This window comes from Acomys minous (genome assembly GCF_964271855.1).
Source record: "Acomys minous genome assembly, chromosome: 7".
Lineage (NCBI taxonomy): Eukaryota > Metazoa > Chordata > Mammalia > Rodentia > Muridae > Acomys > Acomys minous.
This window is the reverse complement of record NC_140488.1, coordinates 25,641,664-25,785,114: the sequence shown is the minus strand read 5'-3', so window position 1 is coordinate 25,785,114 and position 143,451 is coordinate 25,641,664. Positions and strand designations below refer to the sequence as shown.

At 44.8% G+C, this 143,451-nt stretch overlaps 3 protein-coding genes and 1 pseudogene across 10 annotated transcripts in view; 2 read left to right on the top strand and 2 right to left on the bottom strand.

Annotated features, from left to right (window-relative positions):
• LOC311601964 (high mobility group protein B1-like) overlaps positions 1–25,551 on the bottom strand; it is a 125,066-nt pseudogene extending 99,515 nt beyond the window's left edge. The window contains exons 1-2 of the transcript in view: positions 25,499–25,551; positions 16,244–16,826 (exon numbers count right to left, since the gene is read on the bottom strand). The product of the transcript in view is annotated as a high mobility group protein B1-like (transcript). The remainder of the gene's footprint in view (positions 1–16,243; positions 16,827–25,498) is intronic.
• Positions 25,552–38,661: 13,110 nt separating this feature from the next.
• Positions 38,662–67,025, top strand: XPNPEP2 (X-prolyl aminopeptidase 2). 2 transcript variants are annotated; one of them, XM_084790728.1, is made up of 22 exons: positions 38,663–39,081; positions 41,920–41,993; positions 43,619–43,729; positions 45,372–45,435; positions 46,564–46,668; positions 46,915–47,001; positions 47,997–48,143; positions 51,492–51,593; positions 52,221–52,302; positions 52,617–52,812; positions 53,570–53,659; positions 54,387–54,496; positions 55,187–55,264; positions 56,110–56,181; positions 57,729–57,789; positions 59,028–59,097; positions 59,644–59,748; positions 60,122–60,181; positions 60,858–60,934; positions 64,134–64,223; positions 64,746–64,897; positions 65,327–67,025. In XM_084790728.1, exons 1-22 carry the CDS (start codon positions 39,033–39,035, stop codon positions 65,349–65,351), a joined length of 2,007 nt encoding a protein of 668 aa, XP_084646854.1. In that variant the 5' UTR covers positions 38,663–39,032; the 3' UTR covers positions 65,352–67,025. The 2 variants fall into 2 exon arrangements, with proteins under 2 accessions (XP_084646853.1, XP_084646854.1); XM_084790727.1 differs by having other exon boundaries at positions 38,662–39,081; positions 64,746–67,025.
• An 11,170-nt stretch (positions 67,026–78,195) lies between these two features.
• Positions 78,196–93,181, top strand: SASH3 (SAM and SH3 domain containing 3). Of its 2 annotated transcripts, none has more exons than XM_084789574.1 (8): positions 78,196–78,431; positions 85,686–85,781; positions 86,150–86,296; positions 89,089–89,230; positions 90,382–90,530; positions 90,885–91,094; positions 91,251–91,401; positions 91,893–93,181. In XM_084789574.1, exons 1-8 carry the CDS (start codon positions 78,375–78,377, stop codon positions 92,084–92,086), a joined length of 1,146 nt encoding a protein of 381 aa, XP_084645700.1. In that variant the 5' UTR covers positions 78,196–78,374; the 3' UTR covers positions 92,087–93,181. The 2 variants fall into 2 exon arrangements, with proteins under 2 accessions (XP_084645700.1, XP_084645701.1); XM_084789575.1 differs by having other exon boundaries at positions 78,197–78,431; positions 91,896–93,181.
• Positions 93,182–103,611: 10,430 nt separating this feature from the next.
• ZDHHC9 (zDHHC palmitoyltransferase 9) lies at positions 103,612–141,289 on the bottom strand. 5 transcript variants are annotated; one of them, XM_084789936.1, is made up of 10 exons: positions 140,963–141,289; positions 139,018–139,218; positions 126,365–126,525; positions 122,020–122,178; positions 113,285–113,422; positions 112,407–112,453; positions 111,531–111,635; positions 109,762–109,865; positions 109,312–109,408; positions 103,612–105,256 (listed from the first exon to the last, which is right to left on the bottom strand). In XM_084789936.1, exons 2-10 carry the CDS (start codon positions 139,182–139,184, stop codon positions 105,140–105,142), a joined length of 1,095 nt encoding a protein of 364 aa, XP_084646062.1. In that variant the 5' UTR covers positions 139,185–139,218; positions 140,963–141,289; the 3' UTR covers positions 103,612–105,139. The 5 variants fall into 5 exon arrangements, with proteins under 5 accessions (XP_084646062.1, XP_084646063.1, XP_084646059.1 ...); XM_084789937.1 differs by having other exon boundaries at positions 140,982–141,289; XM_084789933.1 differs by having other exon boundaries at positions 139,018–139,311; positions 140,963–141,287.
• Positions 141,290–143,451: the final 2,162 nt, after the last annotated feature.

Sequence of the window (143,451 nt, the reverse complement as noted above, 5' to 3'; positions counted from 1 at the left end):
CTATCCTTATTCAACCGGATGGCTCATGGGTACACCAAATGTTACATGTCCACGAGGGATGCCCATCGGCTTCAGTCTACCTCTGAACCAAATAACATACTCCTCCAAGAAAAGGCAGCATCCCCTACTCCACTCTTCTATATCTTAGTGAATGGCACCACACTCTCTTAGTTGTTTATGATAGAAAAATGAGGGCCAATGTGAGCAGCGCCCTTTATTTCCCACACCACACACATCCAATGTGTCAACAACTCTTGCCACTACCACCTCCCAGAGAGACCTCTTTCCATATCTCTCCAGTCCCACACTTCCACTTTAATTAAAGCTTCACACCAGCTCATTCAAAGATATTTAAATAATCCCCTAATTTATCTTTCTACCTCTTTTACTCCCACTCGTCCTTCTAGGAAGCTACCAGTTTCCCCTTAAAAGAAAATGTGACTGTATCGCTCCCCTCAGCTATGACTTTGTGCAACCATGCTGGAGTGAATTATGTTAGAATTTCCTCCTGTCATTAAAAAAATCCTAGAAACATACACATACACACACACACAAACACACATGTGCGAGCCAACAACTACTTTCAGATATACAACAGATAGAAGAAGACTGTGATCCAGATGAGGGAGGGGGGAATAAACAAGGTACAGCCTATTGTAGTCTTTTGTTGTTGTTGTTGTTCTTTGGATTTTTGTTTTGGTTTTGTTTGTTTGTTTGTTTTTGTTTTTTGTTTTTTAAGACAGGGTTTCTCTGTGGAACATTCCTGGCTGTCCTGGACTCACTTTGTAGACCAGGCTGACCTTGAACTCATAGAGATTTGCCTGCTTCTGCCTCCCGAGTGCTGGGATTAAAGGCATGCACCTCCACCACCCGGCTTTTATTGTAGCCTTTTGTTTCTGCCTGAGGAAGGGTCACTCTAGAACAGGATACTATCTCCCAGAGTTAATGAGAAAGATGACAGACTGAAGTGGCTCAAATTTGTAAGGTAGCACTCTGGAGAGAGCAATACAGAAAAGGAGTTCTAGGTATCTGTATAGGGTTCCTTTTGATTAGTAGCTAAATACCAAGCTACACATGGAACCCCACAAGACTAGGAGAAGTCCTACCAAGAAGATACAAGCCCAAATTCCATGAACATTCCCAGCCATCAAAACATGCACTTCAGGGGCTGGAGAGATGACTCAGTGGTTAAGACCACTGGCAGCTCTTCCAGAGGTTCCTGTTTCAATTCCCAGCACCCAGATGGCAGTTCACAATTGTCTGTAACTCCTGCTCCAGGAGATTAAATATCTAGTATCCAACAATTACTAAGCACAGCCAGGTAAAGATATCAGTCAAAGCCAGGCATAGTGGCCCATGCCTGTAGTCCCAGCACTTGGGAGGCAGAGGCAGGCGGATCGCTGTGAGTTTGAGGCCAGCCTGGTCTACAAAGTGAGTCCAGGACAGCCAAGGCTACACAGAGGAACCCTGTCTCAAAAAAAAAATCAGTCAATAGAGACACAACCAGAATGGCCAAGACTAGATGAAAGAATGCACAAATAAGGGTTTCTAAAACAAATATTATAAGTATGTATAAGGATTTAAAAGAAAACATACTACAGTGAGGAAAGTCTTTTGAAATATAAAAATAACCAAATAATTTTTTCATGTGAAGGTCTTACTATGTAGTCCAGCCAAGCCTCAAATTCATATTTTTTTTCTACCTGATCTTCCTGAATGCTGGGATTATAGGTATGTGCCACCAATTCCTGCTCCAAATGGAATTTTGTTTTTGTTTTTCGAGACAAGGTTTCACTGTGTAGCCTTGGCTGTCCCAGACTCACTTTGTAGACCAGGCTGTCCGCGAACTCTCAGCAATCCACCTGCCTCTGCCTCCCAAGTGCTGGGACTACAGGCACTATGCCAGGCTTCCAAATGGAATTTTTAAAGATAAAATATATGGTTGAGCATGGTGGCGCACACCTGTAATCCCAGCACTCTGGAGGCAGAGGCAGATGGATCTCTGTGAGCTCTGTGAGGCCAGCCTGGTCTACAGAGCGAGTCCAGAGTCCAGGACAGCCAAGGCTATTACACAAAGAAATCTTGTCTTGGAAAAAAAAGAAAGATGAAATATAAATTGAAATAAAACTCCATTAGAAAGGCACAACAAGCCGGGCGTGGTGGAGCATGCCTTTAATCCCAGCACTCGGGAGGCAGAGGCAGGCTGATCGCTGTGAGTTTGAGGCCAGCCTGGTCTACAAAGTGAGTCCAGGATGGCCAAGGCTACACAGAGAAACCCTGTCTCGAAAAACCGGAAAAAAAAAAAAAAAGAAAGGCACAACAATGGATTAGATAGCATAGAAGAAGGAAAAAAATCAGTTACTGGAGGAAATAATAGAAATTGAAATACAGAGACTACAGAGATGAATCAGCAATTAAAAGCACATACTCCTCTTCCAGAAGCACCCAGCTCTGTTCCTAGCACTCAGTTCAGGTGGCTCATAACTGCCTTTAACTCCAGATCCAGAGGATGTCATGACCTTTTCTGGGCCTTTGTAGGCACGCCTCCCCCACCATAGTACACACAGAAAGATGTGTGCATATACAGAGAACAAGGGATTTGGGGCTTCTTAGAGGCTGGTGAAAGTGCCCTAAAATTGACTGTAGTCAGGTTTTCACATAACTGTGAAGATGCTAAAAGCATGTTGAACCAAAATGGCCCAGGGTTACGGAGAAAAGGTTGAGGAAACTTCAACCTTGGATACCTCAAAACATAAGGACAACAGGAGTTGGCTATCCCCCCTTCCAACCTGGCGCCACAAAGCCTGCTCCCCATCATCAGCTCTAATAAGAATTTATTACCCTGACAGTTATCAGGCGTCACTCCTTGTTTGACTTTATAAGGTTTTTTCCCCTCCCACCCCTACAGCCCCTGAGTGTGCAGATGATGCATCTTCCAACACCCCTGTCCTGGCCAATGGTACACAGATACACAGACCTTGCCCTAGAGACCCTGACCAGCTGCTCAGGGGTATAAATAAACCAAGCCAGCTCTCCAAAGCTGCTCCAGAGTGTGTTCTTTACCTGCACATCACTAGCAACAGAGACCCTGCACTGCACTCACAGGCACTCAGCTAAGCCTCACTCTTTCCAGCCCAGCCCAGGCGTCTCGACCAGCAAAAGCCATTAAATTATACACTTTCAACGGGTGAGCTTGTAGTGTGTGAATTATATCTCAATAAATTATATTGTTTTGAAAATGTTAGCAGGAAAGCAATGGCCTGCGCATCCCTGTTATAGTCTAACATTTGTGTAATTAGAATTGTAGGAGTCATAGGCAAAATAATAATAATTCCAGTAAACAGTCATTGAAAATTTGGCAAACTTGATGCAAACTATAAACTACAGATCTAAGAGGTTCAGCAAACCTCAAGAAAGATTAAAAAAAAAAAAGGATACAAATAAAGAAACTACAACGAAGGCATCACAGGCATCACATAGGCAATGCCTGAAGATCACAGATAGAGAAAAGATGAATGGCCAAGCATGGTGGTGCATGCCTGTAATCCCAGCACTCAGGAAGCAGAGGCAGGCAGATCTCTGAGTTCGAGGCCAGCCTGGTCCACAGAGTGAGTCCAGGACAGCCAGAATTGCTACACAAAGAAACCCTGTCTCAAAAAACAAACAAAATAACAACAACAAAGACTGAAATGGCCCTAGAAAAGAAATTATATACAGGACAGCTAAGCTCCAGATCACCAAAGATGTCTCAAGCAATAAATTGTAAGCCAGAAGGCAATGGAGCAACATTTTTAAAATGCTCAAATATCTAGACTACTGGAGATATTAAATGGAAATTCTTCAGGCTAAAGGAAAATTATTTCAGAGAGAAATACAGTAAGTGGTAGAATTGGTAAATAAATGGGTAAATTTATTTTCTAAAAAATATTTTTGATTTACTGAAATTTCACACTGGTTTGTTTGTTTTGGTTTTTCGAGACAGGGTTTCTCTGTGTTGCCCTGGCTGTCCTGGACTCCCTTTGTAGACCAGGCTGGCCTCGAACTCACAGAGATCCACCTGCCTCTGCCTCCCAAGTGCTAAGATTAAAGGTGTGTGCTACTAAGCCCAGTGAACTTTCACACTTTATTCCATAAACATGCATAATTACAATGTGTCAGGTGAAAATTAATTTTTTTAGCCAGACACGGTAGTACATACCTGCAGTCATGCAGTCATAGCACTTGAAAGGCAGGGAAGAGCAGGGCAGTGGTGGCGCACACTTTTAATCCCAGCTCTCAGGAGGCAGAGGCAGGTGGATCTTTGTGAGTTCTAGGACAGTCAGGGCTACACAGAGAAACCCTGTCTCAAAAAACCAAAGAAAGAAAGAAAGAAAGAAAAAGTAAAAAGAAAGACAAGGAGAAGAGATCAGGAGTTCAGTGCCATTCTTGGTTACACTGAGAGTTCAAGGCTAGCCTGGGTTACATGGGACCCTGTCTTTAAAAAATATATGTCAAGCCAGGTGGTGGTGGCACACACCTTTAATCCCAGCACTCAGGAGGCAGAGGCAGGCATATTGCTGTGAGTTTGAGGCCAGCCTGGTCTACAAAGTGAGTCCAGGACAGCCAAGGCTACACAGAGACACCCTGTCTTGAAACACAAAAATAAAACAAAACAGAAAAAGAAAGAAAGAAAATGTCCTACAGCTGGACACATTTTTTGTTGTTTGGTTTTGGTTTTGGTTTTGGTTTTTTCTCAATTGAGGTTCCTTCTTTTCAGATGACTGCAGCCTGTGTATGGATTTCTCCCTCTCCCTCTTTGTGGTTCTAGATCCTCTTCCACCACGTGCTTGTGTCCAGTCAATAGCCCAAGGAAGCTAAGGATTCTTACCCATGAGATCATTTATGGAACCTTTGGTTGGATAGTTGATTCCAGTATGTCAATGTAGCAAAGGTTTGCCTCACCAGCTAAAACAATATTTCTGGGCTGGAGAGATGGCTCAACAGTTAAGAGCATTGTCTGCTCCTCCAGAGGTCCTGAGTTCAATTCCCAGCAACCACATGGTGGTTCACAACCATCTATAAAGTGTTCTGATGCCCCCTTCTGGTGTGCAGGTGTACATGCAGGCAGAATGCTATATATGTAATAAATAAATAAATCTTTAAAAAAAAAACAATATTTCTTTGACAGAAGTACACAAAATTAAGTGGCCAGAATGGTATTGCCATACTGACTGTGAGTGGTATAAACTGTATCTAGACAAGAAGCTACACGAAATATTTTTGCTATGGCTCTCAGTGTCATAAAACTGCCCTAGTGTGGAATACCATAACATTTACACTACTATCATCATAGCAACATTTTGTTTGGAGAGCTTTGCAGTCAGTCTTATCCCAGTTTCCCACTCCGGGCTACCATCATTCTGCTTTCTTTTGCTATAGGTTAGTGCTTCCTATTCTAGAATATTGAATAAGTGTGACCAATGCCATCGATAAATTTTGTGTCTGGTTTGTTTCAGTTAGTGTAATGTTTTTTGAGATTCTCCATGTAGTTTGTTGCTTGTTAATGCTGAATATGTTTTATATGCATACACCATAGTATGATTCTGCATCTTGATATAAATCATAATGCATACTGATATAACATTGTATGCCTATCACTGATCCACTTGTAGCTACACCACACTTTGTTTATATACTCATATAGACATTTAGACACTTGCTGAACACCTAGATTGTTTCCAGAATGGGGCCTTCATAAAGTCGCTATGAGTTGGGCGGTGGTGGCACACGCCTTTAATCCCAGCACTCAGGAGGCAGAGACAGGTGGATTGCTGTGAGTTCCAGGACAGCCTGGTCTACAAAGCAAGTCCAGGACAGCGAAGGCTACACAGAGAAACTCTGTCTCGAAAAACCAAAACAACAACAACAACAACAACAACAATAATAATAATGATAATAATAATAAATTGCTATGGATATTTTTGTAGAAGTTTGTTTGTGGACATTTGTTTTCATTTTTCTTGGATAATTAATTCTGTTAAAGTCAGAGAGCATACCATGCATGGTTTTGGTCCTTTTAGATTTACTAAGATTTGTTTCATGACCTCGCATATGGTCTGTTTTAGAGAAAGTTCCATGTGCACTTGGGGGAAGTATGTGTATTTTGCAGATGTGGGCTGTAGTGTTCTATTCCTGTCAGTTAGGTCAAGTTGATTGATGATGTTGTTCATCTAGTCTACATTCTTATCAATTGTCTGTTTGCTTGTTAGTTCAGTTATTGAGAGAGAAATGTCAGACTTTGCAACGCTAATTGCAAGTTTGTTATTGCTTGTTTCCGCTCTGTCAGAGTTGGCTTCATGTATTCTGAGGCTTGGTATGAGGTACATATACATCAAAGTCACCAGGCTTATGTAGCAAGTACCTTTACCTGCTGAGCCATCTATCTTACCAGCCTTATACATTGATATTGGGGGGGGGTCTTTTTTAATCCTTTATTTTTATTTTGTGTTCATTAATGGTTTGCCAGCATGCATGTCTTTGTGAATCACTAGGACTAGACAGTTGTGAGCTGCCATGTGGGTGGTGGGACTTGAACATGGGTCCTCTCAAAGAACAGCCAGTACTCTTAACCACTGAATCATCGGTCCAGCCCCCTCCCCCTGGTTTTTTTGAGACAGAGTTTCTCTTTGAAGCACTGGATGTCCTGGAACTAGCTTTGTCGACCAGGCACACCTCAAATTCAGACACCTGCCACCCTTCCTTTGCCTTCTGAGTGCTGAAAATAAAGGTTTGTGCCACCACACCTGGCTTATACATACATACATACATACATACATACATACATACATACATGTGTGTGTGTGTTGGTTTTTTTGAGACAGCACGGAGAACTCACGGAGATCCCCCGCCTCTGCTTCCCGAGTGCTGGGATTAAAGGCATGCACCACCACACCCGGCTTTAGGACATTTTCTTAATTAGTGGTTGATGGGCAAGACATCAACTGCGGATGGTGATGGTGCTACACCTGGGCTGGTGGTCCTGGGTTCTATATGAAAGCAGGCAGAGCAAACCATGAAGAGCAAGCCAGTAAGCAGCATCCCTCCATGGCCTCTGCATCAGCTTCTTCCTCCAGACTCCAGCCCGGTTTGAGTTCCTGTCCTGATTCCTTCAATGATAGACTATAATAATGTGGAAGTGTAAGAGAATTAAACCCTTATCTCCCCAACTTGCTTTTGGCCATGGTGTTTCATGACAGTAATAAAAATGCTAACTAAAATACACATCTCAGTGAATAGAAACGGCACGAACATCAATGGGAGCAAGTGGCTGTCCTGCCAAACAGACTGTGGAGGAGAGCTGGTGTGCAAGGCTGAAGCTTTAATCAAACCTCTCTAGAGAAATGCTGGATGATCATGGCACCCGCCTTTAATTCTAGCTCTTGGGAGGCAGGGGCAGGTGGATCGCTATGAGTTTGAGGCCACCCTGGTCTATAGAGGGAGTTCCAGTACAACCAAGGCTACACAGAGAAACCCTGTCTCGAAAAACCAAACCAAACGAACGAACAAAGAGTTCTAGGAACGTCTACATTAATCCCTTTGGAGGCCATGTTTCCAATCTATACAAGCATCTCCTATTTAGCCCTACCTTCCATGTAGCCACACTGGGTACCAAACTCCCAACTCACAAACATTTAGAGGTACATATTTAAACCATAGCGCACGGATATACATGTTTACCATTTGAGAGTTGAGATAATAACTCAGAGGAGAACATTTGCCTAGTATGTAAGACGCCTCAGAGGCCTTGGGTTTAATACCCAGCATTAAAAAAGAAGGAGAAGGAGGCTGGAGATGGCTCAGAGGTTAAGAGCACTGGCTGTTCTTCCAGAGGTCCTGAGTTCAATTCCCAGCAACCACATGGTGGCTCACAACCATCTGTAATGTGATCTGGTACCCTCCTCTGGCCTGCTGGCTCACATGTAGGCAGAATGCTATATAAATAATAAATAAATAAATCTTTTAAAATGTATAAAAATACAAGAAAAAGAGAAGGATAAAGAGCTCTGCACAAGGAAGCTGGATATGGCAGCTCATGAATGTAATTCTAGCACTCCAGCTGAGGCAGGAGGATTGCTGTGAGTTTGAAGCTAGCCTGAGGTGTATTGTGAGCTCCAACCTGAGTTCTCCTGGGGGAGATCATTTCTAAAAATAAAATTAAATAAATACAAAATTTAAAAATCACTATTGACCTTTACATTTTAAATGGCTATATTTTACTGAATAATTATACCTCAACAAGGCAGCAAATGATTTGCTATCAATAAAAACTCTTATCTCAGAGTCCAAGAACCCACTCCAAACAAAATCATGTTGTCCTTTGTATGACATTTTGAAAAACTTTAATTTTCTGGGGTTTGGTCTGGTTGGTTGGTCAGTTGGGGTTTTTCGAGACAGGGTTTTCTGTGTTCCCCTGGCTTATCCTGGAATTCGCTCTATAGGCTAGGTTGGCCTTGAAGTCACAGAGATCCATCTGCCTCTGCCTCCTTAGTGCTGGGATTAAAGATGTGCACCACTACTGCAAGGCATAATTTGCTGATTTTCAATTGCCTGTACAATCACATCCAGAGGCACCTCTAGCCCAGCCAAGATATCCCACCTCAGCTCAAGCATCCCCTTCTGAACTTAGAAGTGATCTCTAAGGGTGTGCACATCCCTTTATAATACTGGGCCTTTCATGTTAGGTTTCCCCTTCTTGAACCAGCATGGTCTCTGTGTGGGGAATTCTTACCCATTCCTTTAAATTAATCTGAAATACCACTCTTTCTGTGTAGCCTTTTGCAACTACTAAACAGAACTCTCTCTCCCTCTCCCTCTCCCTCTCCCTCTCCCTCTCCCTCTCCCTCTCCCTCTCCCTCTCCCTCTCTCCCTCTCCCTCTCCCTCTCCCTCTCCCTCTCTCCCTCTCCCTCTCCCTCTCTCTCTCTCTCTCTCTCTCTCGACAGAGTTTCTCTGTGTGGCCTTGGTTGTCCTGGACTCCCTTTGTAGACCAGGCTGGCCTCGAACTCACAACAATCCGCCTGTCTCTGCCTCCTGAGTGCTGGGATTAAAGGTGTGTGCCACCACGCCTGGGCTTGAGAGATGCTCTCTCTTAGCAAAACCTACCAATCTGGGGCCGTGCTCTTTATGATTCAGGCCACTTGTCAAAAGTGGAGTGATGTGGAGCTGGGAAGAGGGTCCCATTAGTAAAGGGCTTGCCTCACAAGCATGAGACATGAGTTTGATACTCAGATCCTACATAAAAATGACTGCACAGGCTTATAATCCCAGAGCTGGGGAGTCAGAGGCAGAAGCATGCCACGAGCTGCAGCCAATTTAGCCTAATTGGTGAGCTCCAGACCAATGAGATGCCACATTTAAAAGGAGGAGGCAGGGTTTCTGAGGATGATAATCAAGTCTGTCTTTTGATCTAGACCCATGTGCACAAGTATACACACAAACATGTGTGCCCACATGCACATACACACATTAAATGTGGACTGAGCCCGGCATGGTGGTGCATGCCTTTAATCCCAGGACTCAGAGTCAGGCAAATTTTTGAGTTTGAGACAAGTCTGATCTAGGTATGGAATTCCAGGTTATCCAGGGATACGCGTGAGATCACACACACATACACACACACACACCATGGGCTGGTGTCTGGGGTTTTTCTCACATATTGAATTGTAAACTCCTTGAGGAGATCTTAGGCTCTTAATACAAAGTGTTAAATGATGCATAAATGAAACTATTCTCCCTTTGGGACATCTTAATTGGGAGCCTTTGGTTCGAAATGGTTTTACCACAAATAGTAACCTATAAGCAAAACATCTGCAGGATGAGGATGAGACAGCCACAGAGGAAGTTCTTGGTCCATTTTAGCTCCATAGATTAGGCTGTATTTTACCAGCCTTGGACTTGCCTTTGTGAAATGGCCAGAGTTAGCTCCTTTGTGACTGGCATTCGGTGTCATCCACACTGTCAGCACCATCACCATCACTATTCTTTATGGGACAAGCAGTGGCATCTCATTTACTCTTCACAAAAACCCTCAGAAGAAAGTGCTTTGGGACTGAACCATAGTAAAGTGACAAGATTCAATCTGTTTTGTTTTGGTTTTAGGAGATGGAGTCTCACACTTTGCCTGAGCTGGAATTCATTATGATGCATCCCAGGCTGGCCTTAAGCTTGCAGCAATCTTCCTGCCTCCGCCTCTCAGCTACTGAATTACAGCTATGTGCCACTTGCCTAGACTCAATCTCTTTTGACCTTTAACACATCATTCTCATATGGTTGGATCTAATATTACTTCTGTTTTAGAGCTGGAGAAATTGAAGTTTTAATGAGCCCATTGCCCAATTTTGAACATTCGTTTATCTGACCCTAGAGGTCTTTTGTTACTTCTTCAACATTGATGGCACCCATCAGCTGAAAAATGCCAGCTTAAACACCAGTCCACAGAAGCTAAAGGGTGGGCCAGTTGGACCTCACTAGGGTTTCAAATGCTCTTTTGCTGATGGATCTGGCATGCCCTCCAAGTGTTATTAGTCATTTAGTGGTCATGTTTCTAATTATTTTCAGTCTCTTACTTCTCCAGAATCCTCTTTCCTCAACACACACACACACACACACACACACACACACACACACACACACACATTGTCACCACACCACCATCACCACCACCCTGGAAAACCAGCAGCTATTGGTCAGACCCCATTTCTACAATCTCTAACCTGTTTACTAGGGCCTATGAACTGCCTGCTAGGGCACTAGACCTGCGAGTGTTGGAGGCTTGGAAGAAAGACACAATGCATGGTACAGTGACCCTCAAAAGAGACCCACTGGGACTCCAAATCAGACAATGAAGGCAATGAAAGAATTTCTTAGATGACCAGAGTGTGTGTGTGTGTGCATGGGGTGGGAGGGGCCTTGTTGAGGAATGGAGATACAGGCTGAAAGTTCAGACAGAGGCCCCATGAGGTTCTACCTTGAGATGAGTGCTGGGAGGAAGGGTCAGGACGACTGGGGTGTTGATCTGTGGCAACAAAGCCCTAGGACACTGACGCAAGAGGGGAGAGGAACCGGAAGGGCTTCCTATAAGAACCCAGGAAACCTCTGGTCTTTCCTGGAATAACAAGAAGGAGAAGCTGACAGCCTCAGGATCCTCATAAATGACAGCTCAAAAGGCTTGTCTTCCTGTTTCCACTTGTGGGGGAACAGCTTCATATGTTTTAAGACACTGAGCCAATAGTTAGGAAGTTGGGTACCAATCCCACCCCTGCCTCTTGGAGTCTTAGCCTCTGTGGTCCCAATGCTTCTCATCTGTACAAATAATGAGTTAAGATGGGTAGAGAAGGTGAGCCATTCAACTACCTATGGTTTTCAAACTTTTATATTTGGAAAATGTATTTTGTGGGGGTGGGGGGAACAGGGTCTCATTATATATCCCTGACTGGCCTGGAACTCTCTATATAGACCAAGCTGGGCTTGAACTCACAGAGATTCACTTGCCTTTGCCTCCCGAGTATATAGCTTTCCTTATTTTGTCAATATGTTTTTATTTTTATTTACACATACATATGTATATATGCCAAGTGTGTGTGGGGGCCAGCAGAGGCCAGAATAGGCTGGTGGATCCTCTGGAGCTAGAGTTACAGGTGGTTGTGAGCAACCTAATGTGGGTGTTGGGAGAACTCAGATCTTCAGGGAGACTGGTACTCACTCTTAGCTGCTGCGCCATCTCGTGTGTGGGTGGGGGAGGGAGGACAGCTCAACATATACAGCAAATGAAAATAAAATTTTTATTTTGGATAATAATAAATATTCCCCCTACTCACATGTTGAAGGCTTTGTCCTCAATGCAACTGTGTTTAGAGGTGAGCCTTGAGCAGTGATTGGATGATGTCCACTCTGTCTTCACCAATGGCTTAATGTACTGATGAATTCAAAACTGAATGAAGTATTAGAAGGTAGGGCCGAGGTGACAGAAGTAACTCACTAGAGGTGTGCCCTTCTCAGATTCTCCACCTCCTGGTTGCCATGAAGTGGTTAGCCTCCTTTACCCCATGCTCCTACTGCTACCATATTCCCAGGGCTTCGAGCAATGGAATCAGCCGCCAATGAACTGCAACCTGTGAAACTGTAAGTGAAAGCAAACCTTTTCTCCTTAAGTTGTTTCCTCGGGTATTTTGTCACAGTAATGGAAAGCTATCACAGAACTTCTATCATTACCCCTCCCTTCCCAGAAAGTTCCCAAGCCAGCAAATCAGAGCCTATTTTGTTTTGTTTATTTATTTGTTTGTTTTATATGAGCACTCTATTTGCATGTATGCCTACAAGCCAGAAGAGGGCATGAGATCACATTATAGACGGTTGTGAGCCACCACGTGGTTGCCAGGAATTAAACTCAGGACCTCTGGAAGAGCAGTTAGTGCTCTTAAGCTCTGAACTATCTCTCCAGCCCTGGAGCCTATTTTAAAGATCACTGTGTAACTCATGCATGATTGTGCACACCTATAATCCAAGGCCCAAAAGCACAGGCAGGAGGGTTACTGCAAGTTTGAGGCTGTTTAATCTATATAAGGAGTTACAGACTAGCCCTGGCTAGCTATTACAGTAGTTCTCAAACTCAACCATGCATCAGCATCATCTAGAGGGCTGGGCAGACAGGAGATGGGGCCTATCCTCTGAGTTTCTGACGGTATCCAAAGGATGGGCATGAGACTGTGCCTTGTCTTACAAGTTCTCAGGTGGAGTTGATGTTGCTGATCAAAGGGCAGACTTTGCTAACCACTGGGTTATATTGTAACTGCAGCTCTTTGAATATTCATGCCCAATCATTCTGAAATCCCCCTCATATAGATTTCATATACTGAAAGCATGGAAGAGTCCCTGGCATTCTATACAGTACACAGTAGGCACTCAAAGTTGGGAGGATGTAACTGTAAATGCTCCACATATAAGTCTCTTCTGCTGTGTAAAGCTACTGGTCAAGGGATTAGTGGAGGCAGAATGTTTCCTGTAATGACTTTACAGTCTGTCCTAGCCCCACTACCCCCCAGGAAATACTACCCCCGCTAATTCTACCATTAGAGGTTATTTTCATGTTGAGTGTTATATTTTCCAGACATTCTCTTTTTGCCAGATTACTCCCCCTGAGAAGGGGACAGTTGTTCAGTCTCCGATGCTGTAGAGTTTCTCGGATGTTTCCCCAACTAGTAGGGAACATGGCCTTGATCTCCTGTGAGTTCTTCCAGAGCATCTTACCTGTATCATTTGACCAAGATTTCCCCCATGGTTCCTAGCACAGTGCCCGGCAGAGTAGCCACTGTCTACAAATCTGTAGAATAAAAGAAACACAGGAGCCTGAACTTGACCAAGGCCGCAACCCCCACCACCATGGTTAAGGCTGCATACTTGGGAAGTCTGGAAGGGCTGCAGCCACCTTCACCTGGGACTACTGCCCAGGAGGCCTTGCAAGCTGGCTCCGGGAAAGCTCAGTGCCTCTCTTTCTCCATATCCTCCTTTTCAGCCTCACCGCTTTCTTAAACAAATTGGCAGTGACCCTGGTGACAGACGTGATCATTTCCCTTCGCCTTGCGATTGTGTTAAGTGACTGCCAAAGTCCTGTTCCTGAGTAGTCAGCACATTCCTCAGGACTGCAAGTGGGAGCCCATGCGCTCCCCAAGCACTTCCTTTCCTTTATTGTGCTATTTTGGCTTCCACTTCCCATTTGGACAGGAGCATCTTCCAGCTGGTCAGGCGGGAAAGGGAGAGGGTGGAGAGGATTGCCACAGCCTTCCTTCATTTCTCATTCATCTCCTTGGTTTCCCTGGGAGGGGGGAAATATCAACAAATATGATACTACCTGCCAGGCATGCACAGCTTTTAGCTCCTTATAAGTGTCCATGAAGTTAATTCTTTTTTTTAAATTTTATTGATTTATTCATATTACATCTCAATGGTTATCCCATCCCTTGTATCCTCCCATTTCTCCCTCCCTCCCTCCCATTTTCCCCTTACTCCCCTCCCCTATGAGTGTGACTGAGGGGGACTTCCTCCCCCTGTATATGCTCATAGGGTATCATGTCTCTTCTTGGTAGCCTGCTATTCTTCCTCTGAGTGCCACCAGGTCTCCCCATCCAGGGGACGTGGAATTCTTAAAAGCCCCGTATGAGGAAGGTATAAATGAGATTCCCATTTCCAGTGGGAAAACTGAGGCAGAGAGATGAAAGGATCTCATCCCAGAGTCACACAATGTGACAGAGCTGAGAGTCCCAGACATGTCTGCCTGTTCTTACCCACTGGCTATGCCATCTTAAAGGCCTTGGATTGAAACCCTATAACTGGACCTAGTAGTATCTAGGGCCAAAGCCCTTTCCCTTGTGGCTTTCTGTCTACTGAACCAAAGTTCACTTACACCAAAAGCATCCTTCTTTGCAGGGCAAAAAGTCTCATCCAAGCGCCAGGGATATACCTCAGCTGCTAGGGTTTACTTAGTGTGTACAAAGCCCTGGATTTGATCCTCTGCCCTGCAGAAGCTAAGTGTAGTGGTGCATCTACTAACGCAGGTGGGCGAGGAAAGCAGGCTCAAAGCACCTCAAACCAGCCACAGACCCAGCTGTTGAACTCCGCATTTGATGTCAGACAGTGGGGAACCGCCTTCCCTAGGTGTTAGGGATTGCCTAAATTCTGTGCTGTATTGATTTAATCCCACAATAACCCCTGAAGGAGGTATGATTGTTACTCCTGCATCCCATTTCTCAGATAAAGGAGCTGAGCTGTGATGAGATACATAATTTGCCCAAAACAACACAGCCAGGAAGTAGCAGACCTGGGCTTAAAGATCCAGGTTCCTGGCTTAGACTGTGAGAGTCCCAGGATGTACTCTTAACTATAATACTATACTAACTCTTGGCATGGAGACCACTTCAGGGTGCTTAAGGTGCTGTGCTACCACAACCCTCTCCACCTCTTTTCCTTGACTTTCTACTGCTCAGGACAAACTCGGTCTTCGCAATGACAGTAACTGTTCAAGGCACTGCAATGTAAATCACAGCTCAGCAACCCACCAGCAGGGTGGGCTCTGCATTTCTCTCTGCTCTCGCTTTCCTGCTTTTCAAAGCGAAGATAATAGTATTCAGTTTATAGAGTCCTTGGGAGGATTTAGGTCAAGTAGGGTGGATTTCCCAATCACCGCCACCACCTCCTGCTGCATCTTCTCCAGCCCAGCCCCAGCATCCTGCAGGGGGAAATGGTGCTTCACGCCCTTTCACTTATCAGTCTCACCCTTCGTGGCTGTCTCTTCCTGTCCCAAATGAAAAGCAGCCCTCAGTTACACGTTCCCTGGGCTTTTCAAAAACGTGGTAATTGCAATTCCTCCCAGGAGATCAGAGAAATCCATTTCCCTAGCATTTGAAGGAGGAATTCTATTGTCATTTCATAATTCATGCGTGGCCCAAGGTGGCCCAGCCCATTACCTTTCTTCTCTGCTCTCAGTAGAAGTAGAGAATAGAAGTGGGCAACTTGTCTTAAACAAACCCCAGGAGTACCCTGTGGCTAGAGTCCCTGAGATCAAAGCCCATAGCAAAGAAAAGCTCGTATTTGAAATATTTATTTGGAGTCTGATCATTCTTTGCTTTACCAAGGGCTGCAGAAATGAGTCGTTTCCTCCTCCAGTCTCTCCTAGTTGCTGCAGATATCTTGGGGGTTTTTTGTTTTAATAAAAAAAAATTGTATTTATTTAGAAGCATTTAGAATGTCAACAAAACAGCTGCAAATAGTTTTTCAATTACAGAGTGGTATTCAGTTAATAGAACAACAATCATCTTCATATAAGCTGCATCACAGACGACTGAAGATGGAAAAGAAAAGAAATGAAAAAGAAAAAGAAAAAAAAGAAAAGAAAAAAAAACCATACCATCCTCATATATAACTAATTTGTGCTGTGCACTAACACCTGCTTTAACTTTCCATGCCTAGGTACAACCCCCAGATTGTACCAGGCAAGGTCAGTGGCCATTGAAAATAAATACCACCAGGACAGGACAGGGCAAGCTAAAGACACATTTGGTAGTATGTTAACTATAAAAAAAAAAAAGGACACTGTATAGCTTAAAAGCAAATCTTACACAGCCTTACAGTTCAATGTTTCCTTTAAAATGAGCAAGTTGTGCACAGAGGGGTTAAATGCTTTGTAGATAAGAAGAAAAATGCGCTAGAACCAACTTTTTCATCATCTTCTTCCTCATCTTCCTCTTTCTCCTTTTTCCTGCTCTTTTCAGCTTTGACCACCCCCTTTTTCACTGCATCAGGCTTTCCTTTAGCTCTGAGGGCAGAGGTACCCTTTTCGTACTTCTCCTTCAGCGTGGCGACCTTCTTCTCACAGGGCTGTCTGTCATCCACAGCGGTGTTGTTCCACATCTCTCCTAGTTTCTTTGTAACCTCATCAATGGGTAAGCCGGGGTGTTCTCCCTTGATTTTGAGGCAGTACTCAGAACAGAACAAGAAGGCGGCCGAAGGAGGCCTTTGAGGTGCATTGGGGTCCTTGAACTTCTTTTTGGTCTCCCCTTTTGGGAGGATGTATGTTTTCATTTCTTTTATATAACAAGCCCTGTCAGTCTTTGTCATGTCTTCAAATTTCTCCTTTTCTTTGGCAGACACAGTCTTCCACTTCTCTGAGCACTTCTGGGAGAACTCTGAGGAGTTGATAGATGCACCTAGGTGCTTCTTCTTGTACTCCTCCCAGCGGGTTTGCACAAAGAATGTTTCTTGGGATCTCCTCTTTTGCCCATGTTTAGTTGATTTTCGTCTGTGAGGTTCAGAGTCACTCAGTGCCTATCTGGCTCACGTTTGCCCTGGCACTGACTCTATGGAGCTCAATGGACTGCAATGGCTGTCACTATGTTGGCTTTTAAGCAGGCCGGCAAGATTAGAAAAGGAAGGCTCCTTTGCTTAGTTCTTCACCCACAGGATCTCACGCAAGCTTCTGAGTCTTACTATCAACTCAGCCTTACTATTAACCCAGAATATTTTTGTCTATCGCATCTTCCTCTTTTGTACTGAAAAAGTTTTATTTTTATTACCATATACTCATAGTGCAAAACAATGATTTCTTCATGACATTTTCGTACAGGTATATTCTATATTTTGAGACTATGTACTCCTTTATAACTCTTTCTTTAAAAGCTCTCTTGAAACAGGGTTCCTCTGTGTAGCCCTGGCTGTCCTGTACAAGCTGGCCTTGTACTCATAAAGACCTGCCTGCCTCTATCTCCCAAGTGATGGAATTAAAGGAGTGGATCACCACCACGGCTCTTTAAAAGCAGTGTGTGTGTGTGTGTGTGTGTGTGTGTGTGTGTGTGCGCGCGCGCGCGCGTGCGTGCATTTACAGTGAAGATGATAACAACAGACTCTATTTTTTTCATTTTTAAAAATTAATTTATTCTTGTTACATCTCAATGGTTATCCCATCCCTTGTATCCTCCCATTCTTCCCTCCCTCCCATTTTCCCCTTATTCCCCTCCCCTATGACTGTGACTGAGGGGGATTTCCTCCCCCTGTATATGCTCATAGGGTATCAAGTCTCTTCTCGGTAACCTGCTGTCCTTCCTCTGAGTGCCACCAGGTCTCCCCCTCCAGGGGACATGGTCAAATGTGAGGCACCAGAGTACATGAGAAAGTCATATCCCACTCTCCACTCAATTGTGGAGACTATTTTTTTTTTATTTTAATGTGTGTATTTCACCTGCATGAATGTCTGTGTATGCAGTTCCTCTAAAGGCCAGAAGAGGGCACCAGATCCCCTGAGGACTGGAGTTATTGCCGGGTATAAACCACCATGCCAGTGCTGGGGATTGAGCCTAGGTCCTCTGGAAGAGCAGTCAGTTAAGAGGCTCTTAACCCCTGAGCCATTGCTCTAGCTAGCCCTAGTAGACTCTTTTAATTTTTGTTTTGTTTTTTCAAGACAGGGTTTCTCTGTATCCTTGGCTGTCCTGGACTCACTTTGTAGACCAGGCTAGCCTCAAACTCACAGTGATCCGCCTGCCTGTGCCTCCCGAGTGCTGGGATTTAAGGCGTGTGCCACCACCACCCGGCCTCTTTTAAACTCTTTATTTACTTAATTTTCATATGTGTGTATTTGAATCTATATGTACATGTGAATGCAGGTGCCCTTGGAAGACAAGAAGAGTTAAATTCCCTTGAAGCTAAAGTTATGAGCAATTGTGAGCTGCTTAACATGGGTGCTGAGAACCCTGGTCTGGTTCTCTGCAAAAGCAATATGCACTCTTAACCACTGAGCCATCTTTCCACTCCCCTTAGTAGATTCTTTTAAAAAAAGAATCCTTGAGGTGCCAGAAAGATGGCTCATTAGTTAAGAGGGACTTGCTGCTCTTCCAGAGGACCCAGGTTCAGATAGCAGTACCCATATTGTAAAAGTAACTTGTATTCATCTGATTGTCATCTCCGAGGCTTACTGTCTCCACCTGCTACCCTAGGCCTAATCCTGGAAGCTTCTAGCCTCCATACAATCTAACCTCAGCCTAGAATGTTTTCAGCCTCGGAGACTTACTGCTTAATGAGCTCATCCTTTCTAGCTCTCTCTGAACTGGCTAGCTGGTTCAACTCAGCTGTTCCAGTTTACATGCCTCTCCAGGCTGATGGATTCTATCTGGCTTCTCTAAGCTTCTGACTGAATTGCTCTCCTTACCTCAAACTAGTTCTGGCAATATTTTCTAATCTTCTGGCTTTTTCTTATCCTCTTGCTTATCTATCTTCATTTGTGTCTAGCCTGTTCTCTCTTTAACCTGTCTCTGTATACTGGGATACACGTTCAGGTCCTCAGGATTGTGCAGGAAGTGCTCTTAACTACTGAGTCATCTCTCCATTCTCCCACTTCCCAATGATACTTGCTTATGCCCCTTCTACTAATCCTCTACTTCTTCCCAAATCCCATCTCTCTCTCTCTGTCTCTCTCTCTCTCTCTCTCTCTCTCTCTCTGTCTCTCTCTCTCTCTCTCACACACACACACACACACATATATATATATATATATATATATATATATATATATATATGAAAGTGATCATGTGATATTTGTCTTTTACATTATAGGTTAATTTCATTTAGCCACTTAGCATAATGATCTCTAGTTCCATCCTTTTTCCTAGAAATGACATGATTTATTTGTTCTTTCTGGTTGGATAAAGAAAAATGTTTAGACATCACATTGTCTTTACCCATTCATCTGTTGATAAGGACCTGTGCCGGTCCATATCTTGGCTGCTGTGAATAGTTCAGCAGTAAGTATTATCCCAGAATGTCCCCTAACCTTGTTCACAGAATGGACCCTGGTAACTGGCTGCTCTTTATCTCATTCAAAGGTTCAGCACAGAATCACCAAATAAGGGGGTCCAAACCAAGAGGCAAAGCAATTTTGTCAGCACCACACACACCCAATCCCCAATCCTAGCCATATATTGACTCTGTACTTTAGCTCATAGTTTTAACCACAAAGGGAAAAGCCACAAAAATGTAGCTGTATCAGTGGGAGGGAATGCCTACTGCTAAAGTTCCAATTCAGACAGGATGCACACTGCATCTGTGTTTCTAAGGACAGCCCACCGATCTGTTCTTTCTGGAGTACAGGGGCAATTTGAAAGAAATTTCGCCTACAAGAGTAATATGTCTGAGGAAAGAAATCAGTAAATTGTTATTGAATGCAGTCCAAGATCATTTACTGAAACTAATTGGAGGTAGTCTTTCAAATTAGTGAACCATCTGTATTCTAGGTTATTTTTATAAAGAAATGCAACTAAGCCAGGTGCAGTGGCGCACGCCTTTAATCCCAGCCCTCAGGAGGCAGAGGCAGGTGGATCTCTGTGAGTTCGAGGTCAGCATGGTCTACAGAGTGAGTTCCAGGACAGCCAAGGCTACACAAAGAGAAAGCCTGTCTTGAAAAAACAAAAGAAAGAAAGAGAGACTGCTAGAGGTAGAAGGTAGAAGAAGAGAATTGACTTCTGTAAATTGACCTCTGAGCTCAGTATGAGGGCAGGGGCACATGCATATCATTCCCCATAAATAAATGAGGAAAATAAAAAAGGAAGTGGAGTTTTACTGCTTTGATTAATTCATAGTAACTCTAAGAAGGCTAACAAATTGTATCTATTCAAAGACCTCAGAGATCACTTTAATAAAATGGAAAGACTCTCCAGCGCCAATCACCTGGATGCAAATGGTCATGCCCAAGCAAGGACATTTGTTTCCTAGAAGTTTGGGGGTTTGAGGCTCACAGCTCATTTGTTGAAGCCATTTATTTGCTAATAGTAGATAAAGTGAGGCCTGATAGAGCCCAAGCCATCCCCAGTTGGTACTCATGGAGTTTCTTTTAATGAGGTTTACTGTAAAAGGAAAGGGTGGCCTTAGAAGTAACAGGTGCAATGCAGCCAGTAATGGAATAAAAGATGGTTTGGGAATACTGTCACTTCCTTTTTTTTTTTTTTCCTGAGGAGATATGGGAGGGAAAAAGCTACTAACATAAGTCATGTACCTCAGTGCTTTGTCAAAACCCGGAACAAACATTAAGCAGAAAAAAAACCTGAAGGTCGAGGAAAGGAAATAAACAAGAAACATAAGTAAAGCATGAATCATCCCTTGCCACCTGATGGCTCCCCCAAAATACAAATTAAAGCCATGGAAGGAAATAGAGTCCATGCCACGGTTTGGCATTTTGATAGAGGGCCCGACATAGACTCCATGCCCTTTTCTTTAACAGCAGGAAGTGACCTTTTGCTTCTGATTTGTATTGCCTTTTCTTCAAGGCCGTTTGCAGCATTAGGTTGAGGAGGCTCACCCAGCCTGGGCATCCACCTCCCTGCTGAGCACTGGGAATGGAGACAGGAGAAGCATATTTTAATTGCCTGGGCTTCATATGCCCTTGTCTCCCTAAGATTTTTTGAGGAGGTTTGTAACACCCACAAAGTAAAAACAGAGATTCAGAACCAGAATAAATAGCGATACATTTTAAAAATCAGGTGTTAAAGAGCTTAATGAGCACAGAGAGTTGTACCTTAGGTTGCCAGAAAGAGGTAAAGCTGGTACAATGGTCTACCTCTTGAGAGATCACTACTTTCTGAGGCAGGCCTCTCTGGAAGTGCGACCTCACCCCAAATACCCAACTTTGCCAAACCAGTCTCATTAGAATGGTGTGCATAATACAGATAGATACACTACAGTGAATATTGCGGCAATTTGGTGACGTGATGTCTTGTAATACGCTGAGTCACACTCTCTGGTAGAGAATGCATGCCTCTGAAAATGGTGCCTGTAAAGATCCATGTGCACTGCAAAGCATTTGCCTGGGAAATCATCTCATCTGACCCTCACATCAGCTAGAGCGTGAACCAAAGGTCACAGAGAAGGGAGAGCAAAAGAAAGGACAGTCCTGTAAGAGATAGCACCCAAGCTGGAGCTTCTCCTGGCCAGGGAAAATTTGAGGAGCTGGAACTTAAGTAAAGGTGAGAAGCTGGGCGTAGCAGCATGTGTTGTCATCCCATAGTGCAAGAAGACGGCAAGCTTGAGGCCAGCCCAGGCTATCTAGAAAGACCTTGTCAGATAGACGATAGATAGATAGATAGATAATGGATATATAGATAATATATAGAGATAGACAGACAGACAGATAATAGATGATAGATATATAGATTATATATATGTGTGTGTGTGTATATATATATATATATATATATATATATATATATATATATATATATATATATAGAGAGAGAGAGAGAGAGAGAGAGAGAGAGAGAGAGAGAGAGGAGGGATGCTCTGGCAGCACTTGATGTCAGTCAGTAGCCCTCCTGTGCTGGAGCAGATGGACATGTAGAAACTAGGTGTACAGAAGGGAGGGCAGAATCAGCTCATACAGCTGCTTGAATTTGACCAGGTGGTGAAGGCATGTGGAGCCCATTTGACAGGAAGTGGGGAGTCAATGAAGGATTTTGAACAGGTTGAGCGGGGGAAGGATGTGACATGTTGAAAGGGATGTTTTCAAAGGCAGAGTCTGTCTGCTGCCGTCTAAGTGCAGGCTGGAGTGGGGGTGGGGGTGGGGATGAGGAAACAGGCCGACCGGGTGCAGCTGAGAGCTCCTCAAGCTAAGGCAATGGGGATGGAGAAGATGGGAGATTCCAAGTCCTAACCGAGGAGTAGTAATTTCAGTGGCCAAATTTCCCCAGGGCATAGACAATCCATGCTTGGTTTATTTCTGTATCTCTAGAACCTGGACTCAAGTTTGGCACTCGGTGTTTTATGACTGACTGACTGAATGAGGCATGAATGCCTCCATGAAAACTGATGCTGAGTCAGAACAACTGTTTAATCACCAAAAGCAACAGTATGGTACAAAACAACTGGATAGAGAGTTATTCAGTGGCTGAGATTACATTAACTTTCCTGAGCTGTCCCTGGACCCACCCTGACCATGTGGTATAGGAAGGTGGCCTAGAAGAGGCAGGACTGACTGGGAAAGAAGGGCCTAAAGCAAAACGCACGCCAACAGTAGGAAGCAGACCCGCCGTACATCCACTGGACAGTTTACACATGTAGGAATGCCACACAGCAGGTCAGTCACAGATTGGGGAGAAACATTATGACATTTACCTCACAAAAGGACTACCTGAAAATTAGAGCAAACTGTCTTGTCTTTCTATTTTATCTCCTTAGAGAGCAGGATTTGAGTTCCTAAAATTGAATTCCCATCCAAGACAATGGAGAAAAATAGGGGAAAAAAAATTGAGAGTCTAGAGTCCTAACCCTTGGCTTAAACCTCAGCTTTGTTTTGTTGTTTTCGATTTTTAAACATTTAATTATGGGAGTGAGAGTATGTGCCACGGCATGCATGTGGACACCAGAGACCAACTTGTCCTTTCAGCATCTGGGTTCTGGAGTTCCAGCTCAGGTCATCAGGTTTGTGCAGCAAAAGTATACCAAAGAATTGTTTTAAAATAAATTTAAAAATAAAAAAATAAATAAAAAATAAAAAATAAAAAAATAAATTTATTTATGATTTATTATCAGGAAATATTTGATTTGTAAAAATCATATTTAAGACACAGTCTCACTTTGTTGAACTCTCTATGTAGATCAAGCTGGCCTTGAACTCACACAGGTCTACCTGATTCCGAGGATTAAAGGTATGTGCCACCATGCCCAAGCCTCTTTTTATATACCTATATACTCACCCAGAGTATATTATACAAGCTTCTCAGGTGGAAAAAGCCTATGACTAGAAAACCTGGTATAGACAAGAAACAGAATGGGAGCCCGGCGGTGGTGGCTCACGCCTTTAATCCCAGCACTTGGGAGGCAGAGGCAGGCAGATCGCTGTGAGTTCAAGGCCAGCCTGGTCTACAAAGTGAGTCCTGGACAGCCAAGGCTACACAGAGAAACCCTGTGTTAAAAAGCCAAAAACAAATAAACAAGCAAAAAAACAAAAAGAGATCAGGGCCAGCTGGGCGAGGTGACACAGACGTAGGTAGATCTCTGTGAGTTCAAGGCCAGCCTGGTCTACAAAGAGTCCAGGACAACCAAGGCTACACAGAGAAACACTGTCTCAAAAAACAAACAAACAAACAAACAACAACAAAAAACAGAGGGCAAGGGGTGGGAGAGAGAGGGAAAGAGACAAAGAGACAGAAAGAGAGAGAGACAGAAAGAACAGGGGAGTGAGAGAGGGAGTTCAGGTCCCAGAGTCAGGCTGTTGATATCCTGGGTACAATACCAACTAACTGTGTGGCCTTGGCAAATGGTTTAGCATTGAGGCTTTGATTTCTTCATCTGTAAAATGTGATAGTACAACGTTTGATTGTGCGTCACATGGTTACTCTGAGGGTAGGGACATCTGTTTCTCAGTTTCTAAGTGTTTACACTTAATCCTAAATATATGCTCTTTAGGCGAGCCATTCCCTTGCCTTCAGCTCTGGTTCCCTCCTGAGTTTTCTGTAACCCATCCTTATAAATATAGTTCTCACCTGTACTAGATGGTCATCACCTACCTCACATAAAAATATGTCCACCGTTTGAGCCTCCCCTTTGGTAACTCTACCCTTAGAAGGCCCATTCAGACTTCTAGACATGGCCCAATCAGAACTAGACATGGGAGTAAGAGCCATGCATTTTAATTACTATAGTGTATAAACATCTCAGTTCACTCAGCTTCCACTGTTAAAGTCTAGCCCCTTCCTCTCGTCTTAAGATACCCTGCTTCCTCACTCATCATCACCCCAGACCCTAAAGGAAAGGGAGCCCAAGAGCACTGATATCCCTGGACAGTTCTAGCCGAACTCCAATATGGGATTAAGACTCCCTAAATTCTTCCTGTAGGTCTCTCTCATCCCAACACAACAAACTCTGCTGCCCTCTGCTGTGTGGCTCCAGATGTGCTGGCTCCGGTTGGGCCAGTAGAATCAGCTTCTTCCAGCCCTTGCTGCCGTCAGCTTCTCTCAAACATTTTGCGTGTCTTCTGCAATATACGTGATGGACACACATGCAACCTTTCCTGTTTAGACCTGGAATAGCCCTGCCACAGCTGATGAGGTCCATGAGACAAGAGGTGTCTTCAGCAAAGAAGGTGAATTACTACAGACATCCATATTGTCATCTAAATCCCATTTTCAAACACTTTGCTATCATTTATTGCGCATTTGCTGTGTTCGCAGTGCTGTACAATACACACTCACTCACACCCACACTCACACATGTGAGATATATATTAATGAATTCCAGCATCAACTTTGCAAATAGGTAAGATTGTTGTGCCCGTTTTACAGTTGAAGAAACTAAGACTTGAAAAATTCAATGCCATGCCTAAAGTCACAGTGAAGGGCAGCCATGAGACATAAGTGAACAGCTGTTTATTTCCAAAGCTCTATACTTTTAGCCACTGACCAGGGAATGGAGGGTACTTTGGAGAGGAAGAGAGTAAAAACAGTCATGCCTGTTAGGGTTTGTGGCAACCTTTAATGAAAAGACAGGGAAGGTACTGATGTTTAGATGCACTAAGGAGATGGGCTTGGTAAGACATGGTGTTTGATTGAGGGTGAAGATGAATGAGAAGAAGGGATCTGAAATAGCCCTTGGGATTATGGCTCGAGCATTTGAGTAAACAGGGACACGTTGGTAGTGTGGGGGCAATGAAGAAATGCATTTTGGCTATGCTGACTATGAGATATCTAGGTAATTGTTCCCCCGAGTCCAAAGCTCATAAAAGAGGCCTGAGTTGGTGTTGCCTTATAGATGAGTGAGATTATCTACAAGCAGCATTGAGTCATCAGGAAAGAACACTGAGGCTGGAACACTATCAGAAAAGAAAAGAAAAAAAATATATAGAAAGAGGATGGAGAAGAAGCAACCATGAACAGAGTTCATTGTGTTTTGTTTTGAGACAGGCTATTGCAATCCAGCCCCAGAAGGCCTTGAAGTCACATTCCTCCTACCTCCACCTCCAGAGTGCTGGCAGCGTGGGCTTTTGTCACCATGCTTGGCAAGAATCAGCCATGGATAGAAGGAAAAAACTAGGAATAACTATCAAGGAAGTCAAAGGAAGGGGGTAGGGCGGGGAAGGACTAATTGTACTAGGTCAGCTGGCACTGAGAAATCGCTACTCTAAAAGTGATCCTTTAGCTATTGATTTGTTTGATTTGTTTTGTTTTTTTTTTGTTTTGTTTTTTCGAGACAGGGTTTCTCTGTGTAGCCTTGGCTGTCCTGGACTTGCTCTGTAGACCAGGCTGGCCTCGAACTCACAGTGATCCACCTGCCTCTGCTTCTCAAGTGCTGGGATTAAAGGTGTGCACCACCACCATATGGTGGTCCTTTAGCTACTGTAAGAAGGGCTATTGCTGTGAAAGAAGAGCAGAATGACTTTAAGCAACAGAGACACCATAGCATTACCTGATATCTCTCAGTGTCTGTGGCTTGGGACATCAAACTTGGGGTCTCTAATGTGGTCCAGAAAGTGGCCAGAGTCAGAGCACTCGGGAGTGGAAGATAGCTAAGGAAGCTGGGTGCGGCCTGAGAATCTTGCCTCTCCTCCTGTGGTCTCCTTATCTCTCTGGGCCACCTTTCTCATAGGTTCCTTTGAACTCCCTGACAGACTTAGAAGCCCCAGGGTAGTTGGAGTGCTAGCCTAGCCTCTTGAGGATTCATTCAGTGTGCTAAGTCCCTCAAAATCCACTGGAGATTCTAGTCTCCAGTGGGATGGGATTTAGAGACAGAACCGTTAGGAAGGTAGTAGTTAGATGGCATTATGAAGATACTCTCGTGGGAACCCTACTTGTATTAGTTTCCTCAGTGCTGTGACAAAATTTCTAACAAAAGAAACCTAAGGAAGGAAAAGTTTGTTTTAGCCCTCAGTTTCTTCAAACTGTGCATGATGGCAGGGGAGGCATGATGGCAGGAACGTGAGGCAGCTGGTCACATCGCATCTGTAGCTGGGACACAGAGAGCTGAGTGCTGGGGCTCAGCTTCCTTTCTCCTTTGTATCCAGTCCTGGACAGAACGGAATGGTGCTTTCCCGTGAATGGAGTGTGCTTTCCCACATCAATTGACCCAATCGAAAAGTCCCTTGCCAGCACTGGGGAAATGGAGAATCAGTTCATCATCTGCTCCTTTTCTAAGTAGTCACAAAACCCTGCCTCATTTCAAGCAGGGTCTCATTACCAATTAGAGAGCACCATGAAAGCCGCTGGTACCTCTACAGGAGTACCTTTAGTGGAGTGGCCAGGACTAAACCAAACAACAGAGGGTGAGGAAGGGAAATATCACACAGAAAGTCATAAAACAGAAGGGAAAAAGAAAACCACCTAGAGATGTTCCAAGGTTTTTTTTTTTTAAAAAAAGGCGTATTTATAAACATAGATATTCTTCTGAGATTAATCCAAACATCTAAAGCGGTCTTTTTTCTCTGCCTCTCAAGCGCTTGGATTAAAGGCATGCACCACCAACGGCCCACCTAAAGCCAAGTTTATTTCAGTAATATTGGGTTTTTTTTTATAGGACCTGAGGAGCTGATTGTGTAGAGAATAAAATACGCAACATGACAAAGAAGTATTTGAAAAACAGAGATCAAGGCTTGTATTATCAGCTATCAAAATATAGCACAAACTGCAGTCAACAAACCTCTTGATACTGGCAGAGGACACAGATGAATGGTACAAGCCAGAGTTTAGTGCACTCCCATGGGTATGCTAAGTCATGTTAAGTTATAAAACATGCTGAGCAAGGCATTGGCAAGTCACAGAGCAAAAGACATACTAGCCAATAAATTGTTTGGGAACAATTGTGAAATTTGAGGAAAAGCCCAACATATTGTTAGATCTGTACTTCTTATTAAACCTAAAGATAAAGTCCACTTGGATTAATGATCTAAGCATACATACAACACACAACACATACACAGAGAGGGGGGAGAGAGAGGGAGGGAGAGAGAGAGAGAGAGAGAGAGAGAGAGAGAGAGAGAGAAGAGCTCTAAAACTCTGTAAGAAAATTTAGGATAGCATTTCCCTTTGAGGAAAGTCACAAACCATAAAAATTATAAGTGAATATTTTTAGACATCTATGTGTATACACATGCACACACAAAAAAATTGACAAGAATTTAAAACATTGATGACTTAGTGGAAACAGCTCTTTTCATACTCTGGTGGTCAGATGTGAACTGGCTCAGCTTTACTTAGAGGGCAATGTGGCAGAATCTACTAAAATGAAAATGTACTTTCTCTATTTCTAGATATGGATCCTAGTAAATCCTTCTTTGTGTCCACAGATTTTTTTCACTGTACCTGTTTATAACAGTGCAAAGTCATGAGCAATTCAAATGTCCATTAGTCATGGAATGCAAAAGGACTAGAGCTTGGAGGCTGGGGGTAAGTGTCAGGAATTGCTAATGAAGGCCACAGGAAATGGAGCTGACCCAGGATTAAGTAAAAGGGTTGCCAAGCAGCACCAAGAGGCCCGCCAAGGTTGGGCATGGTGAATCTGAAGTGACCTCAATCACAGAACTAAAATGTATTCTCCCATGGAGAAGACAGGTGGTTCCAATGCCTTGGGAATCATACGCTCATTCAATTAGTATTTATTATTTCACTGCCTATTAAGTGACAGCAGTATTCTAGGCCTTGGGATATAGGAGTGAACAAAACCAAACAAAGGATATAGTATAATGTCAAGGAAATGCTCTGAAGATTAATTAAAACAGAGCCTAGGTGATGACACGACCTGCTGAAGCGTGGAGACCATGGAAGGCCTCTCAGCAGAGGTGACATGTGAGCAGAAGTCCCTATGAAATGAAGGCGGGATTTCTGGAAAAGAGCATTTCTGGAGAAGAGATGGCTCATTTGGTAAAGGGCCTGACATACAAACATGAAGACCCGAGTTCAGATTGCCAGCGCCCATGTAAAAATCAGGCACAGCAACACAGATCTATAACCACAGCACAGAGAGGGAGGTGGAGACAGACAGATCCTTGGAACTCATTGGCCAGCCGGTCTAGCCAAATGGATGAACCTAGGAGTCAGTGAGAGACCCTATGTCAAACATTAAACGAGGGGATTGGCGAGATGGCTCAGAGGGCTAAAGAACTTGGTGTGTAAGCCTGCCAGCCTGAGTTTGAGCCCCAGAACTCACATGGTGGAAGGACAGAACCAGTTCCTGAAAGTTGTCTTCTGACTTCTACATGTGAACCACGGAACACACATGACTATACTCTCATATACATACTATACAATATAATAATAATAATATAATAATAATAATAATAATAATAATAATAATAATAATTAGTAGTAGTAGTAGTAGTAGTAGTAGTAGTAGTAGTAGTAGTAGTAGTAATGAATATTGATCAAAAGGGGCGCCTGATGTCTACCTCTATCCTCCATATATCTATAAACACAGACGTACTTATACCTGCATGCATGTGTGCATATACTCATATAAACACATACACATATACACACAAAAGAGCATCTTATCTGTAGATATATGGCACATGTGAAAGTCTTGGGACAGTAGCATTGTTAGGATGAATGGACAAAGGAGCAGAAGAGTTTATGTGTGGTGGGATCACATGGGTTGGACTGAGGGAAAATGAAGTTTGAATCAAAAAAGAAGGAAATTGAGACCAGGAAACAAGAAGACTTGGCATGGTGGATGGAAAGTCAGGTGTGGGAAGAATAAGGGCTAAAAGTCTATTACCAAGGATGGGAAGACATGCTCAGAGAATAAGAGGCTGGAGTTCAGAAAGTCAGAGGACAAAAATTCTAGGCAATGCCAAGGCCCCAAATGCTGCTGTGAGTTAGGTGCTAAGGATGTGTGGCAAAGAGAAGGCTGAGACCTGGAAGAACTCAAATGGGTTATAGGCAGGAAACTTGGTGTCATCCAGGTGAGCATGTTTTAGTGCTCTGCTCTTTTTGTGTATGTGTGATTTTTCGAGACAAGGTTTCTCTGTGTAGCCTTGGCTGTCCTGGACTCACTTTCTAGACCAGGCTGGCCTCGAACTCACAGAGATCCACTTGCCTCTGCCTCCCCAGTGCTGGGATTAAAGGTGTGCACCACCAGTCCTGGTTTAGTGCTCTGATCTTCCTCATGATGGGGGTGGGGTCGGGGGTGGGGGGATATTGGGAGGGAGATGACAACACTGTGGCAAAGGCAGTTAGACATAACAGGAAAATCTGACTTAATTTCCAGACCAAGCAGCACTTGAAGAAAGACTAAGAGGACTCGACAAGGCCAAGCCAGGAAGAAAGAACCCTGAGAAAAGGACGAAGGTGGGGTATCTGGAGTGGAGATGGTGGAAAGATGGCACAAGATGGCTGGCTGAGAAGTAAAAATGCCTGGCTACGAAAGAGGACAGATGGTGTGGAAAGTTCCCAAAGGCCACCAAATGGAGGTTTGAGGGAAACCAACTAGATCTTGCCAAGTCCCAGTGGAGCAGCCGAGTATCCTTATGCAATGCAAGGTCCTTGAAATGGCAGCACGGGCTTGTGACCTGCCTGGCTAAACACAGAACTCAGCCGGGGCCTCAAGCTCTAACTCTTTCTGGATGTACAGAGTGAAAGCGAACTAACTGGTGGATAGAGAATGCCTTCCTAGCCCATGACCACTAATTTGGTGCAGGAGGAAGAAGAGAAGGAGAGGGGTGGAGAAGGAAGAAAAGAGGAAGAGGAAGGAGAAAGAGCAGGAAAAGGGGGCAGGAAGAGGAAGAAGGGGAGGAAGAGGAAGAGGAGGACAAAGAGACACCAGCTTTGGCAGGCAGCTTGGAAGAACCACGAGCAGGTAGAGAGAACCTGCTCGCCAAATCTACCAGCCACAGCAAAGGGACAGCCGACACGCTCCCTGAAAGGATGAATGGCCATCTCTGCTGCCCTATTATCTGGCTGAGAAGATCCTAAGATCAAATTCCATGAAACGAACCCTGCCCCTCCCCCTTGAACACACCCTACATGTGCTCACCAGCACCAACATTCACCCTTATGCACAAGGAAGCATTTTCTGGGTTTGCTTTTCCCCACACACTAAAGAGGAAGCCGGAGAGTTACACATGCTAGGCAAGTGTCCTACCACTGAGCTGTACTTACACACACACACACACACACACACACACACACACGGTATTCTCTACCAATGAAATGAGCCAAATCAAGCCAAATTAAAGTATAAAGGCAGTTTAGTGAAGTCGCCATGCATAGAGAGACAGAAAAGGGTGGGGGCACTGAGAAAGAAAGGAGAAAGGAAATGGAGATGCGGGGGGAGGGGGGAGGGAGGGAGGGAGGGAGGGAGGGAGGGAGGGAGGGAGAGAGAGAGAACAAAAATGTCTGGATTTTTATAGTGAAGAGCCTCTGGGAAGAGAAAGCCCCGCCCCGGGGCTGGAGAGCTCACTGTAGAGGGCAGAGTATGCCAGCCAAGCTCTGTAATAGGTAGGGAGGATGCTGGAAGAATCTGGAGGTCAGGTCTACTTTGGTTAAATAGGCATCTCAGCTGCTTATCCCCAGTCTGAATCACAACACCTCAGCCTTTTGTTGATAATAAATGAATATGGGACAACATAATTGCAAGGCATGGTGACGCACGCCTTTAATCCCAGCACTCAGGAGGCAGAGGCAGGCAGATCACTGTGAATTTGAGGCCAGCCTGGTCTATAAAGAGAGTCCAGGACAGCCACGGCTACACAGAGAAACCCTGTTTTGAAAACAAAACAAAACAAAAACAAAAACAAAAAAAGGACAAGTAATTGTCCATGACTACTTCCTGCTGACATTTGGGGATCCAAAAGCTGGAATGCCAGTCAATTCTGGGAAGAGCAGGCTGCTAAGATCTACAGCACAATCTGGGACTAGAGACATGCAGGCCCAGTTGAAGCAGTTTGTGAGAGTGGACCAGGGCACCTGTGGGTACCCACTCCGGAGCTGTCCTGGATACAGGTTTTGAGGCAACACCTGGACTTGTAAGGATGCTATAACAGATATATATGTTAGGGCCAAAAGATAAAGTTAAGGAGTTTAGGGAGAAAGCATTTTTTTCTTGGGTATACATTTGAAACTTAGGCCCATGGTCTTGGTAGTTGAAGGAGGGCGAGGAGTCCCAGAACCAGGGAAAGAGGAATAGATTCCACCCTCAGGAATAGACAGGTTGGAAGGGAAACAGACTGTTGATTGACAGTACTTACCTCGGAGTCCTTTTAACCTGTGAGAGGTGGGTTTGAATGGATTCCCTGAATCTTACAAGAATCTTTTTAAGTTTACAAAAAAAGGTAAGTTTTATTTTATTTTATTTATTTATTTATTTTTGGTTTTTCAAGACAGGATTCTCTGTGTAGCCTTGGCTGTCCTGCACTCACTCTATAGATCTACCTGCCTCTGCTTCCAGAGTGCTGGGATTAGAAGTGTGTGCCACCACACCTGGCAAGATAAATTTTAGACATGGTAATATTATCCCTGTTTGTAGTCTGTACTGAAACTCACATCGTAGAGGAGGCAGAGACTCATGCTGCTGTGTCAGAGTAGAAGCTTAGGAAACAACTGAAAATCTTGAATTTGTGGCTATAATAGTGGATCTATAGTGGGATTTTTTGGTTTTTTGAGACAGGGTTTCTCTGGGTAGCCTTGGTTGTCCTGGACTCCCTTTGTAGACCAGGCTGGCCTTGAACTCACAGAGATCCACCTGCCTCTGCCTCCCAAGTGCTGGGAGATTAAAGGTGTGTGCTACCATGCCTGGCCCTTATAGTGGGATATTTTTACCTGAGTTAGACTAATAATTTATCATAACTCTGTTGATTAATATTAAAGCTCTGACTTTTGAAGTCTTAAACTTTACATCCTCCCCCCCACTCCAATTGTTTACCACCGTGATACACAGGTGGTTGGTTACTGGGAGTAATCACTATAAAGTGAATTCTTTGTTTGTTTGTTTGTTTGTTTGTTTGTTTGTTTTTTGAGACAGGGTTTCTCTGTGTAGCCTTGGCTGTCCTGGATTCGCTTTGTAGACCAGGCTGGCCTCGAACTCACAGTGATCCATCTGCCTCTGCCTCCCGAGTGCTGGGATTAAAGGCATGCGCCACCACACCTGGCATAAAGTGAGTTCTTTAAGATAAAGGAATAGTAAAGTTACTTTTTTCATTAGTCTACTTTTCATACCCATCAGAGACCTGAGAATGATAAATTCTAGCAGGAATTAGAATCCAAATGGCCCATGTGTCAGTTAAAACGACAGAGACTTATCCATTACCTAGACAGCCACCCCACCAGGCTCCTGTTGTTTCGATGGTTTCATGGGGGTCAGAGGTCCCAGGACAGCATCAGCTTTGGCTGCCAGGCCTGGAAAATCTGAGAGGCCTTCCTGTGGAGGAGGAGCTTTGTCTAGGCAAAGTGGAGCAGTCAACTTTCCAGTGTCCTGCTTGTCCACAGTTTGGGCAGGGTCCTAGCAGCAGGCAAAGTATTGGGGCAGTCTTGCCCAGTGGTTCGCATTACCACAATACAGGTGGCAGCATCACTGCCCCATCTATCTTCTTTGGACACCTTAGGGTTACCACTAGGAACTGGGGTCTCTGTCATAGTTTTTTTTAAAATTCAATATTTAAATGCCATATTCAGCAGATTTCTAAAGTGCCTGAGGACCAGCTATCTATCTAAGGTATATTTGAATGAATAGACAAATTTTGCTGATCCAACTATATTTCATCATTACAGGCCATTGTAGTTTTCTGTATGGCTTAATTTATCCAATCACCTACAGCTTAAAAGACAAAGAAGTTAGATTAACATTATTTTTAAAAATCTATAGCTTATATAGATTGGCATATTGACAGCTCTTAATTAAGATGGAGGTGAAACTGGATCTCTTTCCTGTAACACAGATGGCTGCCAGCCGTGTGCCTGCCCTTAATCAAGATGGTGGTGAAGCTATGACCTTACCTTCTTTGTTTTTGTTTGTGTTTTTTGAGATAGGGTCTCTGTGTAATAGCCCTAGCTGTCCTGCATTCATTTTGTAGACCAGGCTGGCCTTGAACTCACAGAGATCCACCCTGCCTCTGCCTCCTGAGTAGTGGGATTAAAGGCGTGTGCCACCCACACTCAGCCCATAGTTAAGTTATCCCATAGTTATATCCCAGAACATAATCAAGCCACATGGTTTAATATTATCTAAACACAGACTTTCAATTAGTAACCCCAGGTTATGACTTTTAAGTTAATCTTTTGTCATAAGTTTAATCAGCAGTTTGGTTCCAGCAGCCACTGTGGCAGGAATAGATGCATTGAGGCAAAGGAGGGGGAGAGGTGAAAGCGTGGTTCCCCTAAAACCTGGACTCAGGAAGGAATTTGGACCTAAGTTTTCCATGCAAGGTCTGAGACAAACCCATTTTGGGTTGAATGTCACAGTAGACACCCTGTGGTGGTCTCTGGCAATGGAGGTTTAGACCTGGTGGTGGCCATTTTCCAAAGACTCAGAGGGCAGCATTCTGCCTGTAAGCCTGGGGTTCACACATTTGGGGGGTGTGGGGTATCCACAGGTCAGACATCTCTGAATTGTAAGGCTCACCGGGGACAAAGACCTTCTTTGTTCTGGAACAGATAGGCTTGCCCTGGCCTGCCAGTTTGGCAGGGGATCCCAGGGGGCTTGAGACCTGGAAGAAGCACCCAGTACTCCAAGGCCGCTAGGAGATGGTTACAGAGTCCAAAATCAATCTTGTGAGACAGAAAGATAGAGGGAAAGGAGGGGCCTCACGTGGTGGGGTGGGGGGGGGGGGGCGGGGGGGTCAATGCCTCTGAGTCTGGGCCCCAGGTGATAGGTATTCTCCACCAACAAAATGAGCCAATTCAAGCCAAATTAAAATATAAATGCAGGTTTACTGGGGGCGGCTCTCAGGTGGGTTCACCAACCTCACAAGAAAGGGTCAGTGAAATCGCCATGCAGAGGGAGACAGAAAAGTCAGGGACAGAAAAAAAGCATACATGTAGAGAGAGAGGAGAGGGGAAAGAGAGGAGGAGAAGGAGGGAGGGAAGGAGGGAGGGAGAGACAGACAGACAGACAGACAGACAGACAGACAGACAGAGACAGAGACAGAGACAGAGAGAGACCAAGAGAGACCAAAGACCTCTGGGGAGAGGAAGGCCAGCCCCTGGGCTTGGGAGTTCAGGGTAGAGGGCAGGGTATGGCAGCCATGCTCTGTAACAGGTAGGGACTGAGGGATGCTGGGAGAACCTGGAAGCCAGATCTGCTTTGTTTAAATAGGCACCTCACCTGCTTGTCTAAATCACAACACACACACACACACACACACACACACACACACACACACACACACTCTTCTTCTTCTTCTTCTTCTTCTTCTTCTTCTTCTTCTTCTTCTTCTTCTTCTTCTTCTTCACAATTTTGAGACAGAGTCTCACATATGGTCTGAACCTCACACTTCCTGTGCCTCAGCCTCCTGAGCACCTAATTTTAGCTGCTAAGACCTAAATTTAGGTCTTTAATTTTAAAGACTTGACCCACCAAGTCCAATGCAAGGTGGCTTTTTGCTGATGTGGAGCAGGTATGTGGGGCAGGCACGATGAAAGGAGCGCACAACAGCATCTCAGAAACCTGGGACTAGAAAGTTCTGCCCCATTCAGGACATTCTTTTTGGGAGAGGGGTGGGGAGGCTGGTCTTATGAATTGTTGGGGTGTAGTGTCAACAGACTCATTAATCCTACTCTGCTAGGCTCTGTCCTTAATGCCTTGATGAAGCCAAACTTCTGTAACAGCAAGCTCCTGCCCTCAAGCATAGGTGACGTGGAAAGGAAAAACTAAGAAGGTAAAGGGTTAAAGTAAAGCTGTTTGTTTGTTTGTTTTAATGCCCAAATAAAATGTTTTGTTTGTTTGTTTGTTTGTTTGTTTGAGTTATCTTTTTTAAAAAATCATTTGTTCTGAAACAGAAAGGACAGATCCAGATCAGAAGTTGGGGAGGTAAAGAAGAAAGGGAAGGAGGCCTGGTAAAAAGAGACCCTGAAAAGTAACTTCCCCCAATTTCAGGACTTGGCCTTTAGTGAGGTCTTAGGTCCAAAGACACAACAGCAGAAGTGAACTGTCTGCACAGGTCACAGGGGCACTGTAGAGTGTGATTCATGGGTTTCCAAACAACTGTGATACAAAGGAGCCTTGGCCGTTCACCCTGCCCAACCTGAATCACTGCTTTCCACTTCAAGACTGCTGCCAACATTTGAGGTCAAGTCCCTAAATGATGAGAGCGAAGACAGTAGTTTCATAAGGAGATAAGGAAGGAGCTGACAGTACAGGCAGGTGAGGTCATTGTCACTACCAAGGCCAAGGCAGGGTCCCAGGGGATGGAAGAGTAGGGCTGATTATGAGTGGCGACATCCCAGGACAGAGTGCAGAAGATGAAACACAGATGCCTGGGTTGTTGGATGGGCTTTTGAAACCAAAGTCTCACCGAGTTTCATTGCTGTAACAGTAACTGCCATTTCAGCAATGCGGGTGCCAAGGACAGAAAGGACAAAGTCTAGCTGAGACCCGTTTTGCTGCTCGTCATGCATGTCCATGAACAAGCACAGAGCTGCCCTGATCACATGCTGCATTCCTCAGCACACCAAAGGACTCTCATATTTTGGTAACAGCATGCCACAGGTAAAGAAACTGAGGGCTCGGGGCCTGGAGAGATGGCTAGTGGTTAGAGCACTGTCTGCTCTTCTAGAGGAAGGACCTGAGTTCAATTCCAGCAACCACATGGTGGCTTACAACCATCTATAATGTGATATAATGCTCTCTTCTGGCATATGGGTGTACATGCAAATACTGCACTCATATACAAGAAATAAATAAAATCTTTAAAAAAAAGAAAGAAAGAAAGAAAAGAAAAAAACTGAGGGCTCAGAGAGGCGAAGTCACTACCTGAGACCACAAAACTGACCATTGCCGGTAACTTTCCTTGAAGGCTATCTCTGCATGGGCCATGCTTGCCCTATGAGGTGGCTGCTACAGTACAAACAGGAGGCATGTGCCTTTGAGCAGACAGTTCCTCCATCCTCCGAGTTCTGGGAATTACTTTTTCACCAGTCATGGAAAGGGTGAGAAAGAGGGGACAGGGCAGGGGTGGAGGGAGAAACAAGAGCTTTGGCAGTCATGGAATGACATGGAGTTCTCCCAGTTCCTGGCCTTGAGGGACTTCTGTCCTTTGCTTTTTTATCTCTAAAGATAGAGGTCACAGAGAGTCTTTACTTCTCTTGATTCTGCCTTGTCAGGGAGTCTCAGGAAGACCACCCTTCCTTCAAATTCACTCCCCCATTACCTCCCCTCCAGTTTCTCTACTGTCTTTTCCCCTCCCAACTTACTGCATTTTTTTGTTGTTTTTTTCAAAACAGGGTTTTTCTGTGTAGCCTTGGCTGTACTGGACTCACTTTTGCAGATCAGGCTGGCCTCAAACTCACAGCGATCCACCTGCCTCTGTCTCCCGAGTGCTGGGATTAAAGGTGTGTACCACCGTGCCTGGCCTTTTATTGCACATTTTAAAAATACTCTGAGTCCAGTTAGTGGGTGTGGGACCATTGACTGGAACATGGGTAGCCTTTCAGGGCCAAATGTCTGGATAAAACAGACTCTCCCTCCCTCAACAGCAATCAGTTACCAACTTCTCAGATAAGGGTGGGATTTCATATTCTCCCCCGACATCTGGGCTAGGATCATTTCACTATTATTAAATGGATTGTTGAAAGCCACTTCAAATTTATTGTGCTTACAAAGAAGAAGTAAGGGCCAAGACTAACACAGAGAGACCCTGTCTCAAAAAAGTAAACACATTAAAAGTAAAGTCAAAACTGGACATGATGGTCAATGCCTCTAATCCTAATAGTCAGAAGGCTGAGACAGGATGATTGTAAATTCAAGGTTAGACTGGGCCAACCTTTTCATATAAAACCCCATATCAAATCTAATAATAAATTGTCACTTGGAAGAATTTCTTTCTAGGTTCGCAGGGCCCCCAAAGGGTCTGGAGAGCTTTTCCTTGGAGCTGTCATAGAAATGGTGTGGCATGAAGCTCCTGGATGGAGAGAGTCCAGGGAGTGAGTCAGTGAGAGCCTGCCAGCGCACTTGCACATGATTTCTGCTTTCGGCTTCCCTCCCTCCCAGTGAGTCCTGTTGTTTAGGAATGAACCACACTGCTGGGTGACCACATCTCTTTTCTAGAAGCTGAATCATTAACTATCTTCTCAGAACACCCAGACTCCTTCTTCTCATGTCAGTGCTACCCCTGGTCCCTTCAGATCTTTGGGCCTTCAAAGATATTCCAGAAGTTGGGCATGGTGGCGCACGCCTTTAATCCCAGCACTCGGGAGGCAGAGGCAGGCAGATTGCTATGAGTTTGAGGCCAGCCTGGTCTGCAAAAGTGAGTCCAAGACAGCCAAGGCTACACAGAGAAACCCTGTTTCGAAAAACCAAAAAGGAAAAAAAAAAAAAACAGGATATATTCCAGATACCAAGGTTCCCCTAAGCAGCTTAGACTTTGCAAAGCTCGGCGCATGCAGGTGAATGGGCCTGGGGAATCCCAAGGGGAGGTCTGCTGGTATATTTTAGTGAGGAAACTCATGCCAGTTTTAAGAAAGTAATCCCAAGCCAGAACCAGGCGTAGTGGTGGCTGCAGCGCACACCTGTGAACCCATTGCTCTGGGAGGCAGAGGTGGGTGGATCTCTGTGAGTTCAAAGCCAGCCAAGTCTACAAAGAGAGCTCCAGGCAAACTAGGACTACACATAGAGAAATCCTGTCTGGGGTGGGGAAGAAAAAAAAATCCAAAAAACAAAACAAACAAACAACAACAACAACAACAAACCCACCCAAACCAGAACAAAAAAACCAACAACAAAAAAGAAAGTAATCCTTCCTTCCCACAGATATAATCAACTTCCCTAGGGGGGCAGCAGGGTGACGGGTAGGAGTGGAGAACTCTCATTCATTGGCTTTTTTTTTTTTTTTTTTTTGGACAGGAGAGGGCTTAGAGGAGGAGCAGAAGTAGAGGCAAATATCCATCCCAAAGCAAAAGCTGGGCTGTACCCAGTGCCTGTTGTGCAGGAGCTAATGGAAAACAGCTTGCTGGAGGGTGGGGAACAGAATACAGGAACTGCTGGGGTAGGACGGTTGAAGAGGGGGCCGGGAGAGGCTGGCTGATTGAGACCAGCTGTTGCTCTGCAAGCTCAGAGATCTTTGGACTCTGCCCGAGGGCACAGGCTCACACCCTACTCCAAGCCACAAGAAAGCAGTGCAGGTTGCTTATAGGCAGCCTCAGGCTCCTCTGCCCACCGTGGCTTCCCAGACTCCTCTGAAACAAAAGATTAGAGAAGGATCCTCGTTCTAGGAGCAAGACACAGCCATCAACCTTGTGTGTGCCTGCCCAGGAAAGGCCAGGAGGAAGAGGCCACCAAACAACCTAGTCCTCTCCCCAGTCCCTTGATCTGCTCATCGCCAGCATCTGGAGACGCAATGGCCCAAGCCTGCTGGCACTGCTGCCTCTGGCTTGTTCTCCTCTGTGGTATGTTGCACCCCAGCCTCTCCTGGCAGGCACCTCTGATCTTTCTCTCCAGGCTCAGAAAAGTTTGGAGTAAGGTCTAGGACCTAGGTTATCTCTTTTTGTCTTTGTCACCTTGTTTTGCAGAAAAGCCCCCCCCTCCCACGCGAGACCTTCATGACTGGGATCGAATCTAGTTTGGCCCCTTTCCATCCGTTGACAAAACTATTGCATCACTTGTTAGGTTGCCGGCTTTTTAAAGATGATTCCAGGAAGGGCCTTGCGGGAAGGGAGCCAGGTGGGGCACACACACAACACAGTCACCTAGACTTGTAGAACCAGTGAGGACTGGAGGACCTGCTGCCAAGAAAGTAACTAAGAGGCATCCTTGAGGGTAGAAGGGTGGAGATTCTTGCTAAGCTAACTTAGCAGGACTCTAGCAGAAGGCAGGCCAGGGTGATGAGGTACCACAGGTAGGGGGATAAGGAATCTGACCCACTCTTGAAGGCGATCAGATATTGAAGGGTGGAGGTTTTCTCTAAATGGACTTAGAGGCATTCTTGCTATGACAATAAAAACAGGGCAAGTACAAAAGGTCTATCTTGCTGGGCGTGATGGCGCACGCCTTTAATCTCAGCACTCTCGGGAGGCAGAGGCAGGCAGAGTTCGAGGCTGGTCTGGTCTACAAAGTGAATCCAGGAAAGCTAAGGGTCACAGAGAAACTCTCTCTCCAAAAACAAAACAAAAGGTCAATCTCTTTTCTAAGAGATCAAGGGGAGAGTGTTATGGCACCTCTGTGGTGCCCTGTTTGTTTCCAACTAGGTAGTCAGTTCAGCTTCCCACCCCTATCCCTGGTCCTGGGGAAACCTCTTCGTTCTCTGGCAGCAGGACCTCCTCATTATTAATTCAGCATCCAGTTCTCTTCATGGACCACCCCTGTGCCCAAGAACACACAGAGGGATAGACGCTGGTGTTCAGAGGAATTTGGGTTGGCTAGGTTCCACTTTCTAGGTTGGCATCTCCCTCCCCCCCCCTTCTTTGTTTTTTGAGACAGGGTTTCTCTGTGTAGCCTTGGCTGTCCTGGACTCACTTTGCAGACCAGGCTGGCCTCGAACTCACAGCGATCCGCCTGCTTCTGCCTCCCAAGTGCTGGAATTAAAGGCATGCACCACCACCGCCTGCCTGATTTTTACATTTTTAAGTATGCAAATACTTTACCGCTGAGCCCCACTGACAATGCCACCCTCTGTACTCTCCTTAGATGGTCTGGGTTCAAATCTCCAGCTAACCACTGATTCACTGTGGCAAAATCATGAAACTTACAAGAACCTTGGCTTTTTCCATAATTTCCCTTTCTCACAGGGTTGTCACAAATGTCAGAGGAGATACAGTTGTAGCTAATTGACAGTGGGACTGCATTCTGGGAAATATACCATTAGGCATTTTTTTCCCTACACAACAACATGGAATGTACTGAAAACGCCTCAGGTGGCTATTGTTGTAATATATAAATATAGAGATGCCCCAAAAAGATCTAGTACAAAGAGGTTTATTGTATGAAGGGAAGGGGAGAGAGGGAGAGAAGTTAATAGTCTGAGTGAGCCATGAAGAGAGAGAGAGAGAGAGAGAGAGAGAGAGAGAGAGAGAGAGAGAGAGAGAGAGAGAGAGAGAACAGCTGGGAGAGAGTGAGAGAGAAGGGGGAGGGGGCACCCCAGACACAGAGAAGAGGAGAGAAATTGATGGCATAGAGAAATCTCAGTGATGGGCCAGTCCTTTATGTCTGGTGCACACCTGGCTATGGCAGGTGATGACATCAGAGGTTGCTATGCAACCTAGAAGAGGGCTACTTGGATTGGCTTGTGAACTAACAGCTATATTATTAGACTATATAACAATATGGGGTCATTGTTATATATGCAGCCCTTAGTTGACCTCAATAGTGTCATGTGGCACATGACTATGCAGAAGTTACATTGCTGAACTTTGTTCTGTATTATCTTTTTGCAACAGGCTCCAAACTTGAAAGACAGCCAAAGATAACCTTGCATTCTTGCCTTTTCCTCTCAGCATTGGTAACACAGATATACAGTGCTATGCTCAGCCGTACATTACTGAACTCCAGATCTGGCACACAGTAGGAGCCCTTTAAATGTTAGTCACCTTTTCCCACTAAGTGATGATCTTGGACTAGAATTGCCCATTTTGTATTTAATTGAAGCCTAGAATAGTAAGCAGAGACTTGGACTATAAGAAAGGGTACAAGTAATCTTTAAATTTAAATACATCACACACACACACACACACACACACACACACACACACACACACACACACCCCTAGGCCATTTCAAAGAAAATCTGATTTAAATTTTTATTTAATTAATTAATTAATTTATTTATTTTTACTTTTTGGTTTTTCAAGAAAGGGTCTCTCTGTGTTAGCCTTGGCTATCCTGGACTCACTTTGTAGACCAGGCTGGCCTCAAACTCACAGTGATCTGCCTGCCTCTGCCTCCTGAGTGCTGGGATTAAAGGTGTGTGGCATCACGCTCGGCTTAATCTTAATTTATACCATTTTTCACTTTACGAGGCCCTACAAAGACACAATTAGATTAAAAGTCAGAAAATGTGATGAACACTTAAAACCCATCCAGATGTGGCAATCACTTGTCAATGAGTGGGACCCTGGGTGACACCCAGTTCAGCCATGAAATGTGTTATCTTTAGTCTCAAATAGAGTTGGCCAGCATGGTGTGTTTTAAAGAATACAGGTCCTGCAAGCTAAGGGAAGATGTCCCCTCACTTTGTGAGAGCGCTCTGGTCCCCAAATAACCCTAGGTTTGCCCCCCCCCCCATTTCCTAGCATGTGTCTGGAGTTACCCAAAGCCTGGGTACCTTGGAAGAGAAGATGTGAGAAACTGTTCAACCAATCCACCGGTGAGTGAGGCTTTGGCCCAATCCCCACATGCCCTCCCCCCCCCATCATTTTCTCCCTTCCCTATTATCCCAACTGCTAGCCTTTCTCCTGCAGGTGGTCTGCTTTCTTCACTCTGGGGCCCCTGGTTCTTATTAAAATCCAGCAGCAGCCGCTGGGTATCTGACATACCCACTATGGGTGCTGTACTCCTCAGCTGCACTCATTTCCACAGCTTGTTGGCTTCTGCCCTGGCCTGGGGCCTGGGAACCTTCCAGGGGGAGGGAGAGGGAGAAGGTAGGGAAAGAGATCATTGCTAGCTGGCCTTTGACTGAGGCTAGGCAGAGGAAGGAAGGAAATGGAAGGAATGAAAGGAGAAGTTCTAGAGCAATACTTCTTAACCTGTTGGTTGCAACCGTTGGAAAACACATATTTCTGATGGTCTTAGAACTGAGACACGACTCAGTAGCAAAATTACAGTTACGAAGTAGCAATGAAAATAAAATAGGGGGTCTCTAAGACCACTGGAAACATGAGGGTTTTTTGTTTTTGTTTTTTGGGGGGTTTGTTTGTTTGTTTGTTTGGCTTTTTGCTTTCTTGTGTCAGGGTTAAATTTTTTGTTTTTTTTTTTTTTCGTTTGTTTGTAGGGTTTTTGTTGCTGTTGTTGTTGTTTTTATTTTGTTTTTCAAGACAGGGTTTCTCTGTGTAGCCCTGGTTGTCCTGGACTCACTTTGTAGACCAGGCTGGCCTTGAACTCACATCGATCCACCTGCCTTTGCATCCCAAATGTTGGGATTAAAGGTGTGTGCCACCATGCCTGGCAGAAATATGCTTTGGTTTTCCTTGATAGTCATGACCCACAGGTTGAGAGCCACTATTCTGGAGGGAAACTGAAGAGGAAAACACAAAGGGATGGAGGGAGAAAGCAACTGAGCTAGAAGATCTGGCTGAAAGGCAAAAGGAGGGCTGAGGTTGGCAACTGGGGGCCAAAGGAAAGAAGATGGCTAGCTTCACAGCTGGACTCTATAGGGTGGTTATTCCCACAACTACAGAGGGTCGGTCTCCAAGCAGGGGTGGGCCCCAAAGTGTGAAAAGGTGGACGAACTCCAGTAGTAGTCTGAACCACAGGATAAGCATAGAGCATCTGCATGCCCTGGCAACTTTCTAGGACCACTAGGGCCAGCAAATGGATGAGCAAGCCACAGCGTTTTCATTTTCTTTCTTTCTTTCTTTTTCTTTTTCTTCTTCTTCTTTTTCTCCTTCTCCTTCTCCTTCTCCTTCTCCTTCTCCTTCTCCTTCTTCTTCTTCTTCTTCTTCTTCTTCTTCTTATGGGTTTTTTTTGAGACAGGGTTTCTCTGTGTAGCCTTGGCTGTCCTGGACTCCCTTTGTAGACCAGGCTGGCCTGGAACTCACAGTGATCTGCCTGCCTCTGCCTCCCGAGTGCTGGGATTAAAGGCGTGAGCCACCGCCCCAACAGTTTAGGCTTCTTAATTTAGACTAACAAATGCTACTAACAGCCACCCCATTACTCTTAAATAGCCCTAAACTCACTCTCAGGAAAAGCTGGGGGCTCCCCTAGAGATAAAGTCCCAGGTATCATTTTCTTTAAGCAATGCATATGTTTGGATGTCTTCCTGTTATCTGTCAGTACCTGCCAGTTACTGCGGTCAATACAACAATGCGGCTTGCAGCCCTCCGCCAGCTGATGCAGGCCCGGAATCTCTCTGCCTACATCATCCCAGACACGGACCCACACATGGTAAGGGCCAGCTCTGTTCTTTCTTGCCCTCTCCCTCTCCCTTAGGATTGTTGGCCTCGAAACACAAGCCACAAACAAGAGCCTGGTAAGACTTGGAAACTGAAGACAGAGAAAACATTTCCTAGTAAAAAGGATGAAAATGGAAGGCCCACATACACTAGCTTAAGGTCAACTGAAAGAACATACCCCTTTACATTAGAGGCAAAACATAGCCAAGTTTTCTTGACCTCTAGAAACAACATTATGAAAACAACTTTGGTGCTAGGGAGATGGCTCAGTGGATAATGGTATTTGCTGCTAAGCCCAATTGATAACCTGAGTTTAGTTCTTAGAACTCATGAAGTAGAAGGAGAGAGCCACCTTCCACAAGTTTTTCTCTAACTCCCCCCCCACACACACACACAAAGAGAGAGAGAGAGAGAGAGAGAGAGAGAGACAGACAGACAGACAGACAGACAGACAGACAGACAGACAGAGACACACAATGTAAAAAGATTAAAGCTACTTCAGAAGAGATTTTGACCAAGCTTCCAATGACAACTCTAGAATGTTTAGGCTACCCCTGGAAATGGGCCTGGAAGGATTCTAAGCTCCTTCTTGGTCCAGACCTTCTCAGCCCCTGCTGCTTGGAGCAGTGAGATGATCTAGGGTGCTAGACTGTACAAGCATGGGGAATAGACCGAGGGGAGATGGCAGACAGAAAACAAGGTGGTGATCTGTAGAAGTACTTTCCTCAAAATAGCAGCCCTACTTTTCCCCACCAGTAGCTCTGCCTCTACCTCATCTAGATCCGCACACTAACCCAGCTGGAAGAAAAGGCATTTTCAAAGTCAGCGTACCTGACTCAATTAATTTCTGACCTGAGGATGCTCTCAAAAACTTTGACTAAATGGCAGAGCTTCTTTCAGCAAATATAACAATGATAAGTCTTCAAGAGATATGCAAGCAAACATAAAGTCATTTTGTAGTATCTACAGTCCTAAAGAATGATGTTTCAAGTACCTTATATAAAATGACATAGTGTCTGTATATAATCTATACATACCTTTCTATATGCTTTAAGTCATCTCTAGAAGGCTTATAATGCCTAACAGAATACAAATGCTATGAAATGTTACCATACTGTTCTGCTTAGGGAATAGTGACAATAAAACATCTGTATATACTGAATACAGTGCCATTTTTTCTAATATTTTTTTTTAAATCAAGGCCAAGGTTGATAGAAGCTGCAGGCACAGAATACATAGATATGGATGTCTAACTGACCAATAGTGTATAAAGCCCTGGGTAAAAGTTATTTATGAAGTACTCAATATAGTGTGATTGTCTGGCGAAGAAGACATGATATTTAAAGGGGAATACCAAGAGGCAAGGCCTAAGGCCATACCGAATTTGCATTATGGCCATAGTGGTAAATTTTGCAGAATAATTTGGTGTAACCAAGGCCAGTTCTAGACTGTGGGCTTTATACCCCAAGAGACAAGGTAAAGAAGATAGCATAGTGAAGGAGTTACAGAGGCTTCTTGGAAGTAATGCATGGTATGGCAAGACAGGAAAAAAAAAATCCAAGATGTAGTTGGGGCCTTCCACTTGGCTTCTGAGTCCACGAAGAAGGTTAATGATGGTATTGTTGATTTCCCAGAGTGAGTACATTGGCAAATATGATGAGAGGCGAGCGTGGATTTCAGGCTTCACAGGGACTGCCGGTAAGAGCCATCGCCCACCCTTATTGCTTCTGTTGGTAGACCCGAACTGGTGGTCATAGAGTACCTGGGATGGCCAGTTCCTCAGCATCCAAGACCACAGGCTGATGTTCATTCTTATTCTCCCGACCCCCGTGAACCTAGCATGTTCCCCAGGGTAAATATCTTATGCCCAACTGACCACAAAATAGGCGCTTGCCCTCCTGCCTTCCTTTCCATGCTTTGCTGCCTCTGCCCCAGCCAGGCCCAGCACAGTACTCCTTGGGCCTGGTTTCTGAAGCAATTGCTACTTCTACCAAGACCCCCCCCCCCTGCTCTTTCTTTTACCTAATAGCTCATTTGGGGGATAAAGTTTTACTCTGTAGGATCTTTTTTTACAGATAACAATCACTCTCCGTGGCCAAAGGAGATATAAGTGGGGCTATTCATGATGGTTTGTCTCTGTCTTTGAACAGCTCTCTTACCCTGATCTTGTTCCCTTAAATGAAAGCAGCTTCGTCTGCTGAGCCTCACATATTCCTTCCTGAGCCTCAAGGTACTCGGCTTCCCCCATTGCGCTCTTTACCATGGTGGCTGTGTTTGCCCACCTCATCCGTCCTCAGGTAGGGGCCTAGATTGATGCTCTATCAGCTCTCATCTTTCCTGACAATACCTACATACATCCTTTGGACTGGCAGAAGCCAACTAGACTTGTTTCCTACTAAAAATGCTAAATGGCCTCCCTCTATAGGCACCTACTAACATAAGGCAGAGACAGTTTGCCTGATGAAGCTCTCTTTGTAGTTTCCCTCAAGAATGCCTTTAACATCTCCTACCTCTTTTCCTTCCAATGGAGGAGAGAAGCTCATTCTAGAAACCCTTGTGACAGAGCCAGTACAGCATTGCACATCCAACAAAGTTGTGACCCTCCCTTTCTTTTTCTTTCTTTCTTTCTTTTGGTTTTTCAAGACAGGGTTTCTCTGTGTAGTCCTGGCTGTCCTGGACTGTCTTTCTAGACCAGGCTGTCCTCGAACTCATAGAGATCTGCCTGCCTCTGCCTCCTGAGTGCTGGGATTACAGGTGTGCACCACCACTTCCCAACTCTCACATTCATCTTTCTCCTCACCTCTAGACTTCTCTGCTCTGTTGTAGGTACTGCTGTGGTTACAATGAAGAAAGCAGCTGTCTGGACTGATAGTCGTTACTGGACACAGGCTGAGAGACAGATGGACTGCAACTGGGAACTCCATAAGGAAGGTAGAAGGCCCAGACAGATTTGTCCCCCCCAGTCCTGGACCCTAGACTAGGTTTGGGGAAGTACAGGTGAGTGGGTATCTGTATGTCTGTGCTTGGCCTCTGGGGGAAGTTCAGAAAGTATAAATGCATCTCTGAACTTTGTGACAGATAATAAAGAACGCATGTGGCTGGACTGTCACAGAAGTCTGGGTATGGGTTCTGACACTGGCCTGGGAAGTAACTTCTGCATTTCCTCCCGTCTTTCAGTTACCATTCCTGTAATTGCCAAGTGGATCCTTGCTGAAGTCCCTAGTGGAGGGCATGTGGGCTTCGACCCCTTCCTCTTCTCTGTTGGTATGTTCTTCTCTCAGCCCCATGGATTTGTATCAGCTGCCAAGGAGAGTGGCTCAGCCTCTTGGGAAGTACATAAACACATTTGCTTAGGAAGAGGGGCAATGTGACCACAGGATATCTTGAAGTTGTGGACGTAGAAATCTTTTATAACAAAGATAGTCATGGGTTGTGTAATTAAAATATGTTAAAAGAGCAAATACAAACTTTAAAGAAAGCAATGGATGTAGAAAGTCAACCTAGAAGACTTGGAACAATTAAGACCCAGTGGATAAATAGGTCTGGGATGTCCTTCACCCCAGAACCATCTTCTGGGTCCTGAGACTCTACCAATTATAGTACTTGAGATCTCTTAGAAAAACCTTTTTCTGAAAGGTAGCTTAGAAGGGTCAAAAGTGTAGAGTGGAACTTTGGGTAAAACAAGGTCCCAGGGAAAACAACTCCCCAAGTTCTGAGGCCTCAGACAGCTGGCCAGCCCATACTATCAAAGACAGACTTCATGACTATGCATTGAAAGGTGCCTACTTCTAAACTAACCTCTTTGTTGGCCTGTCCAATGCCCGGAAAGTCACCCTGCCTCTGAATGGTGACATTACATCCTAATAAAATTGATGTGTACCTCAGAGGGACTATCTCCAATTACTGACACTTTAAAAAGACCAGATTAGAATCACGGGAATAATACAATGGTAGAGTACTTGCCTGACACCCACAGGGTCCTGGGTTCAATCTCTAGTACTGAGGCAGTGGGTGGGGCCAAGAAGGGCAAGATTAGCTAGTGGACAGTGGACAGCACAGAGATGGGAGAAAGACATTTAGATTTGGAATCAGAGAAAGATAAAATATGTGCCCTGAAGAAGAGGTTTGTATTGGGCAGGCTTTGGGCAGCTGGAGCCACAGGAGCCAAGCAAAGGCAAGGCTGAAGGACTAATGGCCTAGATCAGCCTTCCCTGAGTTGTAAATGGACAGGGGCAAGTGACTCCTTTCTATCTCTGCAGATTCCTGGGAAAAATATGAGCTGCAATTCCAAAACTCCAACAGACACCTGGACTCCATTACAACCAACCTTGTCGACCAGGCATGGGGGCCAGAGAAGCCCCCGATGCCAAACCAACCCATTTATGCCCTGCCAAAAGAATTTACAGGTGACTCCATGAGCTCTGTTCTCTTTCCTACTTTGTATAAACAAGGGTCCCTACCAGCAAGGAGGCCCAGGGCAGATGCTGGTTTGTTTTTTCCCTGAAAATTATCATTAACCAAGGCCACAAAGTAATCTTTGACAAACCACCTGAGATGCTTGGTTAAAATGTAGACATTTTGGTCTCTGTCTTCTTACAGACTCCAAAGGTGCTCAGACTATATTTAGAAAAATACTGAAATAAGCAGCTTTAGGATTTGAAGAAAGTGACAACAGAAAGGGAGAGAACAAGAGAGTCAAAGAAAGTTAAAACAAAACAAAAAAACCCTTTTTTAGAAAAAAATTTTCATTGTACTTCTTCATGAGTATGGATGTTTGGCCTATATGTTGTCTGTGTATCTGGTGCATGCAGTGCTTGAGGAGTCCAGAAAAGGGTCTCAGATTCCCCCAGGACTGGAGTCATAGATGGTTGTGGGTTGTCATGTTGGTTCTGGGAATCAAACCCACATCCTTTGGAAGTGCAACCAGTGCTCTTAACTATTTAGCAATCTCTTCAGCCATCATCCCACTCTGCCCCCACCCCCACCCCCACCCCCCAAAAAACTTACTTAAGAGAGACGGTCCATGATCGTAGTTGTTTATTCTGGTAGTGGAAACTGAGTCACTTGGCCCTTTCCTTCTGGTTCTACTCTAATGAGGAATTTAGATTTAGGACAGAAGTGCCTAGGACAGAAGAAGTAAATGACTAAGTTGGGTGTCAGTCTGTGGCCCAGAAGAGGGTTTGGGCTAGACCACAAAAGAACGCTAATTGGACCCATACATTTCTAACATCTGCTAACAAGACCTCACTGGCATTTTCTTAATCTGATAAAAGATGAGTTTGCATTATGGTTCTTGTAAGCAATAACTGAATTCTGACCAGGGCTAGGGGACCTACTATGAATCAGGGTTTTGCTTACTAACTACTCTTACCTCTCTGGAATTCTGAATGGGCCAATATATTACTTGTCACATTGAGCAATCTGAGCATCCCCTTTCCACATACATAATCCACATATTATTTCTGATTTAGAAAGGGGTCAAAAAAGCAGGAGGGAAGTTTCAAAATTGTGGCTATGATGAAACAAGTAGAAATAATGTCCAATTTCTTTATCTGTTCCAATGTAACTTGCAGATTCATTCTTTGTGCACTTTGGCTTAGTTTTAAGGAGACACGCTGTCTACAAGGGTTAATACCACTTACCTTACTCAGATATCAAAGGTCACCATTGTGCCAAGGAAAAGTGAGGATAAAATGGGAAGAAAAGGCTACCAAGGACTGGGACAGGATTCACATGGAATTTGTGGCTTGCCATAAGCTAGGAGATGCTGAGGCATCTGTAGTCTTCAAGGAAAAGCCATGTGGAGTTAGAGCTCAGCCCAGAAGCCAAAGAACAGAGATCAGCTTCAAGAGGCCTAGACAAAAAAAAAATAATTTTAAGGCAAAGGGTGGCACATGAAAAGTTAGACACTCACACGTTAGACCATTTATGTGTGGTTTTGTTTTCTCAAAATGGATCATATTCACACATTTTTCTTTTATGACTTAATAAGTCATTGAGGGTTGTTTTTTTTTTTTTTTTTTTTTTTTGGTTTGTTTGCTTGTTTTTTGAGACAAGATCTCACTCTGTAGCCCAAGCTGATGTTAAACTTATTCTATTGCCCAAACTGGCCTCAAACCCACAGTGAACCTCCTGTTTCAGCCTCCCAAGTGCTAGGATTAGAGGCATAATACAAGGTAGTATTCATGAATCTTAATCATGACTTTTAAGTGAAGGGGGCTACAACTTGTATGATTCCATTTATATGAAACACCCAGCATTGGCAAATCCATAAAGAGAAACTAGATTAGTGATTTCCTGGGACTGGAAGGAGGGGAAATGGGGAGTGACTCCTTAATGGATACAAGATTTCCTTTGGGGATGTTGAAAATGTTTTAGAATTAGATACTGGCAATGTTTGCACAACACTCGGAATGCACTGAAAGTTAGCTGAATTGTGTACTTTATGAAGGCTAAAATAATAACTTTTATCTTACGTGTTTCATCAGAATAAAATAAAGTTAAAAAGTATATCCTACCCAAGGATTATGGTTCTAGTTGAATAGTTTTGTCAATTTGCATAAAGCTTTTTAACAGCGTTAGCATTTCTGTATCTGGGCCCAAGTAGGAGTCTTAATGCTTATGACAGTCTGCCAATTTCTTTTCCCTAGTGCTGACTAGAGAAAGATTTGCTATGCCTCAGGAGGTAAAAACTGAACTCTCGGGATCCAGACAAATGCATTCTAGAAAGGAAAGGACTGGACAAAGTTTGAAGACCACTCAGAAGACTGAAAGTGTTAATAAGAAAGCTCAGTCTTAGTACAGATTAGGAGTGTGGGCCAGGTCCATCTCACAGACATGGGTTCAAATCCAGACTCCACCACTTCAGCTATGAAACTCTGGGCAACTCACTTTACCTCTCTGAAGCCTTGTTTTCCTTATCTGTAAAATGGCACATGAAAAAATTGAAACAATGCACAAGGAGTGCTTAGTCCGATATCTACGGCGTACTGAGTACTGAAGTTACTGCAGGGCAAAGTTAAACACAATTCCAGTCCTCTCTCTTGGTGTCTAGAACAGCCCTTCTGTTCTTTCTATATGTTTATTGACAGGTCAAAAAAAAAAAAAACAATGAGACTTAGCAAATGCCTTTCTTTTTTTTAATATTTATTTATTTATTATTATGTATACAGTGCTCTGCCAGAAGAGGGCATCAGATCACATTATGATCTGTGAGCCATGGTTGTGAGCCACCATGTGGTTGCTGGGAATTGAACTCATGACCTCTGGAAGAACAGTCAGTGCTCCTAACCACTGAGCCATCTCTCCAGCCCCAGCAAATGCCTTTCTACAGCTTTACAAATGTCAATCTATTTGATCATTGTAGCAAACCTGTTTAGGTAGTTGCTCCTATTACAACCTACCCTGATCTAAAAGATGTGCAAAATGAGACACAGAGATGTCAAGTAACTTGCCCAAGATCACACTCAGTTACTAATGGCAGGACTATGGTTGGAGCCCCATCTGGGTCCAGGGCCCATGACATTAATAATATAAATTAGATGCTGTTCAAAGATAGAATTCTACTGCTTTTGGAAACAGAGGGCTGCAATCGAGTTTAGTCATAGAGCACTTGCCCAATGCTCAAGGCCATTGGTTCCATCTACTCAACCCAAGATAAAGGAAAACTACTACTACCCTTGTGGTACCCAAGGATCGCTGTGCTAAAGACAAGGTGTGCCCCTCATGCTTCCTTTGCGTTCCTTTGCTTCTAGGGAGCACTTGGCAAGAAAAAGTATCCACCGTCCGAAACTTTATGCAGAAGTACACCGTGGTTCCAACTGGTCTCCTTCTATCAGCACTTGATGAGACAGCCTGTGAGTAGGGATTTGTGAACACAAGTGGGCCCAGTAGTCTCAAGCCTCCCGGGACTTGTAGTGTACAGCTCTTCCTGAAATAACAACATGTTCACCAGCTCCATGACCACAACCTGTGGGAACTCAGAGTGGGGAGAGAGCAGCTGCTCGGGGCTACAGAAGAAGGAAGCCAGGGAGCCCCAAGCAGGTGCACGAGCCCACAGGCCACCTGAGAAATGTACTGGCCAGAGTGACAGAGTGATTATGTCTCCTTAGAGTAAAGAAGGCCAGCAAAGCCACAAGCAGCCCTGGCTGTCATACAGGCCACTCAGAGTCCCAGCTTTGACACCCAGGTCTGTCCCCACATGGCTGAGGGCTTTCTACCCAGTGCTGGTGGCTGGACTTCTCACAGTTGGAGGATGAACCGATACTATGTGCTGAATGTCACCTCTCTACGTTATATGGGGGGAGAAATCCATCTCTCTCTTCAGCATCTCAATGATCTCTATGAAGACTGGGAAGCATTCAGAGGCAGATGCTACAAGCTGCTGTCAGTAGTAATCTTAAACAAATAGTGGAACACAGGTGTCAGAAATGCCTGCCCTCATGCAGAATGGCCTCAAAAAGTCCCATCACTTTTTTTTCCAGGGCTCTTCAACCTTCGTAGCAGCGACATCCCCTATAACCCCTTCTTCTACTCCTATACACTGCTCACGGACTCTTCCATCAGGTACAGCTTCTCCTTGGCTTACTGTTGTGAATTCCGTCCAACTTCTACTGTATCCTGTACCACTGATGTCACAGCCTTCAGGGTGCTCATGAGTTTGGGTGCCTGCCACAGCAGGTGTCTCTAGGAGACCTCCCACTGGCTGGTCCTAATCTCTTGACTTCTGGTCCTAGTGAACCCAAGTGTAATCCCCTGGCTCTCTATGCTGGCATCTTGTGACCTTTTGGAATCAAAAGACTGGTATATGCCTCCGGTTCCATGTGTTGTCCTAAGTAGGCAGGCACTCAGGACCCTCCCGGTCTTCCCTCTCCACCTAGGTTGTTTGTCAACAAGAGTCGCTTTAGCCTTGAGACCCTGCAGTACCTGAATACAAACTGCACACCATTCACGTGTGTGCAACTTGAGGACTACAGTCAAGTTCGTGACAGTGTGGCGGCCTATGCCTCAGGCAATGTGACAATCTTGATTGGGCTCAGCTATACGACCTATGGGATCTATGAAGTGATACCCAAGGTAGGTGTACCAGTTACTGGCCTCCTTCTACTCTAGGCATGACAACTGTCAACTTAAAATGGGGCCCCTCAGCCATTGGGTCAGCTAGTCAATCAGCGAATGGCCACTTGTGTACCCTTGTAAGCCTCATTGATGGACAGGAGGAGGAAGAGGAAGAGGAGGAGGAGATGGTGGTGGCAGTGGCGGCCACAGGGGTGTCTGTCCATAGAGCCCATACAGTTTTTTGAGGAGACTAGACAAAATACAGCCTAGTCTAGAAGAAGCTTTAGAGTCATCTGAATCTGATAGTAACCTGAGCTCTTTTCATAAAGGGCCATGCAGTGGCGTTGACTACGTAGTTCAGTCAGTCTAGATCTCTGTTTCTTTAAAATGGTCACAAAGTTGAGCACTTACAGGAATTGTGTGAGTTCAAGGAGATAGTACTTGAGACGTCCAGCGGCTGACACAGTACACGCTTGGCAGCTGGTAACTGCTCTGATACATACAACAAACGTCCACTGCTAGAACAGCCTGTGGACTCCAGCATTGCCAGGCCTGACTGCTGGTACCAGGACAATGTTCATCCAAGAAACGTCTGTGCACAAGACTAGGGAAGAGCTGCATATCCAGAAAGAGGCCAAAGGAGAGGGTATGGCTGTGAAAGAGATCAGCAAGTCTCACAGTCTCACCCCAGCTGGGATTTCCTCTCTGTCCTTTGTAAACACTGTTTGCCCTGGACAGTGTATCTAGTCCATATTTTGGTCTGTTCTCCCAACAGGAAAAACTCGTGACAGACACCTATTCCCCAGTGATGCTAATCAAGGCTGTAAAGAACAGCAAGGAGCAGACCCTCTTGAAGAACAGCCACGTAAGTCCATATGGCATGGCCTTTTGGGAGGTCTGTCTGATGGGTTAGCCTTCCAGAAAGAAGCCTGAGGAAGACTCTCAATGAAAACAAGGAACAACAAATATTTATATTTATATCTATATGGATATGTAGCTATTACATGTGCCCATGTGCATTCCTTTGAACACTGCCTGTGTTAAATGAGTGTTGGCTGTAATGACTTCCTGCTTGGCAAGAGGATGGCTCACTTTTTAGAATGTTCTTAACATTAGGATAAAAGACTTCATTTTGAAAGAATTTTTCTTAAGAAAAGAAATGTAACATATACACTGCAGTAGAGAAAGTAGCCTAAGATTTCCTATGTCCTCATTACCCAGCTTCACTAATCATCAAGTCATGCCTGACATGGTTACATCTGTAATCATCCCCACCCCACCCCCACCCCCACCCCGCAAGACCCTCCCCTTCCACCCTTTGCTGCTGGATTATTTTAAAGTAAATCCCACCGATCCTATCGTTTGAGCTGCTGTCAACACTTCAGTGAGTAGTTCCAAAGATAAGAAGGCTTTTAAAAACACGAGCACACTCTGATTAGATATAAACATTAACGAGAGAATCCTTTGCTATCCAGTAGCCAGGAAAATTGTCGTGTGTTTAAAGCACTCAACCCCAGGCCAGTTATCTGATCTTCTTCCACGAGAGAGGAGGCTGCCTCTCTGGCCGGCCTCAGTTCCGCTTCCTGCTTTAGGTGCGGGATGCTGTGGCTGTGATCCAGTACTTGGTCTGGTTGGAGAAGAACGTGCCCAAAGGCACGGTGGATGAGTTTTCTGGGGCAGAACACATTGATGAGTTACGACGGTACTGGACTTATTATCTTTTGGTATGGGGGTGGGGAAGTGAGAAGTAATTAGTCCCCTTAGGAGGAAGAAAGATCCTGCTTGTATTTGGAAGTGAGATTGACAGGTTCGTGGGTGGTCTGGGAGCTGTGCAGGGGGTGTTGGTAGACGTTCCCCAGGCCGGCTGAAAGCCGGACAACCCAACAGCACCCCCTAGTGACTGCCTCAGACACAGCTCGCTGCTCTTCCTGGTATAGGCTGGCTGGTGCGGGGTGGGGTGGAGGGGGGGAGGGGGAGGGGGACGATGGGGGGGGGGTTGGGCACTCGCCACACTTTGGAGCTTCCAGTAGGGAGAAGGCTTCCTGAGGCAGCTTGTGGTAGACTTAAGGTGCAAGACATAGCACAAGAGTGGGATGTTTTTCAGATACAAGGAACTACTGTTCTTCTCTCCCATAAGTAAAACGGAGGCAAAAGGTCCAAGATTATGGACACCAAGGATTGGTGTCCGTACTTCATCCTACTCTGTGCTTGAGTGCTCTCTGCATAAGTGACAGAACAAAGCTGGGGGGCGGGGGGGGGGGGCGGCGGCAGGGCGGAAGAGGCAGAAGGAGTCAGGCTGGGATGGAGGCAGCTGCCCCTTCATTTGCTGTGTGACATATTCCAGTCCCTGGGTCATCCTCAGATCTTTTTTTTTTCCCCTTGCCCTGCCTAGAAATGAAAACTTCTCCTCTGGACCCAGTTTTGAAACCATCTCTGCTAGTGGCCTGAATGCTGCCCTGGCCCATTACAGGTACTTGAAAAAAAACAACAACAACTCTTCTGGAGTGAGCTCAGAACATTGCCTCCCACCCCAAACCCTCTGGACTCCCAACCATGACCCCTGCTCACGGAGCACTTGCTCCCTGATGCCTCCCAAGCCTTGCCCATGGGAGCTAGAGAGCAGCAGAGTTGCTCTACCTTAAAGCCCTCTCTCCTCCTGTATCCGCTCCTTGGGGCCTTCTCGGATGCATCAAGAACTTAGAAATAGAGTGGAGGCCTAGCACCTTTCTGCTTTGCTATGAACCTTTTGCAAGCCTCTTGCCTCCTTGGGGTTTGTTCTTACTCGGGTAGAGATGACTGGACCGAGCTAGGAAGTGGTGGCGCTCGCCTTTAGTCCCAGCACTCAGGGAGGCAGAGGCAGGCGGAGCGCTGTGAGTTCGAGGCCAGCCTGGTCTACAGAGCAAGTCCAGGACATCTAAGGTTAAGACAGAGAGAGCCTGTCTTGAAAAACAAAACAAAACACAACAAAGCAAAAAAAAGAGATGGCAGGCTGAACCAAGGAGCCTCTGAAATTCCTAACTCCTCTTCCCCGGGGGACCAAGGTCTTGCTTGGCCATGTGCAGGGTAAACAAAAGTGCACTGAGGATAGCAGCCGTAGTCAGAGCAAGAGTGCTTTCCCAAGGTTTTGTTTTGGGGGATGAGGGTGGGGTGGGGTGGGGTGGGGATAGTTATTTCCCCAGAGCAGAAATCCTGGAAGGCTAGCCCCCTGGTAGGGAGGGAGTTCTTTTCTCTTGAGCCCCTGTCCTCAGGTCCACCTTGTTTGCCCAGGGCAGGGTTCAGAGGATCCCCTCTCAACATTCTTTGTTATTTCCACAGCCCAACCAAAGAGCTGCACCGCAAGCTGTCCACAGATGAGATGTACCTGGTGGATTCCGGGGGACAATACTTGTAGGTACACCCCATCCATCAGGCCTTGGCCTAGCTCTCAGCTCAGACGTCCTGGGCTTCGAGAGGCTGACTGAGAAACTACCTTTCCTGGGTCACTGAATAAGGCCGGAGCAGCCTTCTCATGTTCCCATAGCGGGTGTCTGCGCAGTGGAAAATACACACAGATTAGAGTAATGGGGGCACTCATGCAGCACCCGTGTGAGAATTAGGAAGAAACAACTCTACTCGCTTAAGTCAATTTTTCAAGTCCACAAAGAATTTACACAGCTTTTCCCTGGCTGCACAAGCATGAACACCCATACGCTCACCCACTCATGCGAGCCCTAGACACAGCCCACAGCAGAGTCATCAAAGCCAGCTCATTCCCCGTGGAGAGACGAGTGGCCTTGTGAAGCTGGAGATGGAGGCAGCCAAAAGAAGTAGCCCTTTAGATGCGATTCTCTTTGTACAGCGTCCACCTAAACAGTCCAGTGTGACAGTCACGCCTAATGAGCTAACTGTAGTCTTTTGAAATGTGTGGCCAGCCGTCATTCACAGTTTCATCGGGTTTCCCAACTTCTGTCCTGTGGAAAGGGTGAATGCACTAAGGACAGAGGTTCTTGCTTGGAGCACACCACTTGGGGAGCCAGCTTGCCATGTGCTCAGTTTAGCAGCGTGTACTTATCACTACTTTGATGCCGTGTGAACTTGAGGTGGCTGTAAAGAGGAAGTAAATGCGTGGGGGCGTGTTGGGTTGGGGCATGCGCAGAAGAGGGTGAGGTAGGGAAATTGTCACCTCACTTCCTCTTCTCTCCTGATGAAGAAGTTCCCCATGCCCCATGACCTACCCTCAAGAAACCCCAGAGTCCTGGGACCCTTTCTCCATGCCTCCCCTACTGGGATGGCTATGCTTAATGGCCTGCCTGGAGGAAACCACTACAGCTAGTGATTGTGAGTTGGCCCTGCTGGCTGTGGCTTCGCTTTCACGGAATACCCAGCCATGTTCATAACAAAGACCATTTTATGAGGAGTCAGCATTTTCTCCAGCTTGGCTGTACCAAATCTTGGCGACGGAGATGGCCTCCCAGCTTAAGAGTTTCAGCGGCCTCATCTTTAACAAGGAGGCCTGCTCTGCTGTCCTCCATGGAGAGCTACAAAGGGGGAGGGAGGGAAAGAGGGAGAGAGAGGGAGAATGTGCCCTAACCATACTGACTTTTACTATAAGAACTCTACTAACTCTTTTTGGTGCATGGATGCTGAAGTATGATTCTGACAGTGGTATCTATCATCCGTCCCTCCCCTCCCATCCTCCATCTTTCTTTTATTCTGACATGGTATCACTGTGTAACCCAGGCTGACTTTGCCATCACAATCTTCCTAAGTCCACTTCCTGTGTGCTAGGATTACAGACATGCACCACCATGCCTTGGCCTCTAGCTTCCCCCTCCATGTCCTAGTCCACCCCGGTCACTCCAACCCTAGTAGACAACACACAGGAGGCACACAGCCCTGGACTCTCCTCCTAAGCACCCAACACAGTTGGATGTATTGGTTCCTTTCCTCCACAGGGATGGGACCACAGATATCACCAGAACAGTACATTGGGGTACCCCTACTGCCTTCCAAAAGGTAAGTACCAGACCACAATTTTTCCCTTCAGTTTCCCCCAAGGCATTGACAGCCCTTTCAAATTGAGGGAGTAAAATAGAGGCCCAGAGATGTTTTGTAGTTTGCCCAAGGTCACACAACAAGTGCCAGGAAAGCCGGGGCAAAGTCACACCACTACCAAGACCTCAGACCATGTATATCTCCTTGCCATTTCAGTCTATGAATGTATAGACATTGGTCATCTGTGTGTTCATCCTGTGCTCTGCAAAGGAAGGGAAAGCTATCTCTAGTGAAGGAAAATAACACAGAGCATCTCAGAGACCAGAAGGAGCTAGAGCTGAAAACAGGGAGGGCTGCTCAGCTGGAACGGAACCTGGGGCACTGGCAGGGCTTGGTGGGCCAGAGGGATGCTTGCGTGCAGCCAGCAAGCTGGAATTCGAGATGGGGAATCCCTGTTGTACGGGCCTTTTAGGAGCTCATAGTTTAGCAGGTTGAGGAATCTACTTTCTCAGAGCTCAAGATGGCAAGTCAGTTCAAGAGTGTGGGGAAAGGAAGTGGCCACTAGCAGTAACCAGAACAGGTCGCCGTTGCCCATCTTTCTCCCTCAACAGGAAACCTGCCCTGCCACATGATCAGGCCTAACCCAAACTTCAGGCCTTAAGAAAAACTAGAGGAAGTTGCTAAGGCATGGTAGCACATACTGGGGAGGTAAAGACAGGGAGAGTGACTGTTCAAAGCCAAGCTTGGCTACATAGCAAATTGAAAGCCTGCCTGTGAGGAATACAGGCTAATCTTGCTTGAGCATTTGCTCATTGCCTTATACTCACTGTCACTCTACCTCATGCTAGACCTTTAGGAACCAGGTACCATTAGTATCCTATTAAGTATGAGGAAACCATGGTAGAGAGGTAAGAGAGCCTGTGAGTGGCCAAGCCAGGATTCCAGACTTGAGATGAAAATGGCCCACCTGCCACCCACTCAGTCACTACCCTCTGCAAACATTTCCTCAGCACATGACAATGACCCCTGTACATCAGCCTAAGAGAAGCACATGGAGTTGGCCCCAGATTTGGGAACATCTTTCTCCCCCACCTCTCTTAGGCTTATCTTCCAAGACCTCAGTGACTACACATGAGAATGTGTCTCCTACCGCTGGTTCTGGGCCTCTATTCCCATCTGCTCCAAGACGAAGCAGCTGGAAGTTGCCTGGCTCCTCCTCTTGCCCTCCATATCACCTTTTCCTCCTCTCTCCTTACCAGGAGGCCTATACACGTGTGCTAATGGGAAACATCGATCTGTTCAGACTTGTCTTTCCTGCTGCTACATCAGGTAGATTGCAGAACCCCGACTGGACGCAGGCACCTCAGGCTCTGATTGTATGGTACTCGGATCGCTTTCCTGGGAGGCTACTAGGATATCTCATCACTCTCACGTAAATGAGAAAGTCTAGCCAAGAGAGAGGACTTGCTCAAAGTACTACATAGGGCTAGTGGGAGTACCTTGAACCCAGGTCCCCTGCCTCTTAATCCAGTGCTGTAACTCAGAAGCAGGGAAGGTCAGTATGAGCTTCAGACGTCATACACAATTCTTGGAGGGAGTCATTGTCAAAGTGCTGAGGCCTAAATCATGAGGAAACATTTCAGTAATTGCATCAGTCCAAGTAATGAGTCTAGTGTATAAAGTACTAGAGATAGTGAGGGGTTGAGATGGGCTGCTCAGAGAGATACAAGTTTCATTCATCAGCCCTTCTCCATCTCACCCCAGTGTTCTCTCAAGAGCCCTTTTCCTTGGGGGGGGGGGAAGTTAAGTAGGAAAGGCCAAGATGGGCAGTCTAGGGTCTAGCCAATGGACTAGAAGCAATCTCTTCCCTTTCAGGGAGAGTGGTGGAAGCCTTTGCTCGAAGAGCCCTGTGGGAAGTTGGGCTCAATTATGGCCATGGGACAGGCCATGGCATTGGCAACTTCCTCTGTGTGCATGAGTGTAAGTATCTTCTCAGCTATCCTATTTCCACCCTCCCCTATGAGGCAGAGCATTCCAGAGGCATGGGAATTACCAACCCAGAGAGATGCATGACCCACCCAAGGTCAACCGCTGGGGAATGATGAGGGTGAAAGGAAAAACACTGGCAGTGGGGGTTCTAGCGAGAGAACTAAGGCCTGCTGACTAAATGACATATACCCCAGAGGAACAAAAGGCAAAGTCTATCTGGGCTCTGCCAATCCCAGATATGATAAGTGCTTCTAGAGCTATCTGTGGACTCTCCCTCCAGCTCTTCATTCTCCTGCAGAACCTGCTCTCACTCCCAAGCTGGTGACACAAAGAGTTGAAACCATGTTTATATCTTCCTTCCCAGGGCCAGTGGGATTCCAGTCTAACAACATTGCCATGGCCAAGGGCATGTTCACTTCCATTGGTATGGTTCTTGAGTCCTTCCATCCCACCACCCAATCCCAGGGTGGAGTTATCTGGGGAGTGCAGCCATACACACCCCTCTTTAGGGTGGGAAGTTGGATGAGAAGAGGCTTAGCTCCCCCTACTGATTTCTTTTCCAAATCTAGGCCCAAATGATTATCACAACTTTACTCCAAGATCCCTCTGCCAATACCCTCTTTTTGCTGTTTTGTGTTAGACCATCCTCTGTAGCACAAACTGTCCTTGAACTCATAGAGCTGAAGCTGTCTGTAAGTTCCTGACCTCCTCCTTCGCCTTTTCAGTACTGGGATTACAAGCATGTGACACCACTCCTGGATTTCCATAGCTCTCTTTTTATCTCTGGTAAATGGTTTCCAGCTGTACCCCCCAGACTATCCAATGCTAGGGTAAGAGGACAATGCTACACACAGAGATTGGAGCCCCAAGTGGGCTCCAGTCTTCCTTCCTAGACTACAAGGGAGAGAAAGTGAGGCCAAGGTATACCTGAGAGGTTTTGAGGCCTGGCATTTAACAAGTTGTGAGGCTGACAGAGCCAAAGCCACAGGTAGCCCTGCTGCCAGGCCCTGGGCATGCGCTTGTGATTGGTGTAGGCAACCTGGACATGGGTCCCTCTTATCCATTGTTTAATGTCATTAGCATCTCTGTATGTCTCTCAGAGCCTGGATACTACAAGGATGGGGATTTTGGAATCCGTCTTGAAGATGTGGCCCTTGTGGTAGAAGCAAAGACCAAGGTAATATGCCATAAGCTAGACATATGGAGAGCATAGCTCTGACTTTGGGATGAATGGGAGTAAAGAAGCCCAAAAAAGAAAGGCATTTGATGAAAGGCATAAGGTTATCTGAAGTCTTACTTGGGTTCTCAAGTATGCTATAAATCCCTTTCTCAAGCTGCACACTGGAATCATCTGGGAAGCTGAGGGTTTTTTTTTTTTTCTTTTGAAATATCAGTGCCAGGCCCCACTCCAGACCAAGTGAATCAATGTCCCTGCTCTAAATCACTGGTTCTCAGTGCACATAATAATCCCCAGGGAGCTTGTTAGAAATAAAGATTTGATAGTATAGCAACCAACAAGATGAAATACCTGGATATAAACTTTAACGGACTTACAAAGAGAAACTCTGCTAAAGGGACATAAAAAAGATTTAAGTGAATGGTGCTCTCTGGGAAGAAGCCTTGATATTATGAACATGCCATTCTCCCTAAATTAATCTATAAATTCAAGACAACCTCAATTTCGATGTTAAGTGGATAGTTTTGTGACTTCACCAATGATAGTAAAGCTTGTTTATGAAAATAAACATGCAAAATACCTAGGTAGCTAGGGGAAATAAATGAAAGCTTGAGGAGCAATAAGGAAAACTAGCCGTATCCAATTCTACCATAAACTATCCCAGCAAAAAACAAAGTGGCATTGGAGGTGAAGCAGACAAGGAATAATGAAACAGAACAGCCAGTCCAGAAATAAACCTCGAATTCACATAAACATGGGGAGTTAGCTGGTGTTTCACCACAGGAGGGAAGAGAGAAATCATTCCACAAATAGGCAAGGGAATGAACAGTTTATCATTGTGGAGAGTAAACAAAGTGACATCACTGTTACAGCAAACAAAATCCCACATGGACCGAAGAGAGTTTGTTCTCACATATTCATTTGCATGAAATCATGTACCTTGATCACATCCACATACCCCTTACCCACTCTCAGCTCCGTCCTCCTGCTGCCAAATGAACTGACCTTTTGTGGTGAACAATAGAACCACTAAAGCCTACAAGAAAACTTATATAAACTCATTTATCCCAAGTGGGAAAGCACCTTTCTGTAAAAGACCCAGAAGCGATGAGGAAAAAGGTTCATAACTTTTTTTAAAAATTGGGGTTTTTTTTTTTTTGAGACAGGGTTTCTCTGTGTACCTTTGACTGTCCTGGACTCACTTTGACCAAGCTGGCCTTGAACTCACAGAGATCCACCCACCTCTGCTGCCCATGTCTATCAAAATGCTGGGAATATAGGTGGGCACTACTGTGCCCAGAAGTTCATAACTAAATTATATAGAAAATTATTACATAAAAATCATAGCACTATTTATTAACTTTACATCACTGTCATAGCTCCTTCCCTACTCTCCTTCCAGTCTAATAAATTAATAAAAAAATTAAAAATCCCAGCCTCTTAATAAAGAATTCAATGTTTTTCTACAAGGTTGCCAAAACACTGTGATTGTAACATTAATATAGTTCCTGATTCATGGTTCTCCTTGCTCTATGTTGTTTATTATATATATGTATAATAATATAAATGTATATGTAAAATCAAAAATATTATTTAAAAAAGAAATTAATCTTTAAAGAAAGAAAATCATACCATAACCAAAAGCAAAAACTCTATTTCAAATTAAGTGCAACAAAGAAAGGATAAGTATCTTTAGTTAATTTTACTGTGAACTCCTACAAGGTCAAAATGGGGGAAGTGGACAAAGGACATGAGTAAAAAACAGTTTACTAAAATGAACAATAACTCAATGCATGAAAGATGCTCAACTGCATCCTTAAAAGTGTATAAATCAAACAACAATAGAATACATTTCATTCCCTGGGTTTAGTACTGAGTAAAAGTACTAGAGGAAGGTACAGAAAAGTGTGTATAGTAGGATCCACTTTGTGTGACTTTAAAAAATGTGTATATGGGTAGGTACAGTTAGTTCCCAGGTTAGTAAACATTAGAGCCTTTGATAATGCCCAGTACTTGTGAGAATGTGGTATGATGAGCACCCTCATTCACTGTTAAGAGAAGTACACATTGGTGCAAATTTTGTGGAGGGCAGTTTAACAATGTCTATCAAAATGCTCATTACAGCTACTGTGCTTTTGTCTCAGCCAGATATGTAAGATTGGGATATGGTCCCAAAAGTTTATCAAAATGTTTACATAGTGTCACAACTTGTCGCATTGATAATAATAGTAAAAAATACAAATAGTCCTCAAACCCATGGCTGGTTAAGTACACCTGCAGGCCAGAAAAGGGCATCAGATCACATTATAGATGGTTGTAAGTCGCCATGTGGTTGCTGGGAATTGAACTAAGGACCTTAGGAAGAGCAGACAGTGCTCTTAACCTCTGAGCCATCTCTCCAGCCCCATAGCTGGTTAAGTAAATCAGGATATATCCGCATACTTTAGACCTCTTATAAAATGAGGTAGATTTTGGGGCTGGAGAGATGGCTTAACAGTTAAGAGTATTTGCTGCTACTGTGAGTGCCCACGTTCAGTTCCCAGCATCCATAGGGAAGCTTACAACCATCTGGAACCCTTGCTCCTGGGGATCTGACACCCTCTTCTGGCATCTGTGGGCACTAGGGTGTGACTCGGTTATAGCCCTAGGTTCGCTGGACCTGGTGATACATTCGTGTCATCCTACTACTCAAGAGTAAGAGGCAGGAGAATCAAAAGTTCAAGGTCATGCTCTGAATTTGAAAACAGCCTAGGCAACAGGAGACCTTATTATCTAGAGACAGATAGATGATGATGAAGAAGATAGATAGATAGATAGATAGAAAAGAGAGCAAAATCAAGTAATATTTGTAGATTATTTAAATGTAGGTCCCAAGGCCCTGCCCTAGATATTCTATCTCCAGTGGGTCTTGGAAGTAGTCCTTGCAACCCAAATATTTAATGTGCTCCTTACACACTCTTGATGCTCACACACTGAGAACCAAACATGAGTCTAATCTACATTTCAGAAAGCAGGAAGTCGGGTGTTGAATAGACAAGAGGCCTGGCCAAGAGAAGGGACTCTCTGGAAGGCTCAAGCCTGGCTGCAGTGCTCAGAGCTGGCAAGGACCAGTTCCATGAACTCATGATTCCGTCCCCTTGCAACTTTCAGCCAGTTTCTCAGTCTTGCTCACTTTCTTACCTTCCCTATGGGATTTCAGTACCCAGGGACCTACCTGACTTTTGAAGTGGTGTCCTTTGTGCCCTATGACCGAAACCTCATTGATGTCAGCCTGCTGTCCCCAGAGCAGGTAAGTGTCTTGAGTACTGCCTACTCTACAGCCTATGAAAAGCTGACTTCCAGCCACCCTAGGTCTTTCTTGCCCCTCTTCCCCTACTCCAAGGAAGGTCCACATTGTAGTACCATAGGTACTCATTGGGGGCATATCCTTCCAGCCTGTTGGAGATCCCAAAGCTTCTAGGATTTTCTAGTCAGACCAGCATGCCCCAACTCAGTTAGTAAGCCCTTAGGTAATCTGAAACTGGGCTTCTGAGCTCTAGAATAATGCAGTTCCTTACCCACTCTGGGCCTCAGTCTGCTCCTCTGTAAAATGGACGTACCTACTATGCTTGCTTCTTATTCCTGTGCCAGACAGCAACCTCCTCTCCACGAGCATCACTATGTTATTAAGGCAAACCCCCAGAAAGTAGCAGAAGTCTGGAAGTGGTCAGCTTCCTAGTCCACAGTGAAGCTAGCGTGTCATAGCAGGGGACTAGATAGTACCAAGACCTTATCTTTCGGCATCTTAGCTCACACCTACTTCCCTTTGCAGCTCCAGTACCTGAATCACTACTACCAGACCATTCGTGAGAAGGTTGGCCCAGAGCTGCAGCGTCGTCAGCTGCTGGAGGAGTTTGCATGGCTGGAGCAGCACACAAAGCCCCTGTCAGCCAGGGCTCCTCAGAGCACCTCCTTGACCTCTATGTGGGTAGCCTTCAGTCTTGCCATCCTCAGCTGGAGTAGTTAGAGGCCTCCAGTTCTCCTGCTGGCTGTTCGCTTAGGCTTGGGAATCACTTGCTCCTGCTCAGCTCTCTTCCCTCTGTTATTCCAAGAGCACCTGCTGGCCCTATCACCTTGAAGCCACTGTCCTAAGCTTCCTCCAGAGCCAGATCCCACACAGCCTATTCTACCTTCTCTAAGATATGCATATCTCATCGTAGATTTCCAGCCCTGGGCCCTGGGATGGTGGAGCCCAAAGTAAAGGACCTATAGGGTAATACCTCAATCTATAGGGCTCCATATCCCAGAGGGGTCCATCCTATCCCTACCCACTAGAGAGGCTCAGGGCTTTTCTCACCTACACTGACTCCATACTTTTTAAGGCTGCCTCTGGTCACCCTTACCTACCCACAGGTCTATGGTGGCCTCCAAGCTATAGACTGTAGAGTTGAAGGAATATGGCTCAAGTCTGTCTGCTCTATCTGGAGAAGGAGGCGGCTGGATGTTCTGGTCACAGACTACCACTCTAGTATTGAGGAGCCTGGAACTCAACACTTCAGTCAGAAACGTGCATCAGTCTTCTCCCCACATGTGAACCCACAACTCCTAAACCACCACTGTACTCCTTGACAAGTGAGCACACAAGAAGTTAAGGCATAGGACTTTGTGAAGTAGAAGAGGGAATGGCAAGGTTTTCTGAAATGTGGGGACCAACCTTGGGTAGTCATGTGACCCCAGACTCCTCTGGCACTTGTAGTATTTTTATTTATTTTACATCCCGGTTATAGCCCCATCCCATCTCTCCTCCCACTCCCATCATCCCTCCCTCTCCCCTCCCCCCTCCCCTATTCCTCAGAAAAGGGGATCCCCCCTTCCCATCCACCTCAGCTCATCAAGACACATCAGGACGGAGCATGTTCTCTTTCCCTGTGGCCTGGCAAGGCAGTCCTGCCGGGGGAAGTGATAAAAAAGCTGGCATCAGGGCCATTATCAGACATAGTCCCACTCCTCTTACTAGGGAAGCCTCATGAAGCCTGAGGCACTCATTGACGACATCTGCAGAGGGAGTTTAGGTCCAGTTCATAGTTGGTCCTTGGTTGTGGTTCAGTCTGTGCAGGTCCATCTGGGCCCTGGTTAGTTGGCTTTGTTAGTCTTCTTGTGGAGCTCCTGTCACCTCCAAGTTCCCCACCACACTTTTCCAGAATATTCCTACACATTGCCCAATGTTTGGCTGTGACTCTTAGCATGTGTTTTGAACTGCTGCTGGATAGAGTCTCTCAGAGGACAGCTCTGCTAGGCTCCTTTTTGCAAGCATAGCATAGTATCATTAATAATGTCAGGGGTTGGCTCTCTCCCATGGGGTTGGTCTTGGGTGGGTCAGGCATTGGTTGGACATTCCCTCATTCTCTGCTCTATCTTTATCCCTGCACATCTTATAGGCAGGGTGGGCTTTTTGTGGGTGGGTTGGTGTTCCCCTCCCTATACTAGGAGTCTTGTCTAGTGTATCTGCTTCAGTCACTATAGCCTCTGCTACTAGATGTCTCTTCTAGAGTCCCCCTCATATTTTTCCAGGAGCCTACCCTGACTTAGGTCTCCAGCTTGTCACAGAGATTTCCCTTCCCACAGGCCTTCTGTCCCCCTATAACTGCTTTCCTCAGGTCTGCTCTCCCCCCTCATATCTCTCTGTGTTTCCTCTCCTACCTTGTTCCTTCTCTTCAAGGTACCTTGTACCTCTGTCTTCCTCCCTTGGATTCTCCTTGTTACTTAGCTTCTTTAGGTCTCTGCATTGTAGTATGTTTATCTTGTACTATATGGCTAAAATCCACTTATACATGAGTACATACCATGTGTGTCTTTCTGGATCTGGGTTACCTCCCTCAGGATGATCTTTTCTAGTTCCATTCATTTGCCTGCAAATATCAAGAATTCCTTGTTTTTTTGTTTGTTTTTGTTTTTTAATTTTTCATGGCCCCTCTCTTGGTTTCCTTGTTTTTAATAGCTGAGCACTAGTATCTCACTGTATGAATTACCACAGTTTATCAATTCTTTAGTTAAGGGACATCTAGGTCATTTCCAGATTCTGGCTATTGCAAATAAAGTTGCTGTGAACATAGTTGAGCAAATGTCCTTGTTGTGTGGTAGAGCATCTTTTGGGTATATGCCCAGATGTTGTATGACTGGGTCTTGAGGTAAAACTGTTCCCAATTTTCTGAGAAAGTGCCAGATTGATTTCCAAAGTGGTTGTGCAAGTTTGCATTCCAACCAGCAATGGAGGAGTGTTCCCTTTTCTCCACATCCTCGCCAGCATGTGCTCAGGGAGTATTTTAATGTTCTAAGGTAGAGTCACCATGATAATGCCTCTCATATCTTTGAGAAATTCTTAACCTTGTGTGGGAAGACTCTGTTTTCCCCATTTTATAGATGGGAAAACTGACTTTCAGACATGAGGTGTGGCATGCTTGAGAAAACTCAGCACTTGGCTAGAAGATGGGGTTAGGAGATGGTAAGGGCAGATGGGCTGGCTGGCATTCTGTTTCCTTTGCCCACCAGCACTGTGCCAAGTCTCAGCCTACATCTCAGCCACAGTCTCATTTACTGAACCCACTGTCTTCAGTGTTTTCTCTGTTTGGCCTTGACTAGCCGTTAGCCACCTGGGCTCACATCCTGCTAGATGCTTAAAACAACTTTGCAAAGATGCTTGCCTCTGGTTTTGCATTGTGTCTGCTGTTGCTGTATTGGAGGAGGCTGCAGGTACCTGTGGCTTTTGTGGTGTGGGAGGAAGAGAAGAGGCTGAGGTGGGGGCAGGGATGTGAGGCTCCCAGAATCTCAGTAGGGAAACACGGGGCCTTAAGAGCATGCGGGTTAGTGTGTGTGTGTGCGTGCTTGTGCTCATGTGCATATGTTCCATGCCTTGTCAGCTACCTCCAGCCTGTATGAAGGTTGTTGCAACATTATGAGGGAGACAGAGATGGATTCATCACTCTTAGAAACTTGTTAAGTGTGGGCCATAAAAGTTGAAGCCAACTCTTTTGTCTCAAGGGAGCACATTGAAAGTGAGAACCAAGGTTCTAGGGGTCCAGTGTTGGACAAAAACAAGAGGCTGGGTGTTTGCCTGGACTGGGCCATCAAGGCCTAATTCTCCAAGTGTGAAAATGGTGTATGGAGGCTAGGGAGTTGCCTTGGCGGTTAAAGCACTTGCTACACAAGTGTGAGGACCAGAGTTCCTATCCTCCAGAAATTCATATAAATGTTATGTGGATGTGGAGGCCTGCCTGTAATTTTAGTCTCCCCAAAATGGAGACAGGGCATCTCCATAGCAAGCTGGCTAACAAGACTAGCCATTGACAAGTTTTTGGGTTGACTGAAAAACCCTACCCTGATGAATTAAGATGGAAGAGACATAGAAAATGATTTCCGATATCAATATTCTGCCTCAACACAGGTGTGTATACACACACACACACATACAGTTGGCATATAAGCAGCCTGCCTCTAGGTTGCTTAGCTACCTCTGATGTCATCATCTGCTGCCCACCACCAGGTGTGTGCCAGAGGCACCAGATATAAAGGACCAACTGATCACCTCTCTCCTTTCTCTTCTCTCTCTCTCTCTCTCTCTCTCTCTCTCTCTCTCTCTCTCTCTCTCTCTCTCTCTCTCTCTCTCTCTCTGTCCCCCTGGGGCACCATCCCACTTCCTTCTCTCCCATGCTTCTATAATAAATCCTATACCATACATAATGTGTGGCCCATATTTAGCACACTTCACACACATGAAAAAAAATATATGTATATATATCACCACCAAAATTTGCTTCCAAAGGCCTCACTCAGACTTGTGCTGCCCTCACTGAGAAACCTGTCATGGTTGAACCTGTTTAAAGTGTCACTTGGTCTCTGAGAGCTACTCCTAAAAACTTATGGCGCACACCTTTAATCCCAGCACTCAGGAGGCAGAGGCAGGTAGATCACTGTGAGTTTGAGGCTAGCCTGGTCTACAAAGCAAGTCAAGGATAACCGGGAGTACAAGAGAAACCCTGTCTCGAAAAACCAAAACCAATCAAACAAACAAAAAAACCACCACCACTACCACCACCAACAACAACAACAAAAAAACCCCTCATGTCATCCCCACTACGGTCACTGTGTTCTGTTCCACTGTTGGAAAAGCTTTTGTGCAATCTCTCATTTATCCTCCCAGGCTGTGAAAGAAGGCATTGGTACCATTCTCATTTTCAAAGTGAGGAGAGTGAGTGAGGCTTTTAGAGACTGGAGAGAAACCAACTTGCCCAAGGTGCCTTTTATATCAAGTGGGCAAATGAAACAGAGTTCAAACCGAGCAGATGGCTCAAGGGCCTGCTCTCTAAGAAGATAAGGTGTATGAGAAAACAGGCTCCCCTGGGCTCACACAGATGAGGAGAAGCAAATTCCCTACCATCCTGCTTCCCAGGACCGGCCTGCCTGCCTGCCTGCCCAAGCCTGTCCTGTGTGCCCTGACATTTGCTTCCAACTTTTTCTCAGTCACAGGGCACTAACCAAACCCCATTTGCAGGTCGTTCAAGCCCAAACCTAGAACCCCACCTGATCTCCTTATGAGTTAGCTGCCCTGCACGCCCCCCATCTTTGGCCTTGAGATTAAGTCCTGGCCTCAGATGAACAGCTGTAGAAGGGAATCCAGGCAGCCCAGCTCTTCCCCTCTTTGGGACCTGGAGGACTAGACCCAACTGTTCCTGTTTAAGAGCCTCACTGTAGGTTATTAAGGGAGACACTGAAGTGTGCATACAGTTAAGACTGGCCCCTGAAGGAGTTCTTGTGACATCATTAGGAACTGAAGATAGATAGCTCCCCCTTGGGCTCCAGTGCCATGTTTTCACACCGAAAGGGTGGAGTTACCACACTTCTCCTGACGTTATTGCTGCTGTGGAGCAGATCATATGGAAAGACCTCTCCCTGCTCCTAGAAGTTAGGTTCCTAGGCTTCTAGCCTCAGTTGTAGCAGCTGGGTGGCCCTGGGCAAGTCACCACTACTCTTTGGTTATCTCTTCTCTAAACTACCCATGCAGACTTCCTGATGAGGTTGTAGAGAACCGGCCCATAAGACCCGGATGTGGCATTATTCTGTAAATCAGGAAGCTACACAGACTAAAGATAATAATGCTGTTTTTCACCTAGCACAAGCTACCTTCAGAGGTAGATGGGAAAACAATTTATTTGGGACCCAAATTATGTTGCTCTCTCCCTCTCCCCCTCCCCTCTCTCGCTCTCCCCCTCCCCTCTCTCCCTCTCCCTCTGACAAGGCTGTTGGGGCTAGCTTCTAATTTGCCTTCTTCTAATATGCTCCCTAAGAGCCTGAGTTTCCTTAGAAACGCTGCAGGGCCTGTCACAGAAAGCAGAGCTCCAGCAGCCACCACCCTCCTCGGCTTTCCATACACACTGTGCTTGAGGTAGTTGAAGGGTCAGCTTTGTGAGTGGGGGACCGGGGCATTTCTTCAGGGACTTGTGCTCAGAGGGGCCTCAAGTTGGCTTTTATGGTCTCTTCCCCGGCTGCTCCTCTTTACAATTCTTTTCTTCCTTCCTTCCTTTTTTTGTTCATCTGTCCATTCATTTTTGGCTTTTGAGGCAGAGCCTCTTGTAATCCACTATGGCCTCAAGGTCACCACGGAGTGGAAGCTGGCTGCCTTGTTTCTCCACCTTAGTTCAAGATTCTTAATACTTTTTTTTAAAAAGCCCTACATTTCCATTTTGCGCCCAAACCTGCAAGTTCCATATTCAGTCCTGAATAGGCACTTCATGACCAAGGATGAAGCCAAGGTCATAGCGTCTGCCAGGACCAGAGCCAGGATAAAATCCCAGACCTTCTATTTCAGCTCTGTGGTGGCTCTTCTCCCAGTGTCTGTCTGTCTTTCTTTCCCTTTGTTGTCTTTTTGTAAAGGAAAGCATTTAATTGAGGTTTTGCGTATGGTTTCAAAGGCTTAGTCCATTATTGTCATAGCAGGGAGCAGGCAGATGTGGAGCTGAAGAAGTAGCTGATCTGCAAGCAGAGGAGGGGGGAGGGAAGGAAGGAGGGGGGAAGGAGGGGGGAGACTGAGCCTCCATGGGTGTATGGGCTTTTACCGTCTCCCACTCCCATATAGCCTCGAGGGAGCAAACTGAAGCCCAAGGAGACCCATTCGAGGTCATGTACTTCTGATGAAAGTGGTAAGGTATTGAGATTTTTTTTTTGAGACTGAGGTTTCCTATGTACCCCACGCTGGCCTCAGACTCTGCCCTTCTGCCTGTCTCTCCCAAGTGCTAGGAGAATAGGCCACCACCAAGCTCTGCTCTCAGCCACATTTTTGTTTGTTTGTTGTTGCTGACACAGGGACTTACTATGTAATTCAGATAGCCCATAATTCACTATGTAGCCAAGGCTGACCTTGAATTCATGGAAATCCTCCTTCCTCAGCATTCAAGTACTGACATTACTTAAGTTTCCTTGTGTTTTAAATCTTTTTTTTTTTTTAGGTTAGAAAAGGATATATGAAAAATGGAAAAAATGAAAAACCCTTGTGGGGAGTTTAAATAGTTCATCTATAAGTGATAACAAAGTCAGTTCTCACTCTTTTGCAAGTCAACTGGCTCCAGCTGGTCATGGGTTGGGACCTCAGAAGGGGCTGGACTACCCACTCTTTACTAGTTAACCCACGTCAGCAGTGAATTTTTTTTACCAACTCACTGGGCACTTCCTCAAGGCAATAGTTTGGCACTCTTGGGCTCAGAAAACTAGGAATATGAAGATTTAGTAGCCACTGTTGCCTCCCTCTCCACCTCTACCCCACGACCCCCTCCCCTACCTACCCTCCCATCCCCTTGCCTGATCACAGCTGGGAGTTGGAGGTGCTCCTCAAACCTACACCCTGCCAGCCCCTGCTGTGAGGCTGGCCCATCTCTCAACTTCTGTGTTTCTCTATGAAACAGGAACTTAGCAAGCAGCTTAGGTTGGGTAGGGTGGATGGTTGAGAAAACCCCAGTTGGCTGTGGCAAGGCCCCGAAGCTGAAAAACTGGTTTCCCTCCTAGCCAGTCCCAAGCAGCTTTAGGCTTTTTTTTTACTTGTCACACTACCTGTGTTTTAGTTTGGTCAGAGGGACCTTGATTTGACAACATAGAAATTCATATGCTATGGAGACATACTAGATTTGGGTCCATGGGATCATGGGGCAGAGCTCTCTCTCTCTCTCTCTCTCTCTCTCTCTCTCTCTCTCTCTCTCTCTCTCTCTCTCTCTCTCTCTCTCTCTCTCTCACACACACACACACACACACACACACACACACATGCGACCCATATTATCAGTTAGTCTTCACTAAGGCTCATTATACATGACGTCACTTGCCCAAGGCCCTGTATCCAAGAAGAACATTTTGAATTTCGTTCAATCTGCCTCCTTTACTGAGAATTGTTCTCTTCCTCATCCCGAGAGCCCTCCAAAAATTGTCCCCACAGCCTCCGAAGCTTTTCATAGACTTTTGTCCTGGTAACATCATCACTGAGTCCTCAGCAGAGCAACCCAGCCACACCTGGTCCTCCATAGTAAGGCCCTCCAATGAGTCATAAGCATGTTTTGTTCTGAACACCAAAGCTCCGCCTCCTCTTCAGAGGGTAACTGCCACAGCTTGCTTGCAGGTGGTTTTTGTTTTTAAACCAAGACCTTATCATGAGTTCAGAACTCTAGAAATGATTGTCTTTCTGGCAGGAGCTCCCAGTGTTCTTGAGCTGAAAGCCCTGTGTGCATCTTGCACATGTCAATGTACTGGGCACAGATGCAAGAGCTTCTTACCCCTTGTTTCTTGGCCTCCTCTGCCCTTGCTTGCAGTTAGCCTTCTGGCACTCACTGTGCCTAAGATAAGCATGCAATATGATTATGAGCCAGGCTGCTAAGGTGGTGGGCTTCACCTGGAAATCCCCAGGTATTTTCAAGGGACTTCATAATCCTTCCTTGGATATCCTAGAGACAAGATCACTACTTAACCAAGACTGAATTAGTATTAGCTAAGCATCCAAATCTCTTCCTTCAAATGAATCCAAATCATCCATGTTCCTATTCGTCATCATTCCTAGCCACATAGATGCGTTCCTCTATATGACAGGTGTTAGGAAGTGACTTGCCTCAAATCCCTCCCACAACTCTCTAGGCAAAATTAGTTTATTCCTCGACATGATGACAAGGGCCTCCCTATGTGTCATTCCCACTTAGCCAGCCCTAGCTACTGTAGCAGCTGTAGTGTAAATGATGTGACTTCAGATGCCTTCTTCATCCTCTTCACACCCCCTTGGGCCTGCTTTGAGGTGGTCCTGTGGCATCTTGTCCTGTAGCCAGCCCAACATAGTTCCAACATAGAGAAAAAGCTATAACAAAAATGTTCCACAAGGCTTTCATCTCCCCTTTCAAAAACTCTGCATTAGAGGCACCTTAACCAAATGCTTAACAGTGTGGCCCCAGAATGAGACCTGCCCTATGTTTGGAACTCAGTTCCCCCAATTACTAGCTATGCAGTCTTATTTAAGTCACTTAATCCCACTATACATTGACTTCCTGGAAAGTGGGTTTTGGAGGGTTGTTGTAAAGTCAATAGGTTACCTGTGTAGCATAATTTTCAGCTGGAGTGTATGGAGAGTTGAGCATAGGAAGTGAGATAAGAAACATGGGAAAGCTCTTCCAAATGTAGTAGGTATTCCTTCAGTATCCAAACTCTTAGTATCAAAAAGCAGGGAAACGGCCATTCAAGGGCACTAAGAATGCAAATCCTCATGCCTAGATCCCACCTGCCTTATATATCCCACCCATGACCATCTATCTACCAAAGGAGTGAATGAATCTCCACTGGGTGTGCTGGTTGAGGCCTGCTATCTGTGAACACAGTCTACAGGAGCCCAGTGCCTTTGGTGCTTCTACATCGACCACCTGAGGTTCAGACTCATCTTGCTATCAGCAAGATAGCCCTAAACAACACACACACACACACACACACACACACACCAATTGTGTGCTAAATCAAGGTTTCCTTACTTGATATTTATACTTCCTTCTAGGCCACAACTTTACAATAATTTATTCCAGCCTAAACTACCTCCCTTGCTTCTCTGGAGGATTGTAGTGGGGTTGAAGAATATTGGTGAAGTAACTAATACATTGCTTAGCAAAGAATAAGCACAGGGCAAATGAGAGCCACTCCACCTAGGATGATAGCTCTCAGGTACCCAGAACTTTGGCATCTGTTATCGGGTACCTCCACCAAGCGCTTAGGATAAGGCTGTGGCCACAGCAAGCTCCTAGGTCCTGCTTGTCAGCCCATTATCCAGTTTAAGGTGGCCTTGCTCTTTGAACTATTTTGCCCCAGGGTCACAACTTTAGCTGAGCACTCTGTGTACCTGGAACAGAACCTATAAAATGCAAATACGGTGCAGAAGCCTATTAAACAAGTATTTAGGACCCATTAGCTTCCTGGAGCTTGACCCACTGGGACTCTAGCCGGGATCATCTGTTTAAAGAAAGGCTGGAGGAAGGTAAGTCTGCTTGAGGGAGCTCCTGGACACCCAGAACATAGACTATGGACTGAGTATTATGCAATCTAAAAGAAGAGACAGGGAGGGGCTGAGAACACTTGCCTGGCCTGGGGCAGGTGGGGAGGGGAGGGCTGTCTCCTCTCTGCTTTCTGTCCTGAAAGCCCTCACCTCTCACTTTACCCCCCAGCCCTTTCCCAGGCCCCAGCAGCTCAACGCCCACCCCATTTTGCTGGCAGTATTTGAAGGTTCTGCGGTTAGTGTGTGAGTTCTGCTCACTGGGGCTGGGCAAACAGGAAGTGGGCACATCCTGAGTGCCGGCCAGGGACGATGTACAGGCCCGGAAGGTTCTGTGAGCTGCTTCCACCTTTGAGGCTCCTAGTCTCATAAGCCTCAATTGTCTCTGGACAAGCCAGCAGCACTCTCTATCCCAGAGGCTGGAGAAGATGACCTCTAGCCTGGGATCACAGTCAGGATGGGCCCATCCCCTTCCTAGCTTTCAGGCTTCTGTATATAGTGCAAAGTTTTAGCTGGTTAACACATTGCTGCCCCTAGGCAGTCAGGGAAAGACTTTCAGACTGAAAAATTCAAGCCAATAAGGAAGGGCTGTAGAACACAGAATCTTTTCATGAGTCAGCTTGGCCATTTGGCTGGACTAGGGCCAGAGGAAATACAGTTTTATCTCAAGGGAGATGGACTTTGTCCTTCTTTCCTTAGCTCACAGACAGATGATCTGAAGGCCTTAGGGTCCAGGGAGGAAGTCACGAGAACATCTTGGGAGCTGGGACAGGCCTGCTCAGGATTTCACAAGTGTCACAGAATCAAAAGCCTTGCAAAGGTGCATTGTTACAGTTCTTTTTGGTTGTTGTTGTTTTGTTGGTTTTTGTTTTGTTTTGTGAAACAGGGTTTCTCTGTGTGGCCTTGGCTGTCCTGGACTTGCTTTGTAGAGCAGGCTGGCCTTGAACTCACAGAGATCCACCTGTCTCTGCCTCCGAGAAGTGCTAGGACTAAAGGCGTATGTGAGCCACCACTCCCAGCTTTGCCAGAGTTCTTTATACTGGTGTATAGGTTAAGGGGGGGAAAGCCAGGCATTGTGGTGAATGCCTTTCATCCCAGCACTCGGTGGGGGGGGGGCAGGTGGATTGCTGTGAGTTCAAGGCCAGCCTGGTCTTCAAAGCCAGGCCACACAGAGAAACTCTGTCTTGAAAAACAGAAAACAAAAAACAAAAACAAGAAACGAAAGTTGTAGGCATTTTGAGGGTTTATTTCTTATCTGTTCTCTTCTACATTCTTTTTGAAAAGATTTATTTATTTATTATGTGTATAGGCCAGAAGACCATATTATAATGGTTGTGATCCACCATATGGTTGCTGGGAACTGAACTCAGGACCTCTGGAAGAACAGTCTGTGTCCTTAACCTCTGAGCCATTTCTCCAGCCCCTCTTCTACAGTCTTTGAAGGATTATTTTATTCTAAGAAAAAAGTTGTCTTTGAATTAAAGGGGAAAAGGTGCACATCTCTTACCAAGAAATTCCAAACTTTCTAGACACTTAATCTAATAATAAACTTAGAATAGCAGGGCATGATGGCACACAACTATAATCCTAGCACTCTGGGAGGCAGAGGCAGGCAGATCTCTGTGAGTTGAAGGACAGCATGGTCTACAGAGTGTATACCAGGACAGCAAAGGCTACACACAGAAACTCTGTCTCGAAAAAAGAAAACCAAACCAAACAAACAAACAAAACCCAACAAACCAAACAAATAAATATCCAAACCCCCAACTCATAGAAATTATAATTTACTTTAAGGACATTCAATAAATACTTTTTTTTAATCAATCACGGCAAGATAATTGTTATGGGTTCACACAACTGAATGCTAATCAAACACTTAAAAAATCACGTAATTCAGGCTGAGAAGATGGCTCTTTGAGAAGTGTGCTTGTTGTACAAGCACAAATACTTGAGTTTGGATCCCTAGCACCTACATAAAAGTTGGGTGAAGTGACATACATCTATAACTCCAGCACTGGAGGAAGGCAGAAACCTGTGGATCCCAGAAGTTCACTAGCCAGCTAGCCTAGCTGAAAACCGTGAGCTCCAGGTTCAGTGGGAGACTCTTTCTCAAAAATAAAACAAAACAAAATGTAGAAAGCAATAAAAAAAATCTGGCATCGACTTCTAGCCAGTACATATGAGTGTATGGGTAAGCACACATCCTGAGTGTGCACACGTACATGCACATACATACATAAAATCACATAGTATTTCATCCAGTCATGGTGATGTGCATCTATGACCCCAGCACACAGGAAGCTGAGGCATGAGGATCACAAGTTCCAAGCTGGCCTGGGATACATAGCAAGACTCTAAAATGAGAAAACCTAGATATATTTCACATGAAAAGCAAACGCCAACAGTGTATGAAATGTGTTTTTTCACTAAAAAAAAAAAAACCTAAAGATAGCTTTACTGAGGTATGCATTCATAAAACGATCACCACAATCAAAACAAATAAACATATTCACTACCTCCAAAAAGTTCTACATGTCCTTAGTTATCTGTCCCTCCAATCTCTCCAAATCTCTCCAAACCAATGATCTGTCTCCTGTACCATCGGATTTTTCTAAGAGATAAACATGTTCTTAGAGGTGTTAGATGTTGGAAACAGTAAAGGGTATTTATCTCAACAGTGTGAAACCAATTAATGAAACTTTTTTGAGGTTTCTTTTCATTCTTCATCTTCATTTGATAAAATTTATATGATGCATACCAGTTGCTTTGTAGTAAACAGGTATTTTTATTGAAAGTATTGAAATGTCTGCCACCAATGCTCAATGGTAGCAAACTTACCTGGCATGTGTAAGCCATGGGCTAGACCCCTAAACACTGCAAATGATCATTCCAATTCTTGTCGTCATCATCATCATTATCATTGTAGTCCTTATCGTCGTCGTCATCCTCTGCCAAACATAACCCAGAAAGGGGTGTGGTGCATAGGCATTTGATAAATGCCTTTTGGATGGGGCACCTGTTGTTGACATGGCATTGCCTGCGAATGTTTCTCAGTTGTTCTTGTGTGGTCCGAGGGGTGTTAAGCGTAAGCACACCTCATCTATTATGAGAGACATATATGTGCTGATGGAAATGTGGACTATAGGAATGGTGAATACAGGGTAACTGAAGGTAGTAGGGCTGAGAATATCAGGAAGATGTCTGTAAGGGTGGCAGCTATAAGGATGATGAAGCAGTAGAAATATCTGAAGAGATGAGAGCGTTACCAGTCATGGCTATGCTGTGCTGACGGCAGTGGGATGGTAGGAAGGATGATGGCTGTAGGGGTCATTGGTGTTGCACCAGTGGCTATCTGGTAATAGTAGCAATTGTGATGACCACCAAGATGATGGCCATAGCAGTGACACTAATGGTAATTGTAATAGTAGTAATGACTTTGATGATCTGAATAGATTGGGGGGATTTATTCAACAAGCAGAGACTGTTCCCCTTCTGATTCCTGATTTAGTGAGTGAGGATACAACCTGGCTAAGGCAGAGAGTAAAAGGACTGCTGGTAAATGACATGAGACTCACAGGGCTGAGAGGCTTTTCTCTGATTGTTCAACTCAAGCTCTGTCTGCATCAGAATCTCTGGAGACTGAAGCTGGGACTTCCTTCCTCCCTAGAGGCCAGCGGGGGCCATGATTGCTGTAAGAGTAGGTCACGTGGCAAGGTTTCCTGTATGCTGCTGCTGCTGGGTGTCCATGGCCCGTACCCCCAAGCTGCCACTGCAGCAGTAAGAGTGGCAGCCGGAGGCTCCGTCTATGCTGTGCCACCTGGCTTGGGCCGGGGAGGCTTAGCCAGAGACTTTTGCTGCATCTCAGCACCTTGGAGAACAGAGCAGGAGTGTCATCACATTAGAGGGACCATGTTGCGTCGCAAACCCTCCAACGCCAGTGACAAGGAGCCCACTCAGAAGAAAAAGGTGAGGAGCATCTTTGAGCACTCACTCCCTCCTCCCCTCCTCCACACTTTCCACCAATCCCCTCCTGGACTCTTAGCAGGGGGAAGTTGAGCCAAGGCTGTATGCTGAGCTTGTAGGTGAGGGTTCTCCCAGGAAGCAAAGGAACGGGACTCAACAACAGTCGCTAGCGTAGTAAAAGTATGGAAGACATTTTTTAATCTCTGGAGTATAGAAGTATGAGCTGGACCTTTAGAAGTCTAGAGTTACAGAATACAACCCTACAACGATGAGATTAAAGAATTTAGGGGCTAGAACCACAGACTTCAGTTTGACAATTACAAAATACAGTGCTCAAGTCGAATCCGAAGAGCATACTTGATTCTGCCCCTCCCTAGCCTGCTTCTGTATCCCTTCTGCTCAGGTGTGTCCTCTTGGGAACCATCTCATTCAAAGGGCCCCACTAGCCTACCCAGCCAAGGTGGCCACAACCCCCCTACTCTTTGGCAGGAGCCATGCCCTTGCCCAGTGGGCTTGGATCTACTACAGCTCCTCGGGCCACTAGAGATGAATCACTAGGTGCTTTTTGAACTCCGGAAAAGGGCCCACCAAAATGCGGTAAAAATTCAGGGGGGTTAGACAGGTTATTTCTGGGTGGGGAGAACTTACGAAAAATGAGAAATGAAGCTGATGACATGGTGAGTAGGTGTGAGAGCTGAGGAGAAAACATTTCGTGGGGGAGAAGGAGGGTGATTTCAAAGGCCAGGAAGGAAGGTGGCTGTCATAGATGGCTGAGGTGTTCATCTCCGGGAGATGGCAGCTAGACTAAACGATTCTTGAAGACTCTGTTATATCCAGGTTTCTCTGGCCGTATATAGAGAGTTCATTGTATGGTAGAGTTCTCCCAGGCAATCAGTCTGTCCGGCCTCCATGTCTAGTGAGACCACAGGAATGTTCCAAAGCAGGCCTAACTGCATCCTAACACCCAAACCATAGTCAGTGGCCTCCAGGACTCTCACTGTGCCCTAACCAGGTTCCCCTAGACTTCAACTCAGTTACACTATAGGGGGATTCCCCCCACCCCCTTGTCAGGAGAACAGTTCTCAGGCAGAGGATGACAGCTGAGAAACCGGCTCAGAGCACTGGGGTGTGCATCCTGTCCCGTCTCTGAGGATCTGGGTGGCTGCCACTTTTGGCTGTCCTCTCCCCAGCTCAGCTGCTTCTCTAAGGTTGCAGTGGTGGTAGGTGGAGAAGGGGGAGATTTGTGACTATTCACACAGGGCCCTGTCACCTCCCCCCCCCCAACCCCACCTAAACTAAGCTTGCCATTGGCTGCTACTCCTCAGAGCCAAGCCACTTCCCCTTGCTCTCAGGCTCATGAGAGAAACAGAGACTTCTATATAGACCCTGGTAGGCCCCAAACCACAAGAGAATCAAGCTAGAGGAAAGAGTCTGAGAAAGAGCTGACACTGTGACACTAGGACCCAATGCTACCTCAGGCAGAGGTGCCAAGGCACACAGACCAAGAAATCCCTTTCCTCTCTCTGGCTTCCAATTACCCAGATCCTGCATTTGGCAGATGGGCCTCTGGGAATTCCTCCAGGTTTCTTCTAGAAAAGTCCCTTAGGGAAGGATAGTCCATGCAAACTGCACCTTATCCCTGCCAAAGCTTCCAGGAGGCAAGATGAGCTTGCTTCTACATACCCCAGCCCCACACTCTAAAAATTCCCTTAGTACAACCAGAAAATTGTGGCGCCTTCCCAAGGCCCAGAGACAGTAGCCAGTTCCATCTTTGATTGCTAGGTGACCTAAGTTCAGTCCTTTCCCCTCAGAAACTGAGCTGAAATGATGGAAGGGCATGCACATGGACAAAGGAAGCTCCTCCCTCCTGTCCTCATCTCTTCCCTCAGCCAATGAAAATGTGCTAAGGAGAGGGGCAAGAAAGAGGAGTTGGAATCCTGCCTTGTTGCCATAGGACCCTAGGACAGTTCATTGACTTCCTGTGGGCCTGAGTTGCTTCCCCTCTGAAAGAAAAAATAACCTCTGGAGGTCGGGAGCAGTAGGATAATAGCTGTGAGAGCACCATATCACACATGTGCTCCTGCCTGCAAGGGGGTGCTTGCTTTGGCATGAGCCAAGATGGGAAAGACACTGCTGAGAATAAACCGTGGTTTTCCGCCTTGAAGCACAGGAAAGAAGATCTAAGAGCATAGAGAGCCGCCACTGAGGGAAGGCTCATCAGAAGTCACACGCCACACTCTGCACTTTAGTCATGGTTACCTTGCTGACTTTCCCCTGTAATCTCACAGAGTAGGGACCAGGTATTATTTTTATACTGATTTCACACCCTGGACTCAGGCTGGTGACATGGGCTGGAGCTATCACAGGCTAGTGAATTGCAGGGATCCAAGGCAGGATGCTTACTTTTTGGAATCTTATCTCCTTCTCTCTGCACCCCCTTGTCCCCTTACTGATCTCAGAAGTGCTAGGAGTGAGTAACAAGCATAAGATCTGGTCTGCGAGTAGGAGACAAGGCAACAGAGCAGAGGAAGGGGTAGGCCTTGGGGATGGCCGCTTTGGAACATGGTACCTGTTATGGTCCATAAGGACAGGATGCTCTGCAGTGTCAGGGTCTAAGAAATGGAGAGGAGTTTGTTCTAGCTTTGTACTCCCCTTCCAGTGTCTTCTCCTCTCTTTGCCAATACTAGTACATTGCTCCCCATGGGGGCCCCCATATCATTTTTCTAGAATATCACCCCAACAACACATGCTTTGTAGTCTCTACCGGCTAAGCAGCATTATTATGAAAATTGGAAATGCTCCAAAATCTGAAGGGTTTTTGAAAATCAACAGGGTGCAACATGTAGAAAATGTCACACCTGACCTCATGTGACAGGCCACGATCAAAACACAGGCACACTATCAGTGTTATATAAAATTACCTTCAAGCTACATATATCAGGATCATATGAAACATACATGAAATTCATGTTTAGATGTCTCATTGCCAAAATATCTCATTATATATTCAAATATTATAGTTTTTAATAGGAAGTGCTAACAATGGTAGCTCAGTTAGTAGGATGCTTACTTATTATTCATAAAGCTCTCAGTTCATGTAAACTAAGTATGGCAGCCATAAATTTGATATATGTAATGAAGATTGATTCAAGAGGCAGAGGCATTATCATCTACCTCTTATATTTTTGGTTGTGAGCCTAGCCTTTAACGGCTGAGACATCCTCCACCCCTTGAGTATTGGTCATCCTCTGCTACATAGCAAATTAGAGGGCAGCCTGGGCTACTTGAGGCACTATCTCAAAAGCCTAAATCTGACAAGTGGAACACTTTCGGTCCTAAACATTGTGGATAAATAATAGTCGACGTGTGGTTTCCCATTATCCACAGGGGAATGCCTACATCCCTTGACATGGTTAGCAAGGACCTTTCGTAGCTTTTTCTGCCTTGGCTCTCAGAACAGCTATTGGCATAACCACCATTACATCCCCTCAGATTACCCCTAGCTCTCACTCTCATTCAAATGCTTCCTAGCTCCAAATGGAGGAATATCGTATCTCCCGCCTGGGCCCATTCAAATGTTCTTCCTCCACAATTGCCCCAACCTGTTCTCCTGGTGGCTCCAGGAAAACAGCACCTATAGTCAGCACTGTGCTCGGTCCATTTCTATCTTGGTGTGAGAGTGACTGTGCTAGCTGTGAGGTGACACAAGCACTGTAATTGTATGGCCTTCCAGTGTTTAGGAGTGCCCTCCTTTTGTGTTTCCACTACCAGCCATGGGACTCTGCCTAAAATAATTTCTCTGCACCTGGCAGGCTATTGGGCATATGGGTGGTAGTTAACCTTTCTTTTCTTTTCTTTCTTTCTTTTTTTTTTTTTTTTTTTTTTTTTTTTGGTTTTTCGATTTTTTTGTTGAAACAGGGTTTCTCTGTGTAGCCTTGGCTGTCCTGAAGCTCAGTTTGTAGACAAGGCTGGCCTCGAACTCACAGAGATCCACCTGCCTCTGCCTCCCGAGTGCCGTGATTAAAGGCTTGCACCACCACTGCCCAGCTGGTAGTTAACCTTTCTATGAAGGGTTCCCATACACACAGAGACTAGGGCATGGACTACTCAATGACTTAGGGGGCAAATTGAGGGAAATGTAGGAAAGAAAGGTGAGCCACCTGGGCCAGTATGAAGCTATGAAAAGTGATGGGAGGAGGATTTTTGTAGGGATGCTGCCTTTGAAACTGGAGTAAGAAAACTTTTTTTTTTTCTGAGTATGTTATCCATATGGCGACTTTCAATAAAATGGCTCTCTCCGGGGTAGGCAGTACTCAGCTCAAGCAATAAACCATTTCTGAAATTCCAGAAGCATCTCTCACAAGCCTACCTGTCACCCCATAGCCCCCTCCCCAAGTGTAACCACTTTCCTGACTTCCAACAGCATAAATGAGTTGCTCCATGCTTTGATCTTTGTATAGGGAGAATTAAGTGTCATACTTTTGGAGAAAGCTGACCAGTTTTCATCAACTGTGTGGTGGTGAGATTGTTCATATTTTTGGAAGAAAGAATGTTGTTGAAATAGTTGCATTGCTGGGTACTGTGCTCCTATATGATTCTGATACAATTAATTCATTCTATAGTTGATATGTGTTGTATCCAAGTAAACCGAAGCTCAAGGAGATTTCTCTCTGGCAATTGCTAGAAGCATACAGTGCTTTAGGTGGGGAAATGTCCACGTTAAGAGTTTGCAGATGGGTCATACAAAAGGCTAAACATAACCCAGTGTCCTAGGAGGGACAGATGTGCCAGGTGAAGCTCCCAGTGCTGAATGGATACCCAGATCAACTTGAAAACAGCTCAGTGCAGTAGAGGCTTTTGTCTTCATTTTACTAATGAGGAAACAACAGCACAGAGAAAATAGTAACTTACACAGCTGGTCAGTGGCAGAAAAGAAGAAACTGAGGTTTGAAGGTTAAATAAGTCATGTGAGGCCACATATACCAGAGTCATGCCAAAGTTGAACTTAGCAACGCCCAGTGCCCAAAGTGTAGCTGTTTCTAAGAGGCCCGCATGCTCTCCTTAGGCTCAAAAAAAGAGACCATCAGTAACAGAACTTCCTCACTTGCTGGCACAACTCTCAGCCAGGCCTCACCCCAAAGGGAAGACAGATAAAACAAAAACAAAACCTGAGCTCATGGATTTCAACTCACCTCTGGGCTGGGTTATCCCAGAGTAAGCAATAGTCAGCCAGGATATTTGGAGCTGCCCCTGAAGATGGAGGGAGGCCTGGTTAAATGCCACCTTAGCTGACTCTAGGCATTGGTCACCTAAAGAATCTGAGCCTGACATATTTATTTATGTGGACTATGGTGTGGCCAGTTGGGCCCAAGCCCCAGAATTATCTCCTCATGCTTTGGGCTTAAGCTCAGACATAGGGGCCATCACAAAAGCCTGAGTCTCAAAGGCCTCTCCTCTCTCTCTTCCCAGACTCTCAGCCTCCCAGCCAGCAGATTAATGACAGGAAAAGGCTTGGGGGAAAGAGCTGTGAATAGAGAACAGGCCAGCCATGAGCTTACTCTTCCCTAACAAAGCTTACTTCCCACCCCACGTCGGCCCTCTTGCTTGCTTTCCAGCCTCACCAGTCCCTGGGGCTTCAGGGGCGACTCTCAGCCTCCCGATCTGGAGACTAGGCCAAGCAGTTATGGAGGGAAGGCCACAATAGGCCCCATCGGCCTATAAATAGCAACCTAGCTTGCTGCCCACCCTCTCTCTGTTCCCTCTTTTCCATGCAATAAGAGGGGGAAGTTATCCAGGCAGCTGCTTCCGACCATACAAGGAAAGGAAATAGATGGAAAGTAGAGGAGAGAGGGGAAAGAAAGGAAGAAAAGGGGGGAAAAGAATAGAGGGAGGGGGTGCTAAGGATAAAGGAGATGCATGGGAACCGTGGAAATCACCCATGGTCAGACATTCCTGTCTGTATACCCACTCCCAGTCTCCTTTTCCATGTCTCTATCACAAAGGAAGCTTACCAGGCACCCCACCGACGAGGCCCCGGATGAAGCTAATTTCTGCTTGGCCTGACTGCTGACCTAGTTTCTGGTCAGCTACCTCTAGGAATATATGACCCTGAAACCCAGTTGCTGATTCAGCCTTGGTCAAGACCCAGAAAAAGTACCAGACAGCTACAGCGCAGCCTTGTAGGAGTTAGGAGAAATTGCAGTCATTGAGGGGCAAGTGTTGCCACCCCATGCTCTGGGGGTGGGGGTGGGGTTGTCACTGGACACACCCCCATTTAGGACAAAGAAGGATGTGAAACCTTCAGCTTTAGTCCTGGTTTGGAGCTCTGGTTCCTCAAGGCCTTATCTTGGGTGTCTGCACTCCATCTCTACGCCATCTGTCTGGCCATCTGCGAACCCTGGTTCCTGTGTGTGTCTTCTGGTCTTATCTATTCACCACGACACAGGCTTAGCCTCAATTTTTTTTTTTTGCATCTGTGGCCACCCCCATTACTGTCTTGTCCTGTCTTCTGGCTGATAGCTCAGCATGTACACTTAAAGATCGATTCCTGAAGACAGTCTCATCAACACAAACAATAGCCCAGGCCTGAAAGTCCAAACCCCAGCACAAGTCAGCAGTTGCCAGCTCCTCTCATTGGTGGCTGAGGTTAAAAGCTGAGCAGAATCAAGAGAAAATGGTGGTTGTCTGGAACTGAATTAGCTCCCCTCATTTAGGAGCCAAATCTATAGGCACCTTCTATAAATAAGACTCAACTGTGGTGGTTTTTATAGAAAGTGTCATGTCAGGCATCTGGTGGGATTGCCTTCCTCTTCCTGGGACATGAATTCATCAGGCTGTAGTCCTAAATGTTTGCCCCTGCAACCTGGCTCAGCCTGCAGCCAGTGTGTAGAAGCCAGAGTCTTGCTTTGGGGAGGGACCTCCTCCCAGTTCGCTTATGACATTTTCATATATGCTAAAGTGTAACACGTTGACTCTGACCCATCGAATCTTTCAGGCCAGGGTTCTGAGACCAAAGGTCGGAGGTGGAAATCTGGGTTTAACCTGGAGCTTCATTGAGCTATGAGGCACCAGAGGCCAGAAGTCATTTGTTCTGTGGCCAGGGATAGAAGGAAGAAAGCTACATCTTGTGCCTTTGCTTCAGGGTTCGTGTTGCTCTGCTTAGCCTTGATGTGGGCGTGTGTGCCCAGAAGGGAGTAGAGATCCACCCTTGGGAGAGCATCCTAGCGCCACTGATTACAACATTTCTATTCCTTCCAGCTCTCACTTCAGCGCTCCAGCAGCTTCAAGGATTTTGCCAAATCCAAGCCCAGCTCCCCTGTGGTGAGCGAGAAAGAATTTAACCTGGATGATAATGTGAGTTTCCGCGATTCTTTGGTGGCGTCTGTTGTGTGAGGGAAGAGGAGGTGGCTAGGTAGAGTGGAAATAGGAGGGATTAGTATTATTGAGACAAAGCTTCCTTAACACAGAAGGTCCACGTCTCCTAGGCACCAAATTCCTGGGCCCAAACATCATATGTACATTAATTACATGGTAGAAAGCAAATTAAATCACAAACAAATAAGGCTGAGAACCGGATTGGGCCTGATGAGAAGGGGGATGAAGTAACTCTCCATCCCACCAGGCCCACCCACCTAAGGACCTTGAAGACTTCTTTATATCACAAGACCTGGATCCAATCCAGAGTTACCATGGGCCCTGAACCTCTTCTTTTGTTGTCACAGATTCCAGAAGATGATGCGGGTGTTGTTACCCCTGAGGATTCTGGGAAGAGTGGCAAAAAGTTGGGAAAGAAATGGAGAGCAGTCATTTCCCGAACCATGAACAGGAAGATGGGCAAGATGATGGTGAAGGCCCTGTCAGAGGAGATGGTGAGGCCTAGAATCCAAGGGTGGTGGGCTGAGGCCAAGGAGGGCTAAGGAGGCCATTCTGGCAGGGAAGAGAGCATAATCACCTGGACAATCACTACTCAGATGTGCAGGTGCTGCTCAGTGCAAAGAGGATGTTCACATGGAGGTGATGGGGGAGCACAGGGGTCACCAGCGGCCATGGGCAGCACAGCCAAGAAGTCCTGAGGAAGCAGGAGGCTGGCTGGGAGAGAATTGAGTTTGAGGAAAGATGAAAGTCTGGGCAACAGAAGCTTCCTGTAAAGACAGGCAGCTGAACGGAAGATGAGCTCTCCTGAGGCATATGTATCCAGCTTAAAGCTTTGATTGGAAGAAGCCCCTGGGATTGATTAAGAAGGCCTGATTCCAGGAAAAACAGAGAGAAAAATATAGATGCTCTTCTGTTTACCATGTGGTTACATCTGATAAGCCTTAAGAATGCCATGAGTCAAGAACACATACCCCCTAACCTACCACTACTACTAAGAACGCTACTAAGCTTAACAACATAGCACTGTGTATAAGTGTCACTTGCTTCCCCTCATGGCATTTGTGGCTGATGGAGAGCTATGACTTCCTGCAGCATGCTACCCAGCATCACCAGAGAGGATCACACTCCATAGTGCCAACCTGGGCGAAGATCCAAATGCAAGATTTAAAGTGTGGTTCCCACTGAATGGTATCTCTTTTTGTAACCATCAGAAAGTCAAAGAGTGTGGGCCTGAAGAGATGGCTCAGCAGTTAAGAGTGTATACTGCTCTTTCAGAGGACATAACTATGATTCCCAACAACCATGCTGATTGACTTAAAACCACCTGCACTTCCAGCTCCAAGGTAGCCAATGCCCTCTTTAGGCATTGTACCCTGCCCTCTGAAGGCACTTGTACTTATATGCATGTACCCCACCCCCAACATCACCCTACCCACACATACATATACACATAATTAAAAAAAATAAACCTTAAAAAGATAGATCAGTTGAACCACCATTAACTCAAAGACTGTAAAGAAAATGGAGGTTGATAGCTTCAGCCCAGGGAGGAAGGCGATACAGTGGACTAGGCGGGCAGGCACAGCCCTAGTGGCTTAGAGCACACAGTAGGCTGCTTGCACTGTTGGCTCTTACAGGAATCTTGAGTCCTGGATCCAGCTTAACTAGCTTCTGATGGCAGTTAGTTAATTGTCATGAATTTTGCAAGGTAGTTGTTAAATAAAACTATTATTAGAAATCAGCTTCTATAGACTAACAGAAATCAGTGGTAAAGTACTTGCCTAGCTGGTACAAAGATCTGGATTTAATCACACTACCAAACACACACACACACACACACACACACACACACACACACACAGAGAGAGAGAGAGAGAGAGAGAGAGAGAGAGAGAGAGAGAGAGAGAGAGAGAGACAGACAGACAGACAGACAGACAGACAGACAGACAGACAGAGACAGAGACAGGGACAGAGACAGAGAGACAGAGACAGAGACACAAAGACACACACAGAGAGACAGAGACTTTAAATAAAATATATCCTATTAAAAACAAATTAGGATGACCTTTGCTGTAATGGAACACCATGACCAAAGCAATCTGGAGAGGAAAAGGTTGATTTGGTTTATACTTCCACACCATAGTTCATCATTGAAGGAAGTCAGGCCAGGAACTCAAACAGAACTGGAACATGGAGGCAGGAGCTGATGCAGAGGTCATGGAGGGATGCTGCTTACTGGCTTGTTCTTGATAGCTTGCTCAGCCTGCTTTGTTATAGAACCCAGAACCACCAGCACAGGGATGGCACCTCCTACAATGGGCTGGGCTCTCCCCCACTGATCACTAATTAAGAAAATGCCTTATAGTTGGATCTCATGGAGGTATTTCCTTAACTGAGGCTCCTTCCTCTCTGATGACTCTAGCTTGTGTCAGGTTGACACAAAAGTAGCTAGGACAATGGTGATGCTAACAATCTTCACAATTCATCATATCCTAATTCCAGCACAACCTGGTATTCCTACATGTGTTGCTGATATGTGTGTGTACAGTAACTACACAACAGAAATAACCTAGATATCTCTTCTGACAACGCATTCAGGGACATGCAGTGGTACCTGCATGTTGACCGTTGATGGGGAACATTCACAACACAGAAATTGGCAAATGAAAAACAAAAAACAAAACAAAAACAAAACAAAGATTAAGAGAAAAAAAAATTGGCAAATGATCCAGTCCTTTATTCTAAAAGAACAGGCTAATAAAACACCATGCTCAGATGCACCGAGTTGAGATTTGAGGAGCTCTGGAGCCAGGCAGCTTGGTTGTTGTTTCCCATAGGCCCTGACAAAGTTATCTGACTTAAAACTCAGGCCAACCATGCTACTTAACTACAGGTATTACTGTGAGGATTAAATGAAATGGCAGGCCAGCCTGACACACAAGAATGTGGACATTTGCTCTCAGACACAGTCGTCTGCCTGACTGGGTCGTGATAACAGCCCCAACCAAGTGCAAGCTTAGTTGCTTTGGCCTTTTCATGTCCATCAGCACTGGAAACTAATAATGTATGTTCACTCAGTGCACTGGGGGCCTCTTTCTGTGATATATGAAAACCGGGCCTGCCAACCCTGTTTTTTACGAAAGAGGAAACTAGGGTCCAGAATGTGGTCCCTGAGCCTGTAACAAAAGTGGGATCGGAACCAAGCTCATAGGCAGTTCCAGTGCACTGGGGACTGGCTATGTTGCCACAGCAGGGCTTCTTAGAGATTCCAACACTGTTCCTGTAGGGAGACACACTGGAGGAGGGCTCAGCTTCCCCAACATCTCCAGACTGCAGCCTGGACAGCCCCGGTCCTGAGAAGATGGCCCTGGCCTTTTCTGAGCAGGAGGAACGTGAACTGCCAGCACTCAGCCGCCAGCCATCAACAGGTGCGTAGGGGAAGCAAGTGGACATCTGCCAACACTGGAGGAAAGAACTGGACTGGGGCAGTGCCAAAGGCTTTCTGGGAAAGGGTTGAAAGAGAAATGAGTATTTGTCTTCTACTTACTGGAACCTCCTTAACCCACTTCACACCAAATTTTCCTCACAACCTGATAGGACCTGCACTGCTGTTGAGGTGGAAACAGAGGCTCAGCATAGGTACATGGCTTGTCACGCGACCCAGTATGGAGCTCAGATCTGCCTTGCAGGGGCTTCCACTTACTATCTGAGGCCTGCAAATGCCCACAGGAAGAGGGAGAACTTCATTGTCCTCTTGGGCCAGTGTGTCCTCAGCAGACTAAGGGGACATACATGCCACAACCCCCTGAGTATCTGAAGCATCCCACCTTGGAGTCCAGAGTTTTCAGTTCTTAAGAGTCATCTTCTTGGACCCAAGACCTCTCTTGACTGGGCTTATTGTACCACTGGGAATCTTCTAGAAGTCCAGGAGCTAGCCAAGAAGGAGAAACCCCTTGGGCTCCTCCCATTTTTGTCACTCTTTCTCTGGCTCCACAGACATCTCTCTCTCTGCTCCCCTCCCCCCCATTGAAATCCACTTAAAACATCCATCATTCTGCCCTTCTCTGGTAGAAAGAGTCTGACTGCATTTTTTATAAGGCTTTGTTGCTAAACGCTGAGTCTTATAAAATAGAGAAAGTAAAAGAACCTTGCAAGATATGCTTTTTTTCCTGTGCCAAAGGGGCACTATACTGGGGGTAAGGAGACCTGGAGTGTAGCAGACCCAGTGCCACCAAGGATCATGAGAGGCCTACCTGGCCTCTGATTTCCTCACCTGTTCAGTAGGGCATTGGCCCTGCTGGGCTCCAGAGGCTTTCTGGATTTGCCCATTCTTTAGTCTCTGTGAGCCAACTCTGCAGCTATCAACTCTTCATCATCTAAAGGCCTAGAAGAAAAAGCCATGCATCATCAGAATGGCTAAGAGGATTAGTCCAAGACACTTTTGTGCTTCCTGCTAGAGTACACCATCTGTCCTCAGTGTGTTTCCCTGGGGGTTCCCTGTAGTGCCCTTGCGAGGCACTGCCTAACCCCTAGCTGTCTTGGGACAAAGATAAGCTTACTCTCTGTCCTTCTTCTGCAGGCAGTGGACTCTGTAGCCCTGGGCCCAGCTCTGGAAGCTTCATGGAGGAGGCATCTGCTCCCCAGTACACAGGGCCTTTCTGTGGGCGCGCTCGAGTCCACACTGACTTCACACCCAGCCCCTATGACCACGACTCACTGAAACTGCAGGTAAAGTGGGCACCTGGGTCCCTCCAGAGCCCAGCAGGCTTCAGCCATGAAGAAAGAAAGCAGAGCAGGGCAGTGGTGGCACACACCTTTAATCCCAGCACTTTCGGGGGGTTGGGGGGGGGGAGAGGCAGAGGTAGGCGGATCACTGTGAGTTTGAGGCCAGCCTGGTCTACAAAGTGAGTTCAGGACAGCCAACATACAACAGTAAAACCTGTGTCAGGTGAGAGAAAGAGGGGGGGTGGGGAAAGGGAGAAGAAAAGAACCAAAATATGAAAGTATCAGCAGAAGCCAAGTGTTCTCTTTCTGTTCTCTTCTTCTACTTCCCCCCTTTATCCCCCCCACCCCACCCCCCAGAAAGGAGATGTGATCCAGATCATTGAAAAGCCACCTGTGGGTACTTGGCTGGGCCTGCTCAATGGCAAGCTGGGCTCTTTCAAATTCATCTATGTGGATGTGCTACCAGAGGAGGCTATGGGGCCTGTGCGCCCCAGCCGCCGGCAGAGCAAAGGCAAGCGGCCCAAGCCCAAGACTCTGCATGAACTGCTGGAGCGCATTGGCCTGGAGGTTTGAATTTGGACTTGCAGTACTGTCTGGGAGCTGAGAAGGCATACTTGCCACTGGGACGGGGGCCAATGGGGACATGCTGCTATGTGTAAGTGGAAATGTTCCAGGCCAGGGTGGCTTATCAAGGAGATTGTGCTCTTACCCCCCCCCCCCCAGGAACACACATCTACCCTGCTACTCAATGGCTACCAGACCCTGGAAGACTTCAAAGAGCTGCGGGAAACACACCTCAATGAACTGAACATTATGGACCCACAGCACCGGGCCAAGCTGCTCACGGCTGCCGAGCTGCTGCTGGACTATGACAGTGAGTGGCTTTGGTAGGGGAAGGCACTGGGTCTCACTGGCATTGGAGGCACTGTACTCTTTCCCTCCACCCCACCCCCAGCCCCCTTTGCAGTAGGAAGGCACTTTTCTACAATTGAATTGGCGTTTTCCAGGGAAATGTGTTAGCAGCGGGTGGGGCAAGTCATAGGAGTAAATCAGGTCCAACTCCCTTGTGGATCATTTGCATGAAGTTAGGTAATAGCCCCAGAGTCCAAGTCCAGGTTGCCCGGTTCCAGCTTAGTGCTGGTGATGTTTGACCTTTTGGGCCTGGGAACAGTTCCCACTTTCTGTACTGGAAGTCTGGAGGAAAGAAGCTGAGGTACCAGAAGGAGTCAGAAGAGCTGACTGCCTACAAAAGACTTGCCCAGGCCCAGGCCCCCGAGGGATTCTGAAAACACCCTGCCACCCCACCCCTACCTCTATCCCTAACCTGTTTAGGACCCAGTCCCTCCATTTTGTCTTCATCCCAAGCAGCTGGCAGTGAAGAGGCCGAAGAGGGTGCCGAGAGCAGCCAGGAGCCTTTGGTGCACACAGTGTCAGAACCCAAGGTGGACATCCCACGCGACTCTGGTTGCTTCGAGGGCTCAGAGAGTGGGCGTGATGAGGCAGAGCTAACAGGCACAGAGGAGCAGCTGCAGGGTCTCTCCCTGGCCGGGACACCTTGAAGTGAAGATGGCATAGGCCGAGGCTGAGCCCTAGCTGCAGAGACTGCAGGGATGGGTGTGGCCTCCCATAATGGCTCAGGACCAGAGAGGACTGGTGCAGAATCTGGTCCTGCTTCCCCAGGGATGCTTATGGCTGAAGGCCCTGCCAGGATGCTACAGGTTCAGATAGAGGGAATAAGGGACTGCCAAAAGGTATATGCTGCCCTTTGGACCCTCTCCCTCCAGCAGTGACTGACAGAATGGCCCCTTCTGGCACCTCCCATTCTCCCACTATGGCCATACAAGTCAGGCACCAAGGGACCTTCCTAGTCATGCCTCGCAACCACGGCCCCACTAAACCTTCTTACCATCAAACCACTGACACACTGCTTCTAAGAAGGACACCAAACCACCATTTCAAGCCAGTCTTTAAATCCCTGGGGAAGCTAGCTGTTTCTAAGGCTCTTGGTTGGACATAGGTGAGTCCTGAATTCCGTCAGTGAGGTTGGAAGGAAGCTGCACCTACTGTCCCCACTATTCTTTCAACGTTCTAGAGGTCTGACCACTAAGTCACCATGAGACCTGCACTATATGTCTGCCCTTCTTTTGGCTTCAGCCTGGTAAAGGACTCGAATGAGCAGTTATTGAGGGCCCCACTGTGCAGCTGACATTCTGCACCATTAAATATGTGCTCTCCAGGCTGTCTGCCACCAAGGACACCAGTGGGCTTCTTGAAGATGCTGGAAGGACCTAGGGTTTCCAATGAAATAGCACTTCCTTCTCATACATTTCAGACCTTCCCATGTGACTCAAACTGAATGACAGACACCTTTTCCCAGCTTAAAACAATGCCCACATGTCATATGATAAGTGTCCCCACATGTTCCTTGGACCCTTCAAATGCGATTTCTCACAGACTGATTGAAGATGGCTACAGCTGCCTTCCAATAACACAACTGCCTCCTGCAAGCCAGGTGCAGGTATGGGCCCAGGCTTATTCATTTATGTGAATCTTCATAAGCAAGGGAAGCCTTTTGCTTGACATTGGAGGCTCCACTGTACCTAACATTGCTCTGCTAAAGGTTTTAGTGCCCTAGCTCTAAGGGGTCAAGAGATCATCACATCTATTACTGGGGTACCCTTGAGTTCAGTAGCAAGAGCATCCCTTCATGATGCAGGAGCAACTGTGCCCATCACAGGTAGGGCTACTTGCTTAGTAAGTGGACATGCTTCTGATCTACTACTAAGTACTTTCCTAAAATCTAATTTGAGTGAAGGAGTTGAATGTAAATAAAGGATAGCAGGCAGGCAAATTAGTAGCAATAAATATAAATAGAACTTAATTACTGTCTCCTGTTTTCTTTCCGATGTAGAGAGGGTTGGGGGAGGGGTTGAAAGTTCTTTAAAGATCATCGTTTTCCTGAGACAGAGTTTCTCTGTGTAGCCTTGCCTGTCCTGGACTCTGTAGACCAGGCTGGCCTCAAACTCACAGATATCTGCCTGCCTCTGCCTCCCAGCATGCTGGGATTTCAGGCATGCGCCACTGCACCTGGGTTTTAAAGCTGATCTCTGCATTGTCCTTCCAGGGCCATCTTTCCCCTCCCCAAGGATACAAGTATTCTTGACTCTGCTAATCTAACTCTCCATCTAAAGCTACAGCTGGCTCCATCCTTCCTTCCAAACATCCCTACTGAGAACAGGGCTCATATGACCATAGCCACAGGCCTTCCTGGGGTCTGAGAGCTGGCCTAGGAAGAGCCACTTCCCTCTTCCCATAATTGCTTAAACAGGAGCCTTGTGAAGAAGGGTCCACCCTGGTGTCTGGAGGAGGGCGGGGTGCTATACAGGGAACAAAAGCATTTGCAGCTAGTATTTGCAGGGCTTTTCTTCTGAAGCCTTCCTTCTTCCTGAGCCTCGCCCTGGACACACTAAAGCATCACCATTTCCTGGAAAGTGACATGGTGATGGAGACCCTGGGCTTCTTTTGTGTATTACCTGAACTATAAAGGGCCAATGAGAGTGAGATATGCTGCCAGAGTAAATATGGGGCCACTCTACTTCCAGGCCGTTCAACCATACTGCTCCTAGTGACTCTGGCTATCAGAAAGCTATGAGCATAATCCTCCCCACAAGAAGTAAGTGCCCTGAGAATGGCTAAGTAATTGCTACTGTTACTGAGCATTTATATAGTGAGATGAGGATCATCATTATCATCCAATTTATGGAGGAAGAAGCAAGCCGAGAGGTTAGAGTGGGTGACTAGAAAGTCACAGAGCAAGATGACTACATGGCATCCATATTCTTTTTTAAAATTATACTTTTTATGTGTACTAGTGTTTTATCTGCATATGTAAATATATAAATATGCACCACACTTGTGCCTGGTGCCCAGAGACGTCAGAAAAGGATGTTGGATCATCTGGAACTGGAATTACAGATGCTTGTGAGCCATCATGTAGGTGCTGAGAACTGAATTCAGGTCCTCTGCAAGAGCAGCAAGTGCTTTTAACTACTGAGCCACCTCTCCAGCCCCTAAGCCTATGTCCTTAAGCGCATTATTACATTTCTTCCTATTCAACAAGGTCATTCTCGACTATACAGAAAATTCCAGGCCAGACTGGTATATATAAGAAGAAACTGTCTCCAAAAAACCCCAACATATGTATAGAATATACTATACATTATATACTATACATATTATATTTAATTAGATTTAACCAATTAACAAATCAATAGTGCCTAAACTTTTGGCTTTCAATACAGGACAAAATTTCTGGAAAGATGAGGACTGTGACTAATGCCCAAAGTGCTTTAAAAAAATATCATTTGCCCCTGAGGCCCCTCCTATCAGAGGAAATCCCTAAAGTGGACCGGAATGTAGGTCAGTGGTAGAACTCATCTCACCTAGTGTGCATAAGGACTTGGGTGTAGGCTCAGTTTTCTTAACAATTATATTTTATTACAAACTTATTAACAGAGAGTACCTCACCTATAACCCGACTAACCTAAACAATAGGAAAAGAAGATGAAACCATAAGGATATCACTTCCAAGGAACAACTCTCCTGGCGTAATCAGCAGGATTTCTTCTGCTGGAACCTGGAGCAACTAGAACCCAGAACCTCAGCCGGAGCCCGGAGCCCCAAGCCTTCCTTCGAGTGGTTCTCTCTAGGAGCATCTCGAAGTGGAGCGATGAACAGCCAAAACTATCCCAAGGCTCCAAAGGCCCCGCCTCTTGTTTTTGGTTCACATTTATACCTCCTCTCAGAATTTGTTCAAGGATGTTTTTCAGCTGGTTAACAACCAATCTCCCCCAACACGGTGGTTCAACTTCTAAGGGGATAAACATTACCTGCTCTCTCACAAGTCTTTTCTCATCCCCCACTTGTGATCTAAACAAAAAACATATTTATCTCTCCTTCACTTGGGCACTATCCCCAACATCATAAAAAGAAAATATATACAATACAACCCTGAGTAATGGTTATATATTAGTGCTAAGATAAAGAAAAATGTCAGGGAAGAAACACATGAGAAACTGATGTTTTGAAGCCCCCTCTTGCCCTGGGGAATGGTCTGGGGAGTACAAGGATAGCTCAAAGATCTGGAACTCATTTTGGCCAGTAGGTCAATTACAGACTGAAAGGAGGTAGTGACACAACGGCCCCAGTGATCACAGGAAAACCAGCTGAGGCATCAAGAGACTGCAGACAACAGAACAAGATATGAGGGACAAGAAAATCAGTGGCTAGAAAGGCCACAGGTCAGCCCAAAGATTCTTCTCCAGGCTGGGTTGCCAAACCCTCTTGTCCACTTGCCTGAACTGTTGAAAGACGGTGAATAGTAGCATCCTTATCCTGAGCTCAGTGAACTGAAGTCTGGGGCCCAAAAGGCTGATATCTGAAGGTGGAGACTCTATACTCTCATCCCAGCCTGGGTAACTAGTGTCTCCCTTAGAAAGATGGGGGCAGACTAGTCCAAGAGGGACGATCTTTTCCCCTGAGCCCAAACAGAGCCAGAGACCAGCAACCAGGATATCCTCTAGAAAAGGTGAGGGCTAGCCTTTAAGAGCTTGGGATAACCTAAGGCCAAGCATTAGATGCCTCTTATTAGCTGGGTTACTTGAAACATGTCACACAAATTCCTTAAGCTTCAATTTCCACATTTCATCAAGAAAGCGGGGCTATAGGACATGACATGGCTTGGTGGCACATGCCTTTAATCCCAGCACTCAGGAGGCAGAGGCTGTGAATTTGAGGCCTGCCTTGACTACATAACGAGTTCTAGGGCACCCAGAGCTACAGTAGTGAGACCCCATCTCAAAAACAAAACCAAAAACAGGAAGTGGGGATAATAGTATTAGCTACCTGAAACTAGTGCATGTACTTAACAATGAATAATGCGTGTGAATATTTTGCACCACCACTCACTAGTTACATGACTTCTGGAAATTACAACTACACTGCTCTCCTATAAAATGGGGATAGTGGGCTATTAATTAAAGTGGCCTAATAGTACATTTAGAGAACTACACACGATAACTTTCTGGCATACTGTGTCATTAAGTTACAGTTATTTGACCTTTTTGTTTCGAGACAGGGTTTCTCTGTGTAGCCCTGGCTGTCCTGGACTCCCTTTGTAGACCAGGCTGGCCTTGAACTCACAGCGATCCATCTGCCTCTGAGTGCTGGGATTAAAGGTGTGCACCACCATGCCCAGCTATTTGACCTTTCTTAATGTCCAGAGTCCTGAGCTCAAGAATAGCCTCAGAGGCCATGTCATTATATGCTTGTCTGTAGACAGATATTCTTACTTGCAATAGTCCAGAAGCAAGCTGATCTTAGAGTACCTAAGAGATGCTGGGTTTCAAGGGTTGATTGAGGGTACCAACCCTGATTGCCAGGGAGGCTGGTGGTGAAGATAAGGCTAAGGAGTCTGGGGCAGCTCAGAGCTCTGGCCAGTTTGTATGTGATCAGCCCTAGGCACCAAACTCCCATGGGCTGCTAGAGAGAAGCTAAGGGCCTGATTGAAGACAAAAGGGTTCAAGACTGCTCAGCTACTGTCCAATTCAAGGTGACAGGCACATTTTCTTTCTTCGCATCAGAGGAAGCAGCTCCAAGCATTGGTACAAACCAGCTAAACTGCCTCCCTTCTCATTTTGATATTTCATGTCTCTTTAAGGCTACCTAAGACCACTCCAGGCAAGTTCTGACCAGCTCTCCACAGACCCTTACTATTGCTTCGCCCACCTGCCTCCATCTTCTATGGCAGTGTGGGCCAACACATGGACCCAATCCCTTCTGGTAACCTTCCATTTTTTCACTCACTCTGAGCTGCCCACTCAGACTTTTCACAGGGATGGAGGCTGTATTTGGACCACAGGGCCCAAGGACATCACAATATAAGACAACAGCAGCTTTTTCATAAGGGAAAGAAAAAAGAAAAAGCACATTGGTGATCAGTCCCAGCAGGGCCCAACACCTTCCCCTCCCAATTCAGGAAGTTCAGGATGAGGTATGAGGTTTCCAAGCTGGGAAAAAAAAAGTGGTTCTCCCAGCTCTCTCTCACAATAGAACCTACCTTCACTTCTCACACAACAGTGGTCACATTACCTTATTAGTCAGCCAACAACACAATCAACTGGGAAGGAACTGCCTCCCCTCTGGACACAGCCAAGACTCCTCCTCCAGGAAGTATTTAAATAAATGGAATTCTATAGTACTTGATATGTAAGCTTCACCTTTTCCTATAACTTTACCGAGACCAATATAGCATTTGTATACCATTGCCTCTGGGACCTGCTAGGGATAGCGTCAGAAGGCCAGAATGAGCCCAAGGCAATGGCCCTCACAAAGGCACAGCCAATTTGATTGTGGGAACTGGCAAGGCAACTTCCTGACTTTCAATACGAAAGAAACCCCACCATCAGTTCAACCTAAGTGCAGGGGTCTGGAAAGATTGAAGAGATTTAAGTTTTAAACAAAAACTCAATAACCTCCCCTTTGTCAACCTGACTATATATAGTCAGGTCCCTAAAATGAAGAAAGTGTCAATCCTGTAAACTCCAAATGACAAATTATCCCCCCCAAACCATTGCTGTGTGCCAATATGCTTAAAGAGAGAATGAAGTCAGCAATGCAGTTTCTTCTAATTTAACCCTAGCACAGTGGTTCTCAACCTTCCTAATACTGGGACCTTTTAATACAGTGGTGACGACCTCCAACCATAAAATCATTGCTAATCCATAACTGTAACTTTGCTACTGTCATGAATCATAATATAAATATCTGTTATGTAATATCTGATATGTAACTCTGTGAAAGGGTCATTTGGCTCCCAAAGGGGTCATGACCCACAGGTTGAGAACCACTGGCTTAGCACATACTCAATACCCAGAAATTATTTACTGAAAGTGAAGCAAAGACTCATTTCATTTAAATGTCATTTGTAGTAATCTAAACTCCGTTTATACCCACTTCACAAAGAAGGAATGGGTTATACTTGGAAACTCCTGGATTTTGAAATTAGTGCATTTTCCTTTTGGTCTTGGCTCTACTAGAGAAAGATCATGAATATGAGAGCGCAAGCAAGCATCATGGCCCATATTATCAATAGGATCCTTTCAGCTGTGCTGTTCAACAGAGCCTGCGTTTTACAACAAATAACCACTGTGTGTCTTATTTGAACACAAAACTCCAAGTTGGAATACACAAATAACTACTGATAGACAAATAGATAGGTAGTAGCTCACAGAGAAGACAGTGGGAAAATGGGCTTCATAAAAAGCAAGCAATGGGGGCTGGAGAGATGAATCAGTGATTAAAAACACAAACTGCTTTTGTAAAAGATCCGAGTTCAGTTCCCAGCACTCATGTTGGGCGGCTCACAACTCTCCACAATGCCAAATCCAAAAGATACAACACCCTCTTCTGGCCTCCGCAGGCACTGTACACATGTGATGCAATTTCAGAAGCAAACATACACATATACATAATAAAAAGAAAGCCAAGAACCATGGGATGTTAAGGAGGTAACTCTATTTCATGTTCTGGAAATGCACAACCATTTCTAAATCAAGGGTTCTCTCACTTCCCAGACGCATGAGGGAAAGTGAGCCCTAAGCTCTAATTGACTGATTTATCAGGAAATGACTTGGTACCAAAAGAAAACAGGCCAAGGATGTGGACAGATAATTCACAGAAGAAATACAAATGCCAATATAGAGTAGATGAAAAGTGCAAGAAACGCTTCACCTCATTATTAACCAATCCAATATAAGGTAAACGACACTGAGAGTATATTATCATATTACTGCACCAAATGTTTGAATGGCATGGGTTGAAGCAAGCTTTCTGATACACTGATGACAGAAAAAAACCGTGACAGCCTTTCTATGCAGCAATTTGTTGAAGAGCGTGTAAAAGGGCATTCTCTGTGACTCAATAGTTCTGCTTCTGGACATATATAAAGATGTAATCACAGATATGCCCATATATAAAGAAACTGATCACAGAATTATTCATAATAAAAAAATTGGAAACTCCAAAATGAGTGACTCTAGAGGCTCGGTCTTAGAGATATTATAGTGTCAGAGAAGTATTTTAGCATGATTCCTAATGATATAGAAAATGCTAAGTTAAAAATCAGATTTAAAAATGTTATTTAGGACTTAGGATATAGCTCAGTGACAGACAGCTTGCTTAGCATGCAAAAGGCCATATGTTTAATTCCCAGCTCTGCAATAACAACAGCAGCAACAACAATAATAATAAAGAAAGAAAAGATAAATTTCTAGTTGAATCATTTAGAGAGAGCGAGCCTAGAAAAGAATATACCAAAACATCAAGTGATTATTGTATCTTGGTGATGAGTTTATAGGAGATTTTTGAAAGTTCTCTTATTTTTACAATTTTCAGCAGTGAGTAGGGAATTTTTTTTCAAAGCACATTAAGAGTATGAGAGAAACAAAGTCTTTATTTCCTTTCTGTGCTTCCTAAATATTTTGAGTTAGAAAGGAACCTGAAATAACTTGGCCCACTGATTCTCAACCCCAGTGCTCTTTCCTGTATATACTATGTTGCACCTTTTACCACCCTGCAGAGTTAGCATAGCTTACTTAAACCTCCCAAACCAGCAGTATAATGTATAATTATTCCTCTGTCTCAATGAGTTATTGGTCCTGTAACCCCCACTATTAGGGATACCAAAAGCCATAGGTGCTCCAAAAAAAATTATATAGTACTTACATAGGACCTTAGGTACCGCTGCTCTGTGTCTTTAAGGTCATTTGTAGATTACTTATAACTAATATGGTGTGAATCTTATCACTGTTACTATACTGTATTATGGAATATATTATATATTGTGGAATATATTGCTATGAACTGTTGTTATATTGTATTATAGAATATTGACACATAAAAGTCTGTACATGCTTAGTACAGATGCAGGTTTATTCATTTTGTTTTGACATAGGGTCTCACTGTGTAGTCCTGGTTAGCCTAGAACTTGTTCTGTAGACCAGTCTGGCCTTGAACTCACAAAGATCTTCTTGCCTCTGTTTCCTGAGTGCTGGGATTAAAGGGGGTGCACCAGCACAGATGAGTTTTTTTTTTAAGATTTATTTATTTATTATGTATACAGTGTTCTGCCTGCATGTAGGCCTGCAGGCCAGAAGAAGGCACCAGATCTCATTATAGATGGTTGTGAGCCACCATGTAGGTGCTGGGAATTGAACTCAGGACCTTTGGAAGAGCAGCAGGTGCTCTTAACCTCTGAGCCATCTCTTCAGCCCCCACAGATGAAGTCTTTAAGAATATCTTAAATCAAAGGTTAGTTGAATCTGTGAATGTGGAACTCAAGGAAATGAAGGGCCTAGGACCTCATCTACTAGCTATACTAGATCGGGAAAAATTAAAGGAAAGTAATTTATAAGATAACACATTTTAATATAAATACTTGGGAACGATTATCCTAAGACATATAATAAAGTACAAGATATAGCCTACTATCTGTAGACTCATTGTTGAATGTAATATAAACATAGACTCACACAGGTAGGTTGTGTTGGCAACTTCAAGACCCATGAATGACACTACAGACAGTGACAAGAATAGTGCCTAGCAAGTTTCCAAACAAAGTAAAAGAGCACCTTTCCACAATCTACATAGTGGCTGCAATTCTGGAAAACCAGTGTCTATTCACATTATGAAATCTTTTTGTATTTCTTTATAAAATTATTAGGACCAGCGATTATACCATTTCCACCTGCATTCATGTTCAATGGGCTATTTGAAGGTCCTTCAGATGCATGTGTATACTTACTCCCCTTTTATATTTACCCAAAACATGCAATTCAACCTTTAAAACCAATGATATTGAGAGTTTGAGCCTTTGAGAACAGCAAGAGAGTCCTAGAATGTATTCTCAAAAGTAACACAAATGCCTTTTGAATTACCGGGAACATGACTCTTTAGTAGCACCATAAGAAAAAAATTATTATCTTTAGGGGGCGGGAATTATTTACTGTGATCTCTTGGTGATTTTCTCTAGCCTGGCCCCAGCCTCAGGAGTAGAAAATAAACTGAGTTGGAAAAAGGACTAACAGGGCCAGGGTACAAGGAGCAAGAAGGAGACTAAGCTGCCAAGTTATCACTTGATCTAAATGGTCCCAGAGAGGTAACAGATACAGGACAGGTCTCTCCCTGAGCCACTAAGTTGTGGGCTTTCTTAAAGGAAAAAAGGAGGGAGTTTCTGAAGGTGAAGGAGGGGCCCAATCACTCATACTAGACACAAGTAAAAAAAATCAGGCAGAAGCACAAAGAAACAGACAGCCCTGTATTTCTAAAACCATTCAAGTCCCCTTCATTCATTGGCTTCCCCCCAAAAGAAAGATTTCTTTATTAAGAAATACCAGAGAGTGAAAAACCCCAACACATACACGTTTGTAGGCTCCCACAAAAGTGCAGAGATTTACATATTAAATTGCATTTAAGTTAGAAAATAGATCTAAAAGCAAAATACTTTTCTCCCAAACAAGGTAAAGAGATTTGGTCAGTAAGAAAGGGGACCTGAGGGGTAAGGGCAGGATGGTCAGATGGGAAGAATGGAATTCAGCTGCTATAATCAAACCCCACTTCTGGCGGGGGTGGGGGGAGGAAGCAAAAGGAGCAATAATGATCTCAGCTAGGGCCAGGAGGGCCCCAGGGCCAAAGGGACATAAATTTCCCCTTCCCTCTGAGGTTTTGGATCAGTGCCAAGCATCCTGGCCTGGTGGAAGTGGGGTGGGTGCACAGGAAGTGTGAGGAATGAGAGCAAGGGGAGAGTTGGAGAGAGTGTCAGCCATTGAAAACATCAAACAATATAAGGCCTCTTTCCCCAGAGAAAGATCAATTCTTCAGTCTCGCCTCTGATCAGAGCTCACACTAGGGACAGTCCCAGCTGGTATATGGTATGAATGGGACGGGTCTTCAGGCCAAGGTCTTAAATACAGAAGATTTATAAAGAAAGAGAAAGAGGGCAAGGGGTGTGAGGAAGCAGATCTAAAAAAACAAAACAACAAAAGCAAACAAACTAAAAACATTTCTTTGCACTAGAGATAGAGGATTTCTATTTTGATCCTTCCCACCAGAAAGAGAGCGCTCTCCTGGTGACCTAAGGGGCAGCAGAAGAAAAGCTGAGGTAAATCGAGGGAGGAAACCCATCCCTGCCCAAGAGCAGTGATGGGCTGAGTGCTGACTAGAAAGGGCGTCCCATCAGGAACAGGTTTATTGGAAACAAAAAACAAAATCAAAACCAAAAACAAACGAGTAACTTCCGCACTCTCTATGATTGCCCTAATTTTGAACTACCTGAAAATCTAACTGTAAAATCAAAACCGAGAGAGCCAGAAAAAAAAAATGGGAAAGGAGAAACAGACAGCAGAGGAATCTGAGTCAATCTCTCTCCCAGTGACTCTCTGGAGTCAGTCTTCCAGAGTTTCAAATCTTGAAACAACTAAAACGGAAAGACACAGAGAACCTGGGAGCAGCCAAATGTCACTAATGACAAGGAACCGGAAAGAGTGAGGCAGGAGTCTTGAGTACAGACCATTTGAAAAGAAATGCATGCTGTCACTTGTAAAGGATCACTAATGAACTATTTCCAAGGGGAGGCCCTGGTGAGCCTGCTTCAAAATCCAAGACCCACTTGCAGATAACAGTGTCCACCTACTGAAAACAATCCCCTAATAAAGACCGTGTTCTCGTAAGCAAGTGTAATCCCTCTACTCTCCCAGGCTTGCTCACACTGTATATTGCTTGGAAGTCCTGTGTTCAAAGTCCAGAATAAGATAACCTTCGGCCCAGAATTAAATCGATCAATGGAGAGGTTGAATTTGAGAGGTATCTATCTCTTCAACCCAAGGGTACCCTGGAAAAATGAAAGTATGGGAAGTAACAAGCAACCCCGTCTACCCCCCCACCCACCCACCCCCTGACCCAGCACACAAACACATTCACAACCCCAAAGTGGTTCTTGAAATGGAAGGGGAAGGAGGAGGCAGGCAGCTTGCATTAGACACAGTTTAATCGCCTTCAAATAGATTAAAAGTTGTGGTTCACACCCCTCCGTGTCCCCATAAGTCATCCAAACAAGACCCTGGCTTAGAAAGAGAAAAACACAGGTGCTCTAGGAAATATAGCCACATATAGTACATAGATCTTCTTCCCTGAAATAGCGCAGGTCCTGAGCAGAGCTGCCTGGGGGCGGGGCCGCAGTCCACCCCCAGGGTGAAGTGGCTCTGGGACTCTGCAGGTGGAAGTGCTGGAAGAGTAGGGCTTGGATGAAGCCCATGGTGTGGTTACCGTTTGCCAGAGGTGGGCTGAGGTCTCGGAGGGGGATACCCGGGAGGGCAGCAGTGCTGGGCTTTCCCTCACTCAGCCAAGGCTTAATGGAAGTACTGTTTAGCCTTTTTTTGTTTCCTTTTTTTTTTTTTTTTTTTTGAGTGGATGAAGAGGGAGAAGAGAGGAGAGGAGGGGAGAGGAGAGGAGAGGAGAGGAGAGGAGAGGAGAGGAGAGGAGAGGAGAGGAGAGCCTCTCTGTGCCTTGGCTTCCCCATTTGTGCATTCGGGGCCTCTGTAGGCCTTACACAAGAAGTCTGAAGGGTAGTGTTTAAGTGAGCACTCAGGGTTCCTCTGAGGAAAAGGAGCCACCAAAGTGCAGACTTTTATTACTGCCATTCCTGCTCCCAATGGAAGCAAGACTCAAAAGAAGAAAATGAAAATGGGCTAATGAGAACAAAGGGGGAGATGAGACAGAGAGTGTGAAGGGCTATGCTGTTGGCATCTCATCAATGCTTATTGAGAATAGCACAGGCATTGAAGTTTCTGGAGAATCTCTGAGAAATGTAAATTATTATCTCTACTATGACTACTTACATATACCATCTAATGGGGAAAGAATGGGACTTGGATGTTAGAGAGTGGATGGGGGGGGGGGAGAAAGGAGAAGCTACAAATAAATACAAGTGAAAGGTACCTGCCCTATTCCTTAAAGGATTGGCTGGCAATGCTGGCACTTGGTAGCCAGGAGAATCCTCCAACCTCACTCTCCAATCCTCATTAGTTCCGAGGGAGTCAAGAGCCCAGGTAGGATTCCCCGGCCAGAGGTTTCTGTGACTGCCTCTGGACTCAGGACATGCAGCAGCCGGAAAGGATTAGAGCCAGTCTCGAGACTCTGTAGCCCCTGAATGAGACCAATGACCCCCAGCAAGAGCTAGGATCTAGAGGGAAGAGAAGGGGAGTCCAAGGACACCTTGTGGCTGAGACAATGGGAAACCAGTGCCATAGTCCCAAGAGACCCATTTGTTCAGTTGCCAGATGTGACCGTCATCTTCTGCCACTGTCTTAAGTCCAAAAAAAAAATTGTTTTAAAAAGTTTGCAGCAAGAAAATGCCAGTGTGCAATTGTGTGACTAAAGACCAAAGAAAAATAGTAATAAGGGACAGCGTATTTGCTCTCTGTCTCGTGTTGTTCTTCTCCCCTGAAATCTCTCATAGCCCTAATTAAACACAAACAAAAGTCTCTTCCACAGATAGGCTACTTCTCAGCTTCAGTTGCCTCCTGTGGTGGCTCTGGGGGCTCAGGGGGTGGCATCTCTTCCGGAGTGCTGCTGTCCTCCAGCATCTCGTTAGAGTTCATATGTTCCGTTGATGCCTGAGAAGTAAAAGATAGCAGATTCAACATGAGGTGTGCTCTCTCTTAAAGTCTAACTGCAGATAAGCCAAAGGCATGCATTCTTCCTTCAAACCCTTCAACCACAATGACGCTAAGGATATGGTGCCATGGTCATCAAACTCAGACCCAAGACCAGGCTAATATCGCCTCAGCAGACTGCACCTGCGCATTATTGGAGGTCTATCCTTAACTGTTCTGGACAGATGTTTCTACTATTGTACGTGATGGTAATAACATGAACCATAAATAATTACATGCTAGCACACCCACCACAGCAGAATATTATACTGTGCTTATATAACAATGTCTGAGCTAATGGTTTTCAATCCTGCTTCTGTCCTAACAGAGAATTTATCACAATAGTGAGTCCCAACCAATGAAAGTGCTTTCAAATGACACATATGATTTAAAATGTTTCCTAACTGATTCTTTTTTCTTCAATGTTTATTTTCATTTTATGTGCATTGGTGTTTTGCCTGTATGTATGTCTGTGTGAGGGTGTTGGAACCTTTGGGACTAGAGTGAGCTGCCATGTGGGTGCTGGGAATTGAACCCAGGTCCTCTGGAAGAACAGCCAGTGCTCTTAACCCCTGAGTCATCTCTCCAGCCCCCACCTAAGTGATTCTAAAATAATCCTCTCCAATAGACAACTGAGAACCACTAAACTATATTATTATTATTAGGGACCAGTCTCATCCAAAAAATAACATTCAAGATGATGACAATAACATGTAAACACACTGTCCCTTAAAAAGAAAATGAAAGGTTTAGGGGAAAAGAGAATAATAACCTTACAAAAAGTACGCACATAAAATAAGATTCTACTTTGAAACAAAATTTAAATCTAAAAACCTATTAGAACGAAAACATGCTTGGCTAGGTTTCAGAATATAAGACTGGTATACCAAGATTAATTGTTTCTCTATACTCTAGTGAGTGATGAAAAAAAAAAACGAAATTAGGAAATCATTTCATTAATGTCAAAAAGAACAAAAAATATTTATATAGCAAAAGATACATTTAAAACTATAGCATCAAAGAAAACCAAAGAGGAAAAAAAAAGCCCATTCTTTTTGGTAAGGATTCTCTTCCTACCTGGCAGAGAGCAAGGATGACAGTCAAAGAGACAGATCTGCTATGTGTATCTTCTGTGTGTCTGTCTGTCTGTCTCTCTCCTCTGTGTAGGTGTGCATGTGGGTATGCACATGCTGCAAGTACCTTACCAATAAGCTCCATCTCCAGCAAAAGATAGCCAGGTTAATGGCTCAGAAAGCAATGTTATGGTGGCAATGCTCCTCAAATTGATCTATAGAATCAATGTAATCTCTATCAAAATTCTAGCTGGCTTCTTCACAGAAACTCATAAGCTTTAAGATAATTGTAACGTCCATTCAGGATTTCAAGGGTCCAAGAATAGCTAAACAAGCATAAAAAATAAGAAGAAGGTTGAAGGAATACTATTTCCTGTTTTTCAAAACTTTTCAGTGCTAAAGCAATAGAGACAGTGTACTATAGGTGTAAAAACAGACATACAGATCAACAGATTATAATTGAGAGTCTAGAATTAAACTCACACGTTTAAGTCAATTGGTTTTTCAACAAGAGTGTCAAAATAATGAGAAAAGGGAGACAGTCTTTTTAACAAATTATAGAAAGATAACTGGATATCCACAGACAAAAATAAATAAATGTGCACTCCCTTCCTCTCGTCATGTATAAAAATTAAACCACAAATGAATCAAAAATATAAATGTAAAAGTTGAAACTACAAAACTCTTAGAAAAAAACCAGATGAATGAATCTTCACAAGCTTGGATTGGGTAACAGTTTGGGAACCAAAACCATGAGCAACAAAAGAAAAAAGAGAGAAATTAATACACATAATTAGAACACATGGGCTATGCTGATGGCTCAGTGGGTAAAGTGCTTGCTGTGTAGACATGAAGATCTGAGTTTAATTCTTAGAACCCAGGGTGGGGAAAAGCTAAGAGTGGCAACATGCATTTCCAATCCCAGCAGTGGGGAGGCAGAGACAGGAGGACCACTGGGGTTTGATGCACAGCAGCCTACTCTACTTGGTGAGCTCCAGGTCAGTCAGAGAGGCTATCTGAAAAACAAAACAAACAAACAAAAAAAAAAAAAAACAAAAGCCAAACAAATGAACAAGCCAACAAAAATGAAGCTGGGAAGCACTTAAGGAACACTCAAAGTTATCCTCTGCCCTTCTACCTACCTACCCAGAGAGAAAGAAGGAGGGGAAGGAGAGAGAATAAATATTTCCCTTGTGAATATATACAAATGACTAATACCTATATGGAAAGATGTATGCATCATTAGTCATCCGGGAAATGCAAATCAAAGCCACAGTGAGATAGCACGTCGCATCTACAGAAGCGAAAATAGAACTGATCAGATAACCTATCAGATACTGCTAGTGGAAATGAAAAACGGTGCAACCACTTTAGAAAGTATCTCAGCAGCATCCCAAAAGATGTTAATGTTTTATTTATATAATAGAGTTACCATCTCTCTCAGCAATTTCACTCCTAGGAATACAGCCAAGAAGAATGAAAGCATATGTCCGTGCAAAAACTTGCCCAGAGATGTTCATAGTAACATTGCATATAAAAACCAAAAGGTGGAAGCAGGGACGGTGGCATAACTCAGCAGGTAAAGGCACTTGCCAAGGAAGCCTGATGACTTAAATTTGATCCCTGTAACCCACAGTGAGAAGAGAGATCTGACTCTTAAAAGTTGTCACCTGACCTCCACTTGTGCACTGTGGCATGCACATGCCTACCCTCACACACATGTACCATGTAGTAATGATAAATAGAATTTTTAAAAAATGTGGAAACACTGAATGGATAGATACAATATGGTATATATTCATGTGATGTGATAAGAGTCTGCCATAGGGCTGGAGCTTGCTGTTCTTCCAAAGGTCCTGAGTTCAATTCCCAGCAGCCACATGGTGGCTCATAACCATCTATAACGAGATCTGGTGCCCTGTTCTGGCATGTAGGCATTCACCCTGGAGGAATATTGTATACATAATAAATAAATACATACATTTTTTAAAAAAGTGTCTGCCATATAAAGGAACTAAGTACTGCCATACATAACACAGATCAGCCTTAAAATTATCATGCCAGGCCCTGGGGAGCTTATTGGTGGAGTGCTAGCCTAGCATGTACGAGGCCCTGGGTTCTATCCCCAGACCATACTGCTAAGGTTACTCAAGGCAGAGGAAAAGGAAATGTTTTTAAATTTAATTGTGACAATCATACAAGTGTGAGCATACTATACTAAGGAATTGTATATTCTAAATAGACATTATAAGGGATGTGCATTGTATCCCAATTAAGGTCAAGAAATTTCAGATAATTTTAGGAAGATATTTTATGCACTACATCTTGACCAAGATGCCTGGGACAGCTGGGTGTGGTGGCGCACGCCTCTAATCCCAGCACTCGGGAGGCAGAGGCAGGCAGATCTCTGTGAGTTCGAGGCCAGCCTGGTCTACAAAGTGAGTCCAGGGCAGCCAGGGCTACACAGAGAAACCCAGGCTCAAAAAACAAACAAACAACAACAAAAAAGATGCCTGGGAGAAAGATCACACCTGTATATTCTCCCAGTGTAAGCACATTACTAACTGGAACATGGTCCTCTGGTCACTCCATTGCCTCTTTAACATTTTATGTTTCTCTAATCAAGCTACTCTGTATGCATGGGGCAATGTTCTGTGTTCTTATCCCTCATCTCCATCAAACAGTAAATCCTTCCAGGACAGGACATCATTCAACTTGCTCACGGTGTAGCCCTAGCACCGAGGAAAGTGGCTGGCACATGTCTCTAAGAAATGAATCAATCTTAATCTATGTCAAGGGCACACAGGCAGAAGGCAAGAGGCAGAAGCAGAAGCAAGGAAGCTGGAGAGATTAGGATACAGAACCGCACAGTTATATTTTGAAGCTGTCGAGTTAGCCTGCATGGTCCCTATCATCTACACAGTATAAGTCTGCAGTACTTACTGGACTCTGAGGCAAGAGGCTACTGCTGGTCTCTTGAGTGCTTGGAGGTCGGCTTCCACTTTCCTCCAGTGGCAAAATACCCCTTCGATCCAGCACACTGATGGAAACAGAAGAATGAATGAAGGGCGTGGCATTCACTCCTCTACCAACTCAGCCCACTGAGCCTTCTTGTGTGCATTAGAAAGCCCAAGCATGCCTTTGGCAACCTATCCTGACCCTAGCACACATGTATCTTCCATTTACTCTTCTAAAAACTAGAGGATATCACATTAACTGGGGAGCTCACAGAGAAATAACCAGCACATGTAGATATGGGACCACGTGACAATTCCCAGGAAGACCTACTTGATATCAAGGAGTTCCATTGAGAAGAATGCAGCAGAGCAGGTAAGAGGATAGGTCTGAGTAGCTCATCTTAAGAACCTGGGGCATTTTTTGTTACTTGAGTACCTGGGGGGCAAGGGGCCGCAAAGCACTTCACAGCAGTTCTTCACAATGTTGCCATGGCTGTACGGATTCTGCACACGATTCTTCCCTGTCCAGGATCCTTTGATCTGAAGGATAAAAGCCAGGGCTTACACTAAAAAGTTATGTTGAGGAAATACATGCTTCATGGAATGATGAAAACATTCAAGAGGTAGATAATGACCCAAAAGTATACAAGAACATGAATTCACTAAATGTCACTGAACTGTATATTTAAAAAAACTTAAAGATGTGGGGTATAATGTCACACACCCTGTATTCCCAGAACTTCGGAGGCCAAGGATGGAAGAGTCTGGGTGCTAGGCCAACCTAGTCTATACAGTAGTCTCAAAATCCCCACAAAAATAGATTAATAAAAAATTTAGAATGGTTAAGGTGTTATGTATACCTTATGTTGTGTATATATATACATATACACATACACACACACATATATATATTTACCAAAACTAATGACAAAAATAGGGGCCAGGGAGATAGTTTAGTGGGTAAAGAAAGGCACTTGGCACCAAGCTGGATGGTCTGAGTCATCAGGATCCACATGGTAGGATGAGACCTCTGACCTCACACAAGTGCAGTCATGCACGCATGTGTACACTGATAAATAAGCTTAGTTTTAAAAAGAAATAGTTGGCAAAAAATATTTATAAGAGTAAGAAAATGACAAATGAACATGTACTATTTTATTTTAAAATACAGTGCATATACAAAGCCTGTGGCATAGAGACAGGAAGGTGAACACAAAGTCCTACTACTAACCAAGAAGTTAATTTCAATTGAGCCCTGCTGGGAAAGGGAAAGTCAGTTTTCTCCTAAGGAGTGCCACTGGGTATAACAACCGCACTCCAGACCGGGGAGTAGTTGGACAACACAAAACAGACTCTATGTTTTGTTTTTGTGTGCTTTTTGTTTTGCTTTACTTTGTTTTTTTTTAAGTTCTGGACAGAATTTTTTCTTTCTTTTAAGAGAGAGAAAAAGAACATGAAGTCAGGTGGGTAAGGAGGTGAGGAAGATTTCAGAGGAGTTGAGGGATGGGAAAGGATATGACCATAATATAGTGTATGAAAGTTTATATAAAAATTAACATTTAAATACAGTGTATATGTAAACAAATAAGATAAAATCTAGACAAGTTTAGAAGACAAAAAATCATGCCACTAACAAATGTGATACCTAGAAAGTAAAGTTACAGGATTTAGTTATTTGTTCAACCGTATTTTATCCGAAATGAATATGAATTGGTAACTCCTTAAACATAAATATTTATTTGGTGCCATTATCCATCTCTATTCCAAATTTAGAGCATCAGCTAGCCTTTTTTCATTTCCTTGTTCGGAGACAAGGTCTAGCTATGTAGCTCAAGCTGGCCTTTTTGTCACTCTGCAGCCCAGAATAGCCTTCAACTTGAGATCTTCCTGTCTCGGTCTCTCTAGCAAGCACTGCAATTATAGGAGTGTTCCAACACCCTAGGGCTTCAACTAGCCTTTAAGGGCCTAACCAGTTAAAAGACATTGTGCCTATCCAACTTTCCAACCTCTTCCTAATGCTCTACAGGTATTCAGCTCCAAATAGAGCTGTCTGCCTGTTCTACACCTTTATTTAGACATTTCCCAAGCCAGGTTTTTTTCTGTCTCATTCTTCCAGGCCCTGGACACATGGTTTCCTAGCAGGTGACAAGAGAGTGGGCACAGAGAAGAGAAGGCTATTATAGTGGGATGAGAAAGCTGACTTACATCTTCATTGGTCGTCTGGTTGAGAGCCACGAGGAAAGTGTGAAATCCAGTCAGTCCCACCACAGACCAGAGTGTGAAGAAGCATATGAGGACTTCCAGAACAGTGGGGTGGGGTTAAGGAATGTTGGAGACTCATGCTAGGTAGGGGACTTGATGCTCCAATTCATATTCATGACATCAGTCATACACCGTCTTTACCTCCCAAAACGAGTGTCACAAAAAGCCAAGTTAGCTGCATATAACTATGGATGAATTCTACATTTCAGTGGGTAGATATTTTACAGAAGTTAATGCATTTCTGTTTACCCAGTATGAATAAATCTCTTAACATCTGTAGTGTGTAGTACTTGTCTGTTTGTCATTGGCTCTTGAAAGGGGACATTTAGGAAGATGCCAAAGCTAAACAATGTTGGCCACCACTGCTAATGAAAATCCCACCAAGAATCAACTTTATAAATGAAAACCCAGTGGGATGGAAACAAAATGTGGTTTATCCAAATCTCTTCCAAATCCCCTTTTCAGAACTGTAGCCACTGCAGAAAATAAGCCTTCACTGGAAACAGGAGGGCAGGGCTTGCAGCAAATAGCACAAAAGTGTATTGAGATAGAAGGCCAACTAGAGGAGTCAAGGCAGAGACCGAAAAGGACTCCTGAAGGACAGACGGCAGCCAAGAAAGAGGTGAGGGGGCAAGCCCCCCTTAAAATCCTGGCAATTTTCCATTCTAGTTGCTAATGCTGGGACTACACTTGTTAATTTTAGGCTTTGGCATTCGCTGATGCTGGAAAACTAGATAGCGGGAAAAGTGAGGGAAGAAAACATGCTGGCAAGCAGTTTAAGACGGCTTCACACGGACAGACTGCCAGGGGAGGATATGTTCCAGGAGTTTCTTTCAATGTCTCCAGGAAGCCAATTTTCAAGGATTCTGTGAAATTGGCAAGAGGAGCAGAAAGAAAAATTAGTGACTTTAGTCAAAACTATTTTTTAAAAAACACTTCCTCATCTCCCTGTCCTTTGCTATACACTCTAAAAAAAAGAGAAGGCCCCCCTGAGGCAAGGGTGAGGCGTTTGATCTTCACCTGCAAGCTTGTGAGTGAGTTCACAGTCCTAACATACTCCAGTGTAGGTCTAAGCACTGGACCGGAACTGGGGAGCAACCAACCATCACGTTGCCTTTCCTTTTCCCAGTCCCCAGATATGGCTGTGTAGTGGGATAGCACCAGATGAAAGAAACCAGAAGTTCTCTAGAAAAATCGCCTCCTCTCCTACACCCCTCCCTTGTGCAATACCCAGTTTAGAGCTCTTCCCTTTTTGAGACCATGAGTGAACTCCCACACTCTATCCGTCCTTAGCTGCTTTGTGTGTGTGCATGTGCAAACATGTGGGTGTGTGGTTTCCATCTCTGGCATATACCATGATCCACCCAACACAAAGGTATAATCTTACAAGATGGAAGAAGAAGGTGTATACGCAACCTTTCGGATCACTTCGGAAACACCGGGTACTCTGGATGTGGGTCAGGAATTATGGGCTCATTCTTGCCAGCAGATGGCCAGAGAAGAGGCCAGAATACTCAGTAAATATCTACCAATGGGAGCTGCTGAGCTTTGTAATCCAGCTTAAGAACAGACAAGAGTACTCGCTTCTGTCTGCTCCTGAGCAAAAGTGCCAGCAGAAATCTACCTTCCCCTAAGCTGCTCTCAAGCCTTTGCCCGCCCAGTGACAGACACTGCCACCCCCGTCCCCATATACTCACTGAGGGCCACATAGACGATGTTAAAGGCGAAGACATAAATTGTGAGGAGGGAGAGAGAGAGGATGAAGAGGTAGAAGTAGCGGTAGTTCCTCTTTCCAACACAGTTTCCCACCCAGGGGCAGTGATGGTCGAAGCGCTCTGTGGGAGAGAAAGAGCTCAATGCCAAACCCCAAATAGGAAGAAGCTGACACAGCACCTAATCCAAAGAGCTCAGGGAGCTGGACACATCTTTAATCTCAGCATCTGGGAAGTAGAGGCAGGCAGATCGCTATGAGTTTGAGGCCAGCCTGGTCTACATAGCGTGTTCTAGGTCAGCCAGAGCTACATAGTGAGACGCATAGAAAGAAAGAAGGGAGGGAGGGAGGGAGGGAGGAAGGAAGGAAGGAAGGAAGGAAGACAGTTGGGCGTCTCTACTTTATCAATGTTTTCACCACGAGCTTCTTTGATTCTTGTGACAGCTAATCTTTATTGTCAAATTGACAGTATCAAGAATCAACTAAAACTCAAGCTGCTAGACAAGCCTATGAGTTTTTTTTTGTTTGTTTTTTGTTTTTTTGGTTTTTTTTTTTTTTTCGAGACAAGGTTTCTCTGTGTAGCCTTGGCTGTCCTGGAGTCGCTTTGTAGACCACGCTGGCCTTGAATTCACAGCTATCTGCCTGCTTCTGCCTCCAGAGTGCTGGGATTAAAAGCATGCGCCACTATGGCTGGCCTGAGGGATTTTCTTAATCAGATTATTTGAGCCAAATCGCTCACACTAAATCTGGGCCCCATCTTCTGATGGCAGTCCACTTAAAAGGACATGGGAGAGGGAACATAATCTGAAGACTCACTGACCACAGACTCAAGGTCAGAAGCTCCGAGGAATCCTCCAGGGTTCCAGCACCCAACTGAAACGGCTAAAAGGACCAGTCTCGTGGACTGAACAACTACTTATTGGATTCTTGGTCTTTTCATCAGGAGACAGCCATTGTTGCACTAGCCTGGAAACCATTCCAAATATATACACACACATATCCACTCTATCTGTTACGTCTCTTTAGAGAACACTGACTAAACAGATCTTCATACCCACACTGGATATCAGTTAAAAATATTTTCTTACTTTCTAGAACAAGAAACAAAGGCTTTAAACATTCTAATGATCTGGGTAAATTCTGTCAGTTAAGGGCAGGGGTATTGCTTTTCCCAGGAAAACCTTAGCAGATGGGTCTACCAAATTCAGAAAATAAATTTGAAAAATGAGGAGTATGAGTTTTTTTTACCTGTCTTTATTAAAAATATAAATTTATAATATACTCTTCTTAAAATTGTATGGCATAGCTCAATGAAACAGAAAGAACACAGAAACAGACTCCAGAATATGCAAGCATTTACCATCTAATTAAACACCATTATTAAAGGAAGTCTGATTCCATGACTAATTATGAGACATTAAGCTAACTGATAGAAAGTAAGGTTACATTTTTCTTCACACTATTTGCCAAAATAAATTCTAGATGAATTCATTGTTATAGATTTTTTAAAAATTAGATCACAAAATAACAAAGAACAGATATAGGACTTTCCAAGTACATATGTGATGAAACAAAACATAAAGGAAAAATAGATCTTACTCGGGAGGCAGAGACAGGAATATGTCTGTGAGTTTAAGGCCAGTCTGGTCTAAATAGCAAGCTCCAGGACTGCCAGGACTAAATAGAGAAACCCTGTCTCATACTCCGCCCCCCCCCCAAAAAAGTCTCTGACTTTAAAAAAATGACTTTCCATACATTAAAAATAGCAGAGAGTCAGTGAGGTGGCTCCGTGGCAAAAGGCAGTCACTTTGCAGGCCTGACAACCTGACTTGGCTCCCCAGAGCTCACATAAACATAGGCGTGAATCAATCTACAAAGTTGTCCTCGGAACTCTACACTCATGACATGGCATTCAAGCTCCACCCACATGCAACAAACACACGCAAAGTCCCCCCCCCCCCCACTTCTCTCTCTCATAAAAAGGAAAATTAGAGGGAAAAAGATCATATACATGCCTGATTTTATAAAATCTTCCCAAATCAAAGAAAAAAAAAACTTCCTCAAGAAAACTACCAAAGGTTACCACACACTTATTAAGGACATTTTTCTTTTTATTTTGTTTTTGAGGACAGCAACTCACTATATAGTCATAGGGTGGGGCCTTCCTTCAGTAGGATTTCTGTCCTCCTAAGAAAAGGATGGGACACTAAAGATGTGTGAGCACAGAAGAAAAAACTAAAACAGTGTGAGAACACAGCAAGGAAGAAGCCATCTGCAAGCCACAGAAAGAAACCTTCCCAGAAACCCTTTTGTCACCTTGATCTTGGATTTCCCAGTCTCCAGAATTGTGAAATATGTATACTCAGTAGATCAAACAATCCAGTCGATAGTATTTTATTATCATAACCTAAGCAAATATCCAGGGATATAGTCAGAGGTTCACTTGCTAGATCATAGGGTAACACCATGTTAAAGTTTTGAGGAACTACTTGACTGTTTTCATATTAGATACACAATTTTACATTCCTACTAGAAATGGAAAGAGGTTCTACCTGCTCCATATTTTTTTCTTTCAGGGGTGGGGGTGGGGCGTGCTTTTTGAGACACGGTTTCTCAGTGTAGCCCTGGCTGTCTTGGAACTCACTCTGTAGACCAGGCTGGCCTCGAACTCAGAAAACCACCTGCCTCTGCCTCCCAAATACCTAGACTAAAGGCAAGTGTCACCAAGCCTAGCCTTCTCCACATTCTTTTTAAATTATTATTATTAAATTATTCACATTACATCTTGAGTATAATCTCCTCACCCTTACCTTCCTATTCCTAACCTCCTTCTCCACATTCTTAAATTTAATAGTTTTTGAAAGAGAGTCTTGCAATGTAGCCCAAGCAGGCCTTGAACACACATTTTTCCTGCCTTAAACCCCCAAGAGCCAGGATTAGGAATATATACCTTTACACTCGACTGAGTTCAATAATTTTTATTTCAGTATTATAAAAATAACAACAATAATAATATGGAGAATAGCATCTAGTGACGGGAGGCTGGCTAAATAAACTGGAATATAGTCTTATAATAGATTATACAGCCACTAAAGTAATCTTAAAGTTGTAAAATAGGAGCTCATGTTATAATTTTAATAAACAAAAGCAATGCGGGGCAGAACCTTTAATCCCAGGACTTGGGAGGCAGGCAGGTGGATCTCTGTGAGTCTAAGACAGCCTAGTCTACTCAGTGAGCTCCAGGCCACACAGTGAGACCGTGTAAAACAAAATAAAATGAAACCTAACAAAAACAGACAAAAGCAAGATTAGAAACTCTTATCAGAAGCTACAGAGATGGCTCAGTAATTAAGAGCACCTGTTGCTCTTCCAGAGGCCCAGGATTCAATTCCCAGCACCCACATGGTGGCTCACAACCATCAGCCACTTAAGTTCTAAGAGATCTGACACCCTCTTCTGACCTCTGCAGGCACAAGGCATGCACAGGGTGCATGTAGAATCATTCATTCATGCATGCAGGGACCTACACATAAAATAAATAAATCTTAAAAACTTGTGTCAAGCGGGGAGGATGGGCCAGTCTGTAAAGTGTTTGACACACAAGTATGAGGACCTGACCTTGGATCCCTGGCATTCATATAAAACACTGGACATGGGTTGGAAAAAAAGCTCAGTGATTAATAGCACATGTGGTTCTCATAGAGGACTTGGGTTCAGTTCCTATAATGCACACAATGGCTCACAACCATCTTTCTAAGGGGATCCAAAGCCTTCTTCTGACTTCCACGAGCACCAAGCATGCATATGTTGTACCTACATGCAGGAAAAGCCTCATGCACAAAAAAAAATGCAATAAAGAAATCTAAGCGAACAAAACAAAGCATTAGACATGGTGGCAAATGCTTGTGATCCTAGCGGCAATGACAGGAGACTCCCCGGAGCTCCTTGGCAAGTGATGCTAGCAGACTCTACGATCTCCAGTTTCAATGAGAGACCCTGTCTCAAAAGAGGTGGAGAGGGGTCATCAAGCTGGTTCAGAGGATAAAAGCATTTGCTGTACAAACCAGGCGGCCTCAGCTGCAGCCATGAGACTGGCCTTATTTGACAAATACAGGTGGAAGGAGAGAGCCACATATGTAAATTGTCCTCTAACTTCCATATACACTCTGTGGGACATGAGCACACCTGCACATATCACACACACACACACACACACACACACACACACACACACACACACACACATTCAAAAAATGAAGTAAACCTCTTACATATGGAGCAGCAAGAAGTCAGTGTCGAGTTTCCTCAGATAACTAAAACTAAAACTACTATAATATTCAGCTATAGCACTGGGTATACCCAAAGGAATCCAGTACATCCTCCACAGAGATACTGCTGAGTACTCACGACAGCCAAAATAATGGAACCAACTGGTCTAGAGTCCATCAACAGATGAATAAATATGCTAGACATATAGCAATCAAATTGTATTCAGCAGTAAATGAGAATGCAATTAAGCCATTTTCAGGAAAATAGATATAACTAGAAACGGTTATGCTTAATAAATAAATAAACCAGGCTCAATGCTATGCTTTCTCTCATATGCAGAATCAAGATGTGTGTGTGTGTGTGTGTGAGAGAGAGAGAGAGAGAGAGAGAGAGAGAGAGAGAGAGAGAGAGAGAGAGAGAGAGAGAGAGAGAGAGAGAGAGAGAGAGAGAGAGAGAGAGAGAGAGAGAGAGAGAGAGATGGATGGAGGGACGGAGGGAGGGGGAGAGAGACAGGGACAGGGACAGGGACAGGGAGAGAGAGAGAAGCAGAAAGGGGACTAACGAGGAAACAAAGGAGATGAGCAAAGTATGATAACATGTGGATGAGAATGGCAAAACGACACCTATCATTTTGTACAGTAACTACAAAAACGTAAAGGCAGGAGATATAACCTGTGGTAAAGTGTTGCCTAGCATGTGTGAGGATCTAGTTCAACCCCCAGTACCACAAAAAATTTAAAACAGAAATTAAAACTCTCTTACATTATGTAATGTCCCCTTCTACAAACAAGGGGATTAGACCAAAATATAGCAAAACGGAGTGTGATTTTAAAATTGGCTTTTATTTATATTTTTATACCAACCATATTTTCTAACAGAAGCATATATCATTTTAATTGGCTTTTTAGGGGGGCGGGCTGAGGGCTGCAGAGATGGCTCAGTGGTTAAGAGCACCTGCTGCTCTTGCCGGAGGTCCTGAGCTCAATTTCCAGACCTACACAACAGCTTGCAACTATCTAGAACTATCTTCTGGCCTATGAGCACCAGTGACACAGTGGTACACAGAAACACGTAGAGACAAAATACCCACACAAGTAAGATAAAATAAAAAATAAAGAGAATTGGAGGGATGCCTCAAAGTGTTTGCGTGAGGACCCGAGTTAGGCGCTCGCTCTCTCTCTCTCTCTCTCTCTCTCTCTCTCTCTCTCTCTCTCTCTCTCTCTCTCTCTCTCTCTCACACACACACACACACACACACACACACAACAGACTCATACAAAAAATATGAGTCATGATGGCACATAGTTATAATCCCAGCACTAGAGAGGTAAAGACAAGGGTATCCCTGGGGCTTACTGGCCAGGCAAGATAGCCTAATTTGGTGAGTCACAAATCCCAGTAAGAGACCTTGTCTCTAAAAACAAGGAGGAATGACACCCAAAGTTGTCCTCTGGCTTACACACATGAATGGGCAACCACACACACACATGAATACACATACACAAACACCTTCAAGGGGAGGGTGTGGCTTATGAAGAAGGATAGTCAGCTGTGTACTAATCAAAAATAAGACTGTAAGAGTAAAGCTGCTGAAATGCAGCTCTCCATAGTTAATGGCTTGTGGTGGGGGTAGGAGGCAAGGACTCGGCTTTCTTTAAGGGGCTGGCCACGGGGAGTTAGTTTAACCATGCTCCAGCGAGTACAAGAGCAACACAAATTGGACTTGTGGGTTTGGTTTTGTTTTTGAGGGGGGAGGGTGTGATGGGGTGTACTCCATGAAATTCCCAAATAATTAGGAAAAATATTATGTTGGGGACAAAAAGAGTAGTACATCTTGTTAAAGGGTTGCAATATATTTGTTTTTCAAAAAGAAAAAAAAATGTATAAAGAAAAACTGTCATGCTCAAGTGGTTGACATCTTGTCTACATTCAGAATTATAGAGATAGCCTCATTTTAAGCAAACTTGCCATATAAAAACATTGAGAAAAATGTAAATTTATGCAGATCTGTTTTAAGCATATTTTTAGTGTTGCTCTCAAGTTGGTTAGAGAAGCTTTTTTTCCACTGGCAGGAAGGAGCCAATGCAAACACTCATAACTGGTCAAAGTGCTGAGAGTAAGTGACTGTTGAGTGCTCAGTCCTAAATGAGACATGTCTATTGACTCCACTAAGGCTCAGAGAACATCATGGAAGACGGAGAGGAAAGAGTACAAGAGCCAGAGGATTTGGGGTGCTATTTTCTGAACAGGACAGGACCATTGTACTCATGAACACAAAGCTTCTCTGGTTACCTACACAAGATCAAGCAAGTTAGTAATTCCAGCATGGCTGGGTGGCAGTGGGGCACGCCTTTAATCCCAGCACTCAGGAGACAGAGGCAGGCGGATCTCTGCGAGTTCAAGGCCAGCCTGGTCTACAAAGCGAGTACGGGACAGCCAGGACTACACAGAGAAACCCTGTATAATAATAATAATAATAATAATAATAATAATAATAATAATAATAATAATAATAACAACAACAACAATATATTATTATTATTAACATTAATATTATGGATAAATCACTAATAATACACATTATAATGAATAATTCATATTATCAACATGAATTATTCTTATTAGTCCATCATGGATGGAGGAGGGGCTAATGGCATTCCACCTTTAGCTGAGCAGCTATCAGCAATTGATGGCTAGAGGATGGGGAGCTGTTTTTTCCTTAGCAGTATAGTTGCCAGATAATAAAGGGGCCCCCATACCCATGTACATGCAGGCAGCACTAATCAGATGAAGTGGATTTTAAAGAATAAAAAGAAGAGGGCATGAAGGCGAGAGGGCACGTGCTGGAGGTTCTGGGGAAAGGGAGGATTAAAGGTGCATAACCAAGACACATTTTATATACTATGGGAACTGTCAAGACATTTTAAATATGTTCTTTTATAAACATCCAGTTTTAATATGTATCTCTCTGATTACTATTAAGGATGGACATATCTTCATGTCAACTGGATAAGTAAATTTCCGGTTTTATGAACTGTCCAAGTTTCTCATAGAGCACCAATGCCTTTTAAAACGTCAACTTGTGCCAGGCATGGTAGCATATGCCTTTAATCACAGCACCTGGAAGGCCTCTAGACACACGAGGATCTTTGTAAGTTTCAGGGCAGCCTGATCCTCATAGAAAGTTTCAGGGCAGCTAGGGATATAGAAAGAGACCCTGTCTCAAAAAATCAACTTGTACAATTATTTCATTATTTTTCTTATGGCTGTAGGTTTGTCTGCATGCATGTCAACAGAAATCTGTGCCTAGTACCCACAGAGGCCAGAAGAGGGTGTCAGATATCCTGGAACTGAAGTTACAGATGCTTTCAGGTGGGTGCTGGTAACCAAACTCAGGTTCTCTGGAAGAGCAGCCAGGGTTGGTAACCACGGAGGCACCTCTCTAACCCCTTATATGAGTTCTTTATATTTAAGAATATTAATAAGGAAAGGGAATTCTTCATAAAATCATCACATCATATCTTATTTAAATATTATTTCCTAGTCCATTTACAATTAGTTTTGATTTATAAAATCTAACCTATGTATTAATTTGGACTCTATAAAAGATATATAGATAGAGATAGAGATATATCCCCAAACTTTGCCTGAAGAATTGGCTAGTAGGAAGAAAGCAAGGTTCTCAGACATGCTGCATAGCATACAGAATGGTAGAATTGCACCGGTGACAACAGCACTGTCACATATACACCTATCAGTGAGCAGCTTGACTGTCTATGTATGATCTTCGCCAGAGTTCAGCACAGAGTAAGAAGTATGTATAATGAAGCTACATATATGCAGATGGCAGCATAGATCTTGTATTCTGCACACCTACACACATGTTGCAGGAGCAAAGACATTTTTAAAAAGATGAAGGCTTGGACATCAGACCTGATTAAGCATCATCTCATGCCAATTACACAAACTTACACAAAGGCACTTCACTGTTATCGTCTGTAAAATGGGCATGGTACTGGCTTCTGGGGGTTGCTGAGCCTCAGATGAGAGAAAGGAAAGCACTTGGCCCAGTGCCTAGTACATACTGAGACCACAAAGAAGTCCACCTCTGCCATAGGCACTCCTCAATACTGCCCTCTAGTGGACAATGGTATTCTCCTTTGTAAAGTGGGCCACACCTAACATGGATACAGTAGAAGAAAATTGGGATTTCCCAACCAGGTACTATTCCCCACTTATCAAATACACTTATTTTAGACCAGATCTTCATAAGTACAGCTTCTCTTTTGTTATTTAGGAAATTCTTCTTATCTCTAGCTACCTTGTTTCTCATCCGAGTCTACCATTTCATTCCTACCGAATTATCCCAAGAACTACTGGGTACTCAGGGCCACTCAGACCCTTGTTCAATTGAGCCTATCCCTCAGGCAATATCCCCCTGGTTTTACTCACCCACACAGTTGTCACAGATGCTACAATGGGAGGCCCTGGGAGGCCGGAAGATCTTGCATGTATAACAGTATTTCAGTTTCACAATCTGGTTGTTTATCTGGAAATTCTTAATACGAGGAGGTGGTCGCTGGCCCTGTGGCACCGCACCATTGGTTGCTTCTGTAAGTCAGTAAAAGAGCTTTAATTTAGTGCTACCCTTTGTTGGAGTCCAATGTCTCATCACCTCTCCAAAACTTATGGAGGCCATGAGAAGTAAGGACTCCTCTTTTCCAGACAAGTGCTTCTAGACTACACTTTCACCATCACATGTCTACTGAATGCCATATCATTCTGTGATGTACATGTAAAAAAAAAAGTGTTTCTTCAGAGGTTTTGGGTTTGGGGGGTAGGTTGATTACAAGGAAAAACATAAAAAGAATAATGGCAAGAATCTAAAATGAAAGCATCTAACTTTATTAATAATCAGATAAAAATGAAACAGAACTGGGTGGTGGTGGCACATCCCTGTAATCCCAGCACTCGGGAGGTAGAGGCCAGCCTAGTCTACAGAGCGAGTCCAGGACAGCCAAGGCTACACAGAGAGAGACCCTGTCTTTTTTTTTTTTTTTTGGCTGGAGAGATAGCCATGGGTGCTAGGAACCGAACTCTTATATTTTTGGTTGGGAGCCTAGCCTTTAACGGCTGAGCCATCTCTTCAGCCCGAGACTCTGTCTTGAAAACAAACAACAACAAAAAAAACCATAGTCTGATATGCTGGTCACATGCCTTTCACTAATCTCAGCACTCAGGGGGCAGAGGCAGGCAGAACTCTATGAGTCCCAGGCCAACCTGGTCTATATAAGAAGTTCCAGGCCAGCCAAGGCTACACAGTGAGAACCCATCTAAAAAAAAAAAAACCCTAATAAAATACAAAACACTATTTCTTCCTACTATAATTAACAAATATTAAAAAGAAGATAAATATGCAGTACCCAAAAAGGTCAAACTTATCTTACCAGTGAACAGAACGTTAACAGCTACCATAATTGTTAATGTATATGCTCTGTAACCTAGTAATTCTACTACCAAAATTCAAAGAGAACTACAAAGCATGGTCGTGCAAAAGTGCTTTAATAGTGTCCTTCTTAATAGTGAAAACCGTCAGCATGGCAGCACATGTCTGTTATCAACGCACTTAGGAGCTATAAGCTGTAGGATCAGGAATTTGAAGAAAGATTCAGGTACACAACACAGTAGAGACCAGCCTTGGCTACATGAAACCCTGTCTCAACAAACAACAAAGTCTGTAGGCCAAGAACATGCTCAAAGTACATATGCTAATATGAAAGTGTCCTTGTGAAACCTAGTGCCATCCAGAATTAATATATGCCAATTAAAAGAATAGTTCAGGGGCTGGAGAGATGGCTCAGCAGTCAAGAGCACTTACTGCTTTCCCAGAGGACCCGGGTTCAAATCCCAGTAACCACATGGCAGCTCACAACTGTCTGTAACTCCAAGATCTGACAACCACAGACATGCATGCAGGCAAAAAAACACCAATGTAATAATAATAATAATAATAATAATAATAATAATAATAATAATAATAATAATAATAATAATAAAATAATAATAATAGTAGTAGTAACAACAACAACAACAACAACAACAACAACAATAATAATAATAATAATAATAATAATAAAATAGCTCAAGGACCTGGAGAGACGGCTCTTAAGAACATTTGCTGCTCTTGCAGAGGACTTGGGTTTAATCCCTGCACCCACATGGCACTTCACAACGGTTTGAAACTCCAGTTCTAGGGGTCCAATACCCTCTTCTGCCTCCATGGGCACTGCATGCACATGGTGCACTTGCATACATGCAGGCAAAGCACCCGAACACAGAAAAGACAAATACATCTTTTAAAATGTGTTTCAACTGGCCGTGGTGGCAGACACCATTAATCCCAGCACTCAGGGAGGCAGAGGCAGGCGGATCACTGTGATTTAGAGGCCAGCCTGGTCTACATCGCGAGTCCAGGACAGCCAGGGCTACACAGAGAAGAAACCCTGTCTCGAAAAACAAAACAAAACAAACAAACAAAAAGGTCTCAAAACAAAAAAGGAATAGGGGCTAGTGAGACAGCTCAGCAAGCTAAGGCATTTGCCACCAAGCCTAATGACCTGAGTTTGGTCCTTAGTGGATGAACAGAACTGACTTCCGACTGTTGTCTTCCTACCTGCACACACACACACACACACACACACACACACACACACACACACACACACACCATGGTGCATGCAATCCCCACTCCTAAAGAAATAAATAGATAAATTTTAATGGAATAAAAATAATTTTAAAACAAATTCTTTTTTCAAATGGGGTGACTTGCTTGTATTAAAACAGTTATATTTGCATTAATGAGAAAAAATAAACAAAAATACACTAAAGCATCTCTATGACAGGTTATGTTAACTGATCTTTCCCTTAACTGAACTCTTAAGGAGCCCTGAATTACTATGACAAAGGGTACGAGCCCTTACAGCCATTTTGCTTATTGTCAAACTGCTTCCCAGACAGACTGTATGAATTTGCATGCCTATCCAACCCCAGCATATGAGAGTGCCAGGCTCGTTGCACCTTTGCCACAAAGTATAATGCTAAAAACAGAATAGTTTTCAGTTCACTTCGATTTTAAAAATATCTGCCATATGGAACACTTTTCCTTTTTTGCAGAGTGGGGTAGGTGCTGTGAAATCAAACAATAACACTGTGCTACAAGTCCTAAGAAGATGAGGCTAGCTATTCATAAGGTGGTGATGTGAGTACCAACATGCCACTTTAATATTTCTTCCTTTTCCCTTTTTCAATACAGGGTCTCTCTGTGTAACAGCCCTGGCTGTCCTGGACTCACTTTGTAGACCAGGCTGGCCTCGAACTCACAGAGATCTGCCTGCCTCTGCCTCCCCAAGTGCTGGGATTACAGGTCTGTGCCACCGTACCCAGCTTAATATGTCTTTATATATGCTTTACAGTAGGGTGTGTGGAGCACAGGCCTGGATTCAGGGCAGAATCCAGGGGAGACATGGGGGTAAAATAAGAGGTACTTAAGAGCAAAATAGAGGGGGAAATTCAAGTACTATTTTTTCTCTAGCTAGATTATTGTTTCACAGACTATGGCCCCATACCTTGCCTCTATTTTATGCTTACTATTTTCACCCTCACCTCACCCCATGTAGTTGTAGCTCAGACATGCGCAAACCAATTTCTCCTTAGCTCAACAAAAGTGGCCGAGATTTTCCAAGAAGAACTGTACTATGAAAGTAGGGGAAAACCGTTCAAATAAATAAACAAACACAAAAGCATGGCAGCCTTCAGAGCAACATCAAAGAACTAAAGGCTAGCCACAGCTGGCACTCTAACACGGATATTCAGCAGCACACATTTTGGGTCACAGAGGTTGTCATACAGCTCAGTAGTAGAGCACGTGCCTAGCATGTCCAGGGGACTGGGCTCAATCCCCAGTGCTCAAGGGCAAGGGGGGATGACAAAGCAAGTCCACGGTCACTTCCCCGCCCCCCTACTCTTATCTTGTTCTTATGTGGACTCAAGCTACTGTCAAAACAGAATTGAGAAACACTTACATAGCCGCCGCTGCTGAGCTGGCAGCTTCCGCTTGCTCCTTGTACTGTCATCATTGACTTTTTTTCACAGTGGGAACTCCCGGGATATTTATTCCCTCCCCAGCCCTGGATGATCTGCTTAAATTCACGAAGCCGTCATGGCTCCTGGTGGTGTCACGTTTCAGTCTCAGAGTTGCACATGTGTCTAGTTCTGAGCCTGAAGTCGGTGTCTTCACTCCTCCCAGTGGCTCCTGGGACCATGATTGCCCTTTCTCACTTTGTGTGACCGTCCCCCACCCCACCCCCGCCCCCAAGGCAGGAATTCTTGGCCAGGGACCCATGAATGTACTTCAGAAGATCTATGAAGTTCTGAAATTATATCCAAAGTTGTAGGCAGATGCAAAACAGAACATTTTATGGAAAGGCAGTCTACAGCTTCCCTGGACAACCAGCTGTGTGATGGCCTCCCCACCCCCCTCCCCAAATGGAAAGGGCACTCTCCTGGCAACAATTCAGCCAGACCTCGGTAACAAACTCTTTCTTCATGTACCCCAACATGTGGGAAAAGAAAGCATGCATAGCTTTACCGGCTTACTGGAATTCACAGGTGGTCACTTAGGATCTCGGAGAGAAAGAGCTGGAATAGTTACTGATGCTGCAACCGCTACGAACATTCCACTCTCCCACCCAACGAGGCCACCCACGGATTATAACTTGCAACTAGTTCCAAGACTCACCTATTTCCATTTCTATGAAAGCTGCTTCATCTGGGAGTGCTCGAGGAATCACTCCAGGGTCACTGAAACTGGTCCTCAACAGTGTGGCCATAGAGAAAAGAAAGAGCATGGCAGCAAACACAGGGATGGCAGGGGACAGCTGAACAGCCAGGTAGCGACACCTGAAGAAAGGAAGCAATTCAACATTTAAATATATATACACATACACATATGTATGTATCTGGCCAGCTATGACAACTGGGTTGATCTGGTCTCCACAAGAATAGAAGATTTTTCAGGGCAATTACTATGTTATTTATGTCTTCTTAATATTCCAAACACTTAAGAGGTGATTCTGAACACAGAGTAATCTCAGTACATACTTGATTGAGGTCACCTATGGCATACAAGAACAGACTCAAGGGAACTCCCCTACAACTTAAGATAACTCATGCCTCCTAACAGGCCTCTGGGAACATTTTGTTTGCCTCAGGAAAGGCTGACACTGGCTAGGGATGGAGAAGTCAAAGAGCCTGGCCTTGTAAGCACCATAGGGTACTTTTGCTCTGGGGATGTCCAGAACTTTGCTATCCACTCATCAGACATTGGGACTGAGCTTGAGGAGGAGGAGACAAAATAGGATCAATCAGGAAGCGGGCTCACAGTGGCAACCAGAGGGTATCTCAGCATGCTTTAAGACCAGTGTAAAGCTTCCAGGCTGCTGATTGACTCTGTACCAGCAGCCACTCCTTTTGTCTCCTCAAATAGCTCAGCTAGTGGGTGATGAATGACCACCAGCAATGGAATAAGAAACCGCCTTAACACCACTGCCCAACACCAGGTCTATTTCTGTCTTTCCTCATAATGCATCTGTTCCTTTCCATATCCCAAATGGACTTATCTTTCAGGTTCTAGAAACATCACTGTCATCATGGCAACGACAATTTACCATATACCAGGCACTGGGCTAACTACTTTAAACATCTTATTCCATCCAATTCTCACACCAAAGCTACAAGGTAGGACATCTTCTATTCACTGCTACATGAAGACTGTGGGACTTAAGTCTCATCTCCTACAAAAGGCCTATGGGAGGCAGCATTCACCATTCCTTCCTGCCGGCAGCTTCTTTGTGAAAGCCCTGCATTATTCCCTGGCTCTTTATCAGTATGTTGATTTCGCCTTCCTCAACTTGACTTCATAAGAACAAGAAACTGGTCTCATAGGACCTTGGGTTCAAATTCTGGTTCTACCAACTCCCAGTTGGGTGATACCTCATATCAGTCTCCTCATCTGTAAAATGGGGATAGTAATAGTATTTCATGGGGTCACTGTGTGGACCAAATGCACAAGTATAAAAAATGTATAGAAAGATATTTGATGCATAACAGACACTAAGTAAATGACCTCCACTAACATTAGCATCTGATCTTATATTTGCTAGCTCTTCATTCAAGTAAGGGAACAAAGAAGCTATCAATAAATACTTGTTGATCTGAACTGACTATCAAATCAAATGAATGAGAGTATGTGATGAGCTTTATCACTGACCTATTTTTATCTATCTCCTCCCGAGGCACATTTCTCCTTGAAAACAGAGAGCATCACTGGAGGCAGACTATAAGTGGATGAGCAAGGAGCAGAGGGAAAGCAAAGAAAGTCAGCTAGGGAAAAAGCTTACTTCATCAGCATGGCAAGTAAGCAAGCTGCAGTCTATTCAGGGCAAATGCTTTACCCGCAGGCTGTATGTTTGCTCCAGTTGTACGGACAGCCCCCATGAGATGCTCCCTTGCCTCCCCTCCACAGCGTAAGTGCGCAGGCTGGGAGGTGGGGGCTAACTCCCTTTTATATTAGGCTAAGCAGTATTTATAATGAAAGTGAGCGTATGTATTGAACCTCCAAAATGATCTCAGGGGCCTAATTCATTTTAAACTATAATTTGGGATCTTAAGTTTTCTTTTTAATAATTTATTTTCTTCTCCTAGGAGTCAAAAGGGCATGGAGGGAGCATTTCAAGAGCTGAAAGATCTGCAAATGTGTCCAGGGTAACCAAGGGTCATGCGTATCACTAGTTATAGACGCCTTTCCTTTCCACTCCTCCGGTCACAGGAACACATAATCAAAAAGTAAACTCAGAAACAAGTCACTGCCACTTGCCAGAGAGACCCAAAGGACACAGGAGACTCATGAAGTCATGTTTCATGAGCAGTCAAGTGCAATCAGTCACTTACAGTCACTGATCATCTATAAGATCGATCTTCAAAACAAAGAAGCAATGTCTCCAGGACTAACTGCCTTAAGTATAGTCTCCAATCAACACGGAAGAGGGAAATCCCATGGGGCCCTGGCCAGAAACAAAGAACTACAGGCAACTAAGGAATGCTAAGAGCATAAGAAATAGTCCCCGCCCCAGGGAAGAGCCCGCTAATTAGTTATTTAACACTAAACGGACTGAACAAATTTTGTGTGTGTGTGTGTGTGTGTGTGTGTGTGTGTGTGTGTGTGTGTGTGTGTGTGTAAAACAATAACAATTTTAAAAAGTCGTATTTCTAGAAGGAGGGGCGGTTCATGGAAGGGGAGGGGTTGGAAGGAGGAAAGGGAAGGGGAAATGATGTAATTATATATTTTTAAATTGATTTATTTACTCACTTTACATCCTGGTCATAGACCCATCCCTTCTCACCTCCCAACCCCACCTTCTCTCCCTCTCCCACATTCCCCTCCTCTAGTCCTCAGAAGAGGGGAGCCCCCCTTCCCATCTTCCTCCCTCCTGGGCTCATCAAGTTGTATCAGGACTGTGTCCTCTTCCCCCGTGCCCTAGCAATTATAGTTTTTTAAAGCTTTAAAACAGCGGAGATATCTAGTTATCCACCAAAAAGGAGGGTTTTTTTTCTTTTTTAAGATTATTTATTTTTACTTTATGTGTATGAATGTCTTGTGTGCATGTAGATATGTACACCATGTCCATGCTTGGTCCCCTCAGGGGTAAGCAGAGGGTATTGGATCTCCTGGAACCAGAGTTACAGATGGCTGTGAGCCACCATATGGGTGCTGCGGACCAAATCCAGCTCCTCTTGAAGAGCAGCAAGCGCTTTTAATCACTGAATCATCTCACCAACTCCGTTTCTTTTTTATTTAAGAGAAAAGATACGGAGCTAGTAAAAGAACCACCAAAGGAAAAACTCAAACCACTGGCAGCCCCTGCAGAGAAGGACCAGAGCTTCAACTAAGGCCAATTCCAACACCTGCTGTAGACTAGACAAAAGACAACTTCGATCTGAATTATACTACACCATCAAGGATAAAGTCTCTGTAGTCTCCATACAGACTATCTTCTGCACCTGCTAAAACAATCCACTCTGTATAACAACAAGCACACAACAGGCTCATTGTATTATTCTCCTCCAGAGATGAGGCTATTCGCAGGCAGTTGTCCCTAGTGAGTGGGCGTGGCTAGAAAGGCAGATTGGGGGGGGGGGAGGCTGCCAGCAGGCCTTCTACTCCAAATCAGAGGAAATGTCAAAAGCTAGCAACGAGGAGTATTGTAAAACTACAACCTATGATGGTGTCTCTCTTCTAAATAAACGTGTTTAAATAAAAACAGGCTTCTAAGCAAGGAACAGTGGTGTATGCCTGTAGTCCAGCTACTCAGGAGGCTGGGCCAGGAGGACTACTTGTGCTTCTAAGTTCAAGGCCACCTGAGGCAAGACAGAAAAACACCTGTGAAAAAATTTCTTCCTCAGTGTTGGGAGTCTGGGGATACATTGGTCAAAGGTCACATAATTTTAATAATGAAAAATAGATTCACGAGATCTACCTCATCTAATAGTGACTATATTGAAGAAGCGAAATTTTTAACTATTCTAAAATATATGCGTGCATCAAAATATGTTGTCCACTATAAATATAGCTTGGATTTGCCACTTCACAAGCATTTTAACCTTATTTTATCATTCCATAGCTGCAGTAAGCTGGAAGTCCATCTTTGACAGGAACAAGCTCCACAAAAAATTAGTAGTAACCTCACAGTCAAGGTAACCTCAGACTTCACCATTTGTCTTAGAGAAAGACTTGATCTGTCAGCTACAAACATGAGATAATTGTTTTTAAACGCCTTTGTACTTTCCATCTATATCATTTCTGGGAATAATGATATCCATACACTCATGGAAACAGAAGTCTCCTTTGTCTTCCAAGTACCAGGAGGCTTTCCTCCTTCTGGGAGTTACAAGCTCCCATTCTTACTTTGTAAATAAACCCCGTGCCTACAAAGCATTCGTTTCAGATACCTGAAAGAGCATCATCATTTTAAAATATCCTCTCCCAACTCCTTGACTGACCTCAGACTTCCATAGCTAGGCTAGACTACTGGATTCCCATATGTTCCCATGAGCCACATGCTGGTACTGCCCAGCAGTATCCAGCAGTGCCAGGCTAGGCTAATGCGTCATGTCCCATGCCCCACCCCCAGCATGCTAGCTCATTGGAGGAATGATAGTAATGGCACAGACTTCAATTCACTTGAAAAAAAAATCTCAAAATAGATTCATGAGTGGAGCTGGTAAGAGACCAAATTGACTCCATGTTAGGGCTCTGCCTTACAGACTGCAAGCTTGGGTTGTTCTACATAACACTCTGTCTCGAAGTCCCTAATAGCTTTCTTCCTACATTTTTAATGTTTTGTTTGTTCTTTTATCAGTACAATCAATAAGCCAACAAGTATTTATTGGCCTAATGACTGAAGAACAAGAAAAATAGGAGCTAATTTTGTTGGGGGAAAACATAACTAACATATGAAACAGCTAAAGCCTAAGATGAGCCCAATAATCAAGCATTAGAATGGTGATTCAGACCCTCTGGACTGTAAGTGATCAGGAAAGAGCCCTTTGGGGGAGCTGGTGGCTGTTGAAACTGTTCCAATAGTGGCTGTTAAGGATGGCTTTAAGGAAGAACTGTGCTTTTAACAGCAAGAAGGGCCTAAGGAGCCAAGTCTAATGATACCCTTTGATCCAACAAGATAGAAATAACGCTTCATTTGAATTCCTCCCAGACATGGGTGGGCAGTTGTCTTCTTATTCACTACTTACCTAAATGTTTCTGTTTCCACAAAATTCATGCGGAAACCCCAAGCCCCAGTTCAGTAGTATCTGCAGGGCGGGTAGAGCCCCTGGTAAATATTTACATCACCTAAGTCTCCATCTTCATGAGTGAGATTAATGACAGCTACTAACAAGGGTCTCCTTGCCTTTCTATGATATGAGAAGATTACGAGAAGACAGCCACCTCTAATCCAGGAAATAGGTCTTCACCAGACCCTGACTCTGCCAATACTTTGACCTAAAGCTCTCTAGCCTCCAGAATTCAAAGACATAAATTTCTGTTGAGAAGGAAATCTATAGCAGTCTGTGATGGCAACCCAGATAGACTAACTAGACTCCATCTCTAGAGCCAAATAGCTACATAGAACCACCACTCAGAAGACAGTGACAAGGTTACTATAGCTACACTCAGGGTCTGCTGAAAAGGAAGACATCTCCTTTAACACTATAAACTGAACTGAGAATCACCCTCCAGAGAATCTGCTCCATAAAGGTCAGGGTAAAATGTATAACCCTCTTGCTTCAGTAGAAAATGCAGAAAAATCAACCAAACAGGCATTTTCTATTCTGTAGTGGTAAGAATATTCTTTTTTCAGAGGAGATACATCATCTGTATCCGGGTAAATCTACTCAGTAATTGCCAAATGTTAGCTGTAATGACAATGTTTAAACCTCAGTAATAGTATACCCTTGCTTAAAAACTTGGAACAGTTCCGTGATGCCGACTACACACACACACACACACACACACACACACACACACACACACACACAGAGCCCCAAAGTCCACAGACCAGTATTCCTAGGTCTACCATTAACTAGCCTTATCTAATCACCATCACAAGGCTCCCGTCTTCTCATTGCTCCACTTCAGGGACCTCCCACTAATTACGCTGCATTACCCAGCTTCCTGGTTTGGCAAGAGACACAAGGTGCCTCCTTTGTTCATTCTTAAACAATCCTAGCCCTGCTGTCTCTAAGGAGTCTCCTCTCTCCCTCAGGAAGCACCTCAACTCAACGCATGTCAGCTTGCTGAGAAATCTTTGTTCGTTCTGCTCACCTTTTCCAAAATAGAGACCTGCACACTTATTAAGTTTCATTTGGAACCGGCATGTTGGCTCATGCCCATAATCCCAGCACTCAGGGACAAGAAAGATCACAGATTAAGGCCAGTGTAGGCTACCTAGAAAGTTGCAGGCCAGGCTTGCCTAAGAAGACCTTTCCTAAAACAACCAAACACACAAACAAATGACTCACTCTCATTCTTGTCTATGGTCCCACATAATTGTGAAGCTGAAGTAGGAAGCTCGCGTGGGTTCAAAGCCATTGGAATAACATAAAGAGCTCCCCAACAAAAGAAAGATGATAACCCTTCGGGGGATAGGAGTGCAGCTCACTAGGAGGACACTTGTGAGGGCTTGGGATGGAGAGAGACCAATAGGCATCTAGATGAAAAGGTAAACAATATCTTAAAAACAGATTGACAGTATGTAAGCCTTTACTACAAAAGACAGTGGAGAGATTAAACTCTGCATGCAGAGAGAGGAACTCTGTATGATAGAACCATCAACAATTACGGAAGGAGCCGGGCGTGGTGGCGCACGCCTTTAATCCCAGCACTTGGGAGGCAGAGGCAGGCGGATCGCTGTGAGTTCGAGGCCAGCCTGGTCTACAGAGTGAGTCCAGGACAGTCAGGGCTACACAGAGAAACCCTGTCTCAAGAAACAAAAAACAAACAAACAAACAAAAAAAGAATTATGGAAGGAAATAAAAGTGTTTGGGAAACGCATCTTCAAAGAACAGGCTTTTATCAAGAGTTAGGCTTACAGCTAGGGATGTGGCTCAGTTGCCACTGTGCTTGCCTAGCATTCAGGATGCCTGAGGTTCCATCCTCAATGCTACATAAAACCAGACAAAGCGACACCTGCCTGTAATTCCAGCACTCAAGCAACAGAGAAACGAGGAACGAGAGTTCCAGGTAATCCTCAGCTACATGGTACATTTCAGGCTAACCAAGCTACATGAGACCTCATCTCAAACAAGGAAAAATTTCAGCTAAGAACTGTAGCGCACTGATATCAAAGAGGCCACTGGCCATTATAGCATTCTAAAACATCCGTTTGGTTGGCCAAGTACAGAGCAGTTCTAACTCACACAAAGTTCAAGACTGACCTTCACAGAGCAACTCCCAAAAGAACACTCTCTTGGTCAGAGATCACGACAGTCACCTTTACCTCTTCTCAGCCTCAGTGAAAGGATAGGCAACACATTCCAGCATGTCCAAATGTGGCTTTGGTCTCTGTAGTTCTGTATGTCCTTAAACTTTTTTTTAACTGTTGTAAGCTCTGCTTTTTCTACTGTGTCAGGAGCTCTCAGAGTGTCCTGGTAGGGAGTACGCCCTGCTCAATTTGTCTCCCAGCAATTCTCATGTTGGAATTCAGGCCTAGGAGTGGCAACAGAGGCAGCAACCCTTCATAAACTCACAAAGCGGCATACATTTTAGGCCTTTACTTAGAGATGGGCCACTCACTGTGCTCCTGCAAGAATGCCATGCCAGAATGTTGTCAGTTTTCTACAAAATAATCCTTGGTTTCCTAAGAGCATGTGCTTGGGAGATTCTAGAATTTGGTATTATATACAACTTTGCTATAATAATTTGAATGTCTTCATAATGCCATAAGCAAAGATGAGTATCCAACAGATCTTGGATTAGCTCACTTCTGTGGGCCTGACTTTGTAAAGGCCAAAAGGATGGAGATAGCCTCCAGAGCCCTTTATAGCTCTAGCATGCTCTGATTCTGTGAGTCAAGACTGGAATTTTAAATGCATTCACACTGTATTCTCCTGGCAACCTTTACTGACCGCCTACTCCAGTGTAGATCACCACAGAGGGCTACACTACAGGAGGTAACACTTGAGCCCGAAAGCTTGAAGCTCTACAGGACAAATGGGAATAGAAGAGAGATAGAAAACCAGGCAGGCTGGTGTGGTGGCACAGATCTGTAACCCCAGCACTCAGGAGGATCAGGAGCTCAAGATCACCCTTAGCTACACAGGAAATTCAAGGCCACCCTGAGCCACCTGAGATCGCCATCTCAAAAAATCAAACTAAGAATTCAGAAAGGTAAGGCGTGTCACATGATTATTTGGTACAATGGGCAGGTTTATAGTGACGAGCACTCAAAAGAGGAGGAAAATTTAGGCATGCTAGGAGAACTGAGATAATTACTAGGCAGTATTATAAATCCTTTTTCTAGTTTATCCAATTCAGTGACTTCTCTTCTAATATGAACATCAAAAGCACCCATGGGGACCAATCTGAAAAAAAAAAAAAAACTGGTCTGACATCGCCTTGATCCAATTTCCTCCACATACAGCACGCAGAGAACATAAACACTGATCGTAGCAGCAAGGCACTTCCATGTAGGGGTCAAAGGTCACACAGTTCTTCTCGCCACATAAAAAGTCTGAGACTTTGACCCCACTAGAAATCTGGTGACATAGTTAAAAGACAAAGCTAACAAACAACGTGTTTGAGCCTTTCCCAAAGTCTACACTTCTTGGGATGTTGAGTTAAAAACCAATATCACCAAAGCTTTTCCGTGGCTGGACAGCAGCACACAGGTTCTCACATCACTGTGCTGTAATGTTCTGACATAAGCTGGCCAGGGTCTGAGCAGAAAGGGCTGCCATCCTCACACACATTTCCTATATATCTCATGCCCAGAATTAATCAGAAAACACTTTGTCTTTAAGTACTTTACAATTTTCACTCCACTTTTAAATTTACACGTATTTGCCACAAATACAACTCCCTATTGGGTGTCTACACTTCCCCTTTGTGCTGTCATGTCCCTCTCAGACAGATAGTTATGCAGAATTTCAGATACAGCCACCAGAGGTTCAACAACTTCATACTGAATTTCCAATCTGGGACAGCATCCTTGAGAGATGACCACCTAACTTCTTCAGAAACACTTCTAACACTTTGGTGCTAGCTGCTCCCAGGTGAAAGACCTTTTAGGTTGTTGTATGTATTCAGCATACAACTTGTCCACTGAAAATTACAGATCTCTCCTTTGAACACTGGACATTTGTAAAGGCAAAATTTCCAAGTGCAAGGCTGGCACTTGTATGTTTGTCATGAACGGGGCACCCACATGACTGACCAGACTGCTCAAGCCATCTGGCTGGCCCACAGCTATGCCAAACACAGCCATAAATCTGCTTACACTTGTTCCTAAGCACCTGCTATCAACAGGACCAGGTTGAAAAGAAGCACATCCAGATGTGTACCAAGATTTGAACTATATTCCTGGGAGACAAACCTAGACTCGAAGACAATTTAAGAAATAAAATAGGAAGCCGGGCGTGGTGGCACATGCCTGTAATCCCAGCACTCGGGAGGCAGAGGCAGGTGGATCGCTGTGAGTTCGAGGCCAGCCTGGTCTACAAAGTGAGTCCAGGACAGCCAAGGCTAACACAGAGAGACCTTGTCTCGGAAAAAAAAAAAAAAAAGAAAGAAAGAAAATAGGTGGCTCATGCACGCCTTTTAAAAAGTATTACAATCTATTCAAGATTACATCCATATTGCTTATCCCCTCACTTGTATCTTCCCGTTCCCACCCTCCCTCCCTCTTTGTGCTATTCCCTTCCCCTAGATGCCAGCACTCAGAGAGGCCAAGGCAGGCAGATGGATGGCTGTGAGTTCAAGGCCAGCCTGGTCTACAAAGCAAGTCCAGGACAGCCCATGGTACACAGAGAAACCCTGTCTCAAAAACAAAAACAAAAACAAAAACAAAAACAAAAACAAAAAAAAAAAGAAGGAAGGAAGGAAGGGAGGGAGGGAGGGAAGGAGAGAGGGAGGGATAGTGAAAGCAGACAGCAATCTGTGTATCCAAATATGCTCACCTATGTTTCTTGGTCATGTGGTTAAGATCAAGTGCAGTGTCAAATGCCATCATCACCTGCCTGAAAATAGTGACTAGACCATCTGGTTTCCTTAGGTCTTGCTGTATCTTAATACTAACATTAGAGCCACAACTGTGTCCTCCTAACCCTACCCTCCACTATTTGGCTCAGAGTAAATTACAGACTAGTCAAGAAAAAAAAAAAGACTCAATTCTTCATAGTTATGTCGGTGTGCCTTGTACAGCCTACCATTGGATAGGCACAAGGCAGCTACCACTGTGATTATCCATGTGTCTGCATACGACACACACACACACACACACACACACACACACACACACACACACACACACCCCACCCCACATTTCTTATTAAAAGCATTCATCAGTGGAGACTTGTCTTCTTTGGTCAGATTTACACTTCCCCATTCCACTCTTAAGCTAACACATTTACTTCCTTCTCCCCTCCCTCCCCCAGCCTTTACTTTTGAAATATTTACTCTTTCAAACAGACAGCTGGGACTCGGGGCAGCTTTGCAAACAACCTCACTCTTCATATCCTCAAAAATACAAAACAAAAAACCAAGGAATACTTTTGAAATGTGAATCACCTTGGAAGAAAACTTACGATGCCTCTGTTGAACAGTAATTTAGCTAATTAGAAGCTTCATCCCATGGGCAGTTTTCTTCAGAGGCCTTCAGGGGCCTAAGTGGAACAGATCCAAGTCACGGTCTCTTTAAGCCTTCCAGGTATTAAAAAAAAAAAAAAAGAGCCAAAAAGCCACAGCTCTAAACCCCGTATTTCTCTGACCAATGCAGAGGTTTCCTGGACCCAGAACTACCAACTCACTGATAGCCTGGAACAAAGTCTTATCTCTGTCATAAAATTCCCATCATAGCCAGGCAGTGGTGGCACATGCCTTTAATCCCAGCACTTGGAAGGCAGAGGCAGGCAGATCGCTGTGAGTTCAAGGCCAGCTTAGTCTACATAATGAGTCCAGGACTGCCAAGGCTACACGGTGAAACTCTGTCTCCAAAAACAAACAAAAACAAAAACAAAACTTTAAAAAATTCCAATCATAAGCATCTAATGGCAGAGATAGAACCAAAGGACTTCCATCAAAAAGAAACGCAGAAGTGAGAGAGGGAAAACGTAGAGAGATTGAACTGAAGGGGAAAACTGTTTTGTGTTGTATATAACCCTGCCTGGCTTTATATGCTCACTGGTACCAAGCACATGGTACATACACACACACACACACACACACACACACACATACACACACACACACACACACACACACACACACACACACACACACACACGGGGGGGGGGTCAGGAAGTGAGTACTGAGCTATAAAACTCACAGAATGGAAAACAGGTAAGAAACCTTCAGCAACCTGCCAAAGTTCACAGAAAATCTCCACAATGTCAGCCAGTGGCAGTAACAACAAAAGGACCTTTTCACAAAGAGTTCATCCGATCGTCTTGTCCCAGCACGGTTATAGAACGTTATGCCACTCTTACTACTGCTGTTACTCACGCCAGCCACAATCATCAAAAGTCTAGCAAAGTACGCCCCCCCCACCCCCACCCCAACTCCCTCCGAGATGCACAGGGAAAGCCTGGAGCCGTTACAGAAAAAAAAAGTGAGTCGCAATGGCCTGGAGCACATTTTAATTACCTACTCAATTTGACCAAGGAGCCCCTTGACACCTGCCAGCCACACCTCAGCATGGGAACTCTATTTCCAGGTCACTCATGAACACAAGCCATGGCAGGCTCACATCAGGTATGGCCTCTGTAGCTACACGTACACCTCTTGCTTCCGCGAGGTCCTCCTTAATACAGTAATCCCAAAACAATTAGCACTGCTCCCATCCCTAGAGTGTGGAACTATTCTCAGCATACCCAGTAGTCATGCCACAGTGCACTAGACTCCAACTGGCCACCTCCCTGGAGCAGTGACCTACACAAACTTCAAACAGTATCTCTAGTACTAGGCGTCATACTGCATAAAAAAAAAATAATTCTAAGGCTAGCATCAAGCCAACAAAGAATGTTTGGAATATGAATACACACACACACACACACACACACACACACACACACACACAGTGACTTTTAAAGGACAGAAAGAACAACTAACATTTCAAAAGCACCTCTATGGCATTCCCAAAGCTCCTTTGTGGTATGGCTGATGCTGAGACTAACCTTCAGGTTCTCAATTCAGTTTGGTTTTCAAATTAACAGCTAGGTAAGAACTAGGGCTTACAGAAATGGGACCCAGAACAGCAGATTAAGTGGCGATGGTTGAGTGGTGTCATAATATCGAAAGTTGGGAGAGGTAGAGAAGAAGTAATTTGTCACTAAGTTACTGTCAGTGAAAGGAGGTAAATAATTAAGACAAACTCGTTTGTTTGTCAGGGATAGCCCCACATCAGGACTATGAATTGATATTAAAGTTCTTGGTCTTTTTTTAGGAAGTACATATTCTACCATAGCCACAAAGCAGTGAATTCGCTAGACACAGCCCGAAGACACTGTACAACAAAAGAGTAAAGTCATGCAAGGACCACCCCCCACAAATGCCCAGGAAACACAATTTCATCCCTTGAATCCAAATCAGCCATAATCGGACAAGTGTATTCAACACAAACTCACTCGAAGGCAAAGAAGAGTGTACATGTCCCCAGGATGAGGAAGAGGGTCAAGTAGAAGATGCCCTTTTGCCGGGCCATCATGACACGGCCATCACAGCAGAAGGTGTTCCTGCCTGGGAGTTTCTCCCATTTCCGTGTCACCTTCTTTCTTACCACCATCACAGACATGATTGGAGTTCCTGGTCCAAAATGGGCTTTGTGACTACACGAGAGAAGAAACAGAGGCTGAGCCCAGCTTTGAAATCACGTTGTCTACTGTTGTTGCCACTGGGTCAAACATTATCAAGAGCGAGCCCTAAGAAAAAGAAAAGGGGGGGGGGCGTGGGATGAGACAAGAATAACAAAGTACAATTGAACCCTCATTCCCAGAGACAGAAAGATGAACTGCCTGAAGGGGTGGGAATAGAAAAGTTTGAAATGTTTATTTTGACTCTGTTCTCTAAAGAGGAAGACAAAAACCAGTTCTCCAAGGGGGAGGAGACTAGTATTTCTTAAATAATAAATCCCGTTTCCAAACCAGTGCTGACGATTTAGTTAACCATGACTCTTGGAAGTAAGTAGGAATTCTGTAAGTGACCATCCCAATGACTATACTTTACAAATGGGTAAACTGAGGGCCAGTAAGAAATAACATATTCAGGGTCACACCGCAACAAAGCTGAGACAAGAAAGCGTGCCCCTTGGCTTCCAGTCCTGGGCACTTCCTGCTATAATACACTGTTCTTTAGTCTTCATTAGTAAAAAATCATACCAGCAGGTTTGTTGCTGTTGTTTGTCCCTAAGTAGCCCTTCCCATCCCTCTTCTGCTCCTTCGCCTTCTTTCTTCAATTAACCATTCAAATATTAATCACGGAAGGGAACAAGTAACCCTCTAGCCCCATGGGGTAGGATGGGCTGGGCATTCTCTACACAGACACACATTGCATTTACACAAAACAGATTTCCCCTCATCAAGCCTTCTGTAACTTCCTGAATCCGCAACTGAAACAGCCTTGCTGGTCTGGCTTACCATTTGTGAGACTCTTAATAAGAACCACATCACCCTGGAAATAAAAGGCTTCCTTAAACAGGAGGAATTCTAGGATGGTTGGCAACTGATGATGGGGTGGAATGGGGTGGTGGTGGTGGCTGGGGGTGGTGGTGACTGAGGGCGGTGGCAGCAGCTAAGTCTCTTGGGGGCTCTCTGGGACATTTCACCAGTACCAGCTCCATTCAGCATCCTGGATTTCCAGGCCTCGCCTTTCCCAGTCACTGTCATCTTTCTCTTCTTCTCAGGTGCAGGGCTGTGTTCTCTATTTACTGGCACCACATGCCCCGTGCTGGCAAGAATGAGGCGGAAGCCTGCAGCCTGATGAGCAAGAAACAACCAGCCGGAGATCATTCCTGAGCTAGAGAGGGCAAAGGTCCAAAAAGGGGACTAAGAGCTAAGCAGCGAGATGAAAAGGTGTTAAGGCTTGGGGAAAGGGAGGGGGGTCCCAGAGGTGCAAAGATCACTTCCTTTGTGTAAAACTAACCTGGAAAACACCAACACCACCCCTCATAAACTGACCCAGTAAGAGAACACAGAGTAGGAAGGGAAGCCCAACCTGGGAGACGAAAAATTTAAATCCGTCGGAAAGCAGCGACCGGGTTCAGCAGCCTAGCGTCAAAAGCCAGGGCAATGCAGCGGGCTCGGCCTCAAGGAGGCCCGCCCTGCCTCCGCCACGCAGCAGACCACCGCCCCAGGCTGGCTAGGACGCGCGCCACATCCACATCCACACGCCGTCCACAAGCTCGTACACACTCACACACGCCCCGCCACGTGTAGTCACCCCGGGCCAGGGGCTTGGCGGCTGGCAAGCTCAGCAGGGCGGTGCCAATGTCCCTCCGTCCCAGTGGAGCTGAAGAGGGATGCAGCCCTCCAGACAGCCGAGCCCCGGAGACCCCCCACCCCCACCCCTTGTTACCTGAACAAGGGAGACTGACCTCAGCTGGCAACTGAGGGCAGAAAGTGCACTGTCTCCAGGGATCACGTCGGCCGACAAAGGTGGTAGAGACTTCTCCCTGACAGGGAGGGTGCCTCCTCCTGACAAGGGGCCCCAATGGTCGGGGCCCTAAACCAGCTGTGGCAACCGCCCACCGCTGGCGGAATGGAACGCTCCTCACGTCACCAGGTCGCTCCAGTAGTTGCTCGTCCTCCATTGGCTAAAAGATCACAATGTCTCCATCCCTCCCCTGACACATACTACCATTGGCTACTTCAAACGCCACTCCAGAGTACCTCCGCCCACTCCCCCACCCATCTCCTTGCTACAAGCCCACCTGCCAAGCCACAGCCAGCCTCTCTCTGGGGCTGGAGCGCCAGTATGTGAAGTGTTCTCTTCTATTAATATAGTTACGCAAAAGCGGAGGCGAAAGGTAGTGTGGACCGGGCAGGGGAGGAGCCAAGAGCAGCCTCCCCACAAACACCCAGCGAGATGCTGAAGCAACACTAGCTCACAGATCCGGACGAACGCTCACCCTCAATAGGTCTGCCCAGGGCCTCTCCGGGGCTGTTTGCCTTAAAATCGATCAAGGTCTGTTTATGGACATCTTCATGTTAAGTTCTCTGCCTCTCAAGTCCTATTCAGGAGCCTGGGACTCCGATGTGATCTCGAAGTCTTTCAGAAGAAAACAGAAGAGAAGATGAAAAGGAGTAACCATCTCTGAGATATTGAGAACAAGTAATTGACATTAAGGGAGTTGGAGAAACTCCACTGAGACAACATAAATACTTCCAGGTAGATAATGAGGTAAAGATTGCCCAAAGGTAGTTAATTTCTATTAGAACTTGAGATTTTTGTTGGGTGTGGTTAGGCAGAAGCAAGTAGATTTCTATATGTATGAGGCCAGCCTGGTCTTACATTCTTATTTCCAGGCGAGCCAGGGCTTCATAGTAAAATCCTGTTTCAAAAGAACAAAGCAAAAGAACTGGAGATATTATGATAATTAAGGGAGGGGCATCCAGGGCAGAATTTTCATACACCACCCAGATTGGTTCTTTCCTTCTGATGCCTCCTCTGCAGTTACTGCCACTGAACTCTGCTATCAATGGTAGTAACGTCATTTAGAAATATGAGTGGGGAAGACAGTTGAGAATCACGGCATGATATTATAGGGTGGATATTACAAGGCACCAGGTCTGTTTCCACCAGTATGACTGGTTCCTACCTTCCAAATAAGTATGAGGGATGATTAAAAGTGACCTCTCCTTTCCTACCACACCATCTATGTTAGTAGTCCAGGTTCTCCAGAGCTTGACCAAAGTGTTTCCCTAGGGTCACAGTAGTTGGAATTAGCACTGAAGTGCCTGCTAATACTCTCACAAAGGCAGCTTTGTGGTAATTGTAATAAAGGACCACCTACATAGTCAAGAATTATTCTTCCTTTATAGTATTTTGGTCCCATGTAATATTTAAAAACTTATATAATGATGATTATTCTTGAAAAGTTTATGACATCCTCCAATCAAACAAGTTAAAGGAATTAAAAATCCTAACCTCTTACAAGAGAGGTGTGTTATAGTTTGTAGTTGAAGGTATGTCTCTATAAAGCTCCTATTGTTCCTGAGCATTCATGCTGACCACAATCATCGGTTTATTCCTTATGAAGCATAGGATCAGCACTGTTGCCTCCAGTTCCTGGAGGGGAGAGGTATTATTCCACCCTCGTCATGGAAGGGACGGGAACTTCTCATGGCCCCATCAGCTCTCTTAATTCCCAAGCCTGTGCATATGAGATGCCCTTAGGAATCGCATGCTCAGCCTAGCTGCCATTCTTGTGAGTGTAAAGCAATCAAAATGAAGTGACCAAAGCTAAACATGCTTCGGTCATCGCTCAGGTTCAGGTGAAGCCTAGGAAGTTCTGGAATGAACATAACATGGCAATGCATTCCTGAGCTCTGTCCCTCCCTGCTCTGGGCCACATTCCCTCCGAGATTACGTGGTCTTGTAAGTCAGGCTTGTTTTATTACAATTTGTTGCCAGCCTTGCTCACAACTGAAAGAAAAATAAGGAAATTTTATACGGATAAACATTTGAGATTTGGTTAGGTGTGGTGAGGCAGAAGCAAGCACTTCTTTCTACATAAATACATCATTTTACATAATCCTTAAAAGTCTTAATAAAAAGTATAAACTGAGCATGGGGTTTTCTTTCCTTTTTCTTTTCTTCCCTTTGCTGTTTTCAACAAACTTCCCTCCTTTATGCATCCAAATCACTGTTAACTCTTTTGAAGAGGAGTTGTAGTTATCCAACGAGAACTGCTAGAAGCAGGGGGTAGCCTTCCATTTTATAAGTCAGCTCATGGCTTAGTGGTATACGTTATGGCATGCAATTTTTAAAAGAATTTATCTTCGCGTTTACGGCATATGTGTGCACTTGCATATTCATGTGTAGGTGTAAAGTAATGTTGAACA

What these genes read in the sequence shown, in the direction of transcription:
- XPNPEP2 (XM_084790727.1), top strand. Translation starts at nt 39,033, where the DNA reads ATGGCCCAAGCCTGCTGGCACTGCTGCCTCTGGCTTGTTCTCCTCTGT. An exon ending in AGGCTTCACAGGGACTGCCG is followed by an intron (nt 45,436 to 46,563) that starts GTAAGAGCCATC and finishes GCTCTGTTGTAG; the next exon opens with GTACTGCTGTGGTTACAATG. An exon ending in AGCACTTGATGAGACAGCCT is followed by an intron (nt 51,594 to 52,220) that starts GTGAGTAGGGAT and finishes TTTTTTTTCCAG; the next exon opens with GGCTCTTCAACCTTCGTAGC.
- ZDHHC9 (XM_084789936.1), bottom strand. Translation starts at nt 139,184, where the DNA reads ATGTCTGTGATGGTGGTAAGAAAGAAGGTGACACGGAAATGGGAGAAA. An exon ending in CATCTGTGACAACTGTGTGG is followed by an intron (nt 113,423 to 122,019) that starts GTGAGTAAAACC and finishes TCTCTCCCACAG; the next exon opens with AGCGCTTCGACCATCACTGC. An exon ending in CATTGAAAGAAACTCCTGGA is followed by an intron (nt 111,636 to 112,406) that starts ACATATCCTCCC and finishes TAACCCCACCCC; the next exon opens with ACTGTTCTGGAAGTCCTCAT.
- SASH3 (XM_084789574.1), top strand. Translation starts at nt 78,375, where the DNA reads ATGTTGCGTCGCAAACCCTCCAACGCCAGTGACAAGGAGCCCACTCAG. An exon ending in AGCCCACTCAGAAGAAAAAG is followed by an intron (nt 78,432 to 85,685) that starts GTGAGGAGCATC and finishes TATTCCTTCCAG; the next exon opens with CTCTCACTTCAGCGCTCCAG. An exon ending in TGGAGCGCATTGGCCTGGAG is followed by an intron (nt 91,095 to 91,250) that starts GTTTGAATTTGG and finishes CCCCCCCCCCAG; the next exon opens with GAACACACATCTACCCTGCT.